This window comes from Canis lupus, chromosome 12 (assembly GCF_048164855.1).
Source record: "Canis lupus baileyi chromosome 12, mCanLup2.hap1, whole genome shotgun sequence".
NCBI classification, from domain to species: Eukaryota; Metazoa; Chordata; class Mammalia; order Carnivora; family Canidae; genus Canis; species Canis lupus.
Window position 1 is genome coordinate 24,035,091 of NC_132849.1, and position 144,179 is coordinate 24,179,269.

A 144,179-nucleotide genomic window follows, 5' to 3' on the forward strand; every position below is an offset into this window, starting at 1 on the left:
CTTCTTTCCAATACATAAGTCTTCTTTTTTATTTCTTGCACTGGCTAGGAAATCTATATCAGTAGTGAATAATAGCACTGATAGTGGACATTTATATCTTGTTCTTAAAATCATGGCAATAATTCTAATTGTTCATTCATTAGTTTAAGGTGGGCAGAATGTTTCTGGTAGAGGGTTCACCATACCCAGGAGCCAAATGTCCAGTAGCCTACTTTTATAAGGTTTCATTGGAATTCAGTCATACCTGCTTACCTACATATTGCCTATGGCTGCTTTCATACGGCAATGGTGGGCAGAGTTGAGCACAGATTGCAAAGCTAAAAATAATTTACTGTCTGAACTTTTATCAAAAAGTTGGTTGAATCTTGTTTCATGTATATAGGTACATATGTATACATATATAAGTACACACAGAGAGATTAATTTTATTATATATGATATATAACAATAACAGTTATATATATTAATTATGATATATATAATTTCTTTATAAATCTGACATATACTAGCTTTCAAACACTGGAAGCAAATAATATGACTTCTCTATAAAACAAATATTAAATATGACATACATATATATGAAAATAAATGACATTAAAGATTGATCCAAATTTTTTATTTACTATTCTTTACTCTGAAAACAAATGTGGGTACACAAAAATACCTTGAACCTAGATTGCAGTTCTCTATAGGAAGGGCTAAAAATACTTTAATGAGAAGCTAAGTGGTAAATGTCTGAGTTGCACTGAGGATGAACAGAGGAGGAGGTTTTGTCACCTCAAATTATCCACATTAAGTTACTGAAAGTGAAGTACACACCCCTAAAAAGCTTCAGTGGGTACAGGTGTTGACTTTAAAGTGATTGCTAATATTTCAATATCACAATTAAGCACATCACAGTAACTGTCTCTTGGTTAGTGTCTGTTAAGCCTTATTAAAAAAGTATCATACTATGACATATTTCTGAATTTCACATATGTTTCTTGATTTTGTTTATCACACTAATTTTATAGTTTTGGCTAGTTTAGAGCGGGAGCTCTGACTAGTTTAATATTTTTAGTGCACTTCATAACTATCTGAATCAAGCATGTTTTAATATCCTTCTGTCAAAATAACAACTGATTTTCATTTAAATTATTTTTTAAGATAAAGCACAATGTTAAATCAATTGAAGACACAGTTGTGGCCTGCAGCTGTTTTATAGTATTAGATTTTTAACACATGAAATGATTGAAAAATATAGAACATCATTTTAAAGATGTTAATCACATTGGCCTTTAGCAATGAATGGCTGCCACTCTGATGTGCCTCCTCCAAAAATGTCTAGCAGTGCTTAACAAACTCATGGCACAATTATTTAATAGTATAAGGGTTCTGTAAAAATGTATGTGTATTATGTCAACCTTATGGTTCAATTTCACTTTGCAGTCTTACCTTGTTTATCTTTTCTATTCCATTATTTCACAGCATATAATCTGAGGAGATAAAAGTCTTTGGTAGAGTGCTGGGCAGTGTGACCCTTGGGAATGCCAGACTTTCTCACAAAATTCTGCCCTTATCATAAAAAAGATTTCCTTTGTTTTATGTGACATGTGGATTTTGCTGCAAAACTTGATCAGTTATATGATTTCTGAATATTAGTGATCAACAATTGTTATGCAGAGGACAGACAGTACTGAAAGGGGTCAGCTCTGAGAGCAGCTGGGTGGCCAGGGTCTCTAACCCACATCACCAGGAGAGCTGAGTACACATGTGGAAGCTTTCTCTCCACATCTCCCCTGGCAGAAGGGTTTAGGCATGAGTTACAAGAAGTGAAGCCCTTTGACCACAGGAAGAGGTATGAGTTTATTGTCTTTCAGAGTCACTGACCCTAACCTGATTATTTCTGAATTTTGAGTCTTGTTTGTCCATCAGGACTACTTAGGGTTTTAGAACAAGTCTGACACAGCCAAATACACAGTTTCATTTGTAACTATACTTACATGTTTATATAGTAAGCCTGATAATCAGTCTTCTTGCTTTTACTTTTCTTACTCAGTTTTACATGTATAATACATGGAAGGTTGGAGCCTGCCATTTTCTTTGAATTTATTAAGTTCTTAAAGGTTGATAAATGACTATATATTTCCTGTGGATTAATCTTTTATCTGTCAAAACATCTCTCCTTATTCCATTAAATTCCTTTTAACTTGTATTTTATTTTGTGTAATATTGGCAGTTTTGCTCCATTTTAGCTTGTCATTATTTGTATGATTAATAATACTTCTCTTTATTTCCAAGCTTTTTACATATTTTGGTTTTAGGTGTGTTTTTCATAAATAGCTGGATTTTAAGTTGATTTTTCCCAATCTTTTACAATGATGGTCACAACAGCTGACATTACCATTCTCTTACTACGGCCAGGAGCTGTTCTAAGTGCTTTCAATGTAGTAAACGATTGAATCCCCAGAACAATTTTAAGAGATCTTTTTAAGTCTTCTTTGTACATTGGACAACCTTTGTCCATATGGTGGAAAAGTATTCACATTCAGCCATCTGGATCAAGAACCCACATTTTAACCACTGCACTCCTTCATGTTTGAGGGATTTTTTTATTGTTCCATGTACATTTAATGGGGAGTGAGAGAAGACATATTAGAGAATATTGATGTCATGGCATCCTAATTGATATAATTTCTTAGAATGTATTTACCTATCTGCTACGGCATAGGAGGAGTTGTTGACCCTCTTTCATGGGATTTACAGTCCATCAGGAGGTTAGGGTTGGAAAACACACCTCATACAAAGAGAACTTTGAGAAAGTTCAGAATTGAATGCTGAATTATTGTACATACGCTAGGCATGCTATGGGACTCAAAGGAAATGGAAAGCATCATGTATAGCTTTCTTTAATGGAAGTTGAAGAATAGTTGAAGAATAGCTGAATACATATTCAGCTCATAAGTCACCTAATACACATCTTTCCTTGCCATGCTAAGTAGTTACATGTTTTTCAGTAGAATAACTTAGAAATATATACTTTCATAGATACAAAAAATGCAAAGATATGAATGGGAAGCCAACATAATTTCTTTTTTTTCAGCAGCTACTATGATCTGAACATGTATGTAAATTTGTTGGTCATCATAACTTTCTATAGGTAGAAGAAGTAAAAGGAGATGGGACAAATATCTATTAACCAGTTTTGTGCCTAGCCGTAACTTTTTTATTCATTCATGCACCCATGAATGTATGTATAAACAAATACCTTTGTTTAATTGATAGTCCTTGGGTCCTCCTCCCCTTTGCCTAGCATTGTCTATTATAGACAATGGGGCTGTGTACATGAACAAAACAGTTAAGAACCATGTTCTCATAGACCCCATATTTTGTTATGGAAACAGACAGTGCTAGACAATTTAATCCCCATGACCCACTAAAATATCCCCAGTTAGGGGATCCCTGGGTGGCTCAGTGGTTTGGCGCCTGCCTTTGGCCCAGGGCGCAATCCTGGAGACCCGGGATCAAATCCCACATCAGGCTCCCGGTGCATGGAGCCTGCTTCTCCCTCTGCCCGTGTCTCTGCCTCTCTCTCTCTCTCTGTGTGACTATCATAAATAATAAATAAAAATTTAAAAAAAATAAAAAAATAAAATAAAATATCCCCAGTTAGTAAGTGATAAAACATATATCCAATAGTCTTGGGACTCAGGGTCTGAGTAGTAAGTAACTGGGAAGTCACAGAGACACATGGTTTCCCTAACTTTGAAGTCCATGATCTTTTCACTACTTTCCACAGGGGAAAAGGAAGCCTCTTAAATATTGCAATGCAATATATACATTTGGGTGGTGAATATCATTTTTATTTTCTCTATAATTTACATACTAATCCAATATTAGATCAATTAATTTTATAGAATATTTGCTTAGTTAACCACTTGAATGATTAAGATAACTAACCTTCATTCCCGTTTGAAATACATGGTTACTTATTTTTTTCCTCTAGGATTTATTTACTGTCATGTGCACATCACAAAAGAAGGTCAAAGGTATTAAATTCCCCTATGTCTTTCAGTCATATCGCAAGGCAACTTTCAGCACATGTATAAGCCAATACTCACCTCCATTATTCATTTTGACGGCCTCAAAATATTTTGTTTATACTAAAAGTATGGAAGGACCAAAAATGCTTTTTCATCAGTTATTGGAGAAAGGATGCTAGTGAATTTCATTTTAACCCCATCATCCCTGATCAAAAGAAAATACATTGAATTGAGGAACCTAAGTAGAGATAGCCTAATACATTTTTAAAAGATCACAAGATGAAATGCCTGGGTGGCTCAGTCAGTTAAGCATCAACTCTTGATCTCAGCTCAGGTCTTGATCTCAGTGTCATGAGTTCAAGCCCTGTGTTGGGCTCCATGTATGGAGCCTACTTATAAAAAAAAAAAATCGCAAGAGACTAGAGGACAAGATGACTTGAGTCATTGATCCTGAGAAGTCTGCAGGCAGTACTGAAGCACCATGTCTTCAGGTGAGAGCCCTCACTAGCTTATCAATAAATTCATCTCCTCAATGGGAAACTACCCAGAGACTTCCAATTTCTTTTTCTTTTTCTTTTTCTTTTCTTTTCTTTTCTTTTTTTTTTTTTTTTGGTTATAACATGCATTAAACATAACCCCTTGTGAAGTGATACTTCACTAGAAGCTTTTTAAACTAAGTAATAACTGTTCTATTCCAATCAGAAAATTCTTAGTATACACAGAATTATGTCAAAGGTAAGAAAAGTTCTGAATGGCATACTCAGTCACACCAGTCCAAAGATCATCTCCAGAAAATTCAGCTTTGTTCTCAAAACCTGAAGTTAACTGTCTCGTAGCCCTGTAGAAGATGCCAGGCACATTTAAATCACCATGCAGTTTAAACTGGGCACAGTACATTTTCTAAAGGATGACTGGAATGAAAGATGAGCACAGCAAAACTCTATACATTGCTGTTTCTTTCACAACTAGCCTACTTTTCTACTTATGTGGAATGCTGGGACATATATTCAAAAATCACAGAAGAATTTACAAGGTGCAGGAGCTAATAAAGCATTTGTCTGTTATTTTCCTTGTGTTGTAAAGTACATCACCTACCAAATTATCTTAAAATCCTCTCTTAGATTATTATAGTTATAGGCCTAATGTTCAAATCTTCACCAACTGGTAATCTTTAGCTACTTTTTGTTTAAAGCTTAATTCACAAAAAGAACTATGATGAAACCTAAACCACATTACCTTTTAGTTTTAAACTAAAACTAGAGAATTAATAATTTACATATATATTAATTTTAGTGGAAATTATCACATATTCAGAAAATTATAAAGACCATTGTAATAAATACCATATACTCAGCTCTCATATTAGCAAATTCCTTCAAAAACATTTCTAAGTCAAACATGACAGATATTTTTAAGACCCTTTTATATTCACTTCAGATCCAAATACTCTTCCTCCCTAAAGGTAACCCACTATTATAAAAGTGATATGTGTCTTTGCAATAAACGTTTTCATAGTATATTACATTTGTATATATCCATAAACAATATTTATTGTTGTTTTGCATGTCATTAAGTCTACATTAAATCTTTCATGCTCTGTATATCATTCTGGATCTTTCCTATTTATTCCAACATAAGGTATTCGATATTTATTATTTAGTTGAGCTGCTCTTTGGTTTTATACCCTATGAATATAGCATAATACATGATAAGGTCCTGCTGAGAAACATTTATATTGGTCAGCTTGCTTGTTATTGCAAATAATCCTACAATTATAATGTTGTCTCCTTCGGCTTATAAAAAGGCTCTCTATGTTATATTCTGAGGTCACATTTCTGTTTATCTGCAAATTTACTTGATACTACAGAAATTATCTGCAAAGTGATTGTACCAACATAAATTATCAGTAGTTTCTGTGAGTTTCCATTTTCCCAAAGCCTTACCCATTTTAGGGTTGATCAATTTTTCCACATAACTTTTAGAATTAAATTATTAAATTCCATGGAAATTTTTGTTGGGGCTTTGATTAAGTTGGCATTAAATGTTTATATTAGGAGGGGCAAGATGGCAGAAGAGTAGGGTCCCCAAGTCACCTGTCCCCACCACATTACCTAGATAACCTTCAAATCATCCTGAAAATCTACGAATTCGACCTGAGATTTAAAGAGAGAACAGCTGGAACGCTACAGTGAGAAGAGTTCGCGCTTCTATCAAGGTAGGAAGATGGGGGGGAAAGAAATAAAGACACAAAAGGCCTCCAAGGGGGAGGGGCCCGCGAGGAGCCGGGCTGAGGCCGGGGCGAGTGTCCCCAGGACAGGAGAGCCCCGTCCCGGAGGAGCAGGAGCTGCACCGACCTTCCCGGGCGGAAAGGGGCTCGCAGGGAGTTGGAGCAGGACCCAGGAGGGCGGGGATGCCCTCGGGCTCCCCGGGACAGTAACAGCAACTGCGCGCCCAGGAGAGTGCGCCGAGCTCCCTAAGGGCTGCAGCGCGCACGGCGGGACCCGGAGCAGCTCGGGGGGCTCGGGGGCGGCTCCGCGGAGGGGGCTGCGGCCCGGGAGCGCGAATCCAACAGCGCAGGCTCCGGAGCACAGGGCGCCGGGACACAGCCCAGGATCCAGCCTCCCCCCGGGACAGGCAGAGGCCAGGAGGGCCCAGGACAGCGAGGACGCTCCTGCCCCGAGCTGAGCAGATCAGCGGCCTCACCCGGGAGCCTCCAGGCCCTGCAGACAGAGAGCTCCGGAGTTACTGCGGGGGCTGACTCCAGGGCTCCAGAGCTGGCCCCGCCACTGCGGTTGTTCCTCCTGGGGCCTCACAGGGTAAACAACCCCCACTGAGCCCTGCACCAGGCAGGGGGCGGAGCAGCTCCCCCAAGTGCTGACACCTGAAAATCAGCACAACAGGCCCCTCCCCCAGAAGACCAGCTAGACGGACAAGTTCCAGGGGAAGCCAAGGGACTTAAAGTATACAGAAGCAGAAGATACTCCCCCGTGGTTTTTTTTTTTTTTTCTTTTTGATTTCTGATTGCTTCCCCCACCCTTTTTCTTTCTTTTCTTTCTTTTTCTTTCTCTTTTTCTTCTTTTTTTCTTTTTTTCTTCCTTTTTTCTTTTTCTCTTTTCTTTCCTTCTTTCTCTCCTCTCTTTTTCTCCTTTTCCCAATACAACTTGTTTTGGCCACTCTGCACTGAGCAAAATGTCTAGAAGGAAAACCTCACCTCAAAAGAAAGAATCAGAAACAGTACTCTCTCTCACAGAGTTACAAAATCTGGATTACAATTCAATGTCAGAAAGCCAATTCAGAAGCACTATTATACAGCTACTGGTGACTCTAGAAAAAAGCATAAAGGACTCAAGAGACTTCATGACTGCAGAATTTAGATCCAATCAGGCAGAAATTAAAAATCAATTGAATGAGATGAAATCCAAACTAGAAGTCCTAATGATGAGGGTTAACGAGGTGGAAGAATGAGTGAGTGACATACAAGACAAGTTGATGGCAAAGAGGGAAACTGAGGAAAAAAGAGACAAAAATTTAAAAACCATGAAGATAGATTAAGGGAAATAAACGACAGCCTGAGGAAGAAAAACCTACATTTAATTGGGGTTCCCGAGGGCACCGAAAGGGCCAGAGGGCCAGAATATGTATTTGAACAAGTCATAGCTGAAAACTTTCCTAATCTGGGAAGGGAAACAGGCATTCAGATCCAGGAAATAGAGAGATCCCCCACACTAAAATCAATAAAAACCGTTCAACACCTTGACATTGAATAGTGAAGCTTGCAAATTCCAAAGATAAAGAGAAGATCCTTAAAGCAGCAAGAGACAAGAAATCCCTGACTTTTATGGGGAGGAGTATTAGGGTAACAGCAGACCTCTCCACAGAGATCTGGCAGGCCAGAAAGGGCTGGCAGGATATATTCAGGGTCCTAAGTGAGAAGAACATGCAACCAACAATACGTTATCCAGCAAGGCTCTCATTCAAAATGGGAAGAGAGATAAAAAGCTTCCAAGACAGGCAGGAACTGAAAGAATATGTGACCTCCAAACCAGCTCTGCAAGAAATTTTAAGGGGGACTCTTAAAATTCCCACTTAATAAGAAGTTCAGTGGAACAGTCCACAAAAACAAGGACTGAATAGATATCATGATGACACTAAACTCATGTCTCTCAATAGTAACTCTGAACGTGAACAGGCTTAATGACCCCATCAAAAGGTGCAGGGTTTCAGACTGGATAAAAAAGCAGGACCCATCTATTTGCTGTCTACAAGACTCATTTTAGACAGAAGGACACCTACAGCCTGAAAATAAAAGGTTGGAGAACCATTTACCATTCAAATGGTCCTCAAAAGAGGCAGGGGTAGCCATCCTTATATCAGATAAACTAAAATTTACGCCGAAGACTGTAGTGAGAGATGAAGAGGGACACTATATCATACTTAAAGGATCTGTCCAACAAGAGGACTTAACAATCCTCAATATATATGCCCCGAATGTGGGAGCTGCCAAATATTTAAATCAATTAATAACCAAAGTGAAGAAATACTTAGATAATAATACACTTATACTTGGTGACTTCAATCTAGCTCTTTCTATACTCGATAGGTCTTCTAAGCACAACATCTCCAAAGAAACGAGAGCTTTAAATGATACACTGGACCAGATGGATTTCACAGATATCTACAGAACTTTACATCCAAACTCAACTGAATACACATTCTTCTCAAGCGCACATGGAACTTTCTCCAGAATAGACAACATATTGGGTCACAAATTGGGTCTGAACCGATACCAAAAGATTGGGATCGTCCCCTGCATATTCTCAGACCATAATGCCTTGAAATTAGAACTAAATCACAACAAGAAGCTTGGAAGGACCTCAAACACGTGGAGGTTAAGGACCATCCTGCTAAAAGATGAAAGGGTCAACCAGGAAATTAAGGAAGAATTAAAAAGATTCATGGAAACTAATGAGAATGAAGATACAACCGTTCAAAATCTTTGGGATGCAGCAAAAGCAGTCCTGAGGGGGAAATACATCGCGATACAAGCATCCATTCAAAAACTGGAAAGAACTCAAATACAAAAGCTAACCTTACACATAAAGGAGCTAGAGGAAAAACAGCAAATAGATCCTACACCCAGCAGAAGAAGAGAGTTAATTAAGATTCGAGCAGAACTCAACGAAATCGAGACCAGAAGAACTGTGGAACAGATCAACAGAACCAGGAGTTGGTTCTTTGAAAGAATTAATAAGATAGATAAACCATTAGCCAGCCTTATTAAAAAGAAGAGAGAGAAGACTCAAATTAATAAAATCATGAATGAGAAAGGAGAGATCACTACCAACACCAAGGAAATACAAACGATTTTAAAAACATATTAGAACAGCTATACACCAATAAATTAGGCAATCTAGAAGAAATGGACGCATTTCTGGAAAGCCACAAACTACCAAAACTGGAACAGGAAGAAATAGAAAACCTGAACAGGCCAATAACCAGGGAGGAAATTGAAGCAGTCATCAAAAACCTCCCAAGACACAAGGGTCCAGGGCCAGATGGCTTTCCAGGGGAATTCTATCAAACGTTTAAAGAAGAAACCATACCTATTCTACTAAAGCTGTTTGGAAAGATAGAAAGAGATGGAGTACTTCCAAATTCGTTCTATGAGGCCAGCATCACCTTAATTCCAAAACCAGACAAAGACCCCACCAAAAAGGAGAATTACAGACCAATATCCCTGATGAACATGGATGCAAAAATTCTCAACAAGATACTGGCCAATAGGATCCAACAATACATTAAGAAAATTATTCACCATGACCAAGTGGGATTTATCCCTGGGACACAAGGCTGGTTCAACACCCGTAAAACAATCAATGTGATTCATCATATCAGCAAGAGAAAAACCAAGAACCATATGATCCTCTCATTAGATGCAGAGAAACCATTTGACAAAATACATCATCCATTCCTGATCAAAAATCTTCAGAATGTAGGGATAGAGGCAACATTCCTCAACATCTTAAAAGCCATCTACGAAAAGCCCACAGCAAATATCATTCTCAATGGAGAAGCACTGGGAGCCTTTCCCCTAAGATCAGGAACAAGACAGGGATGTCCACTCTCACCACTGCTATTCAACATAGTACTGGAAGTCCTAGCCTCAGCAATCAGACAACAAAAAGACATTAAAGGCATTCAAATTGGCAAAGAGAAAAAAAAATTGGCAAAGAAGTCAAACTCTCCCTCTTTGCCGATGACATGATACTCTACATAGAAAACCCAAAAGCCTCCACCCTAAGATTGCTAGAACTCATACAGCAATTTGGTAGCGTGGCAGGATACAAAATCAATGCCCAGAAATCAGTGGCATTTCTATACACTAACAATGAGACTGAAGAAAGAGAAATTAAGGAGTCAATCCCATTTACAATTGCACCCAAAAGCATAAGATACCTAGGAATAAACCTAACCAAAGATGTAAAGGATCTATACCCTCAAAACTATAGAACACTTCTGAAAGAAATTGAGGAAGACACAAAGAGATGGAAAAACATTCCATGCTCATGGATTGGAAGAATTAATATTGTGAAAATGTCAATGTTACCCAGGGCAATATACACGTTTAATGCAATCCCTATCAAAATACCATGGACTTTCTTCAGAGAGTTAGAACAAATTATTTTAACATTTGTGTGGAATCAGAAAAGACCCCGAATAGCCAGGGGAATTTTAAAAAAGAAAACCATATCTGGGGGCATCACAATGCCAGATTTCAGGTTGTACTACAAAGCTGTGGTCATCAAGACAGTGTGGTACTGGCACAAAAACAGACACATAGATAAATGGAACAGAATAGAGAATCCAGAAGTGGACCCTGAACTTTATGGCCAACTAATATTCGATAAAGGAGGAAAGACTATCCACTGGAAGAAAGACGGTCTCTTCAATAAATGGTGCTGGGAAAATTAGACATCCACATGCAGAAGAATGAAACTAGACCACTCTCTTTCACCATACACAAAGATAAACTCAAAATGCATGAAAGATCTAAGTGTGAGACAAGATTCCATCAAAATCCTAGAGGAGAACACAGGCAACACCCTTTTTGAACTCAGCTGCAGTAACTTCTTGCAAGAACATCCCCGAAGGCAAAAGAAACAAAAGCAAAAATGAACTATTGGGACTTCATCAAGATAAGAAGCCTTTGCACAGCAAAGGATACAGTCAACAAAACTAAAAGACAACCTACAGAATGGGAGAAGATATTTGCAAATGACATATCAGATAAAGGACTAGTTTCCAAGATCTATAAAGAACTTATTAAACACAACACCAAAGAAAAAAAACAATCCAATCATGAAATGGGCAAAAGACATGAACAGAAATCTCACAGAGGAAGACATAGACATGGCCAACAAGCACATGAGAAAATGCTCTGCTTCACTTGCCATCAGGGAAATACAAATCAAAACCACAATGAGATACCACCTCACACCAGTGAGAATGGGGAAATTTAACAAGGCAGGAAACAACAAATGTTGGAGAGGATGCGGAGAAAAGGGAACACTCTTGCACTCTTGGTGGGAATGTGAACTGGTGCAGCCACTCTGGAAAACTGTGTGGAGGTTCCTCAAAGAGTTAGAAATAGACCTGCCCTACGACCCAGCAATTGCACTGTTGGGGATTTGCCCAAAGATTCAGATGCAATGAAACGCTGGGACACCTGCACCCCGATGTTTCTAGCAGCAATGGCCACAATAGCCAAACTGTTGAAGGAGCCTCGGTGTCCAGCGAAAGATGAATGGATAAAGAAGATGTGGTTTATGTATACAATGGAATATCACTCAGCCATTAGAAATGACAAATACCCACTATTTGCTTCAACGTGGATTGAACTGGAGGGTATTATGCTGAGTGAAGTAAGTCAGTCGGAGAAGGACAAACATTGTATGTTCTCATTCATTTGGGGAATATAAATAATAGTGAAAGGGAATATAAGGGAAGGGAGAAGAAATGTGTGGGAAATATCAGAAAGGGAGACAGGACATAAAGATTCCTAACTCTGGGAAATGAACTAGGGGTGGTGGAAGGGGAGGAGGGCAGGGGGTGTGGGTGAATGGGTGAGGGCACTGAGGGGGGCACTTGATGGGATGAGCAGTGGGTGCTATTCTGTATGTTGGTAAATTGAACACCAATAAAAAATAAATTTATTAAAAAAATAAAAAATAAAAGATAAAATATGACATCAAGTCCTAAAAAAAAGTAAAATCTAAAAAAAAAAAAGTTTATATTAAGTTGTGAGAAAGTGACATTTTTATAGTATTTAAACTTTGTATCCAAGTAGGTATGTCTCATAGTTATCTAGGTTTTCTTCCATGTCTTTCAGTGGTATATTGAAATTTTCTCTATAATGTTATTGAACATATATTTTATATTCCATAGTAACTGCAGTTTATCACTTATATGAATATTACATATAATAAGTTTCCATTTGAAAATTGCCATTGTGTTTTAATTGTTGAATTTTTCTAGCTATACTTCTGGATTCTCTTTTTAGTCATAATTGTCATTATCCCATACTTTCTGTACAAACAATCCTACTGTTTACAAGATACACTATCTTATATTTTTGCAAATTTTATACTTTTAATATTCTTTTTCCACTTAATAATAAAAACTCAAGTTGCATAATAGTATGGAGTCATTTCTGGGTTTTTTCCTTGTCTTAAAATGTACATATCCAACGTCTTATCATTAGGTATGATTTTTTTTGTATGATGGGGTGGTCAGTAGATACTTTTGTTAAAGAAGTTTTCTTCTATTTGTATTTAAATAAAAATTTTTCTTTTTAATTATGAATGAGTTTGAATCCTACTGAATACTATTTCTTCCTCCACCATATTAAGTTTTATCCATTACTATGCTAATATAATAAATTATACTTTAGAAAATGAGTTTTGAATCTTACTGAATACTGTTTTTCCCCCATCAAATTGGGTTTTTACCCATTGCTTTGTTCATGCAGTTTAATTATATTTAGGATTTATTAGGCTTTTTTTCCTTATTATGTTAACATAATGAATTGCATTGCTAGAATCCGCAACAAACACAATTTATTCCACCTATTTTTAATAAAGTACAGTACAAATTGATTTTGTAAATAATTTATTTAGGAATTTGTTATCTATGTATTCATACATTACATTCACTTAAACTTTTCTCAAGATTTTCCTTGTGCCGTTATCAAGATTATCTACCCTCACACAAGAATTTAGATAAATTTCCTTTCCTTTCTGCTCTGAAACGTTGCATTTGAAGGGAATGCATGCTCCTGAAGGTTTATAAAAACTGATATACAAAAACTATTCGGGCCAGGTATATAATTGGAGTCCAAGAGTCTCTTCTTGACAAAGGCCTTGATTTATTTTTGTTGGTTTATTCCTTTTTTTTTTTTTTTCCTATTTCTATCAACTCTAATAATACATTTCCCCAGTCAAAAAACTGCTCTTCTTGAGAGACCCTTCTGATCATTCTCCACCCTTTGGAGCTAACCCATAACCCAGCCTGTCTGCTCTGCAGCTCCACTGCACACACCACCCCCGCCCCCCTCCCGGACCGTCCAGGACTTCCCTTATGCCTCCTGAGAATCATCCCACCTTACTTCTGGTTAAAGGCCAGCGTCACGGGCCCCAGAGCCTCCTTATTAATTTGTCCCTAATGTTTTAGAAGCCATCCTAAGGTAGCTAGAATTCAAGGGAGGGAATAGTTTAGAAGTTTTTGTGAGACTGAATGTCTTTATTCTCTCCCTTGAGAGATAACTTGGGTATAAAATTCTAGTTTGAAAATCATTTCTTCTCAGACTTTTGAAGGAGTTTCTTGTATTTTCATTTCACTTTTACAAACCCACTGACATGCTCATTTTCTCTTCCTTATGTGCGATGTGTCTTTGCCCTCTCTCTGAAAGCTTTTGAATCTTAACCCTGATATTCTAAACAATTACTATGAAGGGTTTATTGCCAGTAGGATTCATCGGGATAAGCACTCGGTGAACACTTTCAGCTTGGAATTATATTTCTTCAATTCTGGAAAATTTTCTGTGATTATTGTTCATTATTGCTTCCCCTTCCTTTTCTCTGCTTTTGCTCAGAATGCTGATTGATGTTACATTTGACCTCACTGGACTTCCCTAATTAATTTTTTTTTTCTTCACTTAACATCCATCTTTTCATCTTTTTGTTTTGCCTCCTGAGACATTTCTTCAACTTTATTTTCTACCTTTCCATCTTACTTTTTTATGTTGGCTCTCTTTTTTTATTCTTTTCAATGGTTTGTTCTTTTTATATAAATGGTCCCTTTGTAAAGAACAGCCTATTAATGAAATATATATTTATACCTCATTATATAGTAAAGTATATATTACTGTTTTCTTCTAGTCTCCTATGTATTTCTGTTTTTCAAAGTTTCTGATTATAAGATTTGTTTCAGCCCCTAGGTTTCATGTTAGTGACTGTTCAAATGCCTCAGATACCTAGTGGATTCTTTGGTGATGGGGTTCTAAGGTAAAAGAGGTGATGGTTTTGGAAGCCTAACTGTCATTATCCTATAAAATTTGACTTTAATCTAATTTTATCTTACTTGAGAAATTTTGACTTTTATCTAATTTCCAACTGACAATGCCCACACGTGAATATGTCATGAAAATGTTAGTCTGGAAGATGTATCTAATATTTTAAAATATTCATAGAAACTTGGTTTAGCTACACAAGTCAAAGCATCATGTTTTGTTTTACGCCATAATTATAGCCACTCAATGAATTTATAGTAGTCATCTCCTACTGATAAGACTTTTTTTTTTTTTTGATTTATTTATTCATGAGAGACACACAGAGAGAGAGAGAGGCAGAGACACAGGCAGAGGGAGAAGCAGGCTCCATGCAAGGAGCCTGATGTGGGACTCGATCCCCGGTCCCCAGGATCACACCCTGGGCTGCAGGTGGCGCTAAACCGCTGTGCCACTGGGGCTGCCCTGATAAGACATTTGTAATATGATTAGTCATTGATTACTAACTGTAGACTCTATTTTGTAAATTAAACACTTCAAAATGCCCAATACTTACAGAAAGAAAAATAACTGAGCATTTGATGGTAAAATACATTGGCAGCATATGTACTAGATATTCTGTAGATCAAAGTCTGTTTCTGTCTTGATGCTCTCTGTTATCTAGATCTTTTTGGATACAGTAGAGTAGTAGGATTCTGGAGTGTGTAAACAGGCTGGCGAGAGTCATTTCACACAGTCTGGCTAACTTTGCTCTGTTTGTGGCTGCAATCATCCACCTTAACCAGTCAAAATGGAGAACACAGGAGATAACATGATTATACATAGCATGATTGTGTTAAAAGTGCAGACTTTTTTTTTTTTTTTTGTAACTCACTTCTGAGTTTAAGCTTTGAATGTTATGAGGGAAAGAACTTGATACTTGATATTTATATTTGGTGATTTTTTTTAATATAGCATGTTTGAGAAGGGCTTTCGGAAATAATATATAGTGATAGTAGGAAATGTGAAAAATAAAGAAATATCAGGGAAGAAAATAGAATCCCACATGACCAAGGAGTAACCACTATGAAACTATTGATATTTCCCTCAGGCCTATTACCAGGAGAACATTGTAGAAGTGAACGTGAATGTTAATCATTTCATTTAACAAATATTTATGGAGTATAAATTCTAGGCCAGGTACTGTTCTAGATATTTGGGAGACATGAAGGCCAAACTTTAGATGGTATTGTCAGAAAAGTACTCAATGAGAATATAATCATTGAGAATTAATCATTGATAATGGACTTGATTTGATATAAGTCAAATTATTAATTTGAAGTGCTTAGTGATGTTTCCCTGCTACAGAAGGGACTGACTTCTGTTTCTCTCAGCCTAGTAACATAGGGACACATTGCCTCCGTATGTCTTATGACCTGAACTGATTTGCAGTTGGGTTTTACTTTATGATAGAGCTTCTCAAACTCAGCTTTGCCCTATACTTTCTTTGTCATCCTTCAAAGGCTTCTGACGAAAAGTCTGGGAGGCTTACAAAAGATGCTTCTTGGTGGATCGGATCCTGAGCTGTCAATTTTGTCTCTTTAGCTCACGAATCTATAAAATCTCTGCTCAGCCTCTCAGTCTCTCAGTCACAACTTGTGTATCAACAAATATCAAGAAGTAAGAGTACCATGGAGTAGCAGACTCACTTGCCTGTACAGCCCTTTTTAGAGGGCTCTTATGTCCCATAAGTTCTAGTACTGTGATAGCTTCTTAATTCCTTTGATCAAATTCCGTTTTTTCTATGTACTATGTGTGTGAAGATTGAATTGCACCAAGCTTATCTGCCATATCCAGAGGTAGAAATAAGGCCTCCTCTTTTCAGTCTATAGCTGTTCTATCCTGCTATTGTGACTGGCTTTCCCACTTCTCAAGTCACACATGTCCTGTCTTCTCTGGTCTATGCAGTTGCAAAATATAGTCTTACTGTATGAGGTGTGGGAATACAAGGACCCAGGGAATATAAGTGATACTTACAAAACACTCAACTCTTACCCTTCACTATATTATGTATAGAACCCGATAGTTCCAAAGCCTTGCAGGTTGTGTATAGTTTGAGTTGGAGTACGTGTTTCTCTTTCCTTTGGAGAAGCTTTGTTTTGTTTTTTCTCTTTCAGTTGCTATGTTGGTTCTAGCTCCTCTTGCCTTTTCATCTCAATATATTGTAATTCAGGTTTAGGGATATCTCCAAGTCTCATTCAAGGTGAAGCATGTGTTTCTATTGTTCACTGGCCTTGTATCTCAGTAATTGTCAAGGTCAGAAGTAACTAAAAGGGATTTTTTTGCCTAGTTTAACAGTGGAATGCCCAAAACATGCTGTGCCTATCCATATACATGAATAAAAGACTAAGAAGATGGGTTTTCCTTTGCGTATAAGAAGTCTTCTTTCTTCCACGAGTAAGTCTATTACCTGAATGTGATTACCGACCATGAATTCTGTCTTTTGTGAGTTGGACCTAAGAAGATGTAACAACTAAATATAATGTGTTATCCTGGATGCAATACTGTAACAGAAAAATGACATTAGATAAAAAATACAGGAATCTTAAATCATGTACTTTAGTTAATAATAATACATAAATATTGGTTCACTAAATGTAATAAATGTATCATACCAATGTGAGATATTAGTAATAGGATAAACTGGGTGAAGGGGCATAAAGACTCAGTACTACCTTTTCAATTTTTCTGCATATTAAAAACTGTTCTTAGAAATAAAACCTATTTTGTAGATGTAGGCAAAAGATATAAACATTTTACTCAAAAGAATATATGGATAGCAATTAAGCACCTGAAAAGATACTCAATATCCGGTTATTAGGAAAATGCAAATTAAAATAATAATAAGATACTGTGTACCAATTAGGATGGCAAAGAGAGAGAGAGAGAAATAAAGAGGAGAAAAAAGGGAAAGAAAAAAACCTGACAGTAGCAAAAACTGGGGAGTTAGTGGAGCAATTGGAAATTTCATACATTTATAGAGAAAAGACAAAACAACACAGCCAATATGGCTGTTTGCAGTTTCCTATAAAATTAAAAATGCATTTACCATATGATCCAGCAATGAATCCTAGCTATTGACCCAAAATATATGAAAACTTTGTTCACACGGAAACATATATGTGAGTGTTCATAGCAGCTTTGTACATAATTGGTAAAAATTAAATCCAACCCAAATGCCCTTCAATTGGTAATAGATGAATAACACTATGTCTTTATGAAGAAACACTACTCAGCAGTAGAAGGAAGTTACTATTGATACGCACGTCAACATGGGTGAATCTTAAATGCATTACACTAAATAAGACAACTCCAAAGACTACATACCGTGGAGAGAGATTGACTATCAAGGAACATCACAAGATAATTTTTGGCCGGTGGAAGAACAGTGCTATATCTTGATTGTGTGGTGGTAATTGTATAATTCTAAGCATTTGCCAAAATTTATAGAACTATATACCAAGAAGAGTATTTACATTATGTAAATTAAAAACTAAAAAATAAGGAAAATAGAACATTGGAGTTTTGCATTTCTCATAAAAGCTCTCATTTGTTCCGTTCAAAAATGAGCACAATTTAGAAATAGAATGATCCTGATACGAATAAATAAATAAGCCTCTGAATACATTTCTTTGCAATGTAACACTCTTTCCTCTTCTTTCTAACATAGTGATGGACTGTGTATATATTATTAACTTTTAACATTGTATATTTTATTAATTTACTCTTTTATTTAATATTTGGACTTTTAAAAATTCATAGAACAACTACCTCTTATTGATGTTCCTATTCTTAGGCAAATTAAAAATCTTTTTAAACAGAAGAAATCTTGTAAATGCTCTATTCAATTTATTTACTGACTTATGCAAGTTTAAGTACATTCTACTCTGACACTCATGAGGCTGTGCTCACATTAAAACATGTTGGAGTTAATACTACATTGTGCTCATTTTCCTCTTTCTTATTTCTTCTACAAATATTTCTCCTAAGCTGATGTAGAAACAATATTTAATGTCTTTTTCTTTCAGAAAAATAATAGTAATTGGCTATCCCAATCCTGCAAATTGTGCCATTGACAACTTCTCTGAATTTCAATCCCTTTCCAAATGCAAAACCTTGAAAATCCAATTAGAGCTAGAGATTATGCTACATTGATCTCAATTATGAGAGGTAAAACTTTAATCAGACTTTTAAATTAACCAGAAAATGAGACCTAGTGAACTTAGAAATCACTCAGTTTATCAAGGAAGATAGAGATTTATTACTAATCTACCTATTTCTAATTGTTGGAAGATGATTGGGATGGCCCACAAGGACCCTAATTGATTCTTAGATTCTGTGCTTGGTCCTAAGGAACTCTCTTCCTTCTTAGCTGCTTATCCAGATTCTAGAATTCTCAGGGGAACTGTAGGTACATCTAGAGTATGTGCTAGTTTCTATTGGATGTTGGCCCTGTGCCAGAGGTGGCTAGTCATTTGGAACACTTCTTCCCTCTTTTTCCTTATCAAGTGAACTCAAATTTTAGGTAGTTCCCTAGCATCCTGACATAAAGACTGCATTTCCCTGTCTCCTTCATAGTTAGTCATGGACTAAGGACTAATTTATAATAATGAAATGTAAGTAAGATTCCACAGGGAAGCAGTTTTCAAAAGACTGTCAAGGCCTTTCTCTATCCTTTCTCCTTCCTGATGGCTGGATTCAGGACTACAGCTCATAAAGCCATCAGGGACTATAAGTAGGAAGCCCAAGCAAAAGATGACAGGCCAATAAAGTAACTGTTCAGCAAACTTTTTCTGTAAAAGTCCAGATATTTTTGTCTCTCTCTTCAGTTGTGCTGTATAATACCCAGCTCCCTATAGAGAATACATAAATGAATGGGAATGGCTACATACCAATAAGATATAATTTATCTGCAACTCCAGACAATAGTTTGTTGACCTCTGAAATAGAAGAAGCCTGATTGCTAAAATGGTAGAAATATTTTTTAAGCCCTGGACTTACCTCAGTACTTTCTTCAGCTGTGTGGAATTTGGCAGTTCCTCAAAAAGTGAAACATAGAATTACTACATTACCCAGCAATTCTACTTCCAGGTATATACTCAAAAGAATTGAAAACAGGGAGTCAAACACAATGTACACACTGATGTCCATCAAGTATATTAATAGATAAGTAAAATGTGATATAACATACAATGGAATATTATCCAACCATAAAAGAAATGAAGTACTGATACATGCTACCATGTGGATTAACCTTTAAAACATTAAGTGAGAGAAGCTAGATACAAAAGGTCATATGTTATAGAATTCCTTTCATATGAAATGCCCAGAGTAGGTAAATCCATAGAAACCAAAAGCAGATTCGTGGTTACTAGGGGTTGGAGAGAGGAGGGAATGGAGATTAAGTATTTCATGGATATGGAGCATGGGTTTGGAGTGAAAGAAATGTTTTGGCACTAGAGAGAGGTGGTGGTTGAGTAACATGGTGAATGTATAAACTCCACAGATTTTTTTTTCACTTTAACTTTAGTTTAAAAACCTTAAAATTACTTTAATTCACTGTAAAGTAAACCATTTTAAATGGTTAATTTAATGTAGTGTGAATTTTACTTCAGTTAAAAAAATAAAACAAAAAAGAATGAATCCTAATTAACATGCTTCTCTTTATTTGCATGGCCAGTAAGTGTTCTCATATCAGAGTTGCTTAATTATGTTTAGTTAATTAAAACCACACTGTTTCATGTAACTATGTTTTGTGCCCATTGTTTCCTGGCTCTGCAACATCTTACCTACCAGGTATGCTTAGAACATATCTGTTCTTTACTATCCAGCTCAACAATGACTAATGTCATACACATGCTTTTAACAAATATAACCTTCTTTCTTTGGGTAAAATTATATGGTTCCTCCTTGTCACATTGTGCTGTCATTACCTGGTAACATGATCTCTCTACAGGAAACTGGAGGACCACACTAGCAAGAAAGATGGATTTATAAATCTATATGTTGCTGGCATCTGTGGTTGCTGGATTATAGTAGTAGCTGGATAATATCTGCTGAACTGATGGCTGAAGCCATGCACCCAAGCACCTTTTTAATGTTTTTTTATGGACTAAATTTGTTACGGACATAAAAAGAAATCTGGGTGCTTGCAGTTGGTGTTAGGATTGGTCTGAGAAAAGGCCCTAAAATCGAATTCTATAGCAGTCCAGTTGACAAGGAAACCCTCTATCCAGTGGTAAGTCCACTACAAGTATCCTATAGCTAGTTAAAAATTGTCAAAATTTCCAAAGTGATTGGAGTGTTCAGAGAAAGTAGTCTGTTGCAGTGTACATTAGATGTGGTGGAGAAAGACAATGAAAGTCTGAGGGGATCTTTCACAGATTTAATGCTAGATGTGGAAGTCAAAAGGATTTTTAGGCAGAACATAAAGAACTTCATAATCTGAAATCAGGGGGCAGAAAGAACTGAGACCTTGAGCTGAATTATAAGGGCAAGAGAGCACCAGAGAAGACTGAACTATGCTCTCTGACAAGTCTGATATGCAACAGTCAGGACTATGGCTGGTTAGGAGTAGAACCCCAAGACTCAAGCGGGTGGGAAAACATCTGGGTTGATGCACTCAAGAACCATGTGATTCACCTGAACCCCCAGAACACTTCTGTAGTGTCTCATTTATTCCTGCCAAAGACTAGATCCCTCTTACATGAAGATAAAGAGCATGTACACCCCTTATTATAAAACCCCACCTCCCCTCTGGCCTCCAGATGGAAACTTAACTTAGATAACATCCAGACCCAGTTGGAGAAGTTCTATACTTGCTTATACTTACTTACTTCCTTTCCTTTAGCAAAGGAGGAAACTGCCTCCTGAATGAGCTATAGGAACTAGTTAGTAAGTACTGATGAGACCCAAGAGAGGATGCGTGGGACTGGGTCCAGAGAGTGATGGATCAGAAGAAGTGGAACATGAAGTAGGTTAAGTGAGAGACTGTTGACATGGGAACATGGTGTTATGATATAAATTTAACATCCTAATAAGAACCCTGAGAGTGGGTGACTAAAGTGTTAATACTGTTTTTGGAAACCCACTGTCAGAGAAGGGGTAATTCTAGGACCACTGTGATCAAAGATGGAAGAAGAGATTAAGAGGCTCAGAAAAGTGATGTGCTAGACTAACAACCCTACATGTGGCCAGAAAACCCACCAATGTGAGAGAACAAAAGAGACTCCATTTGCTAAAGTGGCAAGATTACACTGCTAGGACACCAGCATCAATGAGAAGCTCAGCAGTGATGGTCCTCTGTAAGCCAGGGCTGATGTCAGGAGATGCAGTTACAGAAATGGACTCATTGATGACAATGGGAATGAGAGATTTCCATGATAATAGAAGCCAGATGGCAGTCTTAATCATCACTACAAAATCTCTGGCATTCAAGATAATTGCATTTTGAGAGAAGTCCAAACTTGGCTCAAAGAGGCTATTGATTTCTCATTCCCCAAGGTGCCAAACTGACACCAACAAAAAGTGTTGTGATAGAAATATTTCATTCTGTTTAAGGGTAAGTCTCCCCATTGGCCCATCTCAGATGTGACTGTGGAGAATAATAGACATTAGATATCCTCACTGAAGGCCTACTAAGATTCTCACAGTGGACTCTGCCTCTCCACCAAAACAGGGACTCTCCTTGTTTATAGCTCTCTAAGGATATGGTGTATGTTATAGATTGTTAAACTCTTCACCCTTTTTCTATTTTTTCCCCCTTTTTAATCATGATTGCTTTTATTTCCCTTCTGGTCTAGACAAAGGAAAATGAACAATGTGTACCACTTAAAGGTCTTGGACTTGGAGCACAGAAATTGATATAGTCTCGTTGAAAAAATAAGGTGAGTAGACTTTTAGTGGTATGTGAAGTAATTATGTCATGTTAAATGTGTTATTTTCTTTTAAGATTTTATTTATTTATTTATTTGAGAGAGAGAGAGAGCAGAGCAGGAGAGAAAGCAATTGGTGGGGGGTGGGCAGAGGCAGAGGGAGAAGGAGAGAAGGAGAAGCCGACTCCCTGCTTAGCAGGGAGCCCAACTTGGGGCTTGATTCCAAGACCCTGAGATCAAGACCTGAGCCAAAGGTAGACGCTTATCCAACTGAACTACCCAGGCACCCCAAAGGTGTTGTTTTTAAATGTGTCTTCAGGAAACATGGACTTGTAATCTTTGTGTTACCAAGGCATGGAATGTAGCGGAAACTTACTGTCTTCTGTCTAGTAGGCTTTCTACCTTCTTCTAATAACAGTGTCTTGATTTTCCTGCATAATGACCATGACCTCACTTTCATTTCCCGGGTAGTGGATGAGTACCTCCTGTTCCCTTACCAAAAGCTGTGTGTGACAGAGACTTGACTGTTCTTTCTGTGTATATTCTGAGTATGTGACCTGAATGAAAATATAGGACACCAGTCAAGGTTTGTTTTTTACTGGGTTCATTAGGGAAATTGCCTTTAAACTGTGGTTGCTGAGGAGCATCATTTGAGACTGCATAAAAATGAAAATTGTAAGACAAAGCCTAGAGAAGGAGAGATGAGAAGCTCTCTATCCTTAAGGCATTATTTGAGCATCTAGACCCATCTGTGACAGCAGTTAGTCTTCTCTTGCCTTAAAAGTAAGGCTAGCCAATAAATTTTCTATTTAGTTTAAACTGTTTTGTGATGGATTACAATAAATTGCAAGCAGGATCTTGACTTTATGCTATCTCATCTTTATTTCTTATATACTCCAAATATTTCAATCATATTGAATACATGTACAAGATAGTTCTGAGAGTACTTCATTTTTTAGAGATTTTCCTGCATTTATTAGAGTCAACATCCTGCTCTTTGAATAAAAATTCTTTTCCTTCCCATACGCTCCTTTCACTTTCCTCTTGCTCTCCCACTCTGTCTCACTTCCCCAAATGATCTTTAATTGTGTAAACCTTTCCTGAGCAAATAAGATGGCTAAATTCTCCTGGGATGTCCTCCCTTTCCATTTGATTGCTATAAAAATGCTCTTCTCACACCTCAAAGAGGTGGGCTGGTTGACAGAAATTTAAATAAGCAATTCAGTGATCCAGTAACCTAAGGGAAGTTAGGAGTGAGCCAGGTCCTTGGTAATGCCAGGAATAACACTTTCTACTACAGTTCCTTCTCTGTCTTTGAGTTTAAAACTTCACTAAAGGCCAAATATCTGTATCCAACTTTGGATTTGAGCTCTGCTGTATGCCAGACACATATTTTGGCAATGCCAAGAGATTCCCATTGTGCTGCCCAGCTGTCCAGTTACTATTTTCAGGTACGTTGACTGGTCTCTACTTCTTTCACTCACCCCAGGAAACCTCAGTTCTTCCAGCACTGTTACTCACTAATGTTGCTAAGCTGTTGCCACATAGACATGTTCAAGTAGTAGGATCTACGCTTATACTTCCCTGCCTGTGTCTTCAGTTCTTATCCTCTGATTTTGAAGAGTGTGCCAAATGGGACCCTTTCCTTTAACAAATTCCTGGTAATCCTATGTTTATGTCAATGTCAGCTCTTGAAATCTTCTTTCAATAGTGTCCCATTAACATTGTATTTAATATAGGAAATGCTTCAAAAATATGTTGTGTGTGAAAAGCATCTTTCCTTAATCTAATTCTTAACACAATTTCAGGACACCTCTTCTCCATTTAGAAATTTGTTTTTTCAATTTGGTAGGTGAAGCCACTGGGTGTGTATATTTTGAAACTTGTGTTCATGTTCATGTCATACCTAGAAGTTTCAATTCACAAACAAAAAAGTACTGAGCACTAAGGAAGAACACCAAAATTTTCTGAATTTACTCATTTTTGATAATTCAGAATGATCTTTATTCAATTGGCCACCCTGGTCTGTTATTTAAATTGCCTCTCTGATTTAGGCTTTGACTTTTAATCTTGTTGAAATAATGTTGGTCTTGGTTCAACTTGCCTACAAACTGTTATTACTTTCTCCAAATTCTTTCTGATACAAAATTGTGTCATAATGTCTCTGAAAAAATAGCTTCCATAAATTTACCTTTCCTCAATACAAATTATTTGATTCAGTGATTTCCTCTTACCTGTAGAATAAAAGCCTGTTCAAAATATTGTATTAACTTCCCTAACCTCTTTTAAGTTTTTTATGAAATAAAATGCTTAAAATATTGCAAAATTTTATCCTTACAATGATCTTAAAAGAGAAGAGGTAGATTTGGTATGCTGAAATCCCAGGTGGAATTTGGATGCTTAAAAACTCCACAGAATATATCCAACTTTCTCCCAGTGGGTTGTGTTATCTATACAAACTATCTCTTAGAATCTTGATCCTAAGCTTTTGAGAATAACAATATTTTATTTACTCTTCAATTTCCTCAGCTGCAAAATGTCACAACATTCCCTTTCTGTCAATTGCTCTCTTCCTTCAACACTCAACAATCAGTTTAAGATTCTACTACTTTGTGAAAGCTTTGATTCTCCACCCCAAGAAGGTTTGAAGGATCTGTTTATCCCTCTCTTTTCACATAACACTCTGTCTTTAATTTCATCACACTATGTATCACATTGTAGAATTATCATTGACTTACTTGCCTGGCTTTCCCACCATGACTCAATGCAGGGAATATGTCTTTTATCTGTGTCCATTCAAAATATTAGAGTTCCTGGTAATGGCCTATGTTGAATGAAGACCAAAAGAAAGAAATTAAGTAATCGTCTTGTTTTTGCAATCTGATAAAGTGAGACTTAATGAAAGTGAGTCTATTTTTTTAATTTTTTTTAAAAAGAGTTTAAAGAAAAAACTATAATTTTAAAATATACTGAAAGAAGTTTAAATCTTGGCATAGTCTCTATTATATTCCTTTTTTCCTTTGTTTAAAATATTATTTATTTGAGTGAGTTGGAAGAGGGGCAGAGGGACAAAATCTTCAATTAAATTTTCCACTGCTAATGGAGCCTGACCCTGGGCTTGATTTCATGATACAAAAGACCATGACCTGAGCCAAAAACAGGAGTCAGATATTTAACCAACTGAGCCACCCAGGTGCCCTGCCTCTATTAGATTCTTGACTATTGAACAATATTGAACCAGAGGCTCATCTAAACTGAAAGAAAGAACACATGATCATGGGAAAGGTAAAGAGTATACATGCAGACAGGCCCACGGACAAAAAGAAATTTACATTAATTCCAGGACAGAGAGCTCTATCAGAAATGGAACTGTGTACAGTGGTGTTTCTTTTTTAATGCTGGACCAATATCCAAAAAAGCAGTAATAGAAGTGGAAATTATTTGTTTGTAGCCACAGAGGACTGGGACGTGCCAAAGACAACATAGCTAACAGAGACAAATGTGAAGTACCTAATTATTATTTAATGTACATTCTTCTCACTTGTACAAAGAGGTGAAGCAGCATTATCTGCAATCAGCTCAGGAACAATGACAGCTTGGCACAAGTGAACCTAATCAGCTAGAGATGATGATGATACAGTGATTCTCAGGCAACTCTAAGAGCTCAGGAGGGAAGGAGAAAAGAAGCCTCATGAAACTGATCGGGGACTTGGCAGTGAAATCATGATGGTAGAGGAGAATCAGATCAGTGTGAGGTAGAAAGGCCAGTGACTCTCAAAGAAATAAAAAGAAAGGCTAAGGATAAAAGAAGTAAATTAGTTTGCACCCTGAGATTTAGAGTTCAAAGAACATTGGCTCAGGCACTGGTTAACTAGGTTTTTAGTTGCAGTTGTATCACTAACATCACCTGTGATTTTGATAAATAAGTGGCCTTCTTTGCACTTGGGTATTTAGATCTGTAAAATGAAATGTTTGACTCGATGACTCCACAGATTCCCCTAAACCTTAATTACATGATGGTTTTCCTTGTCTGACTATTCCTTGGAGACATGAAACTATGATTTTCCTGATTTCTGTAGGTTCTACACCCAACTGCAATTTCTGACATATAGTTAGTGGTGAATAGGGGTTATCAAGTAGGAAATATCACAAATAATTACTTTTATTCTCTATATTTGAAAGTTAATAGCCATTAGGTTAGATGTATAACTGCCCCTGTATTTAATATGGTTTGAAGGGAAATAGGAAAGCCCACCTCCTCCAACTAAGAGCTCAGAGGGTCTGTGCTTTGAGAAGCTGGAGCTGGGAGAGCTTTTCTGGAAATTTTTTAAACTAATAACTATATAAAGAAACCTATGTTTACTGCCCTAGCACTCTTTGGTTGGTAGACATTTGTTTACCTCTGTTAACTCTGGCTGTTAACATATATTGTTTCAGGATAGATTTGTAAAGCAATACTGCTTCTTGCTAGTTATGTCTATACAAGGCTAGGAAAGCACTAGAAAAGGGAAAAGAAACCACTTCCCACCCCACCCTCTGAGCCTGAGAAGTAGCCTAATCCTATTGTTATTAAAGAGTCCAAAATTGGTTCTGTATCCTTTTATGCCTATTAATAATATGGTGTTCTGAGTCTCATTCTGCAGTTGTTTTGCAATTGTCAGGGGTGCTTTACTGCAATACCATCCAAATATTAGCATAGCTTCATGCGAACTTTAAAGTTTTAGTATTGCTATTACCTTAATGTTTGAATGTAATAAAAAATACCATGCATAACGCCTAATACTTAGTAAGCACTCAATAATTATTATTATGAAGGAATATATAATTGTCAAGATTTTTTTAAAGGGAAATGAAATCTCGTAGAAATTGAGATATACTTCATGCAACTAACATTTTCACTTTCCCAAAATGTACTATATTTGCATAAGTGGTTTTATTACAAAATATTATACAAAATGAAGAATGTCCTTCAAGTGTCTTGACAGAATTTTATCAACAATTTTTACTATGTCAATATTTTGTGAGTAAAAGTTATATCTGTTACAAAGCATAAATTAAAACCCATCTCTTTATTACTCAGCCACATAGTAAATTTCAGATTGAATTCCGCACAAGACCAGGCAAATGAACTTAAGTCCATCCTTCTTCCCAGTTCTATAAATCAGGCCCCTTCTTCCATAGGAAGGCAGGAGGAGGAATTTGAAGTCATCTCTGTTGGTGGAAAAGGGGATGATCCTGGTGCTTGTGCATGATTCTTTATAGGGGCCTCTTTGCTACTTTACTGGCTTTTTCTAGTATACCCTACACAGAATTGCAAAATTAATCTTCCCAAACACAGTCCAGGTCATGAGACTTTCTGTTCAAAATTTTCAACAGCTCTTTAGAGCTGATAGCAATAGACTTTTAACTCATGGGTTTAAAGACTGACTTCAAGTTGACTATCCTCTAGGGTCTGTTCATCCCACCAGTGACTTGGCACACAATTACTTCTGTGTTTATCTCATTGTTTAGTCTCCACTGAAACACTTCTAGGGTCAAGAAATCTACTACCTACTCTGTTTACACTCTGTTCTGTTTCTTAGAGTTTCCTTTTTATTATAAAATCTGTCTCCTTGCTACTGCTGGAGAGCCACACACACAAAATAAATACAACTATTTTCTCATATACAATAGATCGATATTTTGGGCCCCACAGACCTTCTAAACCTCATATATCCTTTTAATTCAGACACTTCTCCAGCCAATTTCTACTTTTTTTTAAATTTATCTATTTCTTTTAGACAGAAAGAGAGAGTGCAACAGGAAGGGTGGGGAGAGGGAGAGAGAATCCCAAGAAGACTTTGCACTGAGTGTGGAGCCTGACATAGGGCTGTTCCCATGATCCTGAGATCAGCACCTGAGCTGAAACCAAGAGTACCATGCTCAACCGACTGTGCTCCTAAGGCCAATTTCTACTTCTGCTGTTCTTAGCCACACTTCAGATCTCACTCTCATGTGGTGCTTTCCATAATCCTTTGGTTCCTTCTCACACAGAGAAGCACTTTTCCCCCATCTGCATCCTGTCAATAGAAAACTACACATTATTGACCTCTTTCCTGTGTTGCTTATTATAACTTTACTTTTAGGGATGCCTGGGTGGCTCAGTCAGTTGAGCAGCCAGCTCTTGATTTTGATTCAGGTCATGATTTCAGGGTCTGGGATCAAGGCCTGCCTCAGCTGTGTGCTCAGCAGCAAGTCTGCTTGAAGATTCTCTCCCTCTCCCTCTTCCTCTGCCCCTTCCTCCACTCACTCACACACACACTCTCTCTCTCAAATAAATAAATAAATCTTTTATGAAAAAGAAATATTTTACAAAATTTGATCCATACAACAATATTCTCACTAGTTGTTTCTAGGGGTACATTCGGGGAGGAAGATACATAAAGCAATAAACATTCATTTCCTATGCATAATATGGATACTAGTTACACAGAAGCCTCAGAGTACTCAGATAAGTTTCGATTTGTGAATTTTCAAGGGTAGATGAGAAATATGCCATGTATTTTTTCTAAACTAATTTGACCATAGAACTCTGGGTTTCATAAGTTTAGATTTCTTATGGCAGGTTCTTTGGGATATGTTGACTAATAGTTATTTATAACAATATCTCATCTCTCTTACTGGAATAGGATGTTCTTAATGGCCCTGTGTGCATCTCATATATCTTTGCTACTGCCACAGTCACTTCCACACTGCCAAGTACTTGGTTGGTATCAAAAATAGTTGAATAATCAAGTGAATTGGTGAATTAATAGGCTACAGAAGAGTTTTTCATCCTTGTTGGGTTCTTAGAGAGATATGATACTTCCTTTGTTTCTTGTTATAAAATTGTTTATGGAAGAAAACTAATCTTTCTCTTTTCGATGTTATCTTCCTTTGCTGTTTTCTTCTTGTCTTTTCATTCTCATTGAATTTTTTCTTATTTATCACCCTTTTGGATATAATATTTGAGTACCTGCTATGTGCCAAAAGATGCACTACATGTTCTACATGAATCGTAACCCCTCAGTAGCCTCAACAATTCTATGACATAGGGATTATTATCCTAATTTAAAGATGAGACAATTAGAGTCACAGAAATTAAGTGAATTCTTTAAGGTATTAAAACTGACCAGAATCCAACCATAGGATATCTGAGTTCATATCTCATACACCTTTCTGCCAAACCATTCCCTTGAAATATGTAATTATTCCTTCTTTTTGTGAGTACAGAACATACAGAAGACCTGACTACCTAATAAAATGTAAGATTGATGCCTTCACATATGCAAATGATGGAATTCTGGGCCTTCAAACAATGATTAAGTGAATTCAAAGCTTCTACAGAGTTATTCAGTCCAACCTCTTCCTAAATGTATTTTTTATCTCATACTTTCCCCAGAGACTAGATTCCAAGTCATGCAGAATCATGTGAAATCATGTGGATAAAGAAATTTGCCCACTATATTAGTGTCAGACATTCCTGGATAAATGGTAAGCACTTTAGGCAGCTTCATGGCATCTGTTACAAGATGGGCTTTTCAGTTAAGTACAGATTTCTTGTTAGAAATTAGTTGGTGAAACTCTTGACAGTATTTATTTGAAATCTTATGAGTAGCCTATTAGCCCAACATTACAGATATCAATTATGTATCATTTGCTTTTACAAAAACTTTTTATGTCCATTTATAATACCAGTTCTCATATTTGGAAATTGAATCCCAGAATAGTGGTCAAAAGTGCTAGAGCTAATAACAGAACAATTGAAGTAATACAGAATAATTTTCCAACTTTATAGACCTGCTCTCTCCAGAATGGATAGGAGTTACAGGAATGGAAAGGAAATGATTGCTTTATGCTTTTGATTGAAGAAAATTAAGTTTTCTTGTCAATACCTCTCCCGATATTAATAAAATGTTCTATACTTCATCATAGTTGATTTACTATAATTTATATCAACACCTCAGAATTCATACCACCTATAACAAGAAAGCTGTTTGAGGTTTGAGGAGAATAAAAGATAGAGTGGTTTCATTATACAAGCCAATTATCCTGGTCCTAGGCTATTCCTTCAACACAAACACCCATGTTTTCTACCTCTGTCTACAACAGAATAGTTTAGAGGATAGCACTTGGCCCAAAAGTGACCAGTTGATAGGCTAACCCATAAAATATGATATTGTTTGAAGTGAAAGTTTTGCTCAATAGGCAAGCTAATGGCTAAGAAACAAAATATTTATTTCTTGTTTATTTCTCTTCACCTGTTTAAATGTTAGTTACCATATCAGGTATACCTTGACAGCAACAACCATTTTATAAAATTTAAAGCTTATTTTGATAGTATTGGACCCAACACACTAACACTTGGATAGATAAAAATCAGAACTCTTACAGGGATGCCTGGGTGGCTCATTGGTTGAGCATCTGCCTTAGGCTCAGATTTTGGTCCTGGGGTCCTGGGATCAAGTCCTGCATTGGGCTCCTCACAGGGAGCCTGCTTCTCCCTCTGCCTATGTCTCTGCCTCTCTCTGTGTGTCTCTCATGAATAAATAAATAAAATCTTAAAAAAAAAGAACTCTTCACTTCTCACAACTCAAATGACAAAAGACCATCAGGCAGGGCCACAGGGGTTTGCACCCAGGGATGGGGTAATGGCAAGTTGGAGTACAATTTGTATGGCCAAATGAATGTGGTTAGCTAAGTTCCTCGGGCTTCCTGTGCATTGTCTAATTTGAATAATCTGATGAACTCTGGATAATGGAGCTGTCCCTAATTGTCCAGTGCCCAGCCCTAGAGTTCTTAGGATGGCTGCATATTAGGCCCAAAGTGTGAGAACTTTTTATTTAAAGCATTTATTTCCTGCTCATGCCATTGTTTTTGCATCATATCTGCCAAAATCTCACTGGTCCAAGTTACACAGCCAAACCCAAAGTCAGAGAGTCAAAAAATACACACTTTGCCTCTGGTGGGAGTAACTGAAAAATCACATGGCAAGTTTGGAAACAAGGAGGGAGTGAGGATTTGGGAACCATAATTCCATCTGCCACAGATGATGAAGACAGAAGTGGGAGGGAATGACATTGAAGACAGAATTGGTAGTTGGAGACAAGGATGAGGGCAGGAGTAGAGAGATGCGGAAATTCACCAGATGGTGTTTACTCAGAAGCACCCAGGGAATACTTTAGAGTCTACTGAGGAGGTAACAAAGTAATGTACTCCCCAGGAACTGAATCTTCTTCATGACCTTCCAAACCTGGGCCTCCTCATGCCCTGTCCTACTTAAAACTTGACATTATAATTTTTCTTGGGTATCCTGAGGAATGCTCTCAAACACAGCCTTCCTGTTTCCATATTTCTAACTGTATCTTTGCTTAGTAAGTGTATGGTCTTTTTGGTATCGAGTTGTATAAGTTCTTTATATTTGTATATTAACCTTTTATTGGATACATCATTTTCAAATATCTTCTCTCATTCAGTTGGTTATCTTTTTGTTTTCTTGATGTTTTCCTTTGCTATGCAAAAGTTTTGCATTTTGGTGTCCTTTCAACAGTTGAATTTTGCTTTCGTTTCCCTTGCCTGAGAAGACATATCTAGAAAAATGTTTCTACAGCTGATGTCAAAGAAATTACCGCCTCCATTTTCTTCTAGAAGTTTTATGGTTTCAAGTCTCATATAGAGGTCTTTAATCTGTGATGCACCTACAGTGTATAATGCTAAATGAAATAAGTCAATCAGAGAAAGACAAATATCATATGATTTCACTTATATGGAATTTAAGAAACAAAACAAAAAATGAGACAAATGAAAACCAGACTCTTAAATACAGAGAACAAACTGGTGGTTGCTGGAGGGGAAGTGAGTGTGAGAGAGGTAAAATAAATAAAAGGGATCAAGAATACCCTTATCTTGATGAGCACTAAGTAATGTATAGAATGTTGAATCATTATGTTGTACACTTGAAACTAATATAACACTCTATGTAATTATATTTCAATTTTTAAAAAGAGAGCATGGATGACTCAACCTTGAGATTCTACATTTGAGCTGATATTTCAAGTCTCACTTTTGAGTAAAGAGGAAGATGGAATAGACACAAGAATGCTTTACAGGGCCCTTTTTTTCTATCTTGTTTTTTGTATTCTCTCTTTGTTATTCTACTTCCTGTCAATCATCACTGCTAGTCTTTCCCCCTCCTTCCTGCCAATTTAGTCTTCTCTATTCTCACCACTTCTTTCTCCCACTTTAATTTTCCAGGTCATTCTTTACCTCTTTCCCTATCTTTCCCTATGTTTTTGCCTCCATTCTAGGTCACTTCCAGGTAGCTTTTTTTCCAGTCTCACTCGTTTTATCTTAACTTGTCCCCTCTCCACTTCCAAAAGGGTCCCCTAAAAAGTTGTTCATAGGAGAAAACCTCAGAGTTGCTTTTAACTTTGCCATTTTCCATCATTATAAATGCTCTAAGGGGTTTTGGGGGGACAGCTCTTGTTCCTACAAAGTATGGACAGACTCTCTAGTCTCTGTACAATTTTGACCACTTATTGAGAGAAACGTATGTCCCTGCAGCTCCTGCCTAACCAGTGCAGGTCTGTCACCTGCAGCTACTGGAGGGAAAAGTTTAAATCAAGCAAACTTTGAAGTATGTGGCTGGGGAGAGAGGGTCAAAACAATCCTAATTTCCCAAGTGAGTGTTGGCATCATAGAAAAAAAGATAAAATAAAAGTGATTATGACCTGAATTGGTCTTCAGGGGCAGGTTACAGAGAATCACCATAGATACGAAAGAAAAAAATTAACCCTCACCACTGCTATGTGTTTTTTTTTTTTTTTTCCCAGGGGAACAGTATCTTCCTGTTACTGGCTGTCCTTGTGGAAAGAACAAACTTTTATTATTCCCTTGGACCAGGAACCTTTCATATTCAATCTCACAGGCAAACTACAGCTTTTTCTGCTATAACAGAGCCCTGTAATTACTGTTATTAATCTTAAAATCATGGGCTTTAATTCCAAAGACTTCTTGTAACTTGAAAGTCTTTCAAAACATAATGGTGCAAAAAAAAATAAATCACCCTTTCCAAGTGGCGTCTTTGCTTGGTAAATGCCAGCACTAAGAAGGATATAAACATATTCCCCAAACAGGTACCATAAACTGGGAAATGACACAGTGTCAACCATAAACATGTCTTTGCCACAGCCTTGCTTAAAAATGTTCTCACTCACGAACTTGAGAGAAGCCTTTCAAATTGTATTTCAAAAAGAAAATCAATAAACCTGCAGAAACTCTACTTGGCCAGAAAAGTTAAAGCCATGTCTACTGCATTTCCCAGTGGCATCCTTTCCCTCCTTTATCACCCCCATTTCTTTCCAGTCACTGCTCAATCACTGGGACGAGACAAGCACCCCTCAGTACCAATCAATACCATGCAAGCCTTCAATGAGAAAAGCAAACTCTTCTTCCTGAAGGATTTTACTTCCTGCCTGCCTGCTCTGCCCTGTGTTGAAGGCATTGTAATCCTTCATATATAAATGGCATATGTGTGTGTGTTTGTGTGTGTATATTACAAATACCCTCTAGAAGGAAAGAGACATTAAGCTGTTATCAACTGCTAATGTCACTTAGTAAATTAATTTATGTAATTAGAATTATCAAAGAACAGGATTGCTAAGGGAATAGGACAAGTAGCAGACAAATATTCAGGTTGGGGAGGCAAGGAATATATCTGGAATATGGGAGGTGACCCTGACACAGAAAGAGAACTGGGACTCACTGGGAGATAAGAACCCAGTGATTTGCTCCCAGAAAGTTTTCTCTCATTTTGGCCCATGATAGGCATCTTACCTGCCTGTCCTAGGACATCACTAAGCACCTGACTGCCTTAGCTGACTGCCTTGAATGGGATTCCTTGCTGTTTCAGGATGCATGATTTTTCTGTATCCTGAGTATGCCCATTATTCCACTCCTACTCAACAATAGGTATCCTTCACCCAAAGCTAGCAACCTTTCACAATGGATTGGGACAGTATGCATTCATGTCTTGAATGGGGCATTGTCATTGTAAATGACAGAGCAGAACTTTCAAGCTCTTCAAAGGAACCTGCTGTGTACTTACTGACTTTACTAGAAGACCTACCTCCTAATACTAAGGAAGGAATGATAAAATGCAGAAACAAGTATTGTATCTGTTGGTGATGGGGAAGGAAGGAAGGAAGCTATAAAAGCAGTAGTTTAGACCAGCTATTCTGGAAATTTGTTGATATACTGATATCTCAAAATTTCTTTTTTTTTCACTCTTAAAATTTTTTTATAAATTTATTTTTTATTAGTGTTCAATTTGCCAACATATAGAATAACACCCAGTGCTCATCCCATCAAGTGCCCCCCTCAGTGCCTGTCACCCAGTCACCCCCACCCCCCACTCACCTCCCTTTCTACCACCCCTAGTTCATTTCCCAGAGTAGGAGTCTCTCAAATTCTGTCTCCCTTTCTGATTTTTCCCACTCATTTTTTCTCCTTTCCCTTTTATCCCCTTTCACTATTTTTTATATTCCCCAAATGAATGAGAACATATAATGTTTGTCCTTCTCCGATTGACTTATTTCACTCAGCATAATACCCTCCAGGTCCATCCACATTGAAACAAATGGTGGGTATTTGTCATTTCTGATGGCTGAGTAATATTCCATTGTATACATAGACCACATCTTCTTTATCCATTCATCTTTTGATGGACACCGAGGCTCCTTCCACAGTTTGGCTATTGTGGACATTGCTGCTATAAACATTGGGGTGCAGGTGTCCCGGCATTTCATTGCATCTTTATCTTTGGGTAAATCCCCAGCAGTGCAATTGCTGGGTCGTAGGGCAGATCTATTTTTAACTCTTTGAGGAACCTCCACACAGTTTTCCAGAGTGGCTGTAACATGCACATTCCCACCAACAGTGCAAGAGGGTTCCCCTTTCTCCGCATCCTCTCCAACATTTGTGGTTTCCTGCCTTGTTAATTTTCCCCATTCTCACTGGTGTGAGCTGGTATCTCATTGTGGTTTTGATTTGTATTTCCCTGATGGCCAGTGATGCAGAGCATTTTCTCATGTGCTTGTTGGCCACGTCTATGTCTTCCTCTGTAAGATTTCTGTTCATGTCTTTTGCCCATTTCATGATTGGATTGTTTGTTTCTTTGCTGTTGAGTTTAATAAGTTCTTTATAGATCTTGGATACTAGTCCTTTATCTGATACGTCATTTGCAAATATCTTCACCCATTCTATAGGTTGTCTTTTAGTTTTGTTGACTGTTTCTTTTGCTGTACAAAAGCTTATCTTGATGAAGTCCCAATAGTTCATTTTTGCTTTTGTTTCTCTTGCCTTCATGGATGTATCTTGCAAGAAGTTACTGCGGCCAATTTCAAAAAGGGTGTTGCCTGTGTTCTCCTCTAGGATTTTGATGAACATGGATGCAAAAATTCTCAACAAGATACTAGCCAATAGGATACAACAATACATTAAGAAGGTTATTCAACATGACCAAGTGGGATTTATCCCCGGGATGCAAGGGTGGTTCAACACTCGTAAAACAATCAATGTGATTCATCATATCAGCAAGAGAAAAAACAAGAACCATATGATCCTCCCAATAGATGTAGAGAAAGCATTTGACAAAATACAGCATCCATTCCTGATCAAAACTCTTCAGAGGGATAGGGAGAACATTCCTCAGCATCTTAAAAGCCACCTACAAAAAGCCCACAGCAAATATCATTCTCAATGGAGAAATACTGGCAACCTTTCCCCTAAGATCAGGAACAAGACAGGGATGTCCACTCTCACCACTGCTATTCAACATAGTACTGGAAGTCCTAGCCTCAGCAATCAGACAACAAAAAGACATTAAAGGCATTCAAATTGGCAAAGAAGAAGTCAAACTCTCCCTCTTTGCCGATGACATGATACTCTACATAGAAAACCCAAAAGTCTCCACCCCAAGATTGCTAGAACTCATACAGCAATTTGGCAGTGTGGCAGGATACAAAACAATGCCCAGAAGTCAGTGGCATTTCTATACACTAACAATGAGACTGAAGAAAGAGAAATTAAGAAGTCAATCCCATTTACAATTGCCCCCAAAAGCATAAAATACCTAGGAATAAACCTAACCAAAGAGGTAGAGGATCTATTCCCTAAAAACTACAGAACACTTGAGGAAAGAAATTGAGGAAGACACAGAGAAATAGAAAAATATTCCATGCTCATGGATTGGAAGAATTAATATTGTGAAAATGTCAATGTTACCCAGGCAATTTACACGTTTAATGCAATCCCTATCAAAATACCATGGACTTTCTTCAGATAGTTGGAACAAATTATTTTAAGATTTGTGTGAAATCAGAAACAACCCTGAATAGCCAGGGGAATATTAAAAAAGAAAACCATATCTGGGGGCATCACAATGCCAGATTTCAGGTTGTACTACAAAGCTGTGGTCATCAAGACAGTGTGGTACTGGCACAAAAACAGACACATAGATCAATGGAACAGAATAGAGAACCCAGAAGTGGACCCTCAACTTTATGGTCAAGTAATATTTGACAAAGGAGGAAAGACTATCCACTGGAAAAAAAGACAGTCTCTTCAATAAATGGTGCTCGGAAAATTAGACATCCACATGCAGAAGAATGAAACTAGACCACTCTGTTGCACCATACACAAAGATAAACTCAAAATGGATGAAAGATCTAAATGTGAGACAAGATTCCATCAAAATTTCTTTTAAAAATAACAAAAAAGAAGAGTCATGTGTTATTACTTGTAATGAATTCATGTTGATAAAGACTAAGATCACTGTTTACATTTAGCAAGTACTGTATGATATTTGCTTAAAAAATAAATAATAGCAAGTGCAAAGTGGACACATGCAAAAGGAGAGAATGTTCCATGAATTAGCAAAGCAGTTTATAATTTGATAATGCATGGTTGCTAATTACTCAGTTCAAAGTTTAAATTTTAGCATATTTAAGTGGATAATAGATTGACAGATATAAGAAATGAAACAATTATAGTATTACTTTGTGAAATGTATTTCTCACAGCCTATATAAAAACAAAATGTGATAAATAGTATTGTAGATGGAGAAAGCTTAATGATATTTTGGAGTCATTTTGTCTGTATCCTAGGTAATAAGCATGAGATTCAGTATGGAATTGATGGATTTCCTTGTCCACCTGCAACAAATCTTAGCTAGCTAGATATGTTGATTTAATCTTTTTCATTTATATTGTAATTCAGCTTAATACTAAAGTTCTCATTTATAATCTCATACATTGAATTTACTCACCTCATTTCAATTTCTTTTTATTTTCTTGTCATTTTCTGCACTGAATTTTCTTTGAGCTTTTGCTAACCCCTTAGTTGAGAGTAAGAAAATTTTTTGTATTTATTTATACTGTTAAAAATACCATCTTTTCTTGGCTCTATAAATTTAACATCTTATTTTTTTCCTAACTACTTTAATCCTTTTCCTTTTTTGTTAATATTGCATTTAAATTTGTCAAGAGCTTAAACAGTACTGTTTGTTCAAAATGTTCTTTATTTTATCTCCCCAAGAAAGCGAGCAAACTATGGTAGGTAAAGCAGTTTGATATCTGATTAACTTTACATATTAGTCCTGCTGCCTAGTAAGTGAAAGATCTTATATATTACAATATCATTAAATTTTTTACTTATTTACAAAAAGGAATAAGTGCAATCCTTGCCCTTCCAAGCTCACAAGATTTGTGACAAGAAAATAAAGATGTGAAAATCCATTCTATAAATTTCTGATTTTCAAATAATTTCAAAGAATTTATATATTTAACTAATCTTTATTGACTCACAAGTCTTTTAAAATCTCAATTTTACTGCCATTATTATGATCATCAAATGTCAACGTGTTGAATATGTTCAAAATCCAATTTATTTTTCAACCCATGTACTGAGATACTTGGCTGATATAGTCATAGGCCAGAGTTGTCAGGGATATACAGTCATATAGGGACTCCCTACTCAATTTATAAATTAAGAGAAAAGAAAACAATCTACTGAAGACAATAAGTTCATCAAAGGTAATTGTTATAGGCTGGTTTGTTTTTTTTCCCCCTTAATTAATATGTTGAAGTCTTAACCCCAAGTCTTCAGAGTGTGACCGTATTTGGTTATAGGTTCTTTCAAGAGGTAATTAACAATGAAATCATTAGAATGGACCATACTCCAATATGCCTAGTGTCCTTCTACAGAAGAGAGAAGGTAGACACGGACATACATACAGAGAAGATCATGTAACGACACAGGGAGAAGATGGCTACCTCCAAGCCAAGGGGAGAGGCTTCAGAAGAAAGCAACCCTGCAGACACCCTGATCAAACAGCCTCCAGAATGGTGAGAAAACACATTCTATGGCTTAAACTACCCAGTCTGTGGTACTTCATTGCAGCAGCCCTAATAAGCCAATACACTTATTTGAAGCAGATGCAGAGTAAATCTGAGGTGTTCCCAATCTTTATTGAGTAGTCCTTCTACCACATCATGCTGCCTCTCAATTTTATTTTTTAAAAAGATTCACTAATTAGGGGAATAATTACTTCAATGGTGAAATAAAAAGAAAAACAATTAACAATGATACAAAGATCGAAATACTCTGAAGGACTAGTTTAGGATGGCACCCAGTCAGAGGCTAGAGTAAAGCCAACATAGTATCAATTAATAACTAAATATTCACCATTGACAGAGGTTATAGGACTCACCAAGCAAAACCTGAAAGTGGCATTTGAATTCCAGATGACTTGAGTAGAACTGGATCCCAATAAATAAATTGGAATGGAATGGCATAAATCTTGTAGAATTTAACAAATCTTAATAGAGACATAAGGAAAGAGAGAAGTTAATAAATAATATAGATAGAAGCATAGTAAAAGTACGCATTTCATGTTACCAGAGGTTACAGTGAAGCTATCAGCCCTGAAGGGACAGTGATGCTATTTGTAATGCTGGTCATATGCAGAACTTCTTGCTTTCCTGTCCTGCAATACTCTTCCACTCCTATATACCACAGTAGCTTATCCCTTATGCTGCACCAGGTCATACTGGCCATCTGGAGTCACAGATAACATATACTGAATAAGTATTTGTTTAAGTCATATATATAAGAGAATGAATGGATAAAAAAATAACATTAGTTTTTGATGAAAATCATGCCCCTGAAGAGTGCTACCACCAGAGCCTGCAACAAAAGGGAAGAGGAAGGAACTAGGAAAAGGGAAAAGGAAAAAAAAAAAAAAAAGGAAAAGGGAAAAGGAAAGAGGGGAGAAATGGAAATAAAAATAGAAAAGAAAAAGAAAATGCTGTCCTGCCAGTAGACGAATGATGGAAAGAAGACAAAGCCAAGAGGGTATTAGAGAGCCAGTCGTGACTCATAAAGATGCCCAATTCTAAGTAGTCAAACCAAGATCATGAGTTTAGTACTCCATGGGCTTCTTACTCAATTGAAGTCCTAAAACTTGAGCCACCTTGTGGTGCTGTATTTCCAGCTAGTGTTCAACTCTCTCAGTGGGCTCTGCAGATAGTCTCTCATTTATAGACCTTCGACAACCTTTATGTTTGAAATTAAGTCTCCTTATAGCTTTTTCTGGCCTAAAGTATCTTCAGCTGAAATAAAGCCAAACATTTCAAAATAAGGACTTCCATCCCACAAACAACTATGGTCTCTTATTAACTAACCCACTGACCCAATGTCATTCTCTTTTCATAAAAATAATTTGATCTTTTAATGGGTATAAGCCTATGGATTATTAATGGCTACTAGAAAAATGTTTTTTCTGGGATACAGAAAAATATGTTTAATTATTTTGGACTCAGAGTGAACACCATATAAATGACACAAATAAATGGCTTCATTTAAATCCTCTGATGCATTTACACAAGACAGTTTGAAACCTTACATACACTATGCAATTTACTCACAGTTCTTAAAAGGAAACCATAGCACTCAGTACTATACTATGATTTGCTTTTTGTGTGGAAAAATATTGAGGTTGTGATTCTCAGCATTTGAAATAAAAATTATTCTGAAGATTCTATAATAGTAGCTCAAGCTCCTTTCTCTCAGATCCTCTGTGTGGACTGTGCTGATGATTCACCCTTGGATATTATGGAGAATCAATCTATAAAGAAGTAGACTTTATTTCACTTAGATTAACTAATTTCATTTAGAATGAGTATATTAGGAAAGTTGCTCAGAAAAATACCGATACCATTACATTACAAAAAATAATAATAATAACTTTACATTGGATGATGCATGTTCTTTTATAAAAGCTGCTGAATTTATGACCATATTTTAATAATAACACGGTTTAAAAATATTTTGATTATAAGCAAACTATACAGCAAACTGGCATTGGTCAACAATTTTCTAGATCTCATGGGATCTTTTCTCATCTATATGGCGAGTTTGGGCTGAGCAAGTCTACTAAGGCAATTATATTCTGAAAAACGATGATCCTTTTTATCTTTTTTTATGTCTTTAAAAAATGTTTTAAAGAAGCAAGTAATATTAAAATGGTAAAAATGCATGTGATAGTAAAAAAATCATATAAATATTTATAAAAACAATACAACATGGTAATTTAAAAAAAATAATAACTAGAATACAAATAGGCAACCAGAGAAATCAAAAGTAGTTGTTTAAAATCCAGTGTCTCTAATTAAACCAACACATTTTATTGTGGGCATAAACATTATTTTCCTGCAAGCAAAATTATAATTGAAAATTTTTAAATGCTTCCATAAGAGGAACACAAAGTAGCTTGTGAATACTAGCTGAGTTCAGCTTCAGTTAAACTTTGAATATACATGTTCTTTTCCCAACTAGAGACTATAAGCTCCTGGAGAGCAGGGACTTTATTTTTTATATATATACTTTTTCATAGACTCCACAGTTAATAAAGATTTCAGTACCTAGAAGGATTAACTAGGCACAATTTAATATTTTGGTTATTAGAAATACTAGTATTCCTGAAGTGTTCCCCCACATAATTGGCCATGGTATCCAGTGACCCTGGCACTCTTTTACCTCCCTATATGAACACCAGAAATTGTAGAACCTCGTTTGGGTTCACAGGAAACTGGATTCAAATCTCAGCCCTACCTCTTTTTTCCAATGTGGTCTTGAGCAAATTTCTTAATTCTGTAGCTCCAGCAATGTTCACTGTGGAGCTCAGTGAACTCAGAGGGTTATTGCAGGATACCTTATTTTCTGAGAGAAACATATTGATATTTGACATCTGTCAGAATCCTGGCCATTAGTAGCTTAAAGTAGTTCATAGCTTCAATATTAGATCACACCACATTCCTACCTATGGTCTAATTCTGCTGAAGCTGGGCTTTCTGTGTATTCTGTAATTTAAAAACAAAAACAACCAGGGGTGCCTGGGTGGCTCAGTAAGTTAAGCAACCAACTATTGATTTCAGTTCAAGTCATGATCTCAGGGCTGTGAGATTGAGCCCTGTGTGTTGGGCTCTGCACTGAGCATAGAACCTACTTAAGATTCTCTCTCTCCTCTCCCCACTCCTCCCCCCCACAAACAAAACACAAAACAAAACAAAAAACAAACACTATCATGTGAAGATCAATGCAGAAGTGGAAATAAGATTGGTGTGTTTTATCCAAGATTTGAAAAATTAGGAGGTACTCAATGGGCACGCATATCCTATTAGTAATTAATTTGACATTATTTAAGAAACTGAAATCAATATCTTATTTTTTTTCAATATATGCATTTTTTCAAACAGTTACTAAGTTGTTTAAAACATAAACACTTCAGTTTTTTGGCCTCTACAACTACTTAAAAAATGAAGTTGTTTGAGATTCCTTTGACCTAGTAGCCATGAAAAAATTAATGAATTACTGAGACCACTGAGACAAGAACCTTTGGCTTCAAACTCCAGTTTCCTTATCTTTAAGAGGAAAGCAGTGCCAATTTTAAAGATAATTATGAGATTTAATTTAGGGAGCTTTTCTACAGTGTCAGGAATATGTTTTGAACTCAAGAAATTAAAGATATTCTGTGTTTATTATTTTAGGTACAAAAATGGGCTATGAGAGCACTTCCATTTCTCTTATTGTACATGTGTTAACCTTAATTCCTCAGTAGATTTTGGCTTTTAAGCTAGTACATAATGAATTAGCAGCAGAGCCAGGGCTAGTGAGGCAACTTCCATTTCCTTAACTCTGCCTGCCTAAAGCTGCAGCTAAGCAAAAAACTCTAAATTGTTTTTAATGAACAATATTTTGTCACTAGAATTTAGATTTCAGCAGGTAAAACATGAAAAACTAAGGTAACCATGTATATTCACTTTAAAAAACATCTTATTTGTTATGTTTTTAACACAATCCACTTTAAACTCAACTGTAATACTACTCCACTGGTCCTGAAACCATGGAAAATAAATGCACAGTGTAAGAGCCAAGAAGATCATTCAAGGCTTTATTTAAGTAAAATTCAATTATGACCAATGAGCCATTCTAGAAGGATTATGGAATAAGGTATTTGGGAAACATTTTCTACAGTAGAGATTGGAATAAGGTGTTTTCCCCTTAATTTTTATTTAATTAAAGATGCAACTCATTGGAACCCAATTGTTTTGTAAGATTCCTAAGAGAGTTACATTCTAATGAAGTCTCTCCCTCTCCTTCTTTTATCTTTAAAAACAATGTGTTTGAGCCTGAGGATACAGCAGTGCATGAGATGCAACATAACTTTTACCTTTAAACAACTCACAGGGTTGGTATACCTAGTTTTGAAAATGACTCTGACCAATATACAAATACCCAAGACTAACAGAAAGTTTCATTTTTGAACCTATTTTTTTCATCCTATTCAGTCACTTGTAGTATGCCATGTTCAAGAGCTGGAGACACACATTAAATGACAAGTGGCTTAGACTGCCTGAATTATATATAAGAGAAACCAAAAAGAGAGGAAAGAACAGAGCTAGAGGGAATATATATGTTTGTCTCTATGTTTGGATTTCATCCTCAGGGTTATAAAGAGCTGAAAGATCTTAGTAAGGGAAATTATACAATCAAAATTTAGACTTAGAAATATCATTTGGTTGTGAAAATGCATTAAGGGAGTGTGGATGTCTTGAAGCAAGACCGGCTATGCGGCCATTTCAGTAGCATGAGTGAGACAAAGAAGAGACTGGTAATGAGGATAGGAGAGATGATGTTTTGTTCTCATGGCAGTCTCAGCTCTTCACTACCAGAAAGAACATTCCTTCCTGGTGTGTGTATTTCTGCATCATAGTATTTTACAGTTCATAGAACCTAGGAGACCATAGCCAGGGAAGCACTGCTCCACCTCCTGCCCCATGTATTTGAACTGACTCAAACTCTATCAATTTATTCTACAAAAAAATAGATGAGTCAGAAGAATAGACAGGGCTGTCTACAGACATATTTATGGTCGTCTTCTATAATGACAATATTAGTGCTACTCTAAGCCACACAGTCTCCATCTAACAATTTGAAAGCCCAGTCCTGTTCCCCACATAACTTGTTTTGGTGTTATGTCCCTTCCTCCCACCTGGGGCAGAACCAGAGCTTGGTTAGAACTTCATTCTCCCTCACTCATCTTTCCCACTACACCTAGCACACTCACAGGCTACAGAAAGTTTCTGATAACTCCAGGGTAGAACCAAAAGAGAAAGGATAAATTCCCATCATAGAGATCTTCCATCTTTAAGCTTTAGAGAGCAAATGCACTCTTCCAGAGGTCACTTAGTTTCCCATAGTCCACAGTAGCTCAAGAGTTCATCTCCATCACCTCCCAGTCAAGCTGACATATAGAATGTAAGACAATCTCACACCTACTTTCTGTGCATGCAGCTCATCTCTATTCCATGGAAATATTCACATGACCTCTGTCCCTTGAGTCTAGTTATATCCCAAATGCTCACTCTTTCTTTCTCTCTCTCTCTCTCTCCCATCCCCTCCCTCCCCTTGAGGGCAAAGGCAGAAATTACTCACAGATCCTCACAAACTCTCCTCTTGCTTTTAGAGTTTCAAAGCAGGTAAAGATTTTAAAGAGTTGTAGAACTGATTTTCAACTATTACTCTTATAAAACTGTTTCAGGCACATTTTCCAGTTTGTAACCTTTTTATTATGAAAAGTTTCAAATATACATAGATTGGTATAATGAACCTCTATGATCTATCAATTTCTTTCGTCAGTCATCAACCCATAGCCATTTACATTTCATACTTTCTCCACCCTTACCCAACCCACTAGATTACTTTGATGCAAGTACTTCACATAATTTTATCCACAAATATATCAGTGCATGTCTGTCAGTATATATTAGTTTTCTATTGCCAAGTAGCAAATTACCACAAACTTAATATATTAAAGCAACATACATGCACTACTGCTCAGTTCTATAATCAGAACCCCAGGTGACTTTGACTAAGTTCTCTGCTGAGTGTCTTACAAGTCTAAAATCAAGGTGCTGGTAAGGCTGGGCTTTTATCTGGAAGCTTGTAGGGGAGAATCCACTTCCAAGCTCATTTAGGTGGTTGGCATGATCTAGCTGGCTTTAGGTCTGAGGTCCCCATTTCCTTGCTGACTGTCAATGCCTCCTTTCCTTGCTCATAGAGCTTCCTGCATCCCATGTCTCTCCCCCTCCATCTTCCAAACAGCGAATATATCCTTGTCATACTCCAAATCCCTCTAATGTCACTTCTTCATTCCAGTTTTGCCTACCAGCTGAAGAAAGATCTCTGCTTTTAAAGGGCACTTATGACTACATTGGGCCCACCTGGATAATCCAGTATACTCTTCTTGCCTTGAGATCAACTGATTAATAATAGTATTACATCTACAAAGTCCCTCTTGCTGTGTGAGGTAACTTATGCTCAGGTGTGATATCTCATCATATTCACAAATTGTAGGATTAAAACAAGACATTTTTTGGGTGGTCATTTTAGCTGATTACCACATAAGCCAGCATGAGCAGGAAAATGTAAGGGAAACCTATGTTGTATACCCAGCTCCACCTCTACCCAGGGTTCAGTATGCCCATCCAGTATTTCTGAAAAAATATATTTTGTAATTCCTTTGCTGGCCATATTGTATAACTGATGAACATCTGCATTTTTAAAAATGAACAGAATGCATTAAGATAATATAAACTTTGGGACGCCCAGGTGGCTCTGTGGTTAAGCATCTGCCTTTGGTTCAGGGCATGATCCTGGAGTCCCCGGATCGAGTCCCGCATCAGGCTTCCCGGCACAGGGCCTGCTTCTCTCTCTGCCTGTGTCTCTGCCTCTCTCTCTGTGTGTCTCTCATGAATAAATAAATAAAATCTTAAAAAAAAAAAAAAGATAATATAAACTTTGATTTGGGCTGGAAAGGAGTAGAGTTAAAAGAAAAAAAATGAAACCAAGAAAAGATTTTCAATTCTGTTTTACAAAGAGAGTAAGTATTACCATATCCACATAACCAAGCTCCTACCCAGCCCTAGCACTTCAGTTAAACATTGTGTGCATATGGTCTTAGATCAAGCTCCCAAACAGATTTAGAGATGGTAAAATAACTGTGCTGAGTAGCCAGTCATGCAAGTATCTTATCACAAGCTTTGGAGAGAAAAGATCTGTTTCTGTGCCACTGCAGTGACAGATGTGACAGTGCTGCTCCTTCTAATTTCTGTGATTACTTCCCATATCACAGCAAAGAATCCTAAGCCAATATGGACTCAAAACCTAGTAACACCACTGAAATGAACTCTCTGTGGTAGGTCCATTTCAAAGAGTGAATTGTGCAATTTGGCTTCTTCTATCACTCTTGACAACTATTTTCTTGCTTTGCAGTGATCATAAACCTTTTCCTTTCAGAGGATAAGTTCAGAACCATAATTTCCTTTATCTCTTGTCAAAAACTTATCTTACTTATGTCCGCATCCTTCAACTAGTTTTGTCTTAGTATATCTGATGCACTAATTAATGTAGCCAATAAAGGCTTAATGTATTACTCGCATCTCACACACCACATGGATGCTTTAAGGGGAGCCAGTAACGCCTTAAACCAAAGCTAAAACAAACATGGAAATGCCAGGTAGTCTAGCAGAGGCAGATTCTGGAAGTAACATTGCAGCAGAGAGTTCAACATCTTTGTTCCTCCATAGGTCAGGTCTGTTTAAAAGTGTATTTTCCTGAACTGTAGCTCAGGGCCTTTCATATTTTGCCAAAAATAATTTTGAAAATATTGTTGTTCACAATAGTATTTGCCCATATTTCTTCTTTCATCCTTTCACTTTTAAAAGTGGCTCATAAAAGTCAGAAACTACATAACAGATAGGCATGCAAAAAAAAAAATTTCTGGACCCCAGGAATTCACAGTTTAGTAAGAAAAAAGCAAACCTATCGGCTCAATACAGGTTGGAACACAGGATTTTGAGATTAAGAACCTCATGTTCCCAGTCTGAAAAGGATTTTCAGAACAAGGTTGTTCAGTTCTATAGATTTATGACATGAAATGAATAGAGAACAAATAGCTTTCCTCAGTCCACAAGTTCTATTCATGTTGAAAGAAGAAAATCTATTCAATTATTCCCCTTCTGTCAGATTGCCAATTTTGTACTGTTGGGTTGATTAAATTCAATGTTTGAAAACTCCAAAAATATTTGAATAAAAGGGGCCAAATACACAGATGATTGTAAGTGATTTAAATTCCAATGGGTTTTGCTTCACTTTCTGTGTTGCTTTTTCAAATGAGGTTAAATTAGAACTTCTGTGAATATTGTGTTTGGAGTTCTCAAACAATATGTCTCCTATTAACCTTGACTTTCTTATTATTTTTCAGACTGACTTTGTCAGTACATTTCTCACAGATGCATCCTGGCAGACCAATATCTACCCTGTTATTTACTCAGATACGTTTTGAAATGTTCACCACAATCTCTAGACACGCGGCTTCTTAAAAAAAAGAAAAAGAAAAAGAAAGAAAAGAAAAAAGAAAGAAAATGTACTGTCTTTTTAAAGCCCTCTCCTGGATCCACTCTAGACTATGCACTGTATCCAAAACCTTTGTCTCCTAACTGCCCTATTCTCTTCAATGATGTCTTCCAAATCAACATCAGCAAGTTGTTATTCATTGCCTCAAAGATGCCCAGCAGGCATTAGATTCTGTAAAGAAATGAGAAGTAAAAGACTTTCAGAATTTCTTTTTAAAATATCTTAAATCTTATTGAAGTAAAAGAAAACAGACTCATGAAATATACATATTTTTTTCTAAGAAGAATGAGTGTAATCAAATGTTGATTGTGTGATTCTAACAGCAACTGTGTGAGAAGATAGGAAGAGGGAGAAATAACCGCTCTAGATAGAGTCTTAAATTGGATTTGGAACAATGGGCAGAGTTACACAGGCTAACCAAAGGAGGTGGATGTAACCTGCCATATATCAGAAAGATGGCATAGGAGCAGAGTCTACATAAGGTCACAGAAAGATAATTGTCTGGAGTTGGTACGTAAACTAAGAAACATGTAATGAGCATGTCCTACATGAAGTGAAGCACTGAGCAGACTAAATGATACAGGATGTGGATTTGCCAGGTCAGGATGTACCGTCTAACTAGGAAGTCAGATATTAAATAAATAATTAGTAGTAATTGCCAATAAACCTAAGAATGTCAAGTGTCATGAAGGAGTACAGATGCTAAAAGACTGTATGTTTGAGGGACTGAAGGAAGGCCTATGGGCTTGTAAAGTACGAGGAGGCTGGTGAGACGTGCGCCTGGAGCATTTCCCAGGAACTAGGGCATGTTAATCTTTCTTGTATATTTTGTAATTTATTCTAATGCTAACAGGTAACCCTTTGGGGTATTCAACACAGCAATAACCAGATTAGGTATTGTTGTGTCCAAGATCGCAAATCCGAGGAACCACCAAGGAGCCGACACCGATGCAAACACATGAGGGTTTATTTACAAGCTCGAGCTTGGGTCCAAGTGTACCCGACACAGCAGAGCAGGGACTTAGACCCCGAGGTGGGTTTCAGCTGAGTTTTATGGGCTGGTCTAGGAGACCTCCAGAAGGGGGGAAGCAATTCCTCAAGTTCTGTTTACATTTTGATATGGGGCCTTCAAGGGCATTGAGCTCTGTTCTCATTCTAATAGGGGCTTCCTGCCCTGGCTTGGGCTCTGTTTTTATTCTAATATGGAGCTTTCTAGGACGTTAAGCTGTAAACTGTTTTCTTCCTGTAACTGAAGTAAGGTAAAGTTCAGCTCTTCTTCACAGGGGCCTGGGATGGCTGTACTTGTGCTAACGCTAAACTTAAAGTGGAATGGCCTTAACTTTCTCGGTCTCCACATTTCCCCCTCTCAGAAGAACCTAAGGAAGGACCCAATCGTGGGTCCAGGTTGCTCTCAGAGTGAGCCAGGGGGAATGATTAAACCAGGATTCGAACCAACCTTGTTGCTGTTCTCCCTCCCATTTACTTTTTTTTTTTTTTTAATGATAGTTACAGAGAGAGAGAGAAAGAGGCAGAGACACAGGCAGAGGGAGAAGCAGGCTCCATCCACCGGGAGCCCGACGTGGGACTGGATCCAAGGTCTCCAGGATCGCGCCCTGGGCCAAAGGCAGGCGCCAAACCGCCGCGCCACCCAGGGATCCCCCCATTTACATTTCAAGGAAGAAGCAACATCCTAGGTTTAAGGCAGCACATAACCCCCCACCCCACCCTTTGTTGTAAGAAGACTAAGTCTAATCCCCTTCTATTTTGAAAGACAACCTCAGACTAGGGAGTCTTGGAGGTGGGAAGTAAGTGAGATCGGCGCACTCTTAGCTTTAGGGGATTGTCCTTGTCCGGTTGGCTTTTCCATTCTGGAACAAAGTCCTTGAGAACGGTGTGTGGGTCAGCTGGCCGGACGTGGGTGTAGTGGACTAGGGAGTAATCCCGTCGACCTTGAGATGGTGGGAGTGGTCAGGATCACGAGGTAGGGGCCCTTCCAGCGAGGTTGAAGTGTCTGGTGTTGGTTTCTCCGCACGTACACCCAGTCACCTGGCCGATATGGATGGGGATCCGGGGGTGGCCCAGTCTCATAGAGGGCCCTCAGCTTAAGCCACACCTGCTCATGGGTTCGTTGTAACATTTGGAGGGAGAAAAGAAGTTGGTGATCATCAAATTCAGCAAGCACCTCAGGTTTTATATTGGGGATAATAGGTGGAGGAAGACCGAACATGATCTCATAGGGAGTCAGTCCCATCTTATAGGGGGAGTTCCTCACCCTATATAGGGCAAAGGGGAGGAGAGTCACCCAGTCCCCGCCAGTCTCCAGGGCTAATTTAGTTAAGGTCTCCTTTAATGTTCTGTCCATCCTCTCTACCTGTCCTGAGCTCTGGGGCCTATATGCACAATGTAATTTCCAATCTGCCCCAAGTTACCTTAGAGACGAATCCTGGGCTGTTGTCTGATCCAATTTTAACAGGAAAACCATACCTCGGTAAGATGCCTTCCAGCAGTGTCTTGGTCACGGTCTGTGCCATTTCATGTTTGGTGGGAAATGTCTCTGTCCATCCTGAAAAAGTATCTACAAACACTAGTAAATACCTGTATCCATATTTTCCAGGTTTTACTTGAGTGAAGTCCACTTCCCAGTAGGCTCCTGGGTGGTCCCCCCGGAGCCAGGCACCCAGGTTAGATCCATGGGAGGTGGCATTAGTTAACTGACATGGGTGGCAGCTCGCCACAATCTGCTTGATCTTTGCTCGAGAGTCTTTAATAGTGATCTTTGCATGTCGTATGAGGTCTGCCATCTTCCTTGTCCCCATGTGAGGACTCCGATGCATCTTGGATAGGACTTGCCGTCCTAGCTCCTCTGGCAGGATGATGCGGGAGTCTGCGGCCCTCCACCAGCCACGCAAGCACTGGGTCATGGGCAAGTGTTTGATCCAGTGTAAATCAGCATCAGTATAGTTGGGGGTGTCAGGCAGGGTTGGTGCCCCCGGATTGGGTCTCCGTTTCCATGGTTACAGCTGTCCCCGCATATCCGATTCCTTTTCAGATGAAACTGCTGCCTTCCGTGTACCAGGTAGCATCCTCATTCGGCAGTGGCTGGTCCTGGAGATCAGCTCTGATTCCATGCACCTGTGCCAAAATTTCTTGACAGTCACTCAGAGGGGGGTCCTAGTCTGGGTTAGGGAGACGAGAGGCAGAGGGTATTGGTGGACCCTGACAGGGTCTGCTCCCAGCTTTAGTTATGGCTGGTCGGTGCGGGGCCAGCCCAATTCCCCCAGGTTCTGCCCACGCTTGGGGAAATTCCTGCAGCCAACAGTCCATGTCAGTCATTGGGGCTGAGGGCGTTTGGTGGAGACAATATTTGTCTTCTGAACTCAGAAGAAGCACCTGAATCAGGTGCCCCTCCTTGTTTAGGATTTTTGCTCCTTTGGGGTGGAAACAAATTTGTGCCCCCATCTTGGTGAGCAAATCCCGACCTAACAACGGGTAGGGACACTCAGGGATGACCATGAAGGAGTGTAATACCCAGCCCATGCCAAGATCCACAGTTCTTCGGGTAGTCCATGAGTACTGTTCAGTGCCCATGGCCCCTTGCACCCATGAAGTCTTGCTTGCCAATTCCCCTTGGGGTTGGAATAAAACCGAATGTTGTGCCCCAGTGTCCACTAGGAATTCAATTGATTGCCTCTCCACTCTGAGAGTTACCCTGGGCTCGGGGAGGGATGCCGAACCCCGACTCCCCTAATCGTCCAGGTCCTCCATTTCCAAGATCTTGGCAGGGACCTAAGCTCTTTTGTTAGGGCAGCTTTTTACCCAGTGGCCCTCTTCTTTGCAATAAGCACATTGGTTTTTGTTGAGCTTAGGTTGCTCCCGAGGGGGACCAGGGCCATCCTCCTTACCTGTCCCTGAAGCCAGCTTCTTGAGGTGCCTCCGTCTTTCCTGTGGGTCATCCATGGTTGTGGCCAGCAGGATCTTGGCCAGGTTTTGGGTCTGCCGGTCACTTAGTTTGGTTTGTTGTTCTTCCAGACTTTCTCTATTATTATAGACTCGTTCTGCCACTATCACTAAGTCCTGCAAGCTCTTCTCTCCCAGCCTCTCTACTCTTTGCAATTTCTTTTTAATATCCGGAGCGTCCTGGTTAACAAAAGCCATGATAATTGCGGCCTTTGTTTCCGGGGCTTCTGGGTTCATAGGGGTGTACTGCCTAAAAGCCTCTATGACTCTCTCTAAGAAGGCTGCTGGACTCCCATCCTTACCCTGCCTCACATCATAGACCTTGGCCAGATTGGTAGGCTTGGGCGCGGCAGCCTTGAGACCTGCCCCTAGAGTCTGGCGGTGGACCCGGAGTCTCTCCTTACCTTCAGCTGAGTTGTAGTCCCAGGCGGGGCGGGATAAAGGGAAGGCAGCATTTATGAGGTCTGGGTTTTGAGTCAGCTGTCTGTCCCCTCCCAGGACAGACTTCCGGCTTCCACCTGAATTCGTTCTCTCTCCTCGGTGGTGAAGAGAACCTGCAAGAGCTGTTGGCAGTCATCCCAAGTAGGCTGGTGGGTAAAGAGAACAGTTTCTAAAAGCCCGATTAGATCTCTCGGATTATCAGAAAACTTTGCATTTTGGGTTTTCCAATTATATAAATCACTGGTGGAGAATGGCCAATATAACATTAGCTGTTCGCCAGTCTCATCGGGGGGGCCCCATGGTGCGGAGAGGAAGGGCGGTGGAGTCGGCTGGCCCCGCATTCGGAGGTGGGGCCGTCCGGTGGGTCCGACCGCATGTCCCCGCTGCTGGCCCGAGCACAGGGACTCCCTTGTCAGGGAGGGGTGGCGCCCCTTCTGCAGCCCCCGGTGCCTCCAATGGAGGGGAGGAAGGGGGAGGGGATGCCCGGTAGGGTGGCGGGAGAATCAGGTCCTCTGGGGAGGAATCCTGGAAGACCGGATAAAGGGGCACTTGGGGCATAAAAGCGGTCTCCTTCTCGGCTTTCCGCAGTGCTAGAATCTCGGTGGGTCCTGTTTTGGGGAGTAAAAATGGTTTTAGCCAAGGAGGGGGATTCTCGAGCATGTCCTGCCAGATCAGGATGTAGGGCACCTGGTCAGAGTAGCCATCCAGTTTGTCCCTGAAGATCACGGCCTTAATCTATAAGATAATAGGTAGGTGAAAAGTTCCTTCTCGGGGCCATCCCACATCAAAGGTTGGCAATTCTCATATGCAATAAATTTGGAATCTCTCTCCGTATGTCTATGCTCAGAATACGAGCTCTTTCCCTAACATCCGAGAAGTGGGAGAGCATAAGAGACAGGGGAGTGGTTTCTGTCTCCCCCATTATGTCCCCAATCCACACCAAGACACAGACAGTAAAGACGATTAACAAGGACCCAACAACACAGACAAATGCACAGTTAACAAGGACATGGTAACACAGACCAATGTTCCAGTGTGACCGCAGAGACAAAACAGAAAGTAACCCGAAGGGCTGGCAGCCGGCCCTCCTTACAGATGAGGACCCCCGTCCTTCTTACAGATGAGGACTCCTGTCCTCCTACAGATGAGGACCCCGATCCTCCTTACAGATGGGGACCTCCGTCCTCCTTACAGATGAGGACCCCATCCTCCAGGCGAGGGCAAGGGACGTCTCCTCAAGATCCCCCGGTCCACGGCCTGCCAGCGCATCCACCTAAGCCAATGTCGACCCCATGCAGATTGGAATTCCTACAGGTAAAAGTACAGTTTAGAGCTCTCGGAAAATATGCGCACAAAAGGTGGAAAAAGTTGAGTGCACTCAACACGCGTGAACCCCTCCAGATGGGGTCCTGGAGGTCTCTCGGATCCCAGACGAGCTCCCAAATGTTGTGCCCAAGATCGTGAATCCGAGGAACCACCAAGGAGCTGACACCGATGCAAACACACAAGGGTTTATTTACAAGCTCGAGCTTGGGTCCAAGTGCACCCGACAGAGCGGAGCAGGGACTTGGACCCCGAGATGGGTTTCAGCTTAGTTTTAAGGACTGGTCTAGGGGACCTCCAGAAGGGGGGGAGCAATTCCTCAAGTTCTGTTTACATTTTGATATGGGGCTTTCAAGGGCACTGAGCTCTGTTCTTATTTTAACGGAGGCTTCCGCCACTGGCTTGGGCCCTGTTCTCATTCTAATACGGGCTTCCAGCCCTTGGCTTGGGCTCTGTTTTTATTCTAATATGGGGCTTTCTAGGATGTTAAGCTGTAAGCTGTTTTCTTCCTGTAACTGAAGTAAGGTAAAGTTCAGCTCTTCTTCACAGGGGCCTGGGATGGCTGTACTTGTGCTAACGCTGAACTTAAAGTGGAATGGCCTTAATTTTCTCGGCCTCCACAGGTATGTTTAATGTTGGAGATAAAGTTAGAACACTGAATTTTGATGAGCAGATTCTAGTGCCGTCCCTACTCCCTGGCCAATAACTATTTCTATTACTTAAGCCTTGGTCTCATTGTAAAATGGAATAATGTTATATGGGTCAGATATCACCCAGATATCACATGAGTGAAAATGAATTATAAAATGATGTTTTGTGTGCACATATGTGTGTAAGGTAAGGGACCACTGCTTATTCTCATGCATCCCTATAGCATCAGCCCCTAAGAAAATGCCTATATCATACCGGGCCAAATAAATGATTTTGCACCAAATATATAAGCACATACATGGTGCCACATGCACACAAATGTGTGTGTATGTACCTGAGAAATCCAACCTCCAGAATCCCTTCTTCCAAAGATCACCTTCCTCCAGTTGATTTGGGAATTTGCATAACATCTATTTCTGGCTCATTCTCTAATGGTTAAGGTACTACATAGTCACTCTTAAAAACTGACCCCATAAAATTTGTTCTTGTATTTTTCACCACTATGACTGTGATTGCATCTGGCCCAAATTCCTGCACTAGACAAAGAATCCAATCCTATACTTGGATCCACAATGTTAGTGCTCATTAGGTTGTATTACTCTTTCAGTCTCTGTTCCAGTGGAATAGTGGAATAGTGCCAATTGAACATGGCTGAGACTGCAGAGAGCTTTTAATCTCAGCCATGCACTGTTTCTAAACCAGTCATTTCCCCCACATCCGTCTTGGCCTTAATGTTGAGACTCTGTCACCAATGCCAATTTTCTTTCCCTCACAAGAAATCACCTTTGCAATGCCTCCATGTTCTCTCCTGCCAGTTAACCTCAACCACCTTAGAAAAGTTCTAGGGACTTTGAATTTCTAAAAGGAAGAAGTTTAGAGTTCAATTGATCACTTTACCTCACTGAGTTTTCTTGTCCTTGATTATAGGATACCTACCTTCATATCAGAGGCTAGCTCTGCAAAGGAGGGGTTATTTTGAGGCAGACTCTTCACTAAGCCACAAAAGGTACTGTTACTCAGGCATCAAACTTGAGCTGTCTAATCCCATATCCCAGGATCTTGACAATTTTACATATCACCTTTTAAGAATAAATTAGTTTACTTTCTTAAAACTCTATCTCAACCACACAGACTTTACTACTACTTTTATTCTATCTCTTATCAAAATCTAATTTTATATGCCCTGGATTCCCCTTTGGAGTAACTTTATTAAGGCTCTGAGGCCTTCAACTTCTTTTTAGGCCTCTACAATAGTTGTCTTCTATGTACGATAAATGTGTGAAATTTGACAGAGCTATTCTGGTAAAAAAAAAAAAAAAAAAAAAAAACTATTTCTGAGGCCTAGTTAGCAGTATCTATTTTGAAGTCTTCTTAAGGAGCAAACTTAATTCCCTCTACCTACAGATTATCTTCCTGGCTCTTCTAGTTTCTCCATCTGCCTTATATCTATATGACACTTTCTTGGACATCCAAATCTGTAAAGTGCAATGGAAGTTTCCTTCACTGAGGAACAACAGATCTGCCTGATAATACTCATTCCTCAGCAGAAAAGAGTAATGGTGACTTTTCATTTCTCATGAATGGCTCCTATTGTGACAGTGGTGGGATGCATATGCTGCTGGTTATGGCACTGATTTTGTGACTTAGCATCAACGCTAAGGGATTTACTTGTTTTTCAACATCAATTGAGTCCCAAGGGAGACTTCTGAACAAATTTCCCAACATAGGGGATACATTCCCTTTGTTGCTTTTCCTTGAGGAATAACTCTTTCATTGTTCATTCCACATATAATGCTATTGATTAAGCTGAGTTGATGCAGTGCTGATGAAGTGATGTTCAAAGTTCTGAGAAGTTCATTCAGAATTTGAAAGGTCAGAAAATGTGAGTTTTCTCAAGGAAGTCTAGATGCCATTTGCTTTTTATTTTTCATAAAACCTAGTATTTCCATTTCAATACACACGCAAATTAGAAATTAAAATAGTTTCAAAAGGTTTTTAAACAAATTCATGAACATAGATCCAGGATGTTCTATTAGGAAAACAAAGATGCTTACTGAGCAAATCCCTGATGCTGCAAAATTGACTGGGATATAGTTGCAGCCTTTCATAAGTGTTTTTGAATAAATGAGCTTCCATCCTCCAAGTACATGATACTTGGAACCCTTATCAGAGCCTTCAGATTTGTTTTTCTGTAAATGAAATATACTCTCTCCTCAGCCTCTATAAAATTATATTTCTGTCTCCACTAAATGATTTTTAAAATCTTTTTTCCCAGATTAATATCAAGTTACTCTGATGATTCCAAAATATATCCTTGTGTAATCACTCATAACTCAGCAATACTTGGCAGGGCAAGAAAAGAACTAGAAATGGACAGACGTTTCCTCTATCTTCCAGGGAAATCAAAAGGTAGAAAGAGGTAATCAGACAACCAGGCCCCATCTCCAGAGTCTGGGGTGAGATTCAGCTATATGCATTTTTTAATAATTGCTTTTATTGAAGTATAATATATATTGAAAAAACTCAACTCATGTGTGTATCAGAATTAATCATTATTAAAAAAACAAAATTGTGTCACATGTAAAGCACACATAAAGACATAGGATATAACCAGCCCCCAAGAAATAGCTGCTCATATGCCCACTTAATCTCTACCCCACCCCCACCTTCCAAAAAAGAAACATTATCCTGAATTCTAGCATCAAAGATTCTTTGCCAATTTTCAATTTTTTAATTATATTTTAGAGACAGGGAGGGGAAAAGGAAGAGAGGAAAAATCTTAAGCAAGCTCCACTCCCAGCATAGAGCCCCACGTGGGGTTCAGTCTCACAACCCTGAGATCATGGCCTAAGCCGAAATCAAGAGTTGGACACTTAACCGACTAAGCCACTCAGATACCCCTGCCTATTTTCAAACTTAAATTAATGGAATTAGACATTTATCCAAAATTATATATGTGAGAATCATCCTTTCTGAGTATAACAGTACTTCATATTAATTTGTTACAATAATGCATTGAATAAATATACCACATGTATTTATTCATTCTACTGATGGCACTTGGGGTTGTTTCAAATTTAAAGCTAATATAAGCAATGCTGCTATGACCTTTTTGTATTTGTGTCTGGTGCAAAGGGGGATGCACTTCTATTGCTAACTACTTTGCAATAGGATTGCTGGGTATTATGTTTGTATTTATTCTGCTTTATAAGTTACTGTCAAAAAGATTTCCAAAGGAGTTATACCTACCTATAGACATTCCCTCTAGCAGTATTTGAGAATTCTAGTTTTTCTGCAACCTCATCAAACCTAAGTACTATCAGCCTTTCAATTTTAACCATTCTAGTAGATGTAAGTGGTATCTTTTCTGGTTTTAATTTTCATTTTATTAAATTCTAATAGGAGTGAGCAGCTTTTCATGTTTATTGATTTGGATATCCTATCCTATCTAATCTAAACTACTTATTCAAGTCTTTGTTCATTCTTTTCCTAGCAGATTTTTTTTTAATTGATTTGTAGAAGTTCTTTAAATAAGCTCTATATAAATAGATTGTTAGTTATATCTGTGGCAAATTTTATTTTCCATTCTGGAGCTAACATTCTCAGTGGTGTCTGATTAATAAATTACTTAATTTAAAAAAATTTAAAAAATAAATTAATTATAATGAAGTCCAGGGAGGAACTAAGATGGTAGTGGAGTAGGAGGATCCTAGACTGGTCTTGTGCATGGAACACAAAGAGATAACTATCAAATCATCCTAAAGACCCCCAGAGATCAGCCTGAAGACTGACAGAACAAACTCTACAACTAAAGGGAGAGAAGAAGCCTCATCAAAGAGGGTAGGGAGGATGGAGACGTGGTTTGGGGCAGAAAGGGACCATGGCTGCTGTGGAGAGGGAGTCAAGGTCGCAGAAGCAGAGAGAGAGCCAGAGGAGGGCACAGGGAAGGGAACCCACAAGGAGAACATTTCCCCAAAGCCATTTGCTGGGAAAAAGAGAGGGCTGATTTTTATGAGTTTTTGCAGCCAGCAGAGCTTCAAGCCCAGAGTTTGAAAGATCAGTGGGCTTGGCTGGCCTAGAGCCATCCGGGTGCTGCCCTGCTCCCGGAGAGAGGGCAGGCAAACACCTGGAGCGGGGCATAAACCGGCATGGGAACAGCCACCTGAAGACTGTCATAGCAGAGGGCGCAGGGATGCTTCACCCTCCTTGGAGGGGATGCAGCTCTGAGGTAGCTCCTGGAGAAGCCCTCTGGGCTTGCACAAGCCCGCGGGCACCAGTCTCTCCCCGCCCTCAGCAGAAGCACAGATGCACCAACAGGAGGCAGCACTGGGCCAGCACAGGCTGCCTTACTTGCTTCCAGGAAACCCCACTTCCCCCTGCACCCTGGTGAGAAGACTTTTGAGCTCAAGCTGGTCTCAGTCCCAGCGCAGCGAAACCCTCCCCCAGAAGGCCAGCGCAGGTCCCTGCCCACTTTAGGTCTCTAACCCTGGAGTTTGAAAAGTTTGCAAGCTGGGCTGGCCTAGAACCCGCAGGGCACTGCGCCCCTCCTGGTCAGGAAGCAGGCCAACAACCCCGGGCGCATGGCCTGGAAACAGCTTTCTGGAAAAGGCCCGGGACACTCTGTTTTTCTCAGGGTGCATTCCTGAGAGGCAGCGGGTGGGGAGCCTGCTCTCTGGGCACAAGGAGGTGATCAGGGCCATAGTGCTCCACTGCCCTGGGGCAGAAAGCAGGACAGGGAGGACTGGGGCTGCCTTAACCTGCTGAAGCCAAGTCCCACACCCTTGTCCAGGGGTGCTGCCCTCTGTCAAGCTTGCTTCAGTCCCAGTGGGGCAGGCCCCTGGCCCAGAAGAGCCAGCATGAGCCCCCGCACAGACCGCATCCTCTGCCTAGAGAGTTCTGCGCCACCACAGTGCTAGCACCAGGAGGGTCAGGAACCATTTCACAGAGCAGAGCACACCTAGTTCAAACTCGCCACACTCAGGCAGGGACCAAACACTGCACATGCAGCCAGGAGAGCCTCTGCAGGTGACAGGCCCGAAGGCCAGAGCAGCCAAACCACAGTAGCAGAGGGCATGCAGCACACACCAGAGATGCTCACTCAAGTGCCAGACACTGGGCACCACTACCCTCTTCTTCATAAAGACATTCTCTCCAGAGTGGAAAGCAACTGGACTTTCCTTGCACCCAGAAGAAGGCAGAAACTTAGACAAAAATGCCAAGACCAAGGAATTCATCCCAAATGAAAGAACAAGATCAAGTCATGGTCAGAGATTTAAGCTTGACAGATAAAAGTAGCAGGCCTGATGGAGAATTTAAAGCAACAATCCTAAGGATGCTCACTGGGATTAAGAAAAGGTTGGAGGATTTCAGGGAGGCCCTTACCACAGGGTTAAAAGAGTTAAAAAAAAAAAGTTAGAAATGAAAAATATAATAACTGAGGTGGGAAACAGGCTTGATGCAATGAACATGAGGATGGAAGGAGCAGATCTCTCCACAGACACTTGGCAAGCCAGAAGGGAGGGCATGATTTTTCAACATGTTGAATGGGAAGAAAACTCTGATCGCAAATGGTAAGAATCTAATTTTTTTATGGGTGAGTAATATTCCATTGTCTATATATACCACATTTTCTTTATCCATTCATCTGTCGACAGACATCTGGGCTCCTTCCACAGTTTGGCTATTGTGGCTATTGTTGGCTACTATGAACACTGGGGTGCAGGTGCCCCTTCTGATCACTATGTTTGTATCCTTTGGGTAAAAACCTAGTAAAGCAGTTGCTGGCTCATAGGGTAGCTCAATTTTTCACTTTTGGGAGAACCTCCATATTGTTTTCCACACAAATGTGGCAATTAAGAAACAAAACAGGATCATAAAGAAAGGAGGGAAACATATAGTAAGATGAAAACAGAGAGGGAGACAAACCACAAGAGACTTAACTGAGTCAGGAAACAAACTGAGTGTTGCTAGAGGGGAGGTCGGTGGGGGGATGGGATAGCTAGGTGACGGTCACTAAGGAGGGTACTTGATAGAATGAGCACTGGGTATTATATGCAACTGATGAATCACTGAACTCTACCTCTGAAACTAATAATACACTATATGTTATTGAATATAAATTTTAAAAAATAAAGAATGAGAAATACTCTGTAGTCAAGAAGGCTCTACTGAGTAAGGGAACCATTTAGAACCCAAGGAGAGATCAAAAGTTTCCCAAACAAGCACTAAAGGAGTTTGTGACTACTAAACCAGATCTTAATTATTATTGTCAAATGGATTTCTTGTAAGATGTCATTTCCCATTCTATTCTTTTTTGGATGGTAATTATTATATACAATGCCATCTTTTTCTGTTTTGTAGGATCTACTTATTTTTCTGTTACCTAATAAAATTTTTCTCTATATATATTTAAAAAAATTATAGTGAAGCCCAAAATATCAATATTTCCTTTCTTGATTGGTTGCTTTCTGTGTCCTATTTATTAAATACTTTTCTACCTGAAGTTCATAATCATGTGTTATCTTTTTGAATTTTCATTGGTTTTATGTTCACATTTAGATCTACAATCTATCTGGAGTTCATTTTTTAGTATGATCTGTGATAGCATTCAAACTCATTTTTCTCCATATGGGTGTTCAGTTCAGCTAGCAGTATTTATTGGAAAGACTATTTCTTTCCCTGATGATCCTCTGTCACATTTTTACCATATCCATGTGTTCAAATGTGTGAATATACGTTTATAGACTCACTCTGTCCCATGATTTTTTTTGTTTCAACTTTATAACCTACTTATAATATTCCTAATATTACTGTCTTAAGAACTATTTATAGCTTTGGGGCCCCTAGGTGGCTCAGTCAGTTAAGCATCTGACTTTTAGTTTCAGCTCAGGCCATCATCTCAGAATCGTGCTGTGGAGGCTGAGAAAATTAAGGCCATTCCTCTTTAAGTTCGGTGTTAGCACAAGTACAGCCATCCCAGGCCCCTGTGAGTAAGAGCTGAAATTTACATTACTTCAGTTACAGGAAAAAAAAAAAAAAAAAAAAAAAACAGTTTACAACTTAACTCCTAGAAAGTCCCATATTAGAATAAGAACAGAGCCCAAGCCAAGGGCAGGAAGCCCCATATTAGAATAAGAACAGAGCTCAATGCCCTTGAAAGCCCCATATCAGAATGTAAACAGAACTTGAGAAATTCCTCCACCCTTTTTGGAGGTCCCCTAGACCAGCCCATAAAACTCAGCTGAAACCCATCTCGGGGTCCAAGTCCCTGCTCCGCTGTGTCAGGTATACTTGGACCCAAGCTCAAGCTTGTAAATAAACCCTTGTGTGTTTGCATCAGTGTCAGCTCCTTGGTCGTTTCTCGGATTCACAATCTTGGGCACAACAGTGGGATTGATCATTGGGCTCAGCAAGAAGTGGTTCTTTCTTTCCTTCTGCTCCTCTCCCTGCTCGTGTTTTCACTGTCTCTTTCCTCTCAGACAAATAAATAAAATATTAAAAATAAAAAACCTGTACCTTTACAAATTACTCACTACCTGATAGCATAATTCCACCAGTTTTGTTCTTCAAAATTTTCCTGAACTAACCTTGGACCAAAGCACTCCATTTGCATTCTAGAATTCTTTTGCCAATCTCCACCTTTCCCACATATTTGAACTTTGCTTGTGATTTCATTGAATCTGTGGATAAATTGATTGGAAAATTACACCCTTACAATATTGAGTCTTTTGAACCATAAACATATTCTATTTATTTAGGTCTTATTTAATTTCTTTTAACAATGTTTGCAATATTATATGCAGAAAATTTACACATACTTTTTAGAATTATTCTAGTTATTAGAGACTACTATGAATGGCATAACTTGTAAAAAGTGACCTCTTAGTTTCATGTATTAATTCTAACCATTTATTTTATGATTTCTTTCCTGTTTTATACATACAATGTCATTTGTATATAATGATAGTTTTATTTCTTTTTAATCTTTTTAACATTTGTTTCCTTGTTTTACTGCTTTTCTTAAAATACTCAGAAACCATGAGTACAGGCAATGAAAACAGCTACTCTTGCCACTTTCTAGATCACAGAAAGAGTTCACATTTCACAAGTGAATACATTAATAGCTGTATAGCAGCCCCCCTCCCCTCCAGCCGCCTTATCTATGGGGCATATGTTCCAAGATTCCCAGTGGATGCCTGAAACTGTGGATAGAACTGGAGCCTATGTATACTATGTTTTTTTTTTCCTGTACATACATACCTATGATAAAGTTTAACTTATAAATCAGGACAGTAAAAGATTAACAATAATAATTAATAATTACAACAATATGCGCAGTAAAAGTTATGTGAATGTGGTCTCTCTCTCTCTAAATATCTTACTGTATTCTGCTCACCCTTCTTATTTGTGATGATGTGAAATAATAAACCACCTATGTGATGAGATGAAGTGAGGTAAATGACTTAGGCATTGTGACATAGCCTGTGGCTATTATTGACTTTGTGACCTTAAGTCCAAAGGAAGATCATCTGCTTCCAGACCACAGTTGACCAAGAGTAATTAAAACATGGAAAGCAAAAGAGCAGAGAAGAGGTGGCATGGAGGGGGGAGGGAGGGCAGCAGAATACTGTGCTCTGTTTAGTGATATTTGGGTTACCTATTTGCTATGCATTTTAGTGATATATGAGTGAAATGCTGTGTTTAGTTATACCTAGTGTATCTGCTACTTTGGTCAGTGATAGAAGAGGGGGGTGTGTGTTAAGTTAAAAGATACAAGTGTGTGTGGCACCGTGTTTAATAATATTATGCAAGACACTGTGTTTAGTGTTGCACTGAGCTTGTGCTAATCTGTTTGATGACATATGTCTGAACCGTTGGACTCAGTGGTAGGTGTGCTGCTGTGATAGTGGTATATGTGTCACCATACATATGTGTGAGACAGTCTCTTCAGTGATGCCTGGTGTGGGTGGTATACTTTTAGAGAACTGTCTGCTACTGTGTTTACTTATATATGTGTGGGGAATTGTGTTTATTGGTGTGCATGCTGCTGTGTTTAGTGATATATTTGTGCAAAATATATAGAGAGCCTATTTTTGGTAATACTTTATTTAGTGATATATTTGTGAGCTACTGTGCTTGATATGTACTACTGTTTCAGTGGTAGATGTGTGAGACTGTGTGTAGCAGTGCATGGTGTATGGGCTACTATGTTTGACTACATAGAAACAAAATACTGTGCATATATGACTGGTGTTTGCCAGTGTGTTCAGTGATATGTGTGAGCTAATGAGTTTATTAGTGCCTGGTATGCTTGCTGTTTTGTTTAGTGATATATATGTGAGAGACACTGTTTTAAGGATCACAACTGTGTTTGCTCCTGCATTTAGTAATACTGTTTGAGATACTGTGTTTTGTGAAGATTCATGCTTGTGCTACTCTAGGTAGTGAATTATATGTAAGGACTTGGGTTCAGTGGTGTGTGTGTTAGTATGTTCAGTGATACATGTGTGACACACTGTGTTTCATGATGCTTGTGTATGTGCTACTCTGTTTAGTGTTACATGTGTGAGAGATCATGCTTAGTGGCGTCTAGTATCTTTACTACTATGTTTAGTGATATATGCACAAGACACTGTTTCCAGATAAAATGTAAGTGTTTCAATGTATTTAGTAATATTTGTATAAAACACATTGTTTGGTGGTGCCTGGTGTGTGTGCTTTTGTGGTTACTGATCAGTGAGTGTGTTAGTGGTCTGTGATATCTTTTTACTGTATTTAAGAATATATGTGTATTACATTGCGTTTAATTGTGAGGTATTTGAGACTGTGTTCAGGTATTTTATGTGTGAAACACTTGGTTTGTGTTATGTGAAGCATATTATAATGCATTTAATGTGTGTGCAGTAGAAATTTTTATTAGCATGTATGTGAGACACCTGGCTTAAAGGTATGTGGTGTACATGATAATGTATTTAGTGATGTGTGTTTGAGGTAGTATATTTTTTAATATTGATTAGGTAGTATTGGTTGATGATGTTGTTGAGTAACTATCTTTGATGATTTGCTATCAAGTTTTTTCATCAATTATTGATAGAGCATTGTTGAAGTCTCCAAATATGATCATGGATTTGTCTATTTCTCTTTCCAGTTTTTAGTTTTTATTTCATATATTTTGCAGCTATATTGTTTGATACACACATTTAAGGTTGATGATGTCTTCTTGAGGATTGACCTCTTGTATCATCATATGGTAATGGTAAGTTTCATTGGTAACATGGTAATTTCTCAGGTAATTTTCTTTGCTCTGTAGTCTAATTTAGCTGATGTTAATATAACCATGCTTGCTTTTTGTTATTAATGTTTACATGACATATCTTTTTTCCATCCTGTAGTGAGTTGAATGGTGTTCCCCAAAATGATATACCCATGACCTAAAAGCTGAATGTGACCATATTTGGAAAAAGAGTCTTTGCAGACGTAATGAAGTTAAGGGTATTGAGATGAGGTCATCCTAAATTTTGTGGATGTACCCTAAATCAAATGACAAGTGTCTTTATATCAGACAGAAGAGAAAAAGGAGAAGGACATGTGAAGACAGAGATTAGAGGTATGTCCCCTCAAACCAGGGAATACCTGGAGCCATTAGAAGCTAGAAGAAGCAAGGCAGGATTCTTCTCTAGAGACTTAGGAGAGAGAAGAGTCCTCCCAATATCTGGATTTCAGATTTCTGGCCTCCAAAATGATAAGTCAATAAATTTCTTCTTTTAAGCTACCCAGTTTATTGGAACTTATTACAGCAGCTGTAGGAATCTAATATGTGTCCTTCTACATTCAACTTGCCTGTACCTTTATATTTGAAGTAAGTTTCTTGTAGACATCAAGACATCACATAGGTGGGCCATTTTTTTTTCCAGTTCCCACTTTAATCTCTGTATCTTAATTGTTGTATTTAGACCATTTACATATAAGGTAATCATTAATAGGTTGGGGTTTAAATCTTTTTTTTGTTTTCTCTTTGTTCTTTTTTATATTTATCCTTTTTCTTTTTAGTTACTTCACCTGAGTTTCTTGTATATATTTAGCACTACACTTATTTTATATACAGTGCTTTTGTAGAGCTACTTTAGTAGTTGCTTGGGTTTATATTATATATCTATAACTTATCAAAGTATATTTATGTCATCTTTTAACAGTTCAAGTGAAGTACAGAAACTCTACCTCGTTTTACATCCCTTAACTTCTCTGTTTATAGTATAATTGTGTTAAATATTTCTTCTTTATATATTTAGAAATATATCTGACAGGTATTATATTTTTCCTTTATTATCAAACATAAATTAGAAAGCCCAAATGCAAAAGAAATTCTATTGTTTTTATCCATGTTTTTGTCATGTCCCTTATTCCTTGATGATGTTCCAAGATTCCTTTTTTTATTGCTTTCTTTCAGTGTAGATAACTTCCTTTAGCCATTCTTTCAGAGTAAGCCTACTAATAACTAATTCCCTTAGTTTTCCTTCATCTGATCATATGCTTCTCTCCCTCTTCCTAAATGTTACTTTTGCTGGTTATAGGATACTGAGTTGACAGGGTTTTTTTTTTTTTTTTCAACATTTGAAAAATGTTTAGCATTTGTTTTTTGATGATAAATCTACCATTAGAAATCTTTGTTTTTTCTTATATGTAAAGTATTTTTCTCTGACTGAATCAAGATTTTTTTTTGTTTTGTTTTTAGTTTTCAAAAGCTTGACTATAATGTACCTTGGTGTGAATTTATTTGGGTTTCTTCTCTTTGGGGTTCACTCGGCTTTCTGAATCTGTATTTATGACTTGCCAAATTAAGGAAAATTTCAACCATTATTTATTTGAGTACTTTTCCAATGCTTCTCTCTTTGTCCTCTCCTTCAGGACTTTGATGCCATAAATGTTAGATCTTTTGTTACACAAATCTGGGAGGCTTTGTTTTTTTTCCTCCTCTTTTCACTCCATTTTTTTTTCAAATTGAGTAATTTCTTTCATTCTATCTTTCATTCATGGATTTTGTGTGTTCTTCTTTTATTCTTCTGCTGAGACCATCCATTGAGATTTTTATTTTAGATGTTCAGAGCAGAGCTTTGGAACCTGCCTTCTCAGAGCAGAACTCCTAGTCTTAAAGATCCACTTCTGGGTTAACTGTGGTAATGTTGTGACTTAACATCAGTTAGGATCCAGACAGATTTTCTGCGGCATTATCCAATGTCCACATAGGGCCTTTTCAAACCCAGTACTAATACCTCTTTCCCTTCCACTCCTTTCATATGAACCAACATCCCTGACACTAAGTTAAACCAATAATTGATCCCTGAATTGACTTGAGTCCACTGGTTCTAACAACATTGATAAAATGAGAATCTCTGAATAAGGCAGAAGAAAGATGAGGAATATCAGAAAATATAGCTTCATCAGAACTAGCAAGCCATTTTATGGAGGATGTCAAAAGATAAGTCAGGAATGGTGACTAATAGTAGGTATTTTATCAGGACTTGACAGAGAAATTGGCATTTTAGGAAGATATAAAACACTATTTCTGATATGCCTACTTACATCTGGGGAGGAACTTTGAACACAGAATGTTACAGACTCAGTATTAATTTCACATTGGAACCACATCTTTCTTCTGAGATGATCACCAGATAGTTTACAAATCTGAAATTTCCCAATGGACAGCAATTCTTATAAAATCCTTTCTCCACAGGTCAACAGTGACAAAAATAACCTTCTTCTTCCAAATGGAGGGTATATATATCTAGATAGAAAGTTAGACAGATAGATAATAGATTGACAGATAGACAGATTTCATATATCTATGTATGAAAATAAAAATAAGAAATCCAGTTTTCTCCTATTTACTCAGTTATGGCATTTGCTTAGAGTGCATGTAATTTATCTACTCAATAAATGATGCATTTGACACCTTCCAGGCAGGGTCATTTTTCAGCTGTCTTGTCTAATAATTTCTAATTTTTGATCTGCTTCTGTGTGTTCAGAGCTCTAACTGGTCAAGTTAATGCTGTTCTGGGTCATTTATTTACAAAACAAGCCCTGTTCATAGATTAATCATTTAGTTACCTGAGACCATTGATCTCTCCACTAGTTTATAGATTTCAGTGCTACACTAAGATCTTTTCCTTCTTTGCTGTTGGTATCTCCCTCCCAGACAATTCTTTCTCCTTTTAGTTTCTTACTTTCACAATATTTATTATATCTCTTCCTCTCTTCACATTCAGATAAAACAATCCTTCCTTTAGGTATCTTCTTCCTTTCCTAGGACCTACCTTAGAACAAGAGATGTCAAAATCTATTCTAATTTCAAATAAAAGAAAGAGTTAAGTGAATCTAAATTCTATTTTAAAACTACATTAAAATTTTTAGAAATACATGTGGATTTAGAGAGGGACCATAAAGAAAAGTGGTAAAGGAAGGATGGTGCTTACTTATACTTCCTGGGGACATAATGGATCAGCCCTTTGCTAGCAACTTTACTTACATTATTTTATTTAATTTTAATAGGAAATTGGGTTAAAATGTGGAAACAGAGGTTCAAAGTCCTTATTTATTCTCTCCCAAACCATACTGTTAGTAAAACTGGTATGATGATGGCTACTAGAATTAAATATAAACAATTAAGTTTCCAGCACCCTGATAACATGCATAATATTGGTTAAAACACTATTTCACTTCTTTGGGCCTTATTTTCCTCAGCTATAAAATCAGAATTGAATATGACATGACTTCCTTCTCAGTAGTGCTTTAAGTATAATGAGATGCATATATTTTATCTCAGTTTTGGATAGTTTCCCAAAAGGATGAGCATAAAGTAATATAGGAAACATTCTCATATTAAAAAAGTATGGGCTTGACATACCATGCAAGATTTGCAAAAAAGGTAACAAAAGACAGGGTTTGTTTTTTTTTTTTTTTTTTATAACCCTTAGTTCTATATTCATCTCATAGAATTGTTGAAGGAACTTAGAACAAGGATATATTTGGGAAAATTTGCAATGCTGTGGCATAATATCCCCTCCTCTAGGAAATGGGAATGGGCACTTTTCTCTTCCATCAAAGTCAAGGTGAAAACCTTCAGTGGAACACACTAGACCTTGAGCTGTGAACCCTGAAGTCCCCAGGACTGAGGGACACTAAATATGAAGGACTATTCCTGGCTACCTGCACTTGTGGCAGCATAAAAAAAAAAGATCTGCACTGGGAACTGATGACATTCCTGGAGTTTATTGGAGAAAAAGATAGAAAATCTTTGAGCCAAACACTCTTTAGGTTTGCTGAAGCTAACCTAAATACATTGTCCAAAAGAGGTTCCTGTAATGAATCCAATAGAGAGTTAAGGAGAAAAACTACTGCTTGAAAAACTATGTGTGAGTTTTCAGGCCCAACCATAGGCAATTACAAAGGCTTTACCTGGAAGGACTCACAGAGGAAAGCTGGCCTCCCCATACCAGATTTGGTGCACATCTGGTATGTTATGGTCTCTGAAAGGAGTTGCAGTAAAGGACTCAGGCTCCTGGCCAGGTCTGCTTTTATGCATATTTGGTTCACATGTCTCTTTATCTGATAGTCTTCCTACTGCTGGGCCTTCCTCAGATGCCTAGGCTGAGATCTTACAGCAGGTGGAGATGATGATACTCAAAAAAACTCAAAGATCCTTTTTCCTCACTCTGACACTATATTCAGTACTTTCCTGTTAGCTCTTCCTTCCCACCACCTCACAGGGTTAGATCGTAAGTAAAACAGTAATAGCCTAGCCAGTTAAAGAGAGTGATTAAGTGAAAATCAAACCAAAAAATATGGCTTAACAAAGGCTCTTCAAAATCCAAATGTGAGGTTCTAAGCCCTTGCAATTATGTATTATAGTAGTGACTGCTGTACTTTCCCCCCTTATTCATAGAAGGAGCTCATAATGGTGACTATTCTTTAAAAATAAAGCAATAACAATGTGAATAATAATAATACTTATTTTAAAAAATATGAAATATTCATTTCATATTTGGCAAGTGATACAAGTCCTTGATAATCAGTGAAAAGATAAACATGTTATGCCATAGGAATACAGAAAAGGAGCAACTAACCAGTCTTTTAGTGAAGAAGAATATGCAAAGTGCATTTTTAGCCTTAAAAAGGTGATGTAAAATTTATAGAAGTCAGCTAGGGGTGAAAAAAAAAAGGGCATTCCAGGCAGGAATACAGCATAGATAAATGCTAAGCTACGACATAACAAATTGGGAGCTAAAGATCATAATGGAATGGCTAGAGCCACATTCAAAAATATGTATTGAAGAGAAATGGAGACATGACTATTTTGAGCTTAGGACTTTATCCTGAAACTCACCAATCAACAAAGAAACCAAGTGAGAAATGCATTTGAGAGATAATGTTCTGAAAATGGAGAAAAGAGCCCAGACAGGGATGAAAAAGGAGACAGGGACACCAATGAGGAGGTCACTATGGAAATCCAAATTTTCCATTTCTCCTTGCTCATTCTATTCATTTGGAAAGGGAGGCACAAAATTTCTTGTACTTCTGTACTTTGGTTATATAATTCTCCAATTGCAAGTTCTTTAAAAAAAATTTTTTTTAATTTATTTATTAATGAGAGACACAGAGAGAGAGAGGCAGAGACATAGGCAGAGGAAGAAACAGGCTCTATGCAGGGAACCCAATGTAGGACTCCATCCCGGGACTCCAGAATCATGCCCTGAGCCAAAGGCAGATGCTTAACCACTGAGCTGCCTGAGCATCCCTCCAATTGAAAGTTCTTGCCACTGGGCCATACAACTATTTTTTTTTTATTTTTCCTTTTCTTTTTGATGCTCTGCCTCATGTTGGCACACATGCATACTCACAAATGTGTACCCACAGACATTTATTACAAAAGTTATTTTGTGTTAGGGCCTTGCAGGTTTCTCACCTTCCTTTCTTAAAAGGAAGGTGAGAGTAAAATAATATTCTAATAATCTAGTTTCAGGCTTTGCACGTAGTAGGTGTTCTGCAATTGTAGACTATTGATGGTGAAGATGAAAGAGAAAGCTAAAAGTGAAACAGTAGAAAAAGGAAAAAACATAAAAAGCAAAGAAAATAATTGAAACACATCTCTTATTTCACTTGATTGAATCTAAAGGTCCCATTCATCTACACTTCCATTCCAGGTCCTTCCATAACTTAAGTGTGGCTGAGGTCTATGACACATAGTCCCTGTCATCATCTAAGTCATATTGCCTGGAACTCTACCATGGGAATTCTTCACACTTCACCTTACTAAGTAGAAATCCATGGAGATATGTACTAGTACAAAGATGGGCTCTGCATTTGGAATGTTTTATCTCATGTATCTCCCTCTATCTCTGGATAGCTAAATAAAGCAATGGAATATAGGTTTCTAAACCAAATCTAGAGTGACATTTTTAACATAGTATGTGAGACAGAACCACCTGGACAAATCTCCAATTATTATGGCCTATTTCCCCACTAAATTCAGCACTCAGTAAAGAAAGCTTCAAGAACATGACCTGTCTTGGGAAGAAACTCCATTTACATATGCACACACGCACACTTACAAATACCACATTTTATTTATTCAGCTGCCTTTTATGTGCTACATATTTGCATATATTGAGCATTATGGCACATATTAATCTCAAGCTCCTTCCTGAGCTCACACCTTAGCTGCTTCTAAACTAAGATCCAAATACGTCTAGAGAACTATAGGGGAAGACTGCCAGTGTGCCTACTGTTTTGATAAACTCTTGTTGTTAAAGTTTGAAATGAAATCAATGTATCACACTTTAAAAAGAATGGCGATTTTATTTTTTTTTTTTAATTTTTATTTATTCATGATAGGCACACAGTGAGAGAGAGAGAGGCAGAGACACAGGCAGAGGGAGAAGCAGGCTCCATGCACCGGGAGCCTGACGTGGGATTCGATCCCGGATCTCCAGGATCGCGCCCTGGGCCAAAGGCAGGCGCCAAACCGCTGCGCCACCCAGGGATCCCATGAATGGTGATTTTAAATACAGGGTTTTGTCTTAGAGTATAATCAATCCCACAGATACATAGGAGATTCCTACAGCAGGATGATTTAATCCATAAACTCAAAAAATGAGTACTGATCATTTACAGTAGGCCAGGCCCTCTGCTAGGTTCTGAGGAGATACTGAAGAAAAATGTTGACAAGTCTAACAATTCTGATTTTAAGAGCTATGGGGAAACTTTAGCATGGAACGTGAAGTCCTCAAGAAATTAGTAAGTTAAAGGAGTGTTTTCCAATAAATTCTGTAAAGCCTGAAATCATAAGATACCAACTGAAGTTCTGATGACAACAGTAACCCTCAAAATAATATTAATGTGGCTGAGGACTCCGTGCTGGACAAAGGCATAATGCTACCACTCCTTGTGTCCTCAACTTTTGTATACAGTGTCTGTGGCCTTTATTATTATCATCTTTGGGATGAAAAATAAACCTCAGTGGCAGAGGTGACATGGATACATGTAAGCAAGAGCACAGGGTGACTTCAGTGGCTTTGGATATACATCTTCCATTTTTTTTATGATACAATTACAGTCTAGGAAATTTCCCCACAGGGGGACAAAGAGAAAACAGCAGTTTCTTCCTAGTTTAAGTAAGAAGACTGATCCTTAGTGTGCATGGAAATCATCCCCTGCAATGTGTCCTTCTCTTAGAAGAAACTTGAGTTCATCTGATTCTGGCAAAGTTCATGGAACAAGTGGGTGTGGCCAGAGAGTAACCATTTATTATGTGGCCAGGAAAGCAGAAATTTATAATATTGCTTATATTTTCTTTGGTCAAGACTTTTTCTTTGTGATTTCAAATTGGCTTCCATTTCATGTTGGAGGGAAGGGAGAGAAAGAATTTAAGCTAGTGCATTCCCAAGATTGATAATGGTGCTGGTAGCTTGAAGAATATTCCTGAAATTTCTTGATATATTAGAAGAGAAGGAATTAGGAAGGTTAAGGAAGTCTGCAGAGGTTACCTCAAGTTCAACAGTCCCAGCCTTCCCACTGGCAAACTCCAGCTCCTGAGACATGGCTGTAGCCAGATGTTATAAAACCACAACAGTGTGTCAGAGTAGACAGGTGAGATACACATCCTTATTCACACACCACTCACAGATTGACACTCACCCTAAGGTCAATGATTTTATAAGGTAGCCTGTAAACAGACAGTCGAGTAGCTGAGACTCCCATAGCTAGAATAAGGAGTAGTTAAGAGACATTTATGTCCCAGGCATCCCGAGGCACAACAATAATGTTAAACAGAGATTTAGTTCTATTGCAGTGAATTCACAGTGTCAATCAGCCAAGGATTAGAGGTGTTTTTCCCAGAGAGATACAGGAACAATGCAAGTATCAAATATATCAGGTGACTAACAGGCAGTGTAGCATCATGAAAACAAGCTTCAACTCTAGAACTAGAAGTCCAAAGCCCAAATTCTGGCTTGGTACAGATACCAGCGTGGACTCTAAATAATTCCAGCAGGAATCAGGAGGGGCCTAAGGACAGTGTTCTCTTCAAAGTGCCAGGCACATATGCTTGCTCGGCCTCAGCATAATCTATCACTTGCTATTATGTAAATGCAATCCCAAGTAGCAATTTGTGAACCAGACCTATAATTCTGTGTGATTCAGGTGCTATGGCTGGATCCATCCCTAGCTTTTAATCTGTACATTTTATTCACTAGAAGGTGGCATGATTGGATTTTCAATTCTGTTACTGTGAGTTTTTCTATTAGTAGGCCAAATGTATTTCATGCCATTGCCCTCAGTGATTTCCCACTAAAATACAGACTACAAATATTTCAATCGAGTTGCAATTAATAGATCATACTCTAACCCTTTCCTTAAAACTGGGACTAGTATATATAAGTTTTCATACCATTATTAAAATATAGCATAACAATTTGGAAATTATTCAGTGAAATTTGGGTAATGGATTGATTATTCTTAGAGAGTTTCTTCCCCAAGTTGCTATGTGACCTTGCCTTGAAGGAAATCAGTCAGATATTTTGACATTTTTAAATGTGTGTCCAAGATGACCACAATAATAAGAAAGTATTTAATAAATTACTTTGTTTTAATGATAAAATCAACTTATCCGAAGGCTTTCATATAAATTTTGTGGCTTACTGATGCCAAAAGCATGTAAATGAACTGACTAGACCCTTGGGATCTAGAAATATGCATACTCCCTTTAAAGATACCTCTCAGAGTAATATTTTTGATACTTAAAGTTATAAACTTGGACCTCCAACCATCCCATCCTCATCTCTCTGGAGCTCAACAAGCCCTGAAGTGATCCTTTAAAAGCCCACACATGAGCAGTTCTTGGATTCTTGGTAGGTGTGAATGTCTCAGATGAGAAATATCAGTATAATTATGAGATTAAATAAGATGAGGAAAACAGAATATCTTTGAAGAAGAAATAGTAGATAAGTCAGAATAAGAAAGACAAATATGTGGAATCTAAAAAACCAGACAAATGAATAAACAAAAAGCAGAAGCAGATGTGTAAGTACAGAGACAAACTGATGGTTGCCAGAGAGAAAGAGGATGGGGGGATGGGCATAATGGATGAAGGGGAGTAAGAAATACAGGCTTCCAGGAATGGAATAAATAAGTCATGGGGAGTGCAGCATTGGACATGTAGTCAATAATATTTTAATAGTATTGTATGGTGACAGATGGTAGCTACACTTATGGTGAACTATGTTATATATTGAAAATAATGTAGCACTGTGTTACATTACACTGAAATTTTAAAAAAAATATTAGAAAAGAAATCTTTTTTCTTCATTTTTAAAAATTTTATTTATTTATTCTTGAGAGACACAGAAAGAGAGAGGCAGAGACTTAGAGAAGCAGGCTCCATGCAGGGACCCTGATGTGGGACTCAATCCTGAGACTACAGGATGACACCCTGGGCCAAAGGCAGGTGCTCAACTGCTGAGGCACCCAGCATCCCTCTTTCTTCTTCATTTAAAGAAGGATCATTACTAATATAGGTGCACCTCTGCATACCCCTCCCTATGCTATTAACCACATGCCCGCAGATATAACTAATAATCTGAATTTAATATTCATGATCTCTTACTATTACTGCATGCATACATACGTGCCTGAAATGACACATTGTTTTACTGTTGCCATATGTTCTAGCATTGCTTTACATATTTTAAGACTACATAAAAGGCATGATATAGTTCATATTGTTCATCAACTTGCATTACTCATATAGTGAAGTCATGATGTATCTCCCAACTCTTTCAAGGTTAGGAAACTTACTGCCCAGCTGCTGGGAGTGCAGGGCCTAATAGCTCTCAGCTGTCATACCTCTCTAGAAATTACCCTCTGCTGAAGAGAGTGCCTTCCCTAAATTCACACTCTCCCAAAGCAGCCTGCTCAATAGGGAGTATAAAGACCTAGCCCCTTAAACCCAACTCAAGAACTTTTGAAAGGCCATCTCAATGCCATATCTCCCTATGGAGGGTCAGAAAAGCCTTTTTTGAGAAGAACAGTTAATGTACAACCTGAATCAAACTGTAAGGAAACATCAGACTTTCCCAAATTGACAGATATTGTGCAAGATAACTGGCTTATAGTCTTCAGAAATATTGATGTCATAAAAGACAAAGAAAACCTAATGCAGTGTTCCAAATTAAATAGACTAAAGAGACACAACAACCAGATGAAGCATATAATTGCGGTTTTTCTTTTTGCTATAAGGAAATTATTAGAGTGATTTGTAGTTTGCATAGCACTTACCATAGAACAAGCATTGTTCTAAGTAATTCATATATATATATATGAATATATATATATGAATATATATATATACACATATATATTCATTTAATCCTCATGAGAACCATATGAGTTAGGTATGATTATTATGCTTATTTTACAGATAAGGAAATTGAGGCACAGGGAGCTCAAGTAACCTACCTAAATAATGCAGTGAGTGAGAGGCAAAGCTAGCACCAAAAGAGGACACTGCACATGGGCTCACTATTCTTAACCACAGTCTCTACTGCTCATCATAATAAGGTCATCATTTCATACACTTTGATTTGGCAAAGACTAAAAAGCTTATCATCAGCTGATGGTAAAATTGTGACAAAATCGGAAGTCTCATGTTTTACATATTGTTATTTGATTAAAACCAATTTGGAAAGCAATTTAGCAATCTGTAATAAATTTGAAGATGCAAATACTATAAAAGAACAATTTAAGTGCTTTGCATAAACACAAGGAGACCTGCATAACAATACCAAAAACAACTTTGTCAGTAACACCCTATTGCTCCATCAGTACAACAGGAGATAAACTGTTGTTTAATCACATAACGAATCACAGTAAAATCACAACATAGTGTGATAAGAGGGATCCAAAAACTCAATCATATAAAGCACAGGTCACAAAGTTAAAGAAAAACAGTATTTTTTTTTAGCCTGTAATGTTCTCCACAGTATGAAATTAAAAACTATAAAATATTGATGAAAGAATTGCAGAAGACACAAATGAAAAGATATTCCATGCTCATGGATTAGGAGAATTAATATTGTTAAAATGTCTGACTATACAAAGCAATCTACAGATATCAAAAATACCAACAGCATTTTCCATAGAACTAGAACAAATAATACTAAGATTTGTACAGAACCACGAAAGAGGGATCCCTGGGTGGCGCAGCGGTTTGGCGCCTGCCTTTGGCCCATGGCGCGATCCTGGAGACCCGGGATCGAATCCCATGTCAGGCTCCCAGTGCATGGAGCCTGCTTCTCCCTCTGCCTGTGTCTCTGACTCTCTCTCTCTCTCTCTGTATGACTATCATAAATAAAATTAAAAAAAAAAAAAAAAACACGAAAGACCCCAAAGAGTCAAAACAATCTTGAGAAAGAAGAGCAAAGTTGGAAGTATCACAATTACAGGTTTCAAGATATACTACACGTTTTTAGTAATCAAAACAGTACGGTACTACAACAAAAATAGACACATAGGTCAGCAGAACAGAAAACAGAGTCCAGAAATCAACCCACAATTATATGGTCATTTAATTTATGTCAAAGAAAGCAAGAATGTAAAATAGGGAAAAGATAGTTTCTAAAATAATTGGTGCTGGGAGAGCTGGACAGACACATGTAAAAGAATGAAACTGAACTGCTTTCTAACACCATTCACAAAAACTCAAAATGGGTTAAAGATCTAAATGGGAGACCTGGGGGAGGAGCAAGATGGCGGAAGAGTAGGGTCTCCAAATCACCTGTCTCCACCAAACTACCTAGAAAACCTTCAAATTATCCTGAAAATCTATGAATTCGGCCTGAGATTTAAAGAGAGACCAGCTGGAATGCAACAGTGAGAAGAGTTCGCGCTTCTATCAAGGTAGGAAGACGGGGAAAAAGAAATAAAGGAACAAAGGCCTCCAAGGGGGAGGGGCCCCGCGAGGAGCCGGGCTGAGGCCGGGGCGAGTGTCCCCAGGACAGGAGAGCCCCGTCCCGGAGGAGCAGGAGCTGCACCGACCTTCCCGGGGGAAAGGGGCTCGCGGGGAGGTGGAGCAGGACCCAGGAGGGCGGGGATGCCCTCGGGCTCCCGGGGACAGTAACAGCAACTGCGCGCCCAGGAGAGTGCGCCGAGCTCCCTAAGGGCTGCAGCGCGCACGGCGGGACCCGGCGGGACCCGGAGCAGCTGAAGGGGCTCGGGCGGCGGCTCCGCGGAGGGGGCTGCGCGGCCCCGGGAGCAGCTCGGAGGGGCTCGGGCAGAGGAAGAGGCTCCGTGCGGAGGGGGCTGCGCGGTTCCAGGAGCAGCTCGGAGGGGCTCGGGCGGCGGCTCCGCGGAGGGGGCTGCGCGGCCCGGGAGCGCGAATCCACCAGCGCAGGCTCCGGAGCACAGGGCGCCGGGACACAGCCCAGGATCCCGCCTCCCCCGGGACAGGCAGAGGCCGGGAGGGCCCAGGACAGCAAGGACGCTCCTGCCCCAGCTGAGCACATCAGCGGCCCCGCCCCGGAGCCTCCAGGCCCTGCAGACGGAGTTCCTGCCGGAGCTGAATCCAGGTTTCCAGAGCTGCCCCGCCACTGGGGCTGTTCCTCCTGCGGCCTCACGGGGTAAACAACCCCCACCGAGCCCTGCACCAGGCAGGGGCACAGCAGCTCCCCCAACTGCTAACACCTGAAAATCAGCACAACAGGCCCCTCCCCCAGAACACCAGCTAGACGGACAACTTCCAGGAGAAGCCAAGGGACTTAACACAGAATCAGAAGATACTCCCCGGTGGTTCTTTTTTTGTTTGTTTGTTTTTGTTTTTGTTTTTGTTTTTGTTTTGTTTTGCTTTTTGATTTGTTTCCTTCCCCCACCCCCTTTTTTTCTCCTTTCTTTTTCTTTCTCTTTTTCTTCTTTTTTTTTTTTTTTTTTTTCGTTTTTTTTTTTCTTTTTCTTCCCTTTTTTTTTCTCTTTCTCTTTTCTTTCCTTCTTTCTCTCCTCTCTTTTTCTCTTTTTCCCAATACAACTTGCTTTTGGCCACTCTGCACTGAGCAAAATGACTAGAAGGAAAACATCACCTCAAAAGAAAGAATCAGAAACAGTCCTCTCTCCCACAGAGTTACAAAATCTGGATTACAATTCAATGTCAGAAAGCCAATTCAGAAGCACTATTATACAGCTACTGGTGGCTCTAGAAAAAAGTATAAAGGACTCAAGAGACTTCATGACTGCAGAATTTAGAGCTAATCAGGCAGAAATTAAAAATCAATTGAATGAGATGCAATCCAAACTAGAAGTCCTAACGATGAGGGTTAACGAGGTGGAAGAACGAGTGAGTGACATAGAAGACAAGTTGATAGCAAAGAGGGAAACTGAGGAAAAAAGAGACAAACAATTAAAAGACCATGAAGATAGATTAAGGGAAATAAACGACAGCCTGAGGAAGAAAAACCTACGTTTAATTGGGTTCCCGAGGGCGCCGAAAGGGACAGAGGGCCAGAATATGTATTTGAACAAATTCTAGCTGAAAACTTTCCTAATCTGGGAAGGGAAACAGGCATTCAGATCCAGGAAATAGAGAGATCCCCCCCTAAAATCAATAAAAACCGTTCAACACCTCGACATTTAATTGTGAAGCTTGCAAATTCCAAAGATAAGGAGAAGATCCTTAAAGCAGCAAGAGACAAGAAATCCCTGACTTTTATGGGGAGGAGTATTAGGGTAACAGCAGACCTCTCCACAGAGACCTGGCAGGCCAGAAAGGGCTGGCAGGATATATTCAGGGTCCTAAATGAGAAGAACATGCAACCAAGAAGACTTTATCCAGCAAGGCTCTCATTCAAAATGGAAGGAGAGATAAAGAGCTTCCAAGACAGGCAGCAACTAAAAGAATATGTGACCTCCAAACCAGCTCTGCAAGAAATTTTAAGGGGGCCTCTTAAAATTCCCCTTTAAGAAGAAGTTCAGTGGAACAGTCCACAAAAACAAAGACTGAATAGATATCATGATGACACTAAACTCATATCTCTCAATAGTAACTCTGAATGTGAACGGGCTTAATGACCCCATCAAAAGGCGCAGGGTTTCAGACTGGATAAAAAAGCAGGACCCATCTATTTGCTGTCTACAAGAGACTCATTTTAGACAGAAGGACACCTACAGCCTGAAAATAAAAGGTTGGAGAACCATTTACCATTCGAATGGTCCTCAAAAGAAAGCAGGGGTAGCCATCCTTATATCAGATAAACTAAAATTTACCCCAAAGACTGTAGTGAGAGATGAAGAGGGACACTATATCATACTTAAAGGATCTATTCAACAAGAGGACTTAACAATCCTCAATATATATGCTCCGAATGTGGGAGCTGCCAAATATATAAATCAATTATTAACCAAAGTGAAGAAATACTTAGATAATAATACACTTATACTTGGTGACTTCAATCTAGCTCTTTCTATACTCGATAGGTCTTCTCAGCAAAACATCTCCAAAGAAACGAGAGCTTTAAATGATACACTGGACCAGATGGATTTCACAGATATCTACAGAACTTTACATCCAAACTCAACTGAATACACATTCTTCTCAAGCGCACATGGAACTTTCTCCAGAATAGACCACATATTGGGTCACAAATCGGGTCTGAACCGATACCAAAAGATTGGGATTGTCCCCTGCATATTCTCGGACCATAATGCCTTGAAATTAGAACTAAATCACAACAAGAAGTTTGGAAGGACCTCAAACACATGGAGGTTAAGGACCATCCTGCTAAAAGATAAAAGGGTCAACCAGGAAATTAAGGAAGAATTAAAAAGATTCATGGAAACTAATGAGAATGAAGATACAACCGTTCAAAATCTTTGGGATGCAGCAAAAGCAGTCCTAAGGGGGAAATACATCGCAATACAAGCATCCATTCAAAAACTGGAAAGAACTCAAATACAAAAGCTAACCTTACACATAAAGGAGCTAGAGAAAAAACAGCAAATAGATCCTACACCCAAGAGAAGAAGGGAGTTAATAAAGATTCGAGCAGAACTCAACGAAATCGAGACCAGAAGAACTGTGGAACAGATCAACAGAACCAGGAGTTGGTTCTTTGAAAGAATTAATAAGATAGATAAACCATTAGCCAGCCTTATTAGAAAGAAGAGAGAGAAGACTCAAATTAATAAAATCATGAATGAGAAAGGAGAGATCACTACCAACACCAAGGAAATACAAACGATTTTAAAAACATATTATGAACAGCTATACGCCAATAAATTAGGCAATCTAGAAGAAATGGACGCATTCCTGGAAAGCCACAAACTACCAAAACTGGAACAGGAAGAAATAGAAAACCTGAACAGGCCAATAACCAGGGAGGAAATTGAAGCAGTCATCAAAAACCTCCCAAGACACAAGAGTCCAGGGCCAGATGGCTTCCCAGGAGAATTTTATCAAACGTTTAAAGAAGAAATCATACCTATTCTCCTAAAGCTGTTTGGAAAGATAGAAAGAGATGGAGTACTTCCAAATTCGTTCTATGAAGCCAGCATCACCTTAATTCCAAAGCCAGACAAAGACCCCGCCAAAAAGGAGAATTACAGACCAATATCCCTGATGAACATGGATGCAAAAATTCTCAACAAGATACTGGCCAATAGGATCCAACAGTACATTAAGAAAATTATTCACCATGACCAAGTAGGATTTATCCCTGGGACACAAGGCTGGTTCAACACCCGTAAAACAATCAATGTGATTCATCATATCAGCAAGAGAAAAACCAAGAACCATATGATCCTCTCATTGGATGCAGAGAAAGCATTTGACAAAATACAGCATCCATTCCTGATTAAAACTCTTCAGAGTGTAGGGATAGAGGGAACATTCCTCGACATCTTAAAAGCCATCTATGAAAAGCCCACAGCAAATATCATTCTCAATGGGGAAGCACTGGGAGCCTTTCCCCTAAGATCAGGAACAAGACAGGGATGTCCACTCTCCCCACTGCTATTCAACATAGTACTGGAAGTCCTAGCCTCAGCAATCAGACAACAAAAAGACATTAAAGGCATTCAAATTGGCAAAGAAGAAGTCAAACTCTCTCTCTTCGCCGATGACATGATACTCTACATAGAAAACCCAAAAGACTCCACCCCAAGATTGCTAGAACTCATACAGCAATTCGGTAGCGTGGCAGGATACAAAATCAATGCCCAGAAGTCAGTGGCATTTCTATACACTAACAATGAGACTGAAGAAAGAGAAATTAAGGAGTCAATCCCATTTACAATTGCACCCAAAAGCATAAGATACCTAGGAATAAACCTCACCAAAGATGTAAAGGATCTATACCCTCAAAACTATAGAACACTTCTGAAAGAAATTGAGGAAGACACAAAGAGATGGAAAAATATTCCATGCTCATGGATTGGCAGAATTAATATTGTGAAAATGTCAATGTTACCCAGGGCAATTTACACGTTTAATGCAATCCCTATCAAAATACCATGGACTTTCTTCAGAGAGATAGAACAAATTATTTTAAGATTTGTGTGGAATCAGAAAAGACCCCGAATAGCCAGGGGAATTTTAAAAAAGAAAACCATATCTGGGGGCATCACAATGCCAGATTTCAGGTTGTACTACAAAGCTGTGGTCATCAAGACAGTGTGGTACTGGCACAAAAACAGACACATAGATCAGTGGAACAGAATAGAGAATCCAGAAGTGGACCCTGAACTTTATGGGCAACTAATATTCGATAAAGGAGGAAAGACTATCCATTGGAAGAAAGACAGTCTCTTCAATAAATGGTGCTGGGAAAATTGGACATCCACATGCAGAAGAATGAAACTAGACCACTCTCTTTCACCATACACAAAGATAAACTCAAAATGGATGAAAGATCTAAATGTGAGACAAGATTCCATCAAAATCCTAGAGAAGAACACAGGCAACACCCTTTTTGAACTCGGCCATAGTAACTTCTTGCAAGATACATCCACGAAGGCAAAAGAAACAAAAGCAAAAATGAACTATTGGGACTTCATCAAGATAAGAAGCTTTTGCACAGCAAAGGATACAGTCAACAAAACTCAAAGACAACCTACAGAATGGGAGAAGATATTTGCAAATGACATATCAGATAAAGGGCTAGTTTCCAAGATCTATAAAGAACTTATTAAACTCAACACCAAAGAAACAAACAATCCAATCATGAAATGGGCAAAAGACATGAACAGAAATCTCACAGAGGAAGACATAGACATGGCCAACATGCATATGAGAAAATGCTCTGCATCACTTGCCATCAGGGAAATACAAATCAAAACTACAATGAGATACCACCTCACACCAGTGAGAATGGGGAAAATTAACAAGGCAGGAAACAACAAATGTTGGAGAGGATGCGGAGAAAAGGGAACCCTCTTACACTGTTGGTGGGCATGTGAACTGGTGCAGCCACTCTGGAAAACTGTGTGGAGGTTCCTCAAACAGTTAAAAATATACCTGCCCTACGACCCAGCAATTGCACTGTTGGGGATTTACCCCAAAGATACAAATGCAATGAAACGCCAGGACACCTGCACCCCGATGTTTCTAGCAGCAATGGCCACTATAGCCAAACTGTGGAAGGAGCCTCGGTGTCCAACGAAAGATGAATGGATAAAGAAGATGTGGTTTATGTATACAATGGAATATTACTCAGCTATTAGAAATGACAAATACCCACCATTTGCTTCAACGTGGATGGAACTGGAGGGTATTATGCTGAGTGAAGTAAGTCAGTTGGAGAAGGACAAACATTATATGTTCTCATTCATTTGGGGAATATAAATAATAGTGAAAGGGAAAATAAGGGAAGGGAGAAGAATTGTGTGGGAAATATCAGAAAGGGAGACAGAACGTAAAGACTGCTAACTCTGGGAAACGAACTAGGGGTGGTAGAAGGGGAGGAGGGCGGGGGGTGGGGGTGAATGGGTGACGGGCACTGGGTGTTATTCTGTATGTTAGTAAATTGAACACCAATAAAAAAAAAAAAAAAAAATGGGAGACCTGAAATCATAAAAATCCTAGAAGAAAACATACGTAGTAATTTCTTTGACAATGGCTGTAGCAACATTTTTCCAGATATGCTTCCCAAGACAAGGGAAACAAAAACAAAAATAAATTATTAGGACTTAAAAAAAAAACCCAAAAACATGAAACTACAAGAGTGATCATAATGAAGAAAATCCCAAATCATTGTTTTTTGAAATTCTATAAATTCTATTAGTATTTTCCTTCACACTAAAAATTATTGATAAGGTTTTTGTAAATTTCCAGGAAGAAAGGGCTTTTTAAAATTTTTGATACTAATTTCTAGTTTTATTACACTGTGATTAAAGTATTGTTTATAATATTTCTACCTTATTGACCCTACCAATGATTTCTTTTTTATCTAATAAATGATCAGTTTTTGTAAATATTATGTATACTTGAGAAATCTTGAGATTTCTTGTATCCTCTATTACCTGTGTATAAAATTCAATATAACCATAAGGTTATAAATAATGACTAATACCTGATTCATTATATTTTTTAGGTCTCCTATAGTCTTAGTTAACTTCTCTCATCCCCATGATCTGTGTTTACTAAAGGGAAGCATGTTAGGGGCCCCTGAGTGGCTCAGTGGGTTAAGTGGTGGATTCTTGGTTTCAGCTCAGGTCATTATCTCAGAGTCTCGAGATGGAGCCCCATGTCCTGATCCCTACTCAGTAGGGAGTCTGCTTAAGATTTTCTCTCTCTCTCCCTCTGCCCCTCCTTGCCATACTTTGTCCCATTCTCTCCCCATTTCTCTCTCAAATAGATAAATAAATCTTTTTAAAAATTAAAAATAAATAAATAAAAGGTAGCACATTAGTTTCTTTTTAATGATGTAGTTCTACTCATATCTTCTCACATCACCTGTAGTTTGTTTTGTAAAAGGGTCACTATGCTATTCGATGCATAAACATCCATAACATTGCAAATTGTGGCTTTTAACATTGAAAGGTATCCCTTATATGTGAGCAAGCTTCTTTTACATTATGCTACATGGGAACCCAGGACCTAGTTTCTGATGTTTACCGTGCTAATTCACATTTCTTTTTTATTTCTGACATAGAAAGGTGTACACTTCCATTTGGAGCTTAGATAGGTTTTATTAAATTTATTCTTTATATTATAGTACTACTTGGAATATATTTAGAGCAAATGGGGATATTCAATGTAGGACATTCCATAGCTATTTTGATAGGAATTTATCATCTAATCAACTCTTTTTTTCTTGTTTTGGATTCAATAAACATGGGAAATTTCTGGGTGATGGTATTGTTCTATAAGTCCACTCATTTTCAACTCTTTCATAAGAGTTTCCCCAACAATTATATCTACTCTTTAACTCTCTTCTAAACTTTTCCTTTTAGTCCTCTAACTTCTGCACCATGTAGCATTATTGTCTGTTGCATTACTGATGTACCATTCTTGTGTCATTGGTATAATATTTCAGGGAAATTTAATCTTATCTCCCCAATGCGTACCCAGGCTTTTCAACAGCAGATTCCACTCAGAAGCACCTCTGCTAGCAAGCAAAGCTGGAGACTCTCCCAGGGGCTAACAGTTAGCTTGAAGTGTACTCTACTACAAGAATGAATAACAAATGTGGTTGCATAGTGGGGAGAACAAAGTTATAGTGACTTTGAAGGTGTGCCTTGAACGTTTTTAGAAGACATTAATTCATTAGGCAGATAAGGGGGCAAAGACATTCTAATGAATGGAAAACTTGTCCAAATGCATAAAGATGTGGAAACACATGGCTAATTCAGATAACGGTGCTTGAGTTCAGTGACTAGAGTACAGTGTGGCAGGACATACCATTCAGCAGTAGAGTCTGCTTTTTATCCTGGTAAGGGGTTAGAGTGTTATTCTAATCATTAGGGATATTTAAGGGACAAAGTGATATGACCACAGTTGGCTTGGGAAAAATAACTGTGCCAATGGTTTGGGAAATAAATCTTAGGAGGTATCTCAAAGAAAAAGGCATCAGTAGAAAAGCTGCCTACTGTGGGGCACCTGGGTAGTTCAGTCAATTAAGCAGCCAACTCAGTTTCAGCTCAGGTCATGATCTCAGGGTTCTGGGATCAAGCCCTGCTTCAAGCCCTCTGACCCTCCTCCTAGTTGGGAATACACTCTCTTTAAAATAAAAAATAAATCTTTAAAAAAAGGGAGGGGGGCTACCTATTGTGGCTAGGGGAGAGCTGCCCAACAACTGAATGAAGATAGTCATAGTAGAACTTGGTGAGAGATCATATTTGTTAGCTGCCATGCATGTAGAATAGCTAAAACTTGGTGTCTAATTTGCTGTCACAGAGAAAGAAGACATAGTGATGTCAATATTTCTAGCTATAAAAATTTTCTAAGTGAACTAAAAACAGGAGACAAAATGTTTAAGGGACACAGAGCAGGTTTAAGATTCACATTTGCGGTGACATGAGGAAAAAGAAATTCTCTCTCTCTTTTTCTCTGTTGCCTCCCCCCCCCCAACTTTGCTTTAGCCTCAATATGAAGGGAAACAGTTAAATATCAGGAAAGACCATTGCATTATAAGCTAAGTTTTGTAGGTTTATTCCACTCAGGGATAAATGGAATTTGAAAAATAAAGTTGTCATAAGGTTGAACAGAAGCAAATTAAACTTTCACAAAGGATCTTCTCTTTCACTTTCACTCTCACAATTTTTTCACAGAGGCAGTTAATACTCTAAGCCATAGCATCTTAAGTAAATGAAATGAAGTCAATAATACCAGAGTCTCAGAGGGACAGTGTCCATGGGACAGGATAGGTAATTAATAGTTCAAGTAAGTAAATGGCCAGTATCCAGAAGCAGATTTCATGCAGTACTTATCTCCCAGTCTGAAGATTCTGGAAGGAAATATGGTTAAGATACTCTTAAGCCATTAAATTACATTGTCATTGGAAGCCTGATGCCCTGGGCACTCCCAGAACATATGGCAGAAAAATATCTTGTCTAGAATTTCATTGCCAGCATCAATCCACAGCTTTGAGAGTCACAGCTGCCATGCTGGATGGAGGCCAAGGGCATCTCAGGACTGCCTGTTCTTGTATGAGAGAGATGGAAAGGTTGGGGATTGGTCCCATTAATTTATTTTGATCTTTCAACTGAGACCCTGAATCACAACCACAGCTTAATACTCTGTTTCCCCAGACCTTCTGCTCCATCTTCCTAGTAAAAGTGAAGTGACAGGAGAGACACTGTGACCCAGGGTCAAACATCTATTAGAGGTGTGATGCATGTGGCTTGTCCAGGAAAGCCAAATTTCTTGGTTCTGCTCTCATTTATAATAACTCAGTTTTTAAAAAATCAGGTAATGAATGATAAGTGTGGCAGTTTTGATTTGTTTTAGCCACAGAAGGTACTAGATGGAATATAAACCTTTTTAGGAAGCTATTGAGTGAATAGCAGTTAAGTGAAACTTGAAGGAGTCTTAGCAAAAGATGAAATAAGCAGTTACCTAAAAACATGTAACATGCTTACATGTTTTTAGCACTGAAAGCTGCTCCTTGGGATAAATATTTCATATTTGACCATGAGAGTTGCCTAAAACTCAGCTATTATATTAATCCTTAGTTGGAAATTAAGAAATTACCTCAGTAAAGCCCTTTTGAAGATGAAAATATTATCCTTGTTAGTGGTGTTATTTTATGATGAGCTGGGTTTTTTGTTTTGTTTGTTGTTATTTGATTGTATTCTCATGGGGAAGAGTTTTCCAGACCTTGCCCATAGACTCCTATTCACTGACTACAAGGGATAGAATATTATCAATAAAATTTCAGCCAGTTTGGTTATTTGAATTAATCACTTTTACATAATAGTAAAATAGCACTGAGAGAATGACAAAGGGGCCTCTATATTTTATTAGGGGAATCAGGATGGAGAAGGCAGGATGGAGGGACCAAAGGCCAGAAGCCCTAGCCTGAGAAGACACAGGGACTGGAATGGAGTTATGGTAAGACCAGGAATAACAAGAAAACATAGAATGGGGTGTGAATGTTGTCTTCCATAATGCCTAGCATGTAGTAGATGCAAAACGAGTCAAATTCATGTTCAAACATTGTCTTCCAAATAACATCTGATCTATATATTCCACTACTGATAACTATCATTAAAACATTCCATCTACTTTTGAATATGCAAGCTTCTCTCTGAATTTGCTTGCATTATATGATTTTTCTGATTTATTTTCTACCATTCTGCATTTTTAGTACATTTGAATTTTAGACAATGAAGAAACAATGTGTTTACTGCTTTCTTTTATCTTTCCTTCAGGGACTTAAGTTCGTAGAAGGTTTATAACTTGATGAGAATCAGGCTGAGAATTTCAACCTTAATACTATAAGACATTTCATAATATAAGTAAAATCTTTCTGGATTACTTCCTTGTGTGTTTAGCTTAGTGGATATATTATTTTATTCTGATATTTTATTGTTTTAAAGCACACAGAAATTTAACTGCAATAAATGTGTGCTTGATAAGTGATTGAATAATTAGAAGTATTTCAGACTGGCAGAGCACAAATAAGAAAACAGAAAAAGCTCACTATACTAATCCTGACTACGATTGAAATGAAATGTATGAAATGATAGAGCAACATTTTTGAAAGGAAAGGCAATTAATCTTCTTCATAAATTCTCTATGGCATTTATGCTACTTCTAATTTGGAAAAAAAATATGTCAGATACAAATGTATATGAAAAATTCCATCATATTCATGCTTTAGTTTGGAAAGAATATGGAAAGAACCTGAGATCGTATCAACAAGAAAACTTGTTGTACTCACCAAAGTGCAGTTCTTCCCCTTGGATTTTGTAAAAGTATCAGATTTGTGAAGTTACTCAATGTCAAAGAATTGGAAAATCTGTAAATTAAAAATGAGATATCAATCGAGGAGAATGTTTTGTATCCAGAGCCAGATAAAGAAGTGAATCTTGCTTTACGGGGTCACATCTATGCCTCCATTTTTTTCTTTGGTTTAGTTTTCTCCCCTTTATTTCATGAGAAGAAATGATTCAGCACCTTATAGGAAATATTCAAATAAGACAAGGTTTGTTTTTAGGTTACTCGTGACTTAGAGCACAGCCTTCATGGGGATTGAAGTTAGTTCAAAGGTATCACTGTGAACTACATAAAGAAAAGAGAGAGAGCAAGATGGAGTAAGGATCCTGAGATGGAGGGTAGCAAACCACTGGTTTGGGTCTGGCACAATGCCTAACGTGTATTAGGAGTGCAGCAAATTTGAGGTGAATAAATGAATGGTTGAATAAAACATGAGTGGACTATTTAATTATGGAAATGCTACAGATAATTTGGCTTCCAAGTTTTCAGTGTTTTTTATTGTTTTTGTTGAACAAATTCTAAACAAATTCTAAGTTCTATTTTGAACTTTATATATCACAAATACTATATAACCACAGGTAAGAAATGGGATTTATGTAATCCTTCTCCAGAAAATCCAAGATCTGATATGTTCTGTCATTAGTGCTACCCTGTCATAGACTTTATTTTCTGATTTATGAAATAAAAATTCACAACCTAACCCATCAGTTACCATAAATCACATTTGCCAAAGAGTACCTATTATGTTTCCCTTGAGACATATGGATTTTTATTTTGTTCCTTAAATTCATAGCTTCATGGATGATGTGTACTATAAGATAGACTGTGACCTTAGGAAGCATTTTCTAGGACTGCAATCTTAAACTATCTTAAAAGAATAAGAATTCAGAAAAAAAAAATCCTCAAACTAAACTCCGAAGTAACTTTAAACAATGAAGTCAAAATAATTCATCAAAGGTGAACTTCTAGGTGTTCCTGGGTGATGCAGTCAGTTGAATGTCTGACTCTTGGTTTCAGCTCAGGTCTGACCTCAGGGTTGTTAGAACCCCATGTCATTCTCTCTTCCCCTCCCTCTTGCTCTCTCTCTCTCTCTACAATAAATAAATTAATCTTTAAAAGAAAAAAAAAACACAAAGGTGAACTTCCTAAAGTTCATTTTGTGATAGCTGTTTGGCATTTTCCTTTCCCTTTATCTTCACTAGTAGTTTAAATTTTTTTCTAAAAAAGAACATCTAACGTGTATGTGCCTGTATGTTTTAATGAAATGAGGACATCTTAAACATTTGGAATGTTCATATCACCATGAGTCATAATGGTTCAGGTTGTATGATGCTGTTTGTGCTACCAAATTTACTTTTGTTTCATTCAAGTGTTCAATTAAAATATAACTTCTTTGTATCAATTTTATTGATTTGCTGTTTCCCATAAGGCTCCCACCCCCCATTGAGAAGTGGTAGGAGGGAAGACTAGATCTTGTTTCTTTGAAACTCAGATAAACGTTTCAAGTGAAAGTTCAGTCTTCAGTGTTCCCTATGTTCTTACTGAAGGGCCTGGTTGTCCAGTCTGAAAAAGTCTAAGGAGTCTACTTGGCTAGTCGTGGTTCACATGTTCTCTTCACCCCAATCCAATGTGGATAAGGAAGCAGAATACCTAGGTATATGGAATGGTCCACTAGCATCTCATGAACAGTATAGGAGAAGAAACATTTCCCAGAAGACCAAAAAAAAAAAAAAAAATTAGTAGTAATTTGAGGATTTATTTTTTAATTTTATTTTTTAATAATTTGAGGACTTAATATATACACACAAAAAATGGAATGTGTAAAGAGGATTTGATAAAAATGGGTAGAAGGCAAGTGGAGACACAGACTTACTTATACTCTTAGGGCTTGAATGGAAGGAGTTGGAAGGGTTGTACTGACCTCCCGCTCTTGGGAAATCATCACTGAGCAGATAGTACTGAACTGGAGATTTTTTGTTGGTTTTTGTTGTTGTTGTTGTTGTTGTTTAAGATTTACTTATTCATGAAACACAGAGAGAGAGAAGCAGAGACACAGGCAGAGGGAGATGCAGGCTCCATGCAGGAAGCCCGATGTGAGACTGGATCCCAGGACCCCAGGATCATGCCCTGAGCCATAGGCAGGCGCTCAACCATTGAGCCACCCAGGCGTCTCACTGAACTGGTTTTTAAATAGCAACAACAAAAGGGGCAGGGAAGGAAGGAAGAAATGAACAAAAATAAAGAAAAAATAGTAAAGAAAAAGAAAAGAGAGGGAGGGAAGGAGGAAAAAGAAAGTAAGAAAAAAAAAAGGAAGAAAGGTAAAGAAGAAAAGAGGAAAAGCCTGGGCAGTAATATCAGCTCTACAAACATTCTTGAAATTTGTGAGCTTGTGTGTGGATGTTTTCCACACTCCCATTTTATGAGGTTCAACTTCATCCTCAAGATAGTTATTCATTCCGATAGGCTGGTTTCTGGATGCATAATACCTCGGTCCCCCAAAGAAGCTAGCTCCAATCCAGTCTCTCTCTTGAAGTCACAGTCCCAAATAGAACCATCATTTACTCCACCCTGCCCTCGCCAATCAGAGCCATTTTTTCCTGATGTGTTTGCCAAAACTTTATTTAGTAAGGAAACAAAGTCATCAACTATTTTGATTTACTGTGTAAATTGTCTAGTTTCTTTTAATCCTTTTAGCATACCTGTCTTTCAAAAGAGGGTAAAGAGTAATAGACTAAAGAAGAAAGCTCTTAGAAGATTAATGTGTAGAGGCTTAAACCTTGTAAAAACTAGTAATTCTTTCCCCAATTTTAGCTGTACATATAATTTCCTACACTAAAGTCTCATAATTAGAAAATGACTAGAGTTAAAATAATGTTTTACATATATGCTGGGAAGGTTAAGTAGGATGAGTAAAACTCATTTATGCTTTTTAATGTAAATTAGTTCATTTTCTTTAGCTTTTTGACTTGGGGAATTAGTAGCCCAGTCTTATCAATCTGTTTTCACATGACCTGGTTTCCAGATACTTTCTGCACCTTTGCTGTATGTATAGTGCATTGTGTTTCAAAATATCTTCCTTTTTTAAAGATTTTATTTAAATTCAAACCTTCCAACATATAGTATATTATTAGTTTCAGGAGTAGAATGTAGTGATTCACTAATTGCAATAACATCCAGTGCTCATTACATCATGTGCCATCCTTAATGCACATCATCCAATTACCCCCACCCACCTCCCCTCCAGCAACCCTCAGTTTTTGTTCCCTATAGTTAAGAGTCTCTTATGGTTCATTTATTCATGAACCATAATATCCTCTGAAAATTGTTTCTGAAATTCCATATATGAGTGAAATCATATGGTATTTGTCTTTCACTGACTTATTTCACTTAGCATAATACGTTCTAGCTATATCTACATCGTTGCAGAGTGGCTACACCACTTTGCATTCCCACCAACAGTGTAAGAAGGTTCCCCTTTCTCTACATCCTCACCAATATCTGTTGTTCCCCGACTTGTTAGTTTTAGCAATTTGACTGGTGTGAGGTGGTATCTCATTGTAGTTTTGATTTGTATTTTCCTGATGATGAGTGATGTTGAGCATTTTTTCATGTGTCTGTTAGTCATTTGTGTGCCTTCTTTGGAGATATGTCTGTTCATGTCTTCTGACTGGATTTTTTTGTTTTGTTTTTTGGGTGTTGAGTTTGATAAGTTCTTTATAGTTCTTGGATATTTGCCTTTTATCTGATAAGGCATTTGCAAATATCTTTTCACATTCCGTAGGTTATTTTTTGGTTTTGTCAACCATTTCCTTTGCTGTGCAAAACCTTTTTATCTTGATGAAGTCCCAATAGTTCATTTTTGCTTTTGTTTTCCTTGCCTCTGGAGACATATCTAGTAAGAAGTTGCTATGGCCACAAAGAGGTTGCTGCCTGTGTTCTTCTCTAGGATTTTGATGCATTCCTCTCACATTTAGGTCTTTCATTGATTTTGAATTTATTTTTGTTGGTGGTGTAAGAAAGTAGTCCAGTTTCATTCTTCTGCATGCAGTTATCGAGTTTTCCCAACACCATTTCTTGAAGAGACTGTCTTTTGCCCATTGGATATTCTTTCCTTCTTTGTCAAAGATTAGTTGACTATAGAGTTGTGGGTCCATCTCTGGGTTCTCTATTCTGTTTCATTGATCTATGTCTGGTTTTTGTGCCAGTACCATACTGTCTTTATGATTATAGCTTTGTAATACAAAACCGTGATGCCATCAGCTTTGGTTTTCCTTTTCAACATTAGTTTCGCTATTTGGGGTCTTTTCTGGTTCCATACACATTTTAAAATTGTTTATCCATCTTGGTGAAAAATACTAGTGTTACCCAAAGCAATCTACACATTCAGTGCAATCCCTATCAAAATAACACAATATCTTCCTTAAAATGTGGTGGTAAGAAGAAAATGGAAATCTCATATATATTTATGGAATGTGTGTGCCTATTCTCTTTGAGTTAAAAATTTTATTCCTGAGAATTTACCCTGTTATGCCAAGTTTTTTTTTCTTCCAAATTTTATTTAAATTCTAGTTAGTTAATATAGTGTAATATTGGTTTCAGGGATAGAATTTAGTGATTCATCACTTAACATATAATACCCAGTGCTCATCATAACAAGTGCCCTCCTTAATAACTATCACCCATTTAGCCTGTCCCCCCACTCACATCCCTGCATCAACTCTGTTTGTTCTCTATCATTAATGCCAAGTTTTTAAGGGGTTAAATTAATTCTACTTTTCCCTTCAATGATATGTAACTCTTAGAAACAATGAGGTACCATATTTTACAATTTATAAATAGAAAAATCTTTAAGATGTCTTTTAAGAGAGAAAAAGCCACAAGTTAGTGAATCAACACAGTGTGAGAAGTGTTTCTTTTATTTTTTAAGTATGTACATCTTTGTATATTTATTTACTGGCATATGACTTTTTTCTTCAAATCAAGTCAAGAAACTATTAACAGTGGTTTCCTTTAGAAAAAATAACTTTTCTAACTTTATTTTGTTTTTTAATACTTGGTATTTCATAAGTGCCTAACATATTAGTTTTTTGTATTTTTAAATTTCAGTAGGTATTCATGAGGCTGTCAACCTATGGGTCATTTGTGTTTCCTTATTATGTTTTATCTTAAGCAAAAAAACAAACGTAGGAAAATATCATTTACAATGCATTGAGGGAAAAGAGAAGATGTTTGTATGAAATGGGTATACAGCTTTCTGGGTGTAAACAAACCATTAAGAGTCAACTGAAATCACTTCCTCCCTCAATTTAGAGACCAGATGGTCTCCCTGGCCTTCCTCAAATGACAAAAGTTACAAAGCACTTTGGGAAAACATAAAATCCAGAAGAATAAAATAAATGACTTAAGGCAGAATTTTTCAGACTGGTATTTCACAGAGCACTGCAAAATGTTTTGCAACAACAAAATACGTATGAGAAAATCTGGCCTTAAAGATAGTTAAATTATTTATAACACTAGCACACTCTGGATAATACTAATGTAATCTGTGACTTTCAAAGGTATATAGTGTTCAGCCTTTAGTGACCTAGCTATGATTCCCAGGACTGAGTTCTAAAAATGTCCATTTTATGAAATGCTGTTATAGGAAAATTGGTCAAGAGAAAACTAAGAGTTAAAAAAAATCTGTGAATAGAAATGCATACCATGTGATTTTTTGTAGTTTCTGAAAGTGAAATGGAAATTTGATTCTGTACTTCCTAACACCTGATAAAGAAAGTTTAAAAAAAAAAAAAGAAAGTTTTTAATGCAAAACCTTGGTGACAAAAATAAAATCTTATTAAGGAGAAACACCCTTTTCCAATACTGAGACTAATAAGAAGAACTATTAAAAAGAACACTAGGAAATATTATTGCTTAAGAGTTCAAGAATTTTGGATCAATATGATCATATGCCCTCTCTGCTCCTACTCTCTAGTTGCACAATGGTGCAAATTCCCACACCTCAAATCATTATCTCCAGTGTCAGCTGGATATTCAGCATCATTTTATCCAAATGTGCATCTTCAGTCTTTCTCAAACCTGTAGAAATCAACCTCTCTTCTCTGCAGTTAACCTTGACCTAGAGCAAGATGAAGTTTTCAGTGTGACATCTCTTAATTCTCCCTTTTTTTTCTTAAGTCTTCTCTGTAGATGCAAATCCCCTCATCTCTTAACACACACACACACACACACACACACACACAAAAGAAAGAAAGAAATGTCCTATTTGGGCTCAGGTTAAAGCTTCCTCTTATGCTTTACTATCTGATCCCTTTTTCTAAGTTTTATCTCTTCAGTGATATACTCTATTTGATGATACATAGTTCTCCTAGCTTATTTCTTTGCTCCTTGTTTCCTTAGACTCTTTGAAGATATTTGAGATAGTTGAGTTAAAGTCTTTGTCTAGTAAGTCCAGTGCCTGTGCTTCATCAGGGACACTTTCTATTATTTTCTTTTTGTTCCTCTGTGAATGACCATTTTTTCTCTTTTTTTCCTGAGGTGCATAATTATTCGTTGAAGACAAGACATTTTAAATATTCAATGTGGCAACTTTGAAAATCAGATTCTCTCCCTCCATAGGATGTGTTCTTGCTGCTTATTGTGGGTTGGTACTGTTTCTTTGTTTATTTACTGATTTTCCCAGACTACTTTTGTGAAATCTGTATTCTTTGTGTGTGTGAGTGTGTGTGTGTGTGACCACTGAAGTCTGAGTTTGATTAACTTAGTGGTCAGCAAGTGTTTCGACAAACATTTGCTTAAACTCCTGGGGCCAAGAAAAAAGGAAATCAAACAAAAAACTTTCCTGGAGATTGGCTCTGTGTGGAGATACTCTTTCAATATTTATCCAAACCATGTACAACTCTGCTTTAACCTTCACTTCTCACTTGTATAGAGCTTAAACATCGGCCAGCGATGAAAGCTTAGAGTCTTCTCTGATCTATTCTGAGCACGCATCCAGCTCTGCACATGAATGTTTTTCTTGATTCCCCAGTTCACACAGGAAGTTTTAAAAGCCTATCTTCCCCTGGATACCTCAGATATCTCCTTTCCTAGCTTCTTCTTTCCCAGATTTTCCAGGCTGTCTATTGCTTGCCTAGACTTATCCCATACCCCAGACTCCTGTGGCCAATTATATTGCCCCTAGAAGCTTTCAGTCAATTCCACCCTGGAAGCAGCTCCAGTCCCTGAAATACTTCAAGTTATGCTAAATGATACAGCCTTTACTGGATCCACCAGATAGATTGAAAATATTACCACAATTCTTGAGTACAGGGCCATATTGCTCCATCTGGCACTAGTAACCTGCATGATGGGTGTGAGTTGCCATATTCATGGCCATTGTAGATCTGGGGGATGAGAGATGTTAGCAAACAGATATTTCTCTTTTCAGTGGCTTCCTCGCACCATTTTAAAAGCCTGTTCAATTCTTTCCCATTATAAATCAAAGCAAATACATGAAAGAAGCCATAATCTTTTCTTTCTTTTTTTTTTTTTTTAGATTTTATTTATTTATTTATAACAGACACAGAGATACACAGGCAGAGGGAGAAGCAGGCTCCATGCAAGGAGCCTGATGTGGGACTTCATCCCAAGTCTACAGGATCAAACCCTGGGCTCAAGGCAGCGCTAAACTGCTGGGCCACCGGGGCTGCCCGACATGATCTTGTTTTCAATGCCCTGATTATTCAATAAATAAATGTTCAGCTATGTTAAACCATAGAGTAGGCCTTTTTTTCTAATCTAGTATTACAGTTGGCTAATTAAATAGTCCAGAGCAACTAACACCACAAAGAAAACTATTGATTTAGCATCAAAGATTTTTCTTTCCAAGTAGTTTTAATGCTTGCTGAGCATGGTATCTAAGAGTATCTAATAGACTTAGGCTTTGTGGAGTCAAAATACTTTCCTGGTGCCAATTTTAGTCAATTATTTATTTTAATATAGTCCAAAAAATGCAACACAATAACAATCTTTTAGAAGTTGCCATATTTGAAACAACCAATACTGGTGCTTTAACCCTAAAGCAGGTATTTGTTATCTGGGCAATCTAAACAGGCAGCAGTTATGCATGGAAATTCCTGGACTGCATGGCCCTAGGGATGTCACGTACACTGCCTCTGTCATTATCTCTAGCACTGAGGCAAACACACTTTCTCCAAGAAAGAACTTTTGACCTATCTCCTCTAAGATATTTACACTAGTGAAAGTTTACAGATACATGGACGTATGTGGGGGGGGGGGGTGTTATTTAAGTACCACTCCTATTTTATTTTCAGCATATTTAGAAGATTTTAATGTTCAGTATTCTAGATATGTTTTAGTTTAAGGACACATGAAATGAAAGAACAAGAGAAGGAGAATTTAATAAAGGATATTATGCTTTTACTTCCCACCTGATTGCTTGGCTAAAAGTTACAACTGTGTCTTTCCTCTGTGACAGTGTATGTGGATACTTAACTAGCCAGTAATTCAAATAACAAATCTCTTCAACTCTGTTACCTCTTTTCAGTGCAGATTAATTTTTCTCAAAAAGAAATACTTCTCCCAGTCAGTCATTGTATACTTCTGAACAAATTGGGAAGGGAGACCAAGGGAAGAAGGAAATAGGCTTTTTAAAGAGTAGTTACATGATGGAACTCTGAGTCTCACTTGCAGGAAATATATTTGATTTTCCCCATCAGTCTGAAAAATCATAGTAAAATTAACTGAGAAGTTTGGAACTTGCAAAGAGAAAATTTGGTAATTGAAAATCAAGGACAAGAAAGTTTCTGTGAGGAAGAGGGATACTTTCTCCCAGCTTTAAGAGAAATGACAACTTCTATTCCATTTTTGAATGTCAACTGAGGCAGGAGGGCTCCAAACTGAAGAGCTGCTAAATTGTATGATTACCTTCTTCTGGCTCTCCAGGAAAGAACAGGCATTAATTTTAGTTCAATGCAAGTTTACTGAGAGTCTCAGCAGGTATAAAGTGCCAAGATTCAGATATTGTCTGAGAGTAGAGCTTTGCTGGAATTCAGTATTAGGGATTTCTATCATTGGTATTAGATGTCATAGCCACAGAAGTAGACTCCCAGGGTCTTACAGGAGAATGCAAAAAGATGCCTTGTTGGCAGATGTGCATCTTGGCTCTCACTGATGGAGATGGTTCGCCAAAACCTGAGACCCGTAGGAAGTGTGGATCATCAAAATAATATGATCTCATATGTATCATAGACTGGTAAGAGTCAGGGACATACAGGTTATAAGTCACACAAATATTTTTCACCTCTGCCAAGACTGGGAAAGCCCCTTTTCTCATGAACACTGAAGTTGCTTCTAAATAAGGATGATTAAAAACATAATGATAATATCACAGCAAGAGAAACCACAATAGCAGCATCCAGTACTTCTGATTTATTTATCCTATTCAACTGCTAGCATTGTATCTGCCATGAAAGGTTCAAAAATATCCTCTGCACGCACTACTTATTCATTCAGTGGAATCTGAGTATCTCCATCTTTGATGATTTAAGTCCTTGAGTACAGGAAGAAAAGCTCAAGTTCTTATCCCATTCTCTCCCTGACATACCCCCTACTGCTGTCCTCTTACCCCAATTCAGTTTTCAAAACCATATAAGTTGCACCTTCCCCAAAGATATGTCTCCAAACTACAAGATTCCATTTTTTCTATGAACAACTCCACCAGTTCTGTCTTCTAACACACATTTAAAGATATTAAAACATTGTATTTCCATATACTAGCTAACTAATCTTTCTCTGCAAGATATAGTAAAGAACTTCTTATTATCTGAAACCCATTTTCCTCACCACAGCATTGAACAGAGACACATAACAGTAAACCAATAAATACAGATTGACTTGACCCCTCAAAAAAAAAAAAGTCTTTGTCTTCCTCTATGCATTCAAGTTCTATTAGCAATTGTGGTTTTAGCTGAATAGTACAATCCACATAGGAAAATCCATACTTTAAGAATATTCACTATCTAATTAGGATGCCTCCTCACTCCAACCAGTGGCATAAATGTCATACTTTTATATTTAATATCCCTATTTATTTTCTATGTGTGCACATACATAATTTTTTCTAATAAATTTGATATATTTCATGGTACAGAGTGTAACTATTTCTAATTAGTTTGATCAAAGATACCATAGTCAGTGCTGAGTAATGGAAATTATGCTAATAAAAATTCTATTGCTTCTGACAGGAGGAAAAATGGTCACGCATTGATTCAGCCCTCCCAGCCTTCCAGAAAAGTATTTACATGTGACATATTTACAAGGGCACATAAATGTATATATAGTCATAGTTTGTAATATTCCTAAAGGCCCTGCAGCTGAAGCAGCAAGACAGCAAGCTATTTCTGCTGACTCTTTTATTATCTGTGCCATTTTCTGCTCTGATCTATTGTGACTTTAACCCTTACATACTCTGTGAGATTGGAAGGGGAAAACAAAGAAATGGACTAACCATAAAAAGATCAAGTATTGCTCTCTTATGTTACTCTTTCATTCTGGAGACTTTGATGTCAGAATATAATAGGACATTCTGACTAAAACAATGTTTCATACAGCAAGTATTTGTTGGGGGAAAAGAGCTAAAATAATATTTGTTAATTATATAAATGTGTGGTGAGGTCAGTGAAAGATGAGCTAAAGTCAGTATCCGGGGATAGATCTGGAAATGACTGATTTTCCCAGAGTACCAGGAATCAGGAACCAAAAAATTTTAGAAGGGACCACAGCACCTAAGGAGCAGAAATATAGAATAGTTATTGCATAAACTACCCCTTGGAGACTGATAATAGGAGACAATCTGAAGAAACAATTTCTAGGATTTTGCCAGGGTTGGAAGTCACCTTTGCAACCAGAATGATCTGAATTCAAATCTTTCCTCTTCTACTAGGTATCATGTAATCTTAAATTTATGAGATGTGCTGAATCTTAATTTCTTCATCTAGATTATAAATTAACCACAGTGCCAGTCATATAGCAAATGATCCATGAAGGAAAGATTCTACCTCTTTTTTTCTCCTATTGATTCACTAATTTGTTCAATGAATAATTAATGAGAATAAATTGATTCTAAGAAGCTAGGGATACAGGAATCAACGTTTCCGATGTCATCCGTTTTCTTCTTTTTTGGAAAGATTTTATTTATTTATTTATTTATTTATTTATTTATTTATTTAAGAGAGAGAGAGAAAGAGCAGGGGGAGAGACAAAGTGAGAGAGAAAGAGAATCTCCAGCAGACTCTGCGAAGCATGGAGCCCAGCACAGGGCTCCATCTCAGAACCCTGAAATCATAGCCTGAGCCAAAATTGAGAGTTAGATGCTTAACCAACTGAGCCACCAGGCATCTCTCATCCCTTCTTATATGAAGCTTATAGCATGAGGAATAAGTTAGAAATCAATAATATAAAGGCAAGTAAATATTAAGGCAAAATTATTATGTGCTATAGTAAAGAAATACAGGGTGCTCTACAAGGGCCCTACTCCTGGGCTTTCATGGAACACTTCCTTATGGAAGTGACATGTAGGGATCCCTGGGTGGCGCAGCGGTTTGGCGCCTGCCTTTGGCCCAGGGCGTGATCCTGGAGACCCGGGATCAAATCCCACGTCGGGCTCCCGGTGCATGGAGCCTGCTTCTCCCTCTGCCTGTGTCTCTGCCTCTCTCTCTTTCACTGTGTGCCTATCATAAATAAATAAAAAACTTAAAAAAAAAAAAAAAGGAAGTGACATGTAAGGCAAGAGAAGAAGCCCAAATAAGACTAAAACAAGAGAAAAATATTCCAGAGCAAAAAGAACAGCTTGTGTGAATGCTCTGAGTCCTAAAGGACATTGGCAGGTCTTAGGAACTAATAAAAAGTCAGGATGCATAGTATAGAAAATGAAGGTGTGAGTTGCATGAAATGAGGCAAAGTTGATAGATTATGGGCATAATAATTACATGACTTTTAATAATTTCATGTAAAACTACTAGATTTTGTCCTTAGTGTAATCTAAAGATTCTAAAAGGAACTAAGTAAAAGTAATATGATCATGCTTTATTAAAAGTAGATGATTCTATTTTGTAGATAATGGCAAAAGCACAAATAGGGATGTGGGGAAAGTTTTTAGAAGGTTTTTCTTATCATTGAGGTAAGAATTGATGATAGGATGAAACAAAAGGATAGTAAAGAGGTAAAAACATTAGTAGTTTGGATATATATTCAGGAGGGAAGCTTTACAGGATTTACATTTGATTCACTGTTGGAGCTACCATGAGGAGGAAGTGGGGAAAAAAAAAAAAAAAACAGCCATAGACAAATTTTTAAAAAAAGTTTGCTCTGCTGGGAGCCAGAAAATGGCTCACACTTTGGAGGAAATGTTGTATTCAAGGAGTCTTGTTATTGTTTTAGTTCCTTCTAAGTTGAAAACTTTGAAAGGCATGTCTACAGGATGATGGATATAGAATATATATTCAAGATGCAAAAGTGAAAAGGAATAATTGCAAGAAAAAGACATAATTTTGAGAGTAACCCTTTTTGGCAAGATGTTTTTCAATTTTAGCCATTGCATAATTAATCCACCTCTTTAATTTTATGTTCATCATTCATGATTTTACGTCTATGTAGGTTTGTGTATAGGGATAGACTGTACAGGATATGTTGGTTGAAGAATTCCAATCTGTAAAGTTCTTTTATTACCCATACCAAATTAATAAATGAGCACTTTATTTATGCACATTTATGAGCTTTATTAATGTGAGTCTATTATAACTTTCACTAAACTCTCAAAAATTATATATATGCCTAAAAACAAAAACCCCAAGATAGCCCTTCTGTCCATACTCAGATGCCACATATTCCTATTTTGAATATCATCATGAAATGAAATAATTACTTCTGTATGATACTGTGTTGAAATACACACCAACTGCTTGAAGCATTGAGCAATTGAAGGTAGAGAATGAAGATTAGTGGCTCCTGGATCCTGAACTTATTACTATACTTTTTTAAATTACTGAGTTACAATTGAACAATAACATTGTATTAGTTTTAAGTGTACAACATAATGATTTTATATATATATATCAAATTTATATATTATAAATATATATAGTAAAATGACCATCACAGTAAGTTTAGTTCACATTCCTATAGTTTCAAGTCCACTTCCCTATCTCTTAGTGGTGATGATCCACTTTGGAACCTCTTTTGACCTTTCTCATACCCCCATTCTCTGAACATCCCTCTTAATACTTTTTCCATTCTTTCACTTTCAATACCAAAATATAGCATGCGACTTGAGAGAAGGAGGTATTTTCAGAGACTATCAGAAGTACTAGGAGTCTATTTTTATACACTCCATAACACAAGAAATCAAAAGCAAAAGTTATCTCAATGAAATTGCTCAGGCTGGTACTAATACAAGATGGTTACACTTTTTGCTTGGTGTGATTGGTTTGCATTTCCTTGTAAGGTCAAACTTAAAACAATATGATCATTTATGAATAAACGTCAGTCATAAACAAGCTGCTCTGAAGGTAGTAAGGAAAGCATAAGAGGAGACCACATCCATACTATTTTGCCTAATGGTAAAATATTTATGATTAGGTTAAGCCTTCATGAGCTTCTGATCTTTCTTAGTACTTTTTTTCTCACTGGATGCATCCAGAAATTTAAGAGAAGTACTCAAATTATCAGAAGCTTTGGCCTGGTCTGTGGGGGAAAACCAAAGTCCCATATATACTGTTGAGTAATCCTTGGTATGATTAGTGATCTGGGGAGGCATTCAAGATTCATAGTAGACTTGGGAGTAACATGAAAAGAACAAAGGTCCACAAGCGATCTGGGTCGGAGAAATAAGGACATCCTATTTATGCTTGCCATGTAATAGATTGTATCCTCCAGAAACACACCCAGAGCTAGCTTAGATGCCATGTAGCCAAGCGGAAAGAAGTAGTGAGGATTTGTGGTTTAAGTAAATTACTTCCAGAAGTCATGTTTCCAAGCTATTAGTGTGGAACAAATAGTCTGAAAAATCTGAAAACAGTACACTTATTTCTGTAAGCAAGTCAGTGGGATGAATGACACTATAGCAACTTCACTCCTTAAAATCACTTTTATGCATCTGTTCTATTACACTAAATTAAAAATGTTGTGCTCAACACAGTTATCAATTAGATTAGTTAACATGCCCAAACAAAAAGCAGCACCCATCACATAATTTTTGTTCTTCTTACCAAAGAAAATACCTATTTATCAGTAAAAGTTTGGTCGATTATAATTTAAAACAATAAAAATCACCTTTATTTTTTTCTAAGTCAAATTAAATCTTGCAGTCCCCAGTAATCAAAAAGTCTAACCTGAGTCATTGTGGAGGAATGGAATCTTTTGTGGATTGTGTCTGTCAGGAGAGGCTAGGTAACATCTCCAATTACTTAGAGGAATCTAAATTTAACAATTCTAAATTCCCAGTAGCTTAAAATATTAAAGGCTCATTTCTGTCTCACACTAAATGCTCAATGAAGAAGGCCGGAGAAATGTATTTATTGTGGTCATTCCAGGTTAAAAGCTAACAGATGCTCAATCAAACTGTGACACCACTCTTTTCACATGTGCTTCCTTGATCAAAATCACTGTGCAGAAGAAGGAAGAGGTTTGGCCTGTTGAATGTTCTAGTTTGAGGAATACACCCACCACTTCTATTTACCTTTCCTTGGCTAATCTCCTGGCAGTGCCTAGCTTCAATTGGATAGGAATTATAATTCTTTATACAGCCAGAAATAGGGATTATATATTAATTATTAACATTAATAAATATTTATATATAATGTCTATCACAATTCAATCTTCTGGTCACTATATATTAGATAGACTTTCAACTACTCCCCAGAGGAGCACCTCAAATGTCAGCATGAAAGAAGCTGTCTACAACTGACTGAGACATGATTCCTTTGGTTTATGAGGAACTAAAAAACGAGCTGTCTGTTTTGAATAACTCAGCATACACTGGCAAAACTGGGACAGAACAACAAATGTTGACTTGATTTCACAAAGAATGGGAAACATATAGCAATCACTATCCATAGCTATTTTGAAATTCCAGTAAGCAAATGTTATCAGGATTCATCTATTAGGAAAGAAATCTGTGTGCCTTTTCATATTTTCCCAGCCACTTCTTTTATGTCTCTCTGGTCAGTGATCCTCCTGTGCAGTGTGGCTTTTCCATTTCTAAACTTGAGTTAAACATCATAAGGAAAGATCCTGCAATGTGGCTTTCTAATGCGGCCCCCGAGGTGTGAGATGAGGATAATACAAATCACTGGGGACTTAGCCTCAATGTAATGATCTGGAATGATCTTTGACCAACGGATGACAGGAAAAAGAGAGGAAGCCTCTTTCCTCCCTTTCTTCCATGTACTACTCCAAAGTATGCTCTCCCCCACCTTACCACCCTTTCTAAGAACTACTTCTGGAGTAGTACATGGAGAAAAGAAAATCTGGATCATTTATGTTTGGTTCCCTTCTTTCTCTCTGTTGATGAACATATCTACATAGAAACCTGATCAAGACAAGGGAACCAAGATGCCTAGGTGGCTCAATGGTTGAGCATCTGCCTTTGGCTCAGGGTATAATCCTGGGGTCCTGGGATAGAGTCCCACATCAGGCTCTCCGCAGGGAGGCTGCCTCACCCTCTGCCTATGTCTCTGCTTCTCTCTGTGTCTCTCATGAATAAATAAATAAAATTAAAAAAAAAAGACAAGAGAACCAAATACTGGCCATTAATGCTTCAGACAAGAAATAACACTTTTCTCTCCTGCTCTCTTTTCATTGCCTGGGAAACTAATATGGACATATGTAAGTTCTAGGGTTAAATAATTATAATCCCTCATGGACATGGAAGAAATGGAGAACAAGATGTCAAAGGACATGAGTAATATCCACCACAGTTGCCTTCAGTGTTCATATCATCCAGCTTTCTTCCTAACTGGGACCCTGAGTGCAAGCGAGGGCAGAGTCTCCACCAGCCCAGGAATTCCCTGAAGCTACTTTTCAAGTAGTCAGGAAGCTATGCCTCTTCCCATATTCCACCTTCCTAACAAGACTTCTCCCATGTACCCTGATAGTTGAGTTAGGGACCCTGGGACATAAAGATCCATTCTTGGAAAGATTAAGGGGCTTTCACAAAGGACTATAACAAAGGTCCTGTTGTTTACCTTTTCAGAGAGGTGGGCACAAGTGTTGTGAGAAGAAAAATACTTTACATTCCTTTGAGTGTGATGCAATAAAACAAAAATTATTATTCTAGTAGATCATTCTACCATACTTCTAGTAGTGGAAAAAAATACAGATTTTGAGGTCCAGCAGACCTATGGCTTTTATCCTAGCAACTAGTACACTATCTTTTAAGGGACAAATTTTTTAAAGTCTCTGAAATTTAATCTCCTCACTTAAAAAATATAAAAGTAGTAAATATTTTTAATATTTTGTGTGTTAACTAAAAATATGCAGGTAAATAATTGGCAGAATTATAATAAATAGTTTATAATTTTATTTATTTTTCACTAAAATTGAGACAGATCCTAGGAAATAATCATTTTAGTACTTAAATTTTTGACTTCAGGTTATTAATTTGATACTGTCTAAAATATACAACTTACAAAAAAGGTGCTAAAACTTTGGTAAATATTGGTGTTGATGTTTTTATTTCCTATTTTTCTTTCTTCTTCCTTTGAGATTCCAAGTAAGCCTAGAACATTCCCTGGGGTTTTTCTTTTCTGGCCTCTATTATACTTCTGGATTATAAAGGAAATAAAAATTTACATACATACATATTTGCATGTATTTGTAAGCTATCATAATGATGCTTTATCTTTGTATAATTTCTTAGCTTACAAAGCATATAGATTTACATGATCTCATCCAATTTTTGTAATTTTTTTGAGTAGTAATATAGAAATGAGAAAGCTATAGATCACTTTGGTTAAGAGATAGATAATAGATGATATGGGTCAGATTCAAGACAAACTCTGAAGTTTTTCTAGACTTGAAATGTAGAGGTTATTTCTTTATTATTTTTGTTTTCTTTTATCTTCTATTTGTTTTTAACCAATAAAAAAATGCAGAGTACTGAACCCTGGTGGGGAGAAAAGATGTAATAAAAAATTCACAGCATTATTTTTTCTTGAGAAACTTAACATCTATCTGGAGAGATAAGATAAACACCTCCTAATTTTTTTTTTAGTATTAATGTACATGATCTGTGAGTAGATGCAGGAAAGCTGTAGAGTTTAAAGGAGTCAAGATCTGTATAATAGACATGGGTGGTAGGAAGTGATAAAATTTAGATAAGATATTAAGTCTTCATAGTACCATTCATCAGAAATGTGAAAACTTCTTCACATCCAGGACCATGTAGACAAAACAACCAATTGATGATTATAATCAGTTACTTTTTGGTGGAGACTAACACCAAGGCAATTACTTTAGCTCATTTGCAAGTAAAAAAAATAGATGAAATGAATCCATTATGGTTATGGTCATAGATAGCATTTTGTAGTTTGGATCTCATGTATTAAAAGTCTCACAGAAAAATAAAAAAATAAAAGTCTCACAGAGAAAACCAGTTTTTCCTTACTGCAGCTTTCTGTACATCCATGCCCTGTTCCTCAGAGGAACAGACATTTTTGCTTTTATTATGGTTTTTCTTGTTTACATCCAAATTTTATTTCCAAATGATATCACTATTCTGTTGTTTCCAATTTCTTAATTTTAAACATTCTGTTGAATTCCGGTTCTGCTCATAGGGATTTAACGTACTCTGCCTGCTTTCTAAGCCTCTACCTGTGTAGTTATGTCACCATGTAAGGTTCAGTTATCAGGGTTTATCTTATTATTACTCAGTGTCATTTACTACTGAGTCAAAAGGTTCTTATGAGTCCTTTTCTATTTTTCCTGGAGTTATTAGTTAATCTCTCATTTTTCATTCACTTAGTTTAGTATGTGCCTATCACTTTGAACAAATGTTCTAATTATCTGCTAAGCACATAGTAGTCATTTTTTCCAAGGTTCCAATGCACCAAGTAATGTATCCAGTTGTTGTCTGTTTTTTTCCCACCTCTTCTCATCTGCCATCCCCCAAGGATAAACTTCTCACAGCTCTCTGCCCCACAGCTGTCTGGTCTGCTCCACATTAGTTTAGTTGTTCCCTCAGCCTACTGAACACTATTTCCCAAGGATCTGTGCTCTTCTGTTGGGGCCACAATAATTTCTCATTATTCTACTTTCTTGATCTTGAAGTATAGTCCTCTTGCCTTCGTATAGAAATCTAAGTTAAAAACCATTTCTTTTGGAATTTTAAAGGCATTGTGTCCCCTAGCCCTTCAGAATGTTCATATATATGTATATATAATTTAGGCTAACATGTTCATTTTAAAAATCTCTGTATTTCTGATTATTCCTATTGTCTAGCATCCATTCTTTTAAACAAATGCAAAATATCTTCTTTTATCTTTCTGAGGATGTTGATTATAGGAAATTTTAAGTTTCTTTCTTTGCTTCTTATTTGTTTCATTGTGTATCTGCCTTTCATCTTGGAGGACTTCCTAAAATGTCAGCCCCATCTTTGACACTCTAGTGACATTTAGAAGACCGATTAGAAGTTGTGTGAGCATGGAAAGTCTTTACCATCTTTTGGGCTTCACTGTTGAGATATCAGGCAGGAAACTGAACATTTTACCCACAATTGCTAGTTTCTGCAAAGGAAGCCTTCAGTCTTCTGCTTGGAGCATTTTTACAGCCCATCAGAATTATGACAGGAGGGTGGAAAAGGTGGCTGGGCCCTCAGCACTCAGCAGGCAGCTTTTCACTTGAGCCCCCCATTTTCATTCCTATGACTCACTTTCAACTTCTGGTGAGCCTAGTGACCAGAAGCAACTGTGGTCTTTAGGGTTTGACACCCCCACGGAATATACTACAGGTCATCTCCTGAGAGGAGCAGGAGGTATTTGAGTGTGTGGAGGGAGGTCTGTCAAACAACCTCCTGTTTTTGCCATTTAAATCAGGATCACCATCTGTAATATTTGGAGCCTCCCATTTCTGAGTCTTTACTGGATCCCAGGAAGCAATTATCATGCTTTCCACTGCTGTCCTCTGCTATTGGTTCTCTCTTTTCTCCTAAGTCCCCATCCCTTTACCTCTTCCAATCCCACATTGACATCTCCCTTCCATTCCTTTTAATCTTGTGAATTGATGAATCTTAAATTTGCTGTCATTTTCTGTGGTCAGAAATCTAGATTACATTTAATCTTTTTTTTTTTTTTTTCTAACCCAGCAGACTGGAGAACATACTTCTGTTAGTCACAGTGGCACACCTGTGGAGAGATTTTCAAAATAGAATGAAGCAGAAACCCTATCAGAATCAGGGGGTAAGGGAGAAAATTTACTTGGCGAACCTCTCTAGAGTAGATTTGCATACTGAGGAGTCCAGCCACAAGCTAGACTATGTGATTTTTCAGGCCCAGCATAGGCAGTTACAAAGACTTTCCCTGACAGGCCTCAAGGGGAGAGCTAGCTTCCCCACACCAGATTTGGTACACAGCCACTGTGTTACTGTCTAAGGCTGCTCTGGCCAGCTATACTCTTACATATCTGCATTCCTAGCAGGGGATCCTCCATCCAAAGCCTCATTATCTGACGTATTGAGGAAATGCCTTGTCAGGTCCCTTGGCTAAGACCTCCTTAAGAAGGTGGAGGGGGAAGGGGAACTCAAAGACACTTGTCCCCACTCTGACACGGTACTCAGTACTTTTCCATTCCTGGCTCTTTCCCTTTGCTCTCCACCCAGCTCCAGAGGCAATAAAACTGCAGAAGACTTTTGTCTGAGACTTCTTCAGCAGTAAAATGAACTCTACCTCTGTGTGTGTGCATCCACCAGACCCTCAAACCATTGTGCTGATCCATGGGGGAAACCAGATCAGGGGAATTAATACTTCTTATGGTTTAGCTCCTTGGTTATACTATCCCAGTCACTAATAAAAGTCTTGACTGTTGCTTCTGCTTTGGCTTATTGCTTAAACTGGCTACTCCAACATCTGGCATCTCAGATCTATCCAGCTTAGTTGACTTCCTCACATACACTCCTCATTCCTAGATTGTCCATAATTAAGTGCTTCCCTAACCAGTACACAGACTTAAACAAGTCACAGAGCTTTGTGGCTTTGTAAAGATCATTTAACTTCCTTGAGCCTCAGTTTCTCATCTTAAGATAGTAATAATAGTATTCGCCTCTTTCAGCTTTGGAAGATTCAATAACATGACTCATGGGAAAATCTTTAAAAATCTCAATTATGCCGTAAATGCTGAGTCAATATTAATGATGATATTGAAAATGATGATAATAATGATTTAGATTATTCAACATTAGATCCCTTTAAAACCTACACATTTTTTTTTTTTACAGAGGAGTTGGAGTCAAGTGTCTAATTCATTTTCTCTCACTAAAAAATTAAACACCAATGTTTAAATAATGATGAGCAGGAAGTTCCAGAAGAATAAATAATTTGGGTCTTGGATCCTCTATTGAGGTTTTTATTTGAATTTTGGCAAAAAGATACATTGGTTCAGGTTGTAAACCAAGTCCCCAAGCCTAAGGCAACACCTTAGGATTCATCTCAGGCCTGCATTTCAGGCTGAGTGTTCTATTTGTGTTCTATGAAGTGTTCCCAAGCTTTCTTGTTTGCATTATAGATTTTTGTTAAGGCTGATGCTGTCCAGAAAATGATTCTTATTTTTCCTCTTCTATGCCCATAGCTATATTTTATAATTCTAACTCCGTATCTCCATGTCAGGAGGATAGGATAGAAAAACTTGAGAGAGAGATCCTGACGGCAAGAAATCATTTCCTTTCCTGGATCTCCCATGTTCTCAGCCTTCCCAGAAAACATTGTTCCAACTGCTAGTACTTTTCCAGAATGGATTCTTCCCAATATATTATTGTGAATAGATGCAAATACTTCCAAGATGCATTTGGGTGTACAGGCATTATAACCAACTAATTCAATATATAGAAAAATGTATGTTCTTTATAACTCTGCAGGGAAGCAGAAAAGACATTTAAAGACATTAGATGATGCAGCTGCCCTTCTTGGTTTAGAGGCAGCAAGGTTTTCTTGGTATTCACTCATTCATTCATTCATTCATTCACCTACTTACTTATTTATGCAATAGTTATTGTGTGTTTTCTGTGTGTAAGGCAGCTCTCAGCTAGGTAATTACCATATAGCACCTCTGGAAGGAGAAATGGACAATTTATCTCCAGCTGGGCCTTTTTGGGTAAATACTTTTATCTCCATTGATCATCATTTTCTATATAAAATATAATCTATTCCATACAAGAAGTTTTACTTTGTGTTTGTTTATTTCACTGACTTGATTTTTTTCTTTTTTCTTTGGGCATGTACATACTTATTTTGGTCACTGTGAAAACATAACCACAAACAAATAACTATATAAATGTGTATGGAAATAGAAAACCATCAGTGATTTTTTTGTGTGTGTGGTAAGAAAAGATGATTATTTGCCAGGTTGTTTTAATACCTTCTACTTGGAAAGTACCTTGAGGATATTAAACTATCAAAGCACCCCTAAGAAGGTAATGAGAATTGGGATGCAGTGTATAAGAAAAAGTTTTGTCCTTTGGTAGATTCAGGGAAATAGAAAATCATATAATAAGTGCATAGTAATATTAACCTAATTTTTTAGTTTATATAATGTTCCATAAGATATCTTAAGATGCACTGACTGGAATCTTGGGTCTAATAATGATGACTCATTTGGTGAAGAATACTAGAATCATGAGGGTCTGGAATTATTCTCTTAGGAAATAGTTCAAAAAACTATCAGTATGTATCTGGTGAAAATTAGCAGAAGGGTAGGAAAGTACCTGAATATATTTAATCATAAAATAAGTTATTTTATTCTTATGTGAAATATATGAAACATTTCTATGCAAATCAGGAAAGATCGAGCTACCACTATGAGCTATATTTCACTTAGTCTATTAATAAAAACAATAGGAAAATAAAAACTAATAGTAGGAAGTGAGAAGTGAAAAGAATATATGTTAAAATTAGATTAGAGATATAAAAATCTCTTTGTTTCTTCAAGATGCTTATCACCAATTGCAAATGGCACAATTCAACTTTATGTGCATCAAAGAAAAGTATGCTCTAACATGAAAACTGTTAATAAATCCTGTTCCTCACCTGGTGAATCATTTGAGTACTACAAACAACATTTGTGTTAGTTAGGTTTTGGAAGATGCTCTTGAATGAGAAATTGAAACCCAAAATGCCATTTGTGTCAGCAGATGAACTTTATGAGTTAAATGTCTTATCCTTTTGACTGAAGAGTTCATATCTTTTTCTAAAGATTGATTCATGATTTATTAATGGATTAGGGTCATTCAACACTGATGACATACAGGTATGCAGTCAGATTGTTTCAAATGAACATCTGGAACTTCTTGGCTTGGTGTCATGTTAGCCATAAAGTTGGTCTTATATTCAAGCTTATTACACAATAATGTGGACATTCACAGGTGTGTCATTTGTGACACAAAGTGGGAAATAGGAATATAAACATTTACAGGGTAAGATTAATCAAGACTTGTAAAATCTTTAAACAAAGAAGCAAATCGGAAAAACTCACTCAACAATATTGATCAAGCTCCTAATCAGTGTCAGAAATAGTGCTAGTGGGTTAACGTTGTTGGTTTGCTCACATCAGGCTTGGTCCATCATGTGACCTCTGACTGAATAGAAAACTTGAAAAGGGAATTTATCCCTTATTATGGCAGGTAGATTTAGATGGGACGGTATTTCCTTTTTCGGGTTTCTTGATGATTTGCATGGTTACAGGTCTGTTATCTTGCTCTGTCCACTAAATCAGCAGTCTCAAACCCTGTTCAAACACCAAATAACAAATTGCTTCTTGCTTTGCTTTGCAGTGTCAGTGTACCCTGGAACAAATGCGTGTTATCTGCTAAGCACCTCTAAGCTCCTGACAATTTCCCCTGGTACAGCAGGAGCATCTATCATCCAGGAACCACTCTTTATCATTTCATAAAGGCTTGGCATGGTGAAGACTGTCATAAGCTGCATGCTGCCTCTTAGCAAGCCTACCTGTCGACAGATGAACCATAAAAACCAGTCCATACAAAAAGGTTCACCAAGCAAAACTCTTCCCAGATTATTTATGTCTGATCCTTCCTTTCCCCCATTATACATCATAACAAACACTGCTCTCCTTTTTTTCTATGTCAGACCCATTCTGGATTTCTCCGTAGTTATCAGCCCCCTTATTACAAAAATATTTTCCAAATTCTATAGATTTTATCTCCTTAAGTATTTGCCCTACTCTTAATTTTCACAGAAACTGCCTCCCTTTATAACCTTTTATTACCTCTGATCAAAATGTATGTCTGGGTATGTTAAGTTAAGCTTCACATAGCACCCTTCTAAGGCCAAATGCAAAAGACACTTGCATGGAACCTAATAGATACTCAATAAATAATAGTTCAGTAATAGTTTTATTTTGACCTTTATATTTAGATGAGTTTCTTCATCCATATTTTTGCCTGTTTTCCCAGTCATTGACCCAACCATCACCATCAGCTTCATCTCTTCTTAGGGCTGTATGTCATATTTCACTGTAGACTGGTGAAATTATGCTAAGTGCCATGAGAAATGAGATCAGAAGGAATCATATTTTCTACTCAAAGATGTTAAATGCAAAACCTTTTAAAACTCATACTTCTTCAAAAAAAAATTAAGAGAACATATATGGTAAGGCTTTTAAATGTTTCAGTTAACTGCCATTAATTATAGAATAAATTTTGAAATATGTTGATCTATTGCTTAGTGCCTCAAATCTTCTTTTCTAGTCCTCAAACCTGAGAGCAGGGATTCAGTTCCCTTTCCTCTTTGCTTACTCCATAGCACCTACCCACGTACTATGACATTTTGAGTGCCCAGGGAAGGCTTGTTGACCCAATTATCAATAGATATTAAATATGACTCCTGTTTCAGGGCTAGGCAACTCTCATATCTACATTCTTGAAGAAGAGAACATGAGTCGATGCTAATAAATATATAAATAATTTGAAAGTGTATTGACATCACTCTAGACAATATTCACCTTTACAAATTCCATGTGTCCATATGTGGACACATTTAAATATGTGTCCATGTTTAGAATCTCTCTGCTTATCTGAAAATTATCTTTTACATTTATATTTGGGGCCAGGCATGTAAATAGGATAAGTTTAGTCAGTGATGCCTCACACCCAAGAAGAGCATTTCAAAAGCACACCTCTTTCCCTCTTTTCTTCTGCAAATTCTGTGTACTTCCAGAGGTCTCCTCCCTTAAGAAAAAGCCCTCACTCCCCTCATTCCTTTGTTTCGAGAATTTCTTGGCAAACTCTACTATCACTGTGGAAGGAGACTTCTGTCTTGAACAGGAAGTTTAATGTTTCTTAAAATCAGCAAAGGTAATCTCAGTATCAAATAGAAGCAGTGGATAGATTTTATAAATAAGAAAAATGGCAGGAAAGACCCTGAGAAATGAATCCTCATCAGAGAGAGAGGGAAAGAGTATCAGTGCACACAATGAAACAAATATCCAAGTGGCCAAGATGGCACTACATGGGAACCTGGGGCTAACAAAAGTGAAGAGAGGCAGAAAGCAGTGAATTCATGAGTTTTAGCAACATGAGCCCTGCTACCAAGTACTCAACTTTCCCCGGTCACTAGAAAGTGTTGCATGAAGTTCTTAATGTTCCACATAAGAAGATACAACTTTATAAGGGGAAAAAATCCTCAATATAAAAATAAGCAAAGTCATGAGCAGTCAATTCATATTCCGAGGTGAGAGGGTAGAGAAAGACCAGAAACATGTATAAAGGTACTTAGAGATCAGACACATAAAATTAAAATGATATACCATTTTTTTTTCTGATCATGGCATCATTTTTTTTAAAAGAGCATATTACCGTATTTTTCATTTCTCTTTCATATCCAAATGGTGGGTTTTTTTTAAATATAAAAATCTACTCTGAATGAAAGATAACTCCTTAAGAAGAGTAAGGCTTTTTTTTTACCCAAGTAATTTATTTTTCCACTTAGTCACCGTTTTATTTTTATTAGTTTTTTTAAATAATAAATTTATTTTTTATTGGTGCTCAATTTGCCAACATACTGAATAACACCCAGTGCTCATCCCATCAAGTGCCCCACTCAGTGCCCGCCAACCAGTCACCCCCACACCCTGCCCTCCTCCCCTTCCACCACCCCTAGTTCGTTTCCCAGAGTTAGGAGTCTTCCATGTTCTGTCTCCCTTTCTGATATTTCCTACCCATTTCTTCTCCCTTCCCCTCTATTCCCTTTCACTATTATATATATTCCCCAAATGAATGAGAACATATAATGTTTGTCCTTCTCCGATTGACTTATTTCACTCAGCATAATACCCTCCAGGTCTATCCACATCGAAGCAAAGAGTAAGGCTTTTGAAAGGATTTTCACCAATATGTCTAAAAGTAATTCTAGATGACATAATCTGTTTTTTTGCAGGAATGTACCCTCAAACGAGTTCTATAATTTTGTCATGTTACCCCCAGCTTTCTGCCTCCCATCTTGGTCCCTGGTCAATATCCTATCTCTTTTGCCCTTTGATTTGCTCTGTCTTTGGTTATATGAGAAATTGGAGTTCCGGATCACATTGTTAGTCTTCTTAGTCTAATTCTGCTTCTACCACCTTCTTCCTAACTCCTCCCCAAGGAGGAAGTCTCATACACCATAACCCAGAAACTCAGGGTATGGCCAAAGGAACTGTTCCTTTAATGGCACATTCTGTATGGTTTTTTCCTTTTAAAATAAATGTGCTCATAATGACAAATAAGTCTATATGCTGCTTACTCTATGCCAGGCATTATTCTCTATGATACCCATATAATAACTTGATTAATCAACACAAAAACTCTATGGGGTAATAACTATTATTATTTCATTTAAGAAACTAAGAATAGGAGTCAAAGAGAGGATATGTAACTTAGTAAATGTCATCCAGTTCTTATGTGTGAAAGCCTGGACTGGACCAGGCACGCTTGCTCAGAGCCCTGGATCTTGTGTTCTGAAGCCCTGGATCTTGCGTTTCTCTTATCTTAGATAACCAGAGGTCAGAGGAAGGAAGAGATTATAAAACATTTACATATTTGGATCATTATTAATTGGCTTTATTTGAAATCTCATCCTGGGTTTAGGATGAGGGCGACTCATCACTATTAATATAAGGTGGTAAATAGAACTGAGAGTGCAACTTTGGCCTAGTGAATAGTTTAGCCTTAAAGTTAGCTTCATGTTTGTTCTGGTCAGTTGCAAAGACAACCGCTTCAGTGACTCTAAGGTTAAAAGCAAACAAAGGATGATATTGGGGAAATAGTCTCACAGAGGTAGGCCAGGACAGACATACCTTTGCTTGATTTTTATGCTAGCCTCTCTGTTAAGAAAGAAAACAAACTAGAGCAGGGTCTCATAAGGAAAATTTCTAGCTCTCTTTCTGTTCTAGAACTAAATCTGCAAATGCCCCTTCCCAATGTGCCTCAAACAGAGAAGATAACTTGACTGATTAGATCCCAGGACATCCCTTTTATGTTTGAGCTACATTCTTTAATTTGTGTTTTGCCAAACAGCATTGCATTAAGAGGTCAATTAGATACTTGTCAATATATTTCAAATAAATGTATTCTCATCTCATTCTCTTTGTTCTTTTTTTATGCACTCAGATTTTTCTGAACTTGATGAGAGGGATAAATTAATAGAGCATTGATATTTTAACTAGTAGAACAGCAGCCTGGTATTCTAAAACACCACTATAGTGTTTCATTCCATCAAAAATCACCAAAATTCCACCTTTATCCCTTATTCTTACCAAGGAATTCAATAAAATCATGCAACCTATTATGAAATCCTTTCTGGCCATGTCCCCAACTTCCTGGATATTCCTGGAGATCCCACAGCAAAGTCCCTGCCTTTTCCTGTTTCTCGACCCTTGAGCCCAATGAGTTAACCTACAGTAAACAAGCAAGTTGTAATTGGAGACAAGGGAGATAGAAAAGGCCAGCACTTTTGGAGGGAGGGATATATTTATATGAGAACCAAAAAAGGAAGAGTGCACTAGAACTAAAGAATGTTGGAGCAACAGGGGCATTTCTTCATCATTTGCTTGATGGCTTATTCTAGAATACTTGACCAGTCCAAGCAAATGCAATTTTTTAAAATTTGTAACACATCTTTACTGGCTTATGACATCATGTCTGAAACATAGAACTGCATCTGGCCAGGCTGCAGCCCAAGTCATCTAAGTGATGATGTCTTTATAGTTTTATACATTTTTCATACAAGACATTCAATTAGTGCTCATTATGTTGGAAGAGATATCTTGGCAACTTATCCTCCCTCTTTTTGCTGCCTCCAAGCAGTGAGAGAGACTTTTGGAAATCTTCCCTCCACAGAGTTATACAAGACATGTGTTTGTTACTGAGCCATTATAGCCATGCTGATAATTTTAGGGGAAAAAAAGGATTCTGGTCCCAAAAAGCACAAGCTACAGATGGTTGTGTTATGTGGCAGAGGCCAAGCCATCTTTCAGGTCCTAGATGGATAGAAAGAATAGTGGATAATTGGTCAATAATAGCCAAAAAGAGTAATTCCCTCCCCTAGCATTTAGCATCCTGTTGGTGTAGGGTTTTAGAATGAAACAATTATAAAGATTGCTACTATATACTTAGGATCTACACAGTGCCAGGCAGTGTGCTATATGCCTAACATATCTATTGATGTGATAAATGTGTCAAACTGGTCCCATATTTTCTTGAACACTTACTCGGAGAAGAATGAAAATGGAACAAAATGAAAATTGTTGCAGGGAAATCTGAATTTGCCATTAGATGCTCCTCAGGGTATATTTAAAATGAAGGACTTCAGGAAAATTTAATTAATTAATTAATTGATTAATTAAAATGATTTTCAGGAAATAGAGTAAGGTTCTGCTATATAAATTTGTTTTGTAGGAGCCAGTGGTCCACACATATCTCTGTAGAGCTTCCTCCAAGGCAAATAGATGTTTCCATTGTCATCATTCTTGGAAAGGTCAGTCCAGCAGTAGGAAATACATAGACAAGGATTAGGAAATGGAAATGCTCCACCATATCCTCTGGAATATATTTGACCATTTTTGTGAAACTGCTGCCCCAACTTGTTTTTGCTTTAAACTACTCCCATTTATGACTCTCTTCGTATGGCTGCTCCTAACTATTGGAACTGGAAGTGCCTGTAGTGTAATGCGGCACTGGCACAGCCATTACCAATGACTAATTCATGTCAGAGTATGATAGCCCAGATCCTTGCCTCAAGTTGATACAAATTCTGAGGTATAATTTACACTTCAAAGCTCCCAGTGGACCAGGCTGATACTGGGATTTTGCCTGTAATTGCATCCTTGCCTGACTTTATCCCTTACTTTTCCTTCATGGTCTTACAGATTTCTTCTAGGAGTAATTTTTTTAAGATTTTATTTTTAGGTAATCTCTACACCTAACGTGGGGCTCGAACTTGCAACCTCAAGATCAAGAGTTTCATGCTCTATCAACCAAGCCAGCCAGGTGCCCCTCCTAGGAGAATTCTTTAACAGATCATTAGCACATGAGTCTTCATCTCATGATCTTACTATAGAGAACATACACTAAATCAAATGGCATGAGGGATAAATGTCTCCCCATTTGCTTTCAAAGCATACACTTAATTTTGCTCATATTCTGAGATATGGGGTTCTACATAGTGCTTCCAGAATATGCGTGAGATCAACACTGAAGGAAAAGTGAGTTAAGGAAAGGCAAAAACTTCCCTTGAACCCATGAAAAGGACTAAAAGGAAGGTAGAAAATTAACCTGGGAGGGACCATATAAATCTATCTTGGCCTATATAGGAATTTAAGATACTCTTACTTACTTTCCATTTTATTGGCTCTCTCAGTAAAACCTTCTCAAAATGTATTCTAAGTATGTCAAAAACCTCAAGGTGGTATCAGTGCCCTTCAGCCAAAGAGCACCATGAATATGCTTAGGATTAAACCAGTTGGGTTTATAACTTATTACAGTGGAGGACAAAGCACACCATAGGAAACCATGGAGTATCTCAGTAAGAGGGTGTCAGAAAGAACCTATTTTAGGGATACCTGGGTGGCTCAGTGGTTGAGCGTCTGCCTTTGGCTCAGGGTGTGATCCCAGAGTTCCAGGATCAAGTCCCACATCAGGCTCCCTGCATGGAGCCTGCTTCTCCCTCTGCCTATGTCTCTGCCTCTCTCTTTCTGTATCACTCATAAATAAATAAATAAAATCCTAAAAAAAGAAAAAAAAAGAACCTTATTTTGCTTTAGGTTTTAGTCAGAAAACAGAGGTTAATCTATGATTAGATATCTAATAAATCTTATCTACCACAAAGACAAAATTGTAATTGGTAAAGGAGTATCAGTCATATATTTTGGCCAAGACGGGATGTTTGGTATTTTTGGGGTAGCACAGTGACTTTTTTTTTTTTTTTTTTTTTTTTTTTTGCCTATGCTTACACAAAGTATGAAGTGGCCTTGTTTTTTTATTCATTTATTTTTAAGTAGGCTCCATACCCAACATGGGGCTTGAACTTAAAGACCCTGAGATTAAGAGTCACATGCTCTACTGACTGAGGCGTCCAATCACCCATGAAATGGGTCCCATTAAGTATGTATAGGAAATTATCCCCACATTCCTCCTCCTAGAGTTGGCTGGATCTTCAAAGATATCCAGCACTTGATCTAGTCTGCAAACCAACTGTTCACAAGGACAAAGGAAATTCAAGGAGAGGAATATGAGCAAGAAAAATAATGAAGATCTTGAAAAAGAATTTACATCCATTATTATAGAAATTATTAGGTTAAGTAAAGCATCTTTAATGGCAAAAGGAAGGTAAGAACTGACTATAACAGAGAGGAGTCATAATTATGACTAAGGAGGAATATACATTCTTAGAAGAACAGTGAAAAAAAAAAGAACAGTGAATTTTTAACGTATTCTTTTCTCTTTGCATGTGAAAATGTTTGCCTCTCTTTTATCCAATGAATTACGTGGGAATTTATTTGCACAAATTTATAGGACACATTTTATGTTTTTTTTTAAGATTTTAAATATTTATTTATGAGAGACATGGAGGGGGAGAGGCAGAGACACAGGAAGAGTTGGAGAAGCAGGCTCCCCGCAAGAAGCCTGATATGGAACTCGATCCCAGACCCCAGGATCACACCCTGAGCAGAAGGCAGACACTCAACTGCTGAGCCACCCAGGAGTCCCATAAGACACATTTAAATACAATAGCCAATGGTTTATTTCAGGTTTCTAATTATAAAAGGAATATATATGCTCATTACAGAACTTTCAAAGAGAGAACAGGCAAATACAAAAAAAATTAGAATAAGCAATTATCATATCTATGTAATATTACTGTTAACATTTTGGTGTGTTTTCTTTCAAGACCTATAAAGATGGATTTAACTTGGGGTTGTGAGGTTCACTTCTTTTTAAAAAAAATATTTTTTTTAAATTTATTTAATCATGAGAGACAGAGAGAGAGAGGCAGAGACATAGACAGAGGGAGAAGCAGACTTCCTGTGGGGAGCCTGATGTAGGACTTGATCCCAGGACCCCGAGATCATGACCTGAGCCAAAGGGAGACACTCACTGAGCCACCCAGGTATCCCCATACCATCACTTCTACCATGTAATTCAGTAACTAAACAGTCACTAAGACTAACCCATACTAAAGGAGAGGAAGACATTACACAAATGTATGAATACCAGGAGATAGGGATACTTGAGGCCATCTTGGAGTCTGGCTACTACATTTACCATACTACATATAATTGCTATAATTGCATATAACTTTTTATGTAATTTTGAATGTAATGTATATATCTTTTTCTCTACTAGATCCTTAGGCCTATTTCCATTTTTTCTACTTAAAAGGTAGTCATTAATTTTTCATTTAAAAAGTATTTGTTAAGTGACTTCAATGTACTAAATATTGAAATAAAAATTTATTTTATTATGCTGACTAGAATTGAACATTCTATGGTTAAAATCTTTGTACAAAAATCTTCCCTGTCAGAACCTATGATTATTTTATTAAGATAGAGTACTAGAAGTAAGAATATTAAAATAAAACATATAAGTTTTAGGGCCTTTTAGTATATATTGATAATGACATTTCAGAAAATATATATTTACTAATAATCCCAGAAGGAACAACATCTCACTATAAAATCAGTACTGTTCAATATTGATATTTAATACATGACTATTTCTAAAGTAATAAGTTTAAAAATCATATATTCTTTTTACTTTAATCTGCATATATGACATTGATCAAAACATTCATGTTTCTTTTTTCAATTAACAAGTTTTCTCATTGCATTTTTAAACCATTTCATAAGAATATTAACTTTTTATCAGCTGTGTTTGCTACAAATATTTAATTTGTTTATAGTAAATCTTTCCATTTATAGTAAATCTTCACATTTTTACAGGATGTTTGCTATGCAGACATTTTATATCTTTGTGCTGCCAAATCTATTTTTCCACCATTTCTTTGTTGCTTATTGAGTCCCCTCCATTATCAGTTTATTTATTTATTTATTTTTATTTTCTTTTTAATTTAAATTTTAAGTAGTTAACATACAATGCAATATTGGTTTCTGGAACAAAATTAGTGATTCATCACTTACATACAATACCCAGTGCTCATCACAACAGATGTCCTCCTTAATCCTCATCATCCATCTAGCCTCTCCCCCACCCGCAACCCTCCATCAACCCTCTGTTCTCTATCCTTGAGAGTCTCCTATGATTTGTTTCCCTCTCTCTTTTATATTCTTTTCCCCTTTCCCATATGTTCATCTGTTTTCTTTCTTAAATTCCACATTTGAGTGAGATCATACGGTATTCATCTTTCTCTGACTGACTTACTTTACTTAGCATAATACGTGTCATTGCAAGTGACAAGATTTCATCCTTTTTTATAGCTGAGTAATATTCCCTTTGTGTGTGTGTGTGTGGGTGTGTGTGTGTGTATACACCAAATCTTTATCATTCATCAGTTAATAGACATTTGGGCTCTCTCCGTAGTTTGGCTATTGTTGATAATGCTGCTGTAAACATCAGGGTGCATGTATCCCTTCCAATCTGTATTTTTGTATTCTTTGAGTAAATACTTAGTAGTGCAATGCTGGATTGTAGAGTCATTCTATTTTTTTTTAATTTTCAGGAACCTCCATGCTGTTCTTCAGAGTGGCTGCACCAGTTTGCCTTCCTACCAACAGTGCAAGAGGGTTTCCCTTTCTCTGCATCCTTGCCAACACTGGTTTCTTGTGTTGTTAATTTTAGCCATCTAAAGTGTAAGATGCTATCTCATTGTGGTTTTGATTTATATTTCCCTGATGATGAGTGATGTCAAGCATCTTTTCATGTGTCTATTAGCCATGTGGATGTCTTATTTGGAAGAGTGTCTATTCATGTCATCAGTCCATTTCTTAAACGGATTATTTGTTTTTTGAGTGTTGAGTTTGATAAGCTCTTTGTAGATTTTGGACACTAGCCTTTTATCTGATATATCATTTGCAAATATCTTCTCCCATTCCATAGGCTGCCTTTTAGTTTTGTTGGTTGTTTTCTTTGCTGTGCAGAAGTTTTTTATCTTGATGAAGTCCCAATAGTTCATTTTTGCTTTTGTTTCCCTTGCCTTGGAAGACATATCTGGTAAGAAGTTGCTGTGGCCGAGGTCAAAGAGGTTTCTACCTGTGGTGTCTTCTAGGATTTTGATGGTTTCCTGTCTTCATTTAGGTCTTTCACCCATTTTTAATTGATTTTTGTGTATGTTGTAAGAAAGTTGTCCAGTTTCATTCTTTCATGTGTGCCTGTCCAGTTTTCCCAACACCATTTGTCATTTGTTGAAGACACTATCTTTTTTCCATTGGATATTCTTTTCTCCTTTGTCAAAAATTAGTTGACCATATAGTTGTGGTTCCATTTCTGGGTTCTGTATTCTGTTCCGTTGATCTATGTGTCTGTTTCTGTGCCGGTACCATATTGTCTTGATGACACAGCTTTGTGATACAGTTTGGAATCTGGTATTGTGATGCCTCTAGTTTTTTCTTTTATATCACACATAGCAATAAGATTTTAATTAGAAAATATGAACACTTTAATATGCATGACATATATTTTGGTTAATCATGTATAATGAAGACCCAATGCTTTATTACAAAATAATTTCCTGAATACTCTTTCACTTCCTATTAACTTATGAAGTTTCTGAAACTCTACTGGATTCTCATATAAGCTATACCTCTTTATTCCTCCCCAAGTCTCCGTCCCACCCAAACATACTGACATAACTCTTTAACCTAAAATGTTCTTAGTTAACTCACAGGGCATTTGTCATGTCTTTTTCTCCTTTTCTTTTTTAACCTTTTTTCTTCATGTAGATTCTGTGCATTCACTGGTTAGTGACTTGGTGGGTACTTGATTATTTGTTTCTTTATTATAGATGATTCTCTTTTATAACATAACTTCTAAGAGAAAGCTATGTTTCATTTTATATGAAACAATTTATTAATAATCTCTTGGTAAATTTAGAGTGCTTCAGTTGATTTCTTGGGGTTCCTAGGTATATAATACCATCTGTAAATGTTCCTGCCACCATAAAATAAAAAAAAAAGAAAAAAGAGCATTTTTATATTCAACTTTCTAATGATTACAGCTCTTATTATTTTTTTTTGTCATATCATATGCTGATTAAAATGTCTGGAACAAGTTTAAAAGTATTAAAATTCACAGGAAACTTATTTTATTTGTAAATTTAATATAACTATATCTAGCATTTCACTATTGGAAATGAGGTTTTAAAAGCTTCCTGTGAAAAATAAAATAGAGTAAATCCTGAAGGAAAGCCCAATATTTTAGCATTCTCCACATCCTTCCTCCAGTCACTGTCAGACATTTGATTATTTTCAAAAAAGAAGACACATTTGATAACCAGACACTCAGCATAATAGACTCCGCTTTTGTTTTGTTAATCTGGTTTACTGGTTATCAAGCTTTAGAATTACTACTCTGGCCAGAATGGCCAAAACCATGTATAATAAAATCTAATGTGGATGCTTGAAGAGTGATTCAGAATTAATCATGACTCTGATGATTTGTGCTTTTTACACTGACTTTAGAACATAATAGAACTCTTTTTAAATATGAACAAACATTTCAAAGCTTATACTCTTTTGTAGCACTTCACAGAATAACTACTTTCCAATGACATTTACTATTATTGAATAACTATTTACTTTCCTACCAGACTTTAAGTTCTATTGGGGCAGGATTCATTTATTTTTTTCATGCATTGGCACTCCTGTATTAACGTTTTGTTATTGCTGTAACAAATTACCACATGCTTACTGGCATGAAACAACACAGATTTGTTATCTTACAGTTCTGTATGTCAAGTGTCTGACACTGGTCATACTGGGCTAAAATTGAGGTGTCAGCAAGGTCTAGGTTCCTTATAGAGGGCTTTTAGGTTTTTTGCTTTTGAATTTTTGCTTGGTGGTTTTTATTTTGTTTTTAAAATCTCTCTCTCTCTCTCTCTCTCTCTAAATTCAAGTATAATTAACATATACAGTGTTATATTCTTTCTGGAGACTTTAGGTAAGAACTGGTCTTGCCATTTCCAGCATCTATAGGCTTCACTTCTTCTGTCTCACTTATCCACTTTGAAGGAATCTTGTGATCAGATTGAGCCCACTCAGATAATCCAGGACAATCTCCCTATTTTAAAGTTAGTTAGTTGATTAACACCTTAATCTCTCTTCATGATATGAAATAACATATTCATAGGTTCCAGGGATTAAGACAGGAACATTGGGGGAAGTGCATTATTCTGCTTTTGACAATACCCATATTGTCTAGCATAATTTGTGCTCAATAAATATGTGTTTTATAAACTAAAAAATTAATGAATGAGAGCTACAGAGTTGGTATATTATTTAAATGATCCAGAAGTTTTCCAACATTTCCAATTTTCTAAAAACTTTTAACAACAGTGGCTGCTGAGGTTTTATTTTTAATATATTTAAGTACTCTACCATACTATCATTTATATTTTTTTCTTCTAGAGTCTAATAGTGAGCTAAAAGATTCTACTAAGCCATTATGAATTCTGATTTAGTCATAATACTGGTAACTCTGGTTGGTCATTTCTTTTTTTTTTTTAAGATTTTATTTATTTTTTCACGAAAGATACAATGAGGGAGAGGCAGAGACATAGGCAGAGGGAGGAGAAGTAGGCTCCATGCGGAGAGCCGATTTGGGACTCGATCCCGGGACTCCAGAATCCATCTGAGCCAAAAGGCAGATGCTCAACCACTAAGCCACCCAGGCATCTCATGGTTGGTTGTTTCTTAAAGATATTTGTACATTGATGAGCCACATGCTATATTAGATTTTAGTATCAGACTTTATTCACTTAACATAAAAATGATACTAGTATCTTATGTGTGATGAATGTTTATTATCTGCCCCATACCATACTGGGATAATTTAAAAATTTTACTAAGTGTTCTCTATCTGTCCTGTAATGTTCAGTTTATATAAAATTTCATAATCAATCCCCACAACAACTCTATTTAGTAGAGTTTGTTCTTGTGTTCATTTTATAGATAAATAAAATGAATTTTTGAGACATTGAGTATTTTGCCTATTGTTATACCCCTGATAATGATGGATGCAAATTACCAACTCTACTTTGGGAATCAAATTCTATACTATTAACTATAATGTTCCATCAATTGATGTATTTTCTATCATATTCTGGAATGAGATATATAGCATTGTTTCTTAGAAAATTTGAAAGAGTATATCTTTAAAGCCTGGAGCCTGGATTTATAGGTCTTTCTGAGACAAAATTCTATTATCCCTTTTTCAACAGCTTTCTTCTCCTTGGTCAATGAGATCTCTTCACGTATTCTCCTGTTTCTTACTGGTTCATTAAGATAGTCGACACATTTTACCAGTTGCTTTTTGCCAAGAAACCTATTGGGTGCTATATTATCACTGTCTGTATGGAGTTATGTTCTATTAGAGAGATAGTAAAATTAAAACAACTCAGTGCATAATTTTAAATTATAATTAGTACTGTGAAGGAAATTAATAAATTGCAAAGAGTCACAATAGAAGGGCTAACTAATTTATGTAGTGATCTAAAAAGTCCTTCCCATTCCCTACCCCTTGAAAAGATGGCTTTCAAGCTGAGATTAAAAGAATGAGAAAGAACCAACCCAATGAAAAGGAGTCAGCCAGACTTTCCATCCTCTTGATACTGCAGAGCAGTTATCTGAAATACTCTTTTGGTTGAGGAAGTGAATAAAGTTTATAATAGTTCTCCCTCTCTCAGTCACCTGTGATGAAAATCTCTTTCCCTTATTTTGCAATCTGTTGTTTTCTATAGCTTCCATGTTGGTATTTTCATTTTTTCATTCTGAACTGAGTATTTAGATATTTAGATCCCATTTTACAGGGTATATAACTGAGTATTTAGATATTTAGATCCCATTTTACAGGGTATATAAGTTTTTCTTCACGTTGCTCTCTGCTGGTTCAGGCTTACAACACCCTTACTTGTAATGTGAATATGGGCCTGTGGAAAATATAGCCAATTAAGTAAAATTTTACCCTACCAGTTCAGATATCCAAATACCTTTTTACAGAATATTTCATTGTTATGTCTATAATTCCAAGTATACAACACATCACAATTTGTGCTCTAACACCAGGCTCTAGGAAGGTATTTCACAGAATTACATTGGCACTTCTGAAGAGAAAATAGTAAAGAATGATAATATTTAATGTAATCCTATCAGAGTTTGAATAATATATGTGAGCCTTTTTTTCTCTCATGGGTTTTTCTTTCCTTTTTTTTTTTTTTTTTAATTTTCACTGAGTGACTAATAAAACCAGTCACAGTGAAGCACTTAGCACTTAATCTTGGCTGGCAGTTATTGATACAGCCTATTTGATGAATGCAAGGTATGTACTGGAAAGGTGAACATCATTATACACAGTTCCTGATAGACTTGATTGCCTTAAAATACCCATATTGGTTTAGTATTGGAGAACCACAAAATAATAAAGCAACATAATAATCATAGCATAGCATATTTACCTCATAAATTAATTAAAAATGGCAGAATATGAATGCTGTGTTTAAAGTATTTGTTTTAGCAAAATGGTGGGAGATTCTATCGCTATAAGTGTATGAGCTATTATGCTGTCTTTGAATGCCATCCCACAATTTGCAGAATGTGAGATAATCAAAGAAATTAGCAGTTCATTACAACTATGAAAATGCCATGGGGGACAAAATCATTTTAAAAAGAATTACTAGCAAGGTACAAGTATCAGGTGAAATAATTTTGTATGATTCACATCACCATACCCTGAATCTTTATAACCAAATTGGAAGAGTCCAAAGGGAAACCTCATTGATTTCACATGGCATGTTCACCTGTGGCTGTGACTGAATTATTTTTCAGAAGTAGAAGATTCTTTTTTTTCCTTGTATATTTTTTTATTGGAGTTCGATTTGCCAACATGTAGCATAACACCCAATGCTCATCCCATCAAGTGCCCCCACTCAGTGCCTGTCACCCAGTCACCCCGACCCCCCACCCACCTCCCTTCCACTACCCCTTGTTTCCCAGAGTTAGGAGTCTCTCATGTTCTGTCTCCCTTTCTGATATTTCCCACTAATTTTTTCTCCTTTCCCCTATAATCTCTTTCACTATTTTTTATATTCCCCAAATGAACGAGACCATATAATATTTGTCCTTCACCGATTGACTTACTTCACTCAGCATAATACCCTCCAGTTCTATCCATGTAGGCAAATGGTGGGTATTTGTCATTTCTAATGGCTGAGTAATATTCCATTGTATAAATATGCCACAGCTTCTTTATCCATTCATCTGTCAATGGACACCGAGGCTCCTTCCACAGTTTGGCTATTGTAGACATTGCTGCTATAAACATCGGGGTGCAGGTGTCTCAGTCTTTCACTGTATCTGTATCTTTGGGGTAAATACCAGTAGTGAAATTTCTGGGTTGTAGAGTAGCTCTATTTTTAACTCTTTGAGAAACTTACACACAGTTTTCCAGAGTGGCTGTACCAGTTCACATTCCCACCAACAGTGCGAGAGGGTTCCCCTTTCTCCACATCCTCTCCAGCATTTGTTGTTTCCTGTCTTGTTAATTTTCCCCATTCTCACTGGTGTGAAGTGGTATCTCATTGTGGTTTTGATTTGTATTTCCCTGATGGCCAGTGATGTGGAGCATTTGTCATGTGCTTACTTGTTGGCCATATGTATGTCTTCTTTGGTGAAATTTCTGTTCATGTCTTTTGTCCATTTCATGATTGGATTGTTTGTTTCTTTGCTGTTGAGTTTAATAAGTTCCTTAATAGATCTTGGATACTAGCCCTTTATCTGATATGCCATTTGCAAATATCTTCTCCCATTCTGTAGGTAGTCTTTTAGTTCTGTTGACTGTTTCTTTTGCTGTGCAGAAGATTTTATCTTGATTAAGTCCCAATAATTCTTTTTTGCTTTTGTTTCTCTTGCCTTCATAGATGTATTTTTCAAGAAGTTGCTGTGGCCAAGTTCTAAAAGGGTATTGCCTGTGTTCTCTAGGATTTTGATGGATTCTTGTCTCACATTTAGATCTTTCATCCATTTTGAAGTTATCTTTGTGTAGGATATAAGAGAATGGTCTAGTTTCATTCTTCTGCATGTGGCTGTCCAGTTTTCCCATCACCATTTATTGAAGAAACTGTCCTTTTGCCAGTGGATAGTCTTTCCTGTTTTGTTAAATATTAGTTGACCATAGAGTTGAGGGTCCACTTCTGGATTCTCTATTCTGTTCTATTGATCTATGTGTCTGATTTTGTGCCATTACCACACTGTCTTGATGATCACAGCTTTTTAGTACAACCTGAAATCTGGCACTGTGATGCCCCCGCCTCTGGTGTTTTTCTTTAATATTCCCCTGGCTATTTGGGGTATTTTTTGAATCCACACAAATCTTAAGATTATTTGTTCCAACTCTTTGAAGAAAATCCATGGTATTTTGATAGAGATTGCATTAAATGTGTAAATTGCCCTGGGTAGCATTGACATTTTCACAATATTAATTCTTCCAATCCATGAGCATGGAATATTTTTCCATCTCTTTGTGTCTTCCTCAATTTCTTTCCTCAAGTGTTCTGTAGTTTTTAGGGTATAGATCCCTTACCTCTTTGGTTAAGTTTATTCCTAGGTATATTATGTTTTGGGGTGCAATCATAAATGGGATTGATTTCTTAATTTCTCTTTCTTCAGTCTCATTGTTAGTGTATAGAAATGCCACTGACTTCTGGGCATTGATTTTGTATCCTGCCACCCTGCCGAATTGTTGTGAGTTCTAGCAATCTTGGGTGGAGTCTTTTGGGTTTTCTATGTACAGTATCATGTCATCTACGAAGAGGGAGAGTTTGACTTCTTCTTTGCCAATTTGAATGCCTTTTATTTCTTTTTGTTGTCTGATTGCTGAGGCTAGGATTTCTAGTACTATGTTGAATAGCAGTGGTGAGAGTGGATATTCCTGTCGTGTTCCTGATCTTAGGGGAAAGGCTCTCAGTGTTTCCCCATTGAGAATGATATTTGCTGTAAGGTTTTTATGGATGGCTTGTAAGATGCTGAAGAATGTTCCCTCTATCCCCACACTCTGAAGAGTTTTGATCAGGAATGGATGCTGTATTTTGTCAAATGCTTTCTCTGCATCTTTTGGGAGGATCATATGGTTCTTGTTTTTTCTCTTGTTGATATGATCTATCACATTGATTGCTTTACGAGCGTTGAACCAGCCTTGCATCCCAGGGATAAATCCCACTTGATCATGGTGAATAATATTCTTAATGTACTATTGGATCCTATTGGCTAGTATCTTGTTGAGAATTTTTGCATCTGTGTTCATCAGGGATATTGGTCTGTAATTCTCCTTTTTGGTGGGGTCTTTTTCTGGTTTTGGAATTAAGGTGATGCTGGCCTCCTAGAACAAGTTTGGAAGTATTCCATCCCTTTCTATCCTTCAGAACAGCTTTAGTAGAATAAGTATTATTTCTTCTTTAAAGTTTTGATAGAATTCCCCAGGGAAGCCATCTGGCCCTGGACCTTTGTGTCTTGGGGGGTTTTTGATGACTGCTTCAATGTCCTCACTGGTTATTGCCCTGTTCAGGTTTTCTATTTCTTCCTGTTCCAGTTTTGGTAATTTGTGGTTTTCCAGAAATGAATCCATTTCTTCTAGATTATCTACTATATTGGTGTATAGCTGCTCATAATACTTTTTTAAATCATTTGTATTTCCTTGGTATTGGTTGTGATCTCTCATTTTTCATTCATAATTTTATTTATTTGAGGCTTTTTTTCTTTTTAATAAGGCTGGCTAATGCTTTATCTATCTTAATTCTTTCAAAGAACCAACTCCTGGTTTTGTTGATCTGTTCTACAGTTCTTCTGGTCTCTATTTCATTGAGTTCTACTCAAGTCTTTATTAATTCTTTTCTTCTGCTTGATGGAGGTTTTATTTGCTGTTCTTTCTCCAGTTCCTTTAGGTGCAAGGTTAGCTTGTGTATTTGAGTTTTTTCCAATTTTTTAAAGGATGCTTCTATTGCCATTATTTCCCTCTTAGGACTGCTTTTGCTGTATCCCAAAGATTTTTTTTTTTTTAGTTTTTATTTATTTATGATAGTCACACACACAGAGAGAGAGGGGGGCAGAGACATAGGCAGAGGGAGAAGCAGGCTCCATGCACCGGGAGCCCGACGTGGGATTCGATCCCGGGTCTCCAGGATCACGCCCCGGGTCAAAGGCAGGTGCTAAACCGCTGCGCCACCCAAGGATCCCGTATCCCAAAGATTTTGAATGGCTGTATCTTCATTTTCATTTGTGTCCAAATCTTTTTAATTCTTCTCTAATTTCCTGGTTGACCCATTCATCTTTTAACAGGATGCTCTTTTAACCTCCACGTGTTTGAGTTTCTTCCAAATTTCTTCTTGTGATTGAGTTCGAGTTTCAAAGCATGGTCTGAAAATATGCAGGGGACAATCCCAGGCTTTTGGTATTGGTTGAGACTTGATTTGTGACCCAGTATGTGGTCTATTCTGGAGAAAGTTCCATGTGTACTTGAAAAGAATGTGTATTCAGTTGCATCCGGATGCAAAGTTCTGTATATATCTGTGAAATCCATCTGGTCCAGTGTATCATTTAAAGCTCTTGTTTCTTTGGTAATGTTGTGCTTAGAATATCTGTCATTTGCAGAAAGTGCCATGTTGAAGTCTCCTCCTATTAGTGTATTATTATCTAAATATGTCTTTACTTTGGTTATTAATTGATATACTTGGCAGCTCTCACATTAAGGGCACAAATATTCATGATTGTTAGGTCTTCTTTTTTGGATAGACCCTTTAAGTATGATATAGTGTCCCTCTTCATCTCTTATTACAGTCTTTGGGATAAACTTTAAATTATCTGAGGATGGCTACCCCAGCTTTCTTTTGAGGTCCGTTAGAATGATAAATGGTTCTCCAACCTTTCATTTGCAGGCTGGAGGTGTCCTTAGGTCTCAAATCAATCTCTTGTAGACAGCAATGGATGGGTCTTGCTCTTTTATCCAGTCTGAAACGCTGCATTTTTTTGATGGGGTCATTTAGCCCATTCACATTCAGAGTTACTATTGAAAGATAGGAGTTTAGTGTCATTGTAATACCTATTCAGTTCCTGTTTTTGTGGATTATATCTTTGGGTTTCCTCTTTCTTTGACAGGATCCCCCTTAATATTTCTTGCAGAGCTGGTTTGGTGGTCACATATTCTTTCAGTTTCTGTCTATCTTGGAAGCTCTTTATCTCTCCTTCTATTCTGAATGAAATCCTTGCTGGATGTAGTATTCTTGGCTGCATGTTCTTCTCATTTAGGACCCTGAATATATCCTGCCAGCCTTTTCTGGCCTGCCAGGTCTCTGTGGAGAGGTCTGCTGTTAATCTAATACTTCTCACCATATAAGTTAGGGATATCTTGTCTCTTGCTACTTTAAGGATTTTCTCTTTATCTTTGGAATTTGCAAGTTTCACTATTAAATGTCGAAGTGTTGAACGTTTTTTATTGATTTTGGGGGAGGGCTCTCTATCTCCTGGATCTGAATGCCTGTCTCCCTCCCTAAATTGGGGAAGTTCTCAGCTATGATTTGTTCAAATATGCTTTCTGGCCCTCTGTCCCTATTGGTGCTTTCTGGAACCCCAATTAAACGTAAATTTTTCCTTCTGAAGCTATCATTTATTTCCATTAACCTTTCCTCGTGGTCTTTTAATTGTTTTTCTCTTTTTTCCTCAGCTTCCTTCCTTGTCATCAACTTGTCTTCTGTCACTCACTCTTCTACCTCATTAACCCTCGTTGTTAGGACCTCCAGTTTGGATGCATCCCATTTAATTGATTTTTAATTTTGGCCTGATTAGATCTAAATTCTGCAGTCATGAAGTCTCTTGAATCCTTTATGCTTTTTTCTAGAGCCACCAGTAGCTTTATAATTGTGCTTCTGAATTGGCTTTCTGAGATCAAATTGTAATCCAAATTCTGTAACTCTGTGGCAGAGAGTACTGTTTCTGATTCTTTCTTTTGTGGTGAGTTCTTTTTTCTAGTCATTTTGCTCAGTGCAGAGTGGCTGTATGAGTGGGCTGAGTCAAGAATATCAACTACGACCTAAGTAAATTCCATCCTAGATGATTCTGCTGAGTTCAGAGACCAGAAATTAAAACAAAGATCAGAACGAAATAAAACAAAGTGACCACTAAAGTGAAAAACAAATTTTAAAACAAGGTTTTAAAAACTAAAAGGCCAAGAATCCCAATGAAGAAGAAAAAAAAAAAGAAAGGAGAAAAAAGCAAAAGTAAAGAAGAAAAAAGAAAAATAAGAGAAGAAAAAGGGCAGCTACTCAGAGATGGTGGTGGTGATGAAGTTGTAGTGGAGGGAGAATGTAGTCTACCTGAGGGGTCCTGGAGGGTGGTCCTCTTGGTTCTGAGTATATTAAGTTCTGTATGTTAGAAGATGCTCAGTTCGAAATTTATATAAACCAGAAATACTTGTAGAGAGCCCAGCCATTGACCCCCAAAACATAAATGAGTTAAAAGAAGGGGGAAGAATGGGAGTGAGGAATCTCACAGAATGAACCAGCACAGTGTACCACTTGGTTGTGCATGCTCATCATGTTTTAGAGGGTATTACTTCCACCATTGTAGAACAAAATGAGGCAGAAAAAAATAAAAAACACAAAACAAAACAAAAATATATCTTATATATCTCCCCCCAAATTAAGTTGAGTATGTTGAAGGGAATCTAGAAGTAGAAAATATATCTAAGACCTGTAATTGTAGAAATATGAAAGTCAAAAAGGAAGAAACTTAAAAATGAAGAGGTAGTAAAATAATGTAGTTTAGGTGGAAAAAGAGAAAAAAATGAATATTTACAGTCTGAGATAAAAATGAGTTGTACTGGAAAAAGGAAGAAAAAATATGGAGGGGTACCCTCTGGTTCTATATACAGTAAATCCCTTGACTTCCCCTGGAGCTTTCCAGCGCTGCTAGGTCAAGAACTTGCTCTTCCCCTGTCCTTCCAGCTGGTCTTCTGGGGGAGGGGCCTGCTGTGCTGACTCTCAGGTGTGTGCACCTGGGGGAGCTGCCCCACCCCTGCCAGGTGCCGGGCTCAGTGGGAGCTGTTTACCCCAGGAGGCCTCTGTCCCCTGGCAGACCCGCTCCCTCCCAGGCACAGGGTGACACCAGGAGGAACAAGCATACTGGCGGCGGCCAGCTCTCCAGCCCTGGAGTCAGCTCCCACAGTTACTACCGCAGCTCCCAGTCCACAGGGGCCTGGATGCTCCGGGGCGAGGGGGGCACCATCCGCTCAGCTCGAGGGCGCCCGGCAGCAGGAGCGTCCTCACTGTCCTGGGCCTTCCGGCCTCCACCTCCGCCTGTCCCAGGGGGAGAGCAGGATCCTGGGCTGTGTCCCCAGCGCCCTGGGCTCCGGGGTCTGCACTGCTGGAATCACGCTCCTGGGGCGCGCAGCCCCCTCTGCCCGAGCCACCTCCGAGCTGCTCCTGAGGCCCCGCCAGGCGCGGCTCCAGCCCTTCACCACACTGGGCCCGCGGGGTGTGGTGCGCTCTCCCCCGGGCGCACCTCCTCTGTTAGTGACCCCGGGAACCTGGGGGCTCTACTGCCCCTCCTGCGGTGCTGCCCAGGTTCCATGCTAAGCCCTTTGTTTCCGGTGTGGGTTTTTAAAGTCCCCCCTTCTCCGGGCCTGGGCTTTCCTGTCCAGGAGGCTTTCTCTGCCAGGCCATAGCCCGGCTCCTCACTGGGCCCCTCCCCCACTTGATTCTTTTTTTTTATTTTATTTTTCTGCCTTCTTACCTTGTTAGAAGTGAAAACGTTTCTCTCTGTTCTTTCCAGCTGTTCTCTCTTTAAATATCAGGTCAAATTCGTAGGTGTTCAGGCTAGTTTGAAAGTTATCTAGGTAAGCTGGGGCCGGATGAGTTGAGGACCCCTACTTTCCCCACCTCCGAAGTGGAAGTTTCTAATTACAGAGTCATTCATGAAGCCCTAAAATGTCTAGATCTCCCATGAATATAGTGACACCCCCCCAAAAAAAAATAAGTCAATGGCAAAACTGTATAATATAGTATGACAGTGGAGCCCACTGGAACAATACAATACAACTTATGCATACAGTTCACTGGATCTCCAGGGCATCAGTTTCCTCCTTTTTAAGAGAGGAAGGGATGCTTATTTCACAGAAATGTTACAAGCAGCTAAAATCAGTGATGGAAGTAATGCTATGCAGAAAGCTGGCTCCTTGGAAGTCCTCAAGAAATGTTGGTCTAGTAATAAGCTCAAAATCTTCAGCCTTTATTTAAGTTTTTTTAATACAATTTTAAAAGTTCTTTGCGAGAGAAACCCTTTAAATGAAATACAACACACAGACTGGGAGACATTTGCAAAGCAAATATTGGACTAGAGTATGCATGAGGAATATAGTTAGAGAAAACATTCAGTAACTGATGAGAAAGGTTTAACCAAGAATGCAATGGGTGGAATGGGTAAAATGATGGTTATAAATTCTTTATGTTCAAGATCTTTCAAAAAAAAAATCTTAAAATCTTAACACATCTTTGCTTCCCCCACAGTGACTAATACAGTGCTATGATGGTGTTTGTACTTATTTGATATGGATTAGTTAATTTTAGAAAACAAAACTAAAAGTCATGGAAAATAAAGCCACTCTACCCCATGTTGATAATTACCATGAGCTAACTTAATAACTTTTTCCCAAATCAAAAAAAAAAAAAAAAAACTGAGTGAAAATATTTGCAATATTATGATACCAAATAGATGAGTTTTCTCACATACTGGAATACATATTGAAAAGGAATATATTTTGTAGTCAGGATGTTAGTAAGTGTTTAGCTATATGCTACTTACCATTTCAAAAACTATCCCAAAAGCAGTATTGAGTGTAGGAGAGAAGAATATCCCTATGAGAATTCACAAGACATGGCTTACTAAAGTCTGAAATGGAAAAAACAAAGGTCTACTCATATAGGACATAAATAAAGCAATTTTCCTGTCCCTGGTTTATATTACTATAGTGAGTTTTAGAAGCAAATCATCTACAAACTAATGGCCTTTCATAAAGTCACAGGGCAGTTTATCAGGGAGATATGGCCAGAGAAAATACAGAGAAATCATATTTAAGGATCTACTTTCTCTTTCTCACTGCTTTTTCCAAAAGTCTGAAAAATAAGTTTGGAGTTTCTTGAGTCACGCAGCACTTGACATACATTAATCTCCCCCAAATAAACACTTTGTAGCCACTTTTCTGTTCTGAAACCCTGGAAACTCAAAGTGTTTCTCTGTAGGCCTGCCACATGTGCACATTTTTACTATTTGTCTTTCTAGGAATTTGCCTGTTTTGTCTAAGTCATTTAATTTGCTGTCATACAGTGGATGATATTTCTATACTATTTATTTCTATAAGACCAGTGGCGATGTTCCCTCCTTCATTGCTGACTTTAGTAATCTGAATCCTCCATCTTCTGGTGATCAGGCTAGCTAAATTTGTCAATTTCATTCATCTTTTCAAAGAATCGTTTTTGGTGTCATGGATTTTCTACTGGTTTCCCCTTCTTTTTTTCTTCAATTTCTGCTCTAAACTTTATTCTTTCCTTCTGCTTGCTTTAGGTTTAGTTTGTTCTTCTATCCCTAGATTCTTTTTTTTAAAAAAGATTTTATTTATTCATGAGAGACACACAGAGAGAGAGACACACACACAGGCAGAGAGAGAAGCAGGCTCCATGCAGGGAGCCCAATGTGGGATTTGATCCAGGGACTCCAGGATCATGCCCTGGGCTGAAGCTCAACTGCTGAGCTACCCAGGTGTCCCATATCTCTAGATTCTTAAGGTGGAGTTCAGGTTACTGAATTTGTCTTTTGTCTTTAATGTGGTCATTTACAGCTATAAATCTCCCTCTAAATATTGCTTTTGCAACATACCATAAATTTTGACATGTTGTGTTTTGTTTTAATCTTTTCCTAGTGTTTTCTAATTTCCTTTGTAAGTTCTTCTTTGCATCCATAATTATTTAAGAAAGGGTGTATTTTCTACATGTTTGTGAGTTTCTCAAATTTTCTGCTGCTAATATATATGCCCCGAATGTGGGAGCTGCCAAATATATAAATCAATTATTAACCAAAGTGAAGAAATACTTAGATAATAATACACTTATACTTGGTGACCTCAATCTAGCTCTTTCTATACTCGATAGGTCTTCTAAGCACAACATCTCCAAAGAAACGAGAGCTTTAAATGATACACTGGACCAGATGGATTTCACAGATATCTACAGAACTTTACATCCAAACTCAACTGAATACACATTCTTCTCAAGTGCACATGGAACTTTCTCCAGAATAGACCACATACTGGGTCACAAATCGGGTCTGAACTGATACCAAAAGATTGGGATCGTCCCCTGCATATTCTCAGACCATAATGCCTTGAAATTAGAACTAAATCACAACAAGAAGTTTGGAAGGACCTCAAACACGTGGAGGTTAAGGACCATCCTGCTAAAAGATGAAAGGGTTAACCAGGAAATTAAGGAAGAATTAAAAAGATTCATGGAAACTAATGAGAATGAAGATACAACCATTCAAAATCTTTGGGATGCAGCAAAAGCAGTCCTAAGGGGGAAATACATCGCAATACAAACATCCATTCAAAAACTGGAAAGAACTCAAATACAAAAGCTAACCTTACACATAAAGGAGCTAGAGAAAAAACAGCAAATAGATCCTACACCCAGCAGAAGAAGAGAGTTAATAAAGATTTGAGCAGAACTCAACGAAATCGAGACCAGAAGAACTGTGGAACAGATCAACAGAACCAGGAGTTGGTTCTTTGAAAGAATTAATAAGATAGATAAACCATTAGCCAACCTTATTAAAAAGAAGAGAGAGAAGACTCAAATTAATAAAATCATGAATGAGAAAGGAGAGATCACTACCAACACCAAGGAAATACAAACGATTTTAAAAACATATTATGAACAGCTATACGCCAATAAATTAGGCAATCTAGAAGAAATGGACGCATTCCTGGAAAGCCACAAACTACCAAAACTGGAACAGGAAGAAATAGAAAACCTGAACAGGCCAATAACCAGGGAGGAAATTGAAGCAGTCATCAAAAACCTCCTAAGACACAAGAGTCCAGGGCCAGATGGCTTCCCAGGGGAATTTCATCAAACGTTTAAAGAAGAAACCATACCTATTCTCCTAAAGCTGTTTGGAAAGATAGAAAGAGTTGGAGTACTTCCAAATTCATTCTATGAGGCCAGCATCACATTAATTCCAAAACCAAAGACCCCACTAAAAAGGAGAATTACAGACCAATATCCCTGAGGAACATGGATGCAAAAATTCTCAACAAGATACTGGCCAATAGGATCCAACAGTACATTAAGAAAATTATTCACCATGACGAAGTAGGATTTATCCCCGGGACACAAGGCTGGTTCAACACCCGTAAAACAATCAATGTGATTCATCATATCAGCAAGAGAAAAACCAAGAACCATATGATCCTCTCATTAGATGCAGAGAAAGCATTTGACAAAATACAGCATCCATTCCTGATCAAAACTCTTCAGAGTGTAGGAATAGAGGAAACATTCCTCAACATCTTAAATGCCATCTACGAAAAGCCCAGAGCAAATATCATTCTCAATGGGGAAGCACTGGGAGCCTTTCCCCTAAGATCAGGAACAAGACAGGGATGTCCACTCTCACCACTGCTATTCAACATAGTACTGGAAGTCCTAGCCTCAGCAATCAGGCAACAAAAAGACATTAAAGGCATTCAAATTGGCAAAGAAGAAGTCAAACTCTCCCTCTTCGCCGATGACATGATACTCTACATAGAAAACCCAAAAGTCTCCACCCCAAGATTGCTAGAACTCATACAGCAATTCAGTAGCATGGCAGGATACAAAATCAATGCCCAGAAATCAGTGGCATTTCTATACACTAACAATGAGACTGAAGAAAGAGAAATTAAGGAGTCAATCCCATTTACAATTGCACCCAAAAGCATAAGATACTTAGGAATAAACCTAACCAAAGATGTAAAGGATCTATACCCTCAAAACTATAGAACACTTCTGAAAGAAATTGAGGAAGACACAAAGAGATGGAAAAATATTCCATGCTCATGGATTGGCAGAATTAATATTGTGAAAATGTCAATGTTACCCAGGGCAATTTACACGTTTAATGCAATCCCTATCAAAATACCATGGACTTTCTTCAGAGAGTTAGAACAAATTATTTTAAGATTTGTGTGAAATCAGAAAAGACCCCGAATAGGCAGGGGAATTTTAAAAAAGAAAACCATATCTGGGGGCATCACAATGCCAGACTTCAGGTTGTACCACAAAGCTGTGGTCATCAAGACAGTGTGGTACTGGCACAAAAACAGACACATAGATCAGTGGAACAGACTAGAGAACCCAGAAGTGGACCCTCAACTTTATGGTAAACTAAGATTCGATAAAGGAGGAAAGACTATCCATTGGAAGAAAGACAGTCTCTTCAATAAATAGTGCTGGGAAAATTGGACATCCACATGCAGAAGAATGAAACTAGACCACGCTGTTGCACCATACACCAAGATAAACTCAAAATGGATGAAAGATCTAAATGTGAGACAAGATTCCATCAAAATCCTAGAGAAGAACACAGGCAACACCCTTTTTGAACTCGGCCACAGTAACTTCTTGCAAGATACATCCACGAAGGCAAAAGAAACAAAAGCAAAAATGAACTATTGGGACTTCATCAAGATAAGAAGCTTTTGCACAGCAAAGGATACAGTCAACAAAACTCAAAGACAACCTACAGAATGGGAGAAGATATTTGCAAATGACGTATCAGATAAAGGACTAGTTTCCAAGATCTATAAAGAACTTATTAAACTCAACACCAAAGAAACAAACAATCCAATCATGAAATGGGCAAAAGACATGAACAGAAATCTCATAGAGGAAGACATAGACATGGCCAACATGCATATGAGAAAATGCTCCGCATCACTGGCCATCAGGGAAATACAAATCAAAACCACAATGAGATACCACCTCACACCAGTGAGAATGGGGAAAATTAACAAGGCAGGAAACAACAAATGTTGGAGAGGATGCAGAGAAAAGGGAACCCTCTTACACTGTTGGTGGGAATGTGAACTGGTGCAGCCCCAGTTTACCCCAAAGATACAGATGCAATGAAACACCGGGACACCTGCACCCTGATGTTTATAGCAGCAATGGCCACAATAGCCAAACTGTGGAAGGAGCCTCCGTGTCCATCGAAAGATGAATGGATAAAGAAGATGTGGTTTATGTATACAATGGAATACTACTCAGCTATTAGAAATGACAAATACCCACCATTTGCTTCAACGTGGATGGAACTGGAGGGTATTATGCTGAGTGAAGTAAGTCAGTCGGAGAAGGACAAACATTATATGTTCTCATTCATTTGGGGAATATAAATAATAGTGAAAGGGAATATAAGGGAAGGGAGAAGAAATGTGTGAGAAATATCAGAAAGGGAGACATAACGTAAAGACTGCTAACTATGGGAAACGAACTAGGGGTGGTAGAAGGGGAGGAGGGCGGGGGGTGGGAGTGATTGGGTGACGGGCACTGGGGGTTATTCTGTATGTTGGTAAATTCAACACCAATAAAAAAATAAATCATTACATAAATTAAAAAAAAATTTCTGCTGCTGTTGACTTATAGTTTCATTCCTTTGTGGTCAAAGAACATACTTTGCATTTCAGTCCGTTTAAGTTTATTGAAGTTTATCCAATGGCCTAACGTAAGGTGTATCCTAGATTTTGTTTTATGAGAGCTTGGGAAGAATGTGTGTCCTGCTATTGGCTGTAGTGTTCTATAAATATCATGTCTACTCAGTTTGGAGTATTGTTCATGCCTTTTATTTCTTTGTTAATCTGCTGCCTAATTATTCCATCCATTATTGAAAGTCAGGCATTGACGTTCCAGTTATTATTGTTGAAGTGTCTATTTCTCCCTTAAATTACGTCATTTTCTTTGCCTCATGTGTTTTTGAGCTCTGTTTACAGGAGCATATATGTTTCTAATTGTATATCTTCCTGATGGATTGTCTTTCTTAACATGAAATAAAATGTCTTTATCTAAAGTAATGATTTTTGCCTTTGAGTCTATTTTGCTTGATTTTAGTAGAAGTATTGCGGCTCTCTTTTAATTACCCCTTTCATGTAAATTTTTCCATCTTTTTCCTTGGATGTATTTGTGTCTTTGAATCAAGCATGCATCCTGTGAAGAATTTATCTGTTCTGCCAATATCCCTCTTTTCCATTAAGATGTTTAATCCACTTATATTTAACACAATTGCTGATAAGGCAGGATTTATATCTGTCCTTTTGCTAATTCTTTTCCTATGTCTTGTGCCTTTTTTCTAGATTCCTTGATTGTTGTCATCTACTTTTGTTAAATATATATTTTCTAGTGTATCTTTTTAATTGCCTTGTTTGTTTCACATGTTTAAGTTATTTTTTTGTAGCAGTTGCTCTGGGAATTATGATTAGCACCTTACTTTTAAATAATCTAGTTGATTAATGCTAACTTAATTTGAATAATATGCAAAGACTTCTCTAAAATACTCCTACTCCCTCTCCCTCCTTTGTACAGATATACATCTATATATATATTAAAAGCCCATCAACACGGTTTTGTATTTATTGTTATGTAGTTGTAAATTTAAAATGGACTGAAGAGGAATTACAAACAAAAATACATGTATACTGCCTTTCATAATACCCAGGCAGTTATAACCCTTACTAGCATCATTTTCACGCTTTCTTCTAATTCATTATACATGGTTTCCTATCGTTCTTTGAATATATTTATAATAGTTTATTGAAAATCTTTGTCTACTAAATCCTACTAAAATCTGCCCCTCCACCCCCACCCAGGGACATTTTCTGTTGGTTGCTTTTTCTTCTCCTGTGTAGTAGGTTCACTTTCCCTTTTCTTCCTAGACTTTGTATCTCCTCTTTGTTACGAATAGACTTGTTTGTAATCACTCTGGTATCAGATTTCTCCACCTCCCACTGAACTAAGCGCTTAGTCATTCAGATGGCTACCTAAGCATAGAAATTTTCCAGGAAGCTGAAAGTTCAGACAAAATATTGACTCTGCACAGGGGACAGTACTTTTAATGGAGCTCCAAAAGCCATCCAATTTTGTCATTTTCTGCAATGCTGCTGGCTTTTGCCTACTATATTACTAAACTGGGGAGGGAGTGAAAGAAGATAAGAATAGTTTTGAATTCAAGCATCACAGACCTTGTCTCTCACCAAAGTTCAGAACTTTGTCTTGTATAGAAAATTTTCAATTTATTCTGTGGCTTTGGTGCATTGCCAAAGTTCTAAAATGACTTATTTTAGTTGTTTTGCTTGTATCTTTGTTGTTTCAGAGGGAAAGTGGGTTCATCAAGGTGTTCACTCTGCCATTTCAGAAGCTTATCATCCCCTGGTTAACATCTATTTTTAAATGTATATTTACAACAGAGTATCAGTCATGGTGCAATGTCTGAAGACTAGAAACAGTTAAATCTGATGCTGACATTTCAGAAAACCTGTGATCATTTAGAAGAAAAAAAAAATTTGCACAGCTAAGTAATACAGTTAACAAAGAAGAAGCAAAGATACATGAATAGAATTTCCTCATTTTTATTGGTATCCAGTTAAACTCCATAAAAAAGAAATGAAAGAGGTCTTAAAAGGGATATTACATACTAATCCCAAATAAGATTTATCAGATGGAGGAGCCAGCAGCCACTTTTGTATCTTAACTTACTTTCCAATTTTACAATTCATAAAATACTCACCAAGGCATGACACAAGTTTGGAGTTCAACCACAGTGCATTTTATGTTGCAAGATACATTAAAAGCAATAATTTCTAAGATCCTCAATAGGAAAGTGTGCATTTTTTTTTTAAGGAATACTTCAAAGAAGGAAGCAGGACTCCTTGATCCAATTTTATGTGAAAAGTAATCTCATTCTCATCTGTGGCCACTTCTTTCCTGTGATTATGGTTGAAGTTGGAAAACTAAGAACAGAATGAGCAGCATCTCTTGGTGTCAGTAGTTCTTTTCCACAAGTATGAAATAACGATCTGGCTTTCCCCTGGGGAGACAGCAGTAAATCTCATACTCTCAGCAGGAAATAGCAGAGACTTTGATCATGAACTCATTCTGCTCTATGTCACCTTTCTCTGCCTGTTTCTTTTTCTTAGCTGCCTGAAGTCCGGAGTATGAACATGGCTATTAGACAAGATTCACTTATTTTGGATCATTAGCCTACTGACTTTTCTTCCTCTATGAAAAGTAGAATTCTAATGTAAAAAGGCAGTGCCAGAGGGATGTATTTGAAAATGTTTCAGCTCTGCCCTTACCAGGTCTGTGAACCTGGACTTTATTCTTCCTAAGCCTCACTCCTTATCTATAAAATGGAGGCTACTGTTTCTCTCACTTAATTTTTTTTAGACTACCAAATGATATCTAGCACTTTTATCAAATGATTTTAAAAATCATTAAATATAACACTTAATATAAATATAAGCTGTTTAAGCTGCTGACAGGATTAATACAATTCCATGGGACAAATGTTGAGGGGGAAAAAAAAGAATTCAACCTTTATACTAATATTTAATACAAAGTATAGCTTTTAGTCCAGACAATTAGACTTTCTATAAGCAGTGATCAATCTTTACCCTCTTATTTGTCATTTTTGCCTCATTTATTTACTTACTATTTGTTTAAGATATAAAAACCAAGTTACACTGAAATACTCAACACTGCTTTGTAGGAATTCTGATATAAGATCAACACATGAGTGTCACCAAAGTCAGGCTGGCTTATATAAAAACTGCAGAAGCATGAAAGTGATTAGATCCCACCTCCTTGCAGTTACTAATGGGGGAAGAGATACAAAGAGAATTAACATTTGGTGTAGATGCATTTTCACAGTTCTTTGAAGAAAAGTAAAAAGATTATCCCAGTGTTCTGGTTTATAAATTAATAATAAGTAGACCAAGAATGAGTGAAAAACAAACAATTGAAAGAAAAATACTGTATTCTGTATATGTCATTTGTTCCTGTGATCTGTCTTTTTGCTAAGATTTTAAGTTATCCATTATGAGAAAAGATGCCTAAACCATAAGATTCTTATGTCCAAGGTTTTGTCTTTAATTCCTTAAATATGTACTGTCTCCAAAGTTCTACACATTCTTCAAAATGCTAGTGATAAATATTAAGTAGACAAGGAAGGCCTAGAATAGAGCCAATGTGAGAAAAAAAAAAAAAGTAGGTTACCACCGCTCTACGTTTCCTTTTTGTTCTGTTGTTCCAAATATAAAGCTACCTATACCACATATGCTTAATTCTTGTAATATTTAGGAAGGCTGTGGATATTTGAAATAAGCCTACAAAATTCTCAACATGGTACAGATATCATTCAGATCTTCCTCCTCCATGAAGGTTTCCTGTTTTCCATTCTCCATACCTCATTCCATCCCAGCTCTCCATCCACAAATTCTATCTCACCTCCCCTGACTTTTCTTAGTCTTTTACCCTATGTCTTCATGATCCTTATCATAGTCCTCTGCCTTCCATGAAAATCATCTGTGTATATGTTTTACTGTCTTTGGTTTCTTTTAATTTCCTGGAGGGCAGGGTCCATACCTGATTTAATTCATTAATTCCCATGACATCTGATATATACATGATGCATTATATACCTGCATAATTCGTCTTTCCATGACACTTGGATCATTGCCTGGAACATAATAGGTGCTCAATAAATATTAAATCCAATGAATGATTGCATGATGTCAAGCTAAATTGAAGGAAAATGCATATATAAATATAAGATGTACTTTTTAGTGCCCTTGGCAGTTTTGAAGACTGGAATAATGACTTGGGACTTTCAAAATATCTATTTCTTTTCCAGACAAGAGACAAGAGAAAAATGTGTAAGGCTCTTTTTGGGCTGAAGATGCAAAGTAATTATGCAAAAGCATCCAAAAAATCTATAATTGAAGTGATAAGATTTTTGATAAATTAATGCCTTCACCAGAGGGTTAGTTCCATTTGTAAAATTTAAGTCTATGGGCAAGATCTGAGACCCTACCGCTATTATGTTGGGTCAAGTAAGGGAATAAGAGTTAAATAAAAATTACTTAGACTCCAAACGTGGTCAAGAGTACAATTGAATGCGATGTTCTTTTTCATGGTTGCACTCAGAAAGAATGAAAGTTTCTCAGTTCAGTACATGTTTGACACTAAACTACTTTCTTAGTTTTGAATGTTTTACAATGACTGTGAAGTTCCATAAAATGAAGTCATTATGGTCTTACTCGACTAGTTTGAATTCCATGAAGCTGGTATGCTGGAGACAAATCATAGCTCCTGATGGAGACTTTCCTGCTCTAATTTGTTTTCTTCTATTTATTATTAAAATAGCAGTTATCTATAATTGTTGTGAGTCCTTCACTGCATCTTTTCAGTGTTGTTGCTGTTGTTGTTGTTGGAAAGAGACAGAAGCATTTTATTATTTCACTTTTATTTTTTATTAAACAGAAGACTGTGGGTTAGGTTTTCTTTTTTTTAAACATTTTATTTATTTATTTGAGAGAGAGAGAGAGAGAGCACAAGCAGGAGGAGGGGCAGAGGGAAAAGAAGAAAGAGACTCTCTACTGCGTAGGGAGCCTAGTAGGCTTGATCCCAAGATGCTGAGATCATGACCTGAGCCAAAGGCAGACACTCAACAAATTGAGCCACCCAGCTGTCCCTATTATTATTATTATTATTATTTTAAATTTAGGAATCAGATTTTCCCCCAACTTTATAAAGGTATGACTGACAAAAATTGTAGAGGCACCTGGGCACCTCGGTCAGTTAAGCATCTGCCTTTGGCTCAGGTCATGATCTCAGGGTCCTGGGATTGAGGCCCACTAAGGGCTCTGTGTTCAGAGGGGAGCCTGCTTCTCCCTCTTCTCCCTGCTCATGCTCCCTCTTGCTAACTCTCTCTCTCTCAAATAAATAAATAAAATCTTTTTAAAAATTGTATATATTTAAGGTGTACATTGTGGTACTTTGATATAAATATACCTTGTATAGTGGTTACCACAATCAGACTGACATATCATCACCTCACATAACTACCATTGTATGTAATTGTTCCATACTCTTCAAAAGTGCCAAGGTCTTGAAAGTCAAGAAAAACAGAAACTTTTCCAAAATGAATAAGAATAAAGAGACATGCCAATTCAATACAGTGTCTGGTTCTGAAATGGATCCTTTGCTAAATATTACATTACTGGAACACTTACAGAAACTTGAATGAGGCCTAAGGAATAGATAGTAGTGATAAATCAATGTTAACTTTGTGATTTTGATCACTATACCATAGCCATGTAAGAAAATATACTTATTTGTATAACAAATTCAGTTATTCTGTAAGTGTGGGATTGCTCCAAATCAAAACCAAAATAAAATAAAAATCAAACTGAATGCCCATATCCTTTGAGAAATCACACTTCTAGAAATCTATGAATATACTCTAGCAAGAGTGTCAGGGTATTTGTATAAATATATTCATGGTAGCATTGTTTGTGATATGGAACAATTAAAAATAGTCTAATATTCAATAATAAGAAGTGTTAAATTATGGTTGGTTCAGGGCATACAGTATCATAGAACTGTCAGAAAAAGGTTGATCTATATGTATAGACATAGAAATTGTTCAAGGCACACTGCTGAGTGGAAAAAATGCAATATTCAGAACAAATATTCAGTATGATCTAATTTTCATTAAAAACAACTCTAAAA

At 37.6% G+C, this 144,179-nt stretch overlaps 1 protein-coding gene and 2 long non-coding RNA genes across 5 annotated transcripts; 2 read left to right on the forward strand and 1 right to left on the reverse strand.

Annotated features, from left to right (window-relative positions):
- The first annotated feature begins 22,226 nt into the window (after nt 1-22,226).
- LOC140600670 (uncharacterized) lies at nt 22,227-33,723 on the forward strand. The gene is made up of 3 exons (XR_012003843.1): nt 22,227-22,339; nt 22,428-22,511; nt 33,350-33,723. It is a non-coding gene; the product is annotated as an uncharacterized lncRNA (long non-coding RNA).
- An 11,061-nt stretch (nt 33,724-44,784) lies between these two features.
- Nucleotides 44,785-52,610, reverse strand: LOC140600786 (uncharacterized). The gene is made up of 3 exons (XM_072768930.1): nt 52,256-52,610; nt 49,377-52,072; nt 44,785-47,723 (listed from the first exon to the last, which is right to left on the reverse strand). Exons 1-2 carry the CDS (start codon nt 52,608-52,610, stop codon nt 51,339-51,341), a joined length of 1,089 nt encoding a protein of 362 aa, XP_072625031.1. The 3' UTR covers nt 44,785-47,723; nt 49,377-51,338.
- A 9,819-nt stretch (nt 52,611-62,429) lies between these two features.
- Nucleotides 62,430-87,806, forward strand: LOC140600671 (uncharacterized). Of its 3 annotated transcripts, none has more exons than XR_012003846.1 (4): nt 62,430-62,516; nt 64,072-64,530; nt 86,419-86,505; nt 87,614-87,806. It is a non-coding gene; the product is annotated as an uncharacterized lncRNA (long non-coding RNA). The 3 variants fall into 3 exon arrangements; XR_012003845.1 differs by having other exon boundaries at nt 64,072-64,179; XR_012003844.1 differs by having other exon boundaries at nt 62,431-62,516; nt 64,102-64,179.
- The last annotated feature ends 56,373 nt before the right edge of the window (nt 87,807-144,179 follow it).

Coding starts and splice junctions, on each gene's coding strand:
- LOC140600786 (XM_072768930.1), bottom strand. CDS start 52,610: ATGCTCGAGAATCCCCCTCCTTGGCTAAAACCATTTTTACTCCCCAAA. Junction 52,073..52,255: donor CTCCACCGCCCTTCCTCTCC/GCACCATGGGGC, acceptor GACTGCCAACAG/CTCTTGCAGGTTCTCTTCAC.